Source organism: Sciurus vulgaris (assembly GCF_902686455.1).
Source record: "Sciurus vulgaris genome assembly, chromosome: 9".
Taxonomy (NCBI): Eukaryota; Metazoa; Chordata; class Mammalia; order Rodentia; family Sciuridae; genus Sciurus; species Sciurus vulgaris.
Genome location: NC_136469.1, coordinates 90,962,043 through 91,082,022, shown reverse-complemented (window position 1 = coordinate 91,082,022; position 119,980 = coordinate 90,962,043). Strand labels below are relative to the sequence as shown.

The window sequence follows — 119,980 nt, the reverse complement described above, 5'->3', positions numbered from 1 at the left end:
TCTGCAGAGGGGGATGTTAGGAGTAGGGTCTGTCAGCCACAGTGGTTGCTGAAATCAAAGGTTCAGGTGGCCATTCACCCTCCATGGGGGGCAGATTCACTCTCATCATCACCAGGTTATTGTCCCTCCTTTGGACTCACCTTTCTTCCTTCTTCCCTCCTTCCATTGTTTTCTTCCTTCCTTCATTTCTTCCTTCTTTCTTATTTACTATGATAGAAAAAGTTTGAAAATTTTTATAGCCTTCCTATTTTCATTTAATTGTATTTTTATTCATTTTTATTGGTGCAATATTATTATACATAATGGTGGGGTGTGCTATGATGTATTCTTATCTGTGCATAGCATAATTTGGTCTGTTTCATTCCCCATATCTTCAATTTGCCTCCCCTGGTGTTTCCCCAATTTCTTTTACTACTCTACTTGGTCTCTCTTCTATTTTCAACAGTATTTTTTTTTTTCTTTTTCTCTCTAGCTTTTGCATATGGAGAAAATGTACAACACTTGACTCTCTGAGTTTGGCTTATCTCAGGATGATGTTCTTCTGTTCTATCTCTATTCCTTTGAAGGATATAATTTTATTCTTCATGTTTGAGTACAACTCTACTGTGTATATACCAAATTTTCTCTATCTGTTGACGAACACCTGGCTTATTTCTATCACTTGGATGTTGTGAATTTTGCAACTATAAACATGTGCATGAACATTTCATTGCAGTATGCTGACTTTTTTTGGAGTAAATACTGAGGCATGATATAGCTGGGTCATATAGTGGTTCCATTCCTAATCTTCTGATGAACCTCTATACTGATCTCCACAGTTGTACTAATTTAGATTACACCGACAGTGTAAAAGTGCTTTCTTTTTCACCACCTCCTCTCCATCTTTTATTATTGCTTATAACCTTTTTAGATGGAAATGGGGAATGAAAAGATAGATAATGAAAATACTGGCAGTAATTAATGAACTAAGATCTAAGTCAGAACAGAAGGAAGTAATAGTAAAACGGAGATTCTGGTTAACTGAGGAAAAGCACTTTGGTGAGACAGAAAGGAAGGAGGCAAACAATATGAACATTTATTAATGTGAAAGTGAGACCGTGGATGTTTTGGAAAATCTCTTCTGTCCTCCCCCCGCCTCAACATAATTAGAACCAAGGAGAGTAGGGGAAGCCTGGGTTGAGTACTGGTGGTCGGGAAAATATTGACTTCTTGGAACAATAGTTCCAATAAAGAGAAGAATGGAAGCATGTGCTTTCAAAATGATAAGTGTATGTTGATATATAATGTGGGTGGAATGTGAGAAAAGAATGGAGGAACTTTAGATAATGTAGAAAGAAATGAGAGGGAGTGGGGTATGAAAAATTGTGGAATAAGACACATCATTACCCTATGTAAATGTATGATTACACAAATTGTATGAATCTACATCATGCACAACCATAGAAATGAAATGATGTACCCCATTTGTGTACAATGAATCAAAATGCAGTCTGAAAAAAATAAAAAATAAAATAAAAAAAGAAAATGGGAAGAATTGTCAGGTGCCTTCAATGGTAAAACTCATAGTAGATATTCCAAATTTATAACATGTATTAATACACATGGTTGAATGAATTTTCTCTAACTCTGCTCACTAGTTTCAGACATAGAAGAGACACTGAGTTCTGGGATTGATAGGACTGGGATTTTGCTGCTTTGGGAGGTAGATGTACTATGAGAATATAGGGACTCTAGAACATTTAGTAAATTAGAAAATTGCGTTTCCTGAGCAGAACAGAAATTATGTTCATTTGGACTAATAAGCTCACAGAATTGAGGGTAAGTGTGGGTCATCCAACAGGAAGTTGGAATTCACCACAATGAAGACAGGAGTTGGATACAGAGGTCTATTTTGAACCAGCTGCCTACTGCCTTAAAAGTCAGTAGTGATCAAGAGATTGGAAGTAAATTTGGAGGGACAATGTGTGGTATGGCTAGAGGCATGAGCCTCAAAGAAATATATATATTTTATTGTAAACAAATGGGATACATGTTGTTTCTCTGTTTGTACATGGCATAAAGGCATACCATTTGTGTAATCATAAATTTACATAGAGTAATGTTGTTTGATTTATTCTGTTATTTTTTCCCTTCCCACCACCCTTCCCACCCCTCTTTTCCCTCTATACAGTCCTTCCTTCCTCCATTCTTGCCCCCCTCCCTAACCCTAACTCTAACCCTAACACTAAACCCTCTCTCATCCCATTATGTGTCATCATCCACTTATTAGCGATATCATTTATCCTTTGGTTTTTTTAGATTGACTTAATTCACTTAGCATGATATTCTCCAATTTCATCCATTTGCCTGCAAATGCCATAATTTTATCATTCTTTATGGCTGAGTAATATTCCATTGTGTATATATATATATACCACAGTTTCTTTATCCATTCATCAATTGAAGGACATCTAGGTTGGTTCCACAATCTGGCTATTGTGAACTGAGCAGCTATGAACATTGATGTGGCTGTATCTCTGTAGTATGCTGATTTTAAGTCCTTTGGGTATAGGCCAAGGAGTGGATAGTTGGGTCAAATGATGGTTCCATTCCAAGTTTTCTAAGGAATCTCCACACTGCTTTCCAGAGTGGCTGCACTAATTTGCAGCCCCACCAGCAATGTATGAGTGTACCTTTTTCCCCACATCCTCGCCAACACCTATTGTTGCTTGTGTTCTTGATAATCGCCATTCTAATTGGGGTGAGATGAAATCTTAGGGTGGTTTAGATTTGCATTTCTCTTATTACTAGAGATGTTGAACATTTTTCCATATGTTTGTTGATTGCTTGTAGATCTTCTTCTGTGAAGTATCTATTCATTTCCTTAGCCCATTTGTCGATTGGATTATTTGTATTCTTGGTGTAGAGTTTTTTGAGTTCGTTATAGATTCTGGAGATTAGTGCTCTATCTGAAGTATGAGTGGCAAAGATTTTCTCCCACTCTGTAGGCTCTTTCTTCGCATTGCTGATAGTTTCCTTTGCTGAGAGAAAGCTTTTTAGTTTGAATCTATCCCAGTTATTGATTCTTGCTTTTACTTCTTGTGCTCTGGGAGTCCTGTTGAGGAAGTCTGGTCCTAAGTCGACATGTTGAAGATCTGGACCTACTTTTTCTTATTTAATCTGTAGGGTCTCTGGTCTGATTCCGAGGTCCTTAATACATTTTGAGTTGAATTTTGTGCATGGTGAGAGATATGGGTTTAGTTAGTTTCATTCTGTTGCATATGGATTTCCAATTCTCCCAGCACCATTTGTTGAAGAGGCTATCTTTTCTCCATTGCATATTTTTGGCCCCTTTGTCTAGTATGAGAAAATTGTATTTATTTGGGTTTGTGTCCATGTCCTCTATTCTGTACCATTGATCTACCTTTCTATTTTGGTACCAATACCATGCCGTTTTTGTTACTATTGCTTTGTAGTATAGTTGAAGATCTGGTATTGCGATACCCCCTGCTTCACTCTTTCTGCTAAGGATTGCTTTAGCAATTCTGGGTTTTGTTGGAGGCCGCTGCCCTGTAGGGCCCACAGTGGTGGCTGGCCTTGCCCTAAGATGGCGCCGAGAAGCCCAGCTGCAAGTGCTTTCTATTGGCTGACTGATCTCCTCCACGTCCGTGCTTAGCTCGTGATCAGTACATGTCCTCATTACCCACCATTAAGTCTCCACAAGCCAAACGCCTGACCCGTTAAGGTGATTGGCTGTTATATCCCATAAAACTGCGTACTTTGCGCGGCAGGGACAGCAAGCAAGGCAAGGAGGGCAGGCAGCAGCTGCGGGACGAGAAAAGAGGAGAGGCGGCCGTGGCGCGATGAGAGAGGAAGAAGAGAAGTGGCAGCTGCACGAGAGAAAAGAAGGAGAGAGAGAGCTGCACGACAAGAGAAGAAAAAGAAGACGGCGGCGGTGGAGGAGGAGGAAGAACCAGGCACTCGGCTCAGAAGCTCTCCCATAAAAATAAAGACCTTAAAACTTCATTTGAGAGCCAAGTCTTCATTGTACTCGCTGGACGAGACAAGTGGTGCCGAAACCCGGGACCCCTCGCACCGCCACAAAAGAGGTAAGTAATATCCAGGTAAAACAGCTGTTAAAACTAAACAAGTCAAGTAAAATAAGTTAAGAAAGGTTAAAGCAGTATACAGGAAGCTGGGTAAAGTAACCCCCAGCGGAGCTGGGTTGAAGAGGGCCCAGGTACAGGGGGCTGGGTAAAGTAACCCCCAGTGGACTGGCCAGGTATTAAGATTTTGTGTGCTTGTTGTTTGTCAAGAGTTCATGTCTTTGGTTGTATTGTATTGTTGCAGAGTGCTACTGTTTTTAGTTGTTTTAGTGTGACTTAGCATTGTAGTGTGGGCAGCATTTAAAGCTTTAAAAAATGGGTGGCGAAATATCACGGATCAGAATGGAGGGTCCGCTTAGAGACTTATTAAAAGCAAATGGAGCACCTCTAAAAACAAAGACTGCGAGGCTTTTCCTCAGAACAATAGAGGAAGCTGCGCCATGGTTTTTAGATGAGGGACTCTTAAACATACCACAGTGGGATCACTTAGGGGAGGATTTAAGAAAGAGGGAGAAAGTAGAACCATTGCTGGTGGGCACGAGTGCAATTTGGACGTTGATTAACCCGAGGCCAACGTTTAAAGATACGCTAGAAAAAGGAGAAGACGTTTTAGAGGAGAAAAAAGAGGAACAGGAAAAAAGAACACAAGGGATGCTAGGGCTAAACTTTGAGAGAGGAGGACCCCTAGGATCATGTTTCCACTGTAAACAACAAGGACACTTTAAAAAACAATGTCCCCAGTTAAAACAGCAAGACAGACCCCAGAGAAGGCCTAAACCTGGAGTCTGCCCAAGATGTAGAAAGGGATATCATTGGGCCAGTGAATGTAGATCTATGATAAATGTAGATGGTAACCCTATCCTTCCTCGTGGAAGTTCAAAAAACGAGGGACGGGGCTCACAACCCCAGGGCCCGGCACAAATGTATGGGGTGATTCAAAAAGTGGCCAGGACACATTATCCAGTGACAGACTAAGGAGAGCGACACCAGGAAGTGCAGGACTGGACCTCTGTTCTACCACCAGAGCAATACTAATGCCAGAAATGGGAGTACAAGTCATACCTGTTGACTTTAAGGGTCCTCTACCTGAGAACACCATGGGTCTATTATTAGGCAGAAGCTCCAGTGCTCTCAAAGGATTAATGATAGTTCCAGGAGTCGTAGATCAAGATTATACAGGAGAAATTAAAGTGCTTGCTTCATCACCTCAGGGCATTATTTCCATTTCTCCGGGAGACCGAGTAGCTCAGCTTTGTATACTACCTAGTCTTCATGGCTCATTCCAGTCACAACAACGTTTTAGGGGAGATAAGGGTATGGGATGTACAGGTATCGATTTGGCCTGCTTTACTATAGAACTAAAAGTAGACCTATGTTAGAATTAATTGTAAAAGGAAAAATTATAAATGGATTGTTAGACACGGGAGCAGATACAAGTATCATAGCAGAAAAAGACTGGCCAAAGGATTGGCCCACACAAAAGGCAAATCAAACATTGAGAGGATTAGGTATTGCCACAGAACCAAAAAAGAGCTCCATGTGGCTACAATGGAAAAGCCCAGAAGGTCAAGAAGGACTTTTCCAACCATATGTCTTAGAACAAATCCCAGTGACACTATGGGGTAGAGATATTTTAAATCAAATGGGGATGAAAATAACCACAGAAGGAATATACAGTGAACAAGCACAAAACATAATGAAAAAACAAGGGCACAAGTGGGGAAAGGGCTTAGGAATCAATGAACAAGGCATAACGGAACCAATATCAATTAAACAAAAAGGTGATAGACAGGGATTGGGTTTTTCCTTGGGGCCATTGATGAAATAATTAAAATAAAATGGAATATAGAAAAACTAATCTGGGTCCCTCAGGGGCCCCTAAATACAGGAAAACTTAAAGCAGCCCAGGAATTAGTATAAGAACAATTAGAGGCAGGGCATATAAGGCCCTCCACATCACCTTGGAATACCCCCATATTTGTTATAAAAAAGAAATCAGATAAATGGTGATTATTACATGACCTAAGAGCCATCAATGCCGTAATGCAATCCATGGGGCCAATTCAGTTGGGCCTACCAGCCTTATCAGCATTACCAAAGGACTGGAAATCAATAATATTAGATATAAAGGATTGTTTTTTTCTCTATTCCTCTCCACCCTGAGGACATAGAAAAGTTTGCTTTTACGGTCCCCTCTATTAATCATGGACAGCCTGATGCCAGATATGAATGGAAAGTCCTACCCCAAGGGATGGCCAATAGTCCAACCATATGTCAAATTTACGTAAATAGTGCTTTAATACCAATCAGAAATAAGTACCCAGATATAATTGTATACCATTATATGGATGATGTATTAATTTGCCACCCAGAACAAACAATACTAGATAAGGTATTTACTGATATAATCAGTCATTTAAAGACAAAAGGACTTATTATAGCACCTGAAAAGATACAAAGACAATAAGTTCAAGAATTTTTAGGCGCTAAAATAAACAGCACAATCATTACTCCCCTAAAAACTTCTCTTAGACTTGACCATCTTAATACCTTAAACGATTTTCAAAGGTTATTAGGTGATATTAATTGGATAAGGCCTTACCTTAGATTATCGATGCCCACTTAAAGGCTGGCATAACTGATCTTATACTCCTGATAACCTTACCACTCAATTATGATTAGAGACTGAAACATGGGCAGACATCATGGCTCTGGAATACTTATGGTACTGGGTTTGGACTAATGATCTGATGCCTTATGCACGTAAGATGCCAACAACAGGGAGAACGTCAGACCATCAAAATGGCACTTATGGCGCTTAAAACTGGCACATCTCCCCAGGTGTGGCTAAATATGCTGGGTCAGTAACCAATGACGGGTAAGCAAACAGAGACATATTCAACCTAAGACAGGTCCTCATCCCAAGATGGGTGAAATACCAACGACGGGTAAGAATACGTTCTGCTGTTATGCAACCTAAGACAGGCACGATCCCGGGGATCCAGAGTCACAGATAGGCTCATGGGGGCCCATACCAACCTAAGACAGGGTTCTGACGCCTGGAGGTCAGAATTCCGATGACGGTTAAGGATGGTGCTCGCCACATGAGCTATCATGATGACCTGATCCTAAGCCATTAATAAAACAGAAAGGGGAAAATGTTGGAGGCTGCTGCCCTGTAGGGCCCGCAGTGGTGGCTGGCCTTGCCCTAAGATGGCGCCGAGAAGCCCAGCTGCAAGTGCTTTCTATTGGCTGACTGATCTCCTCCACGTCCGTGCTTAGCTCGTGATCAGTACATGTCCTCATTACCCACCATTAAGTCTCCACAAGCCAAACGCCTGACCCGTTAAGGTGATTGGCTGTTACATCCCATAAAACTGCGTACTTTGCGCGGCGGAGAGAGCAAGCAAGGCAAGGAGGGCAGGCAGCAGCTGCGGGACGAGAAAAGAGGAGAGGCGGCCGTGGCGCGATGAGAGAGGAAGAAGAGAGAAGTGGCAGCTGCACGAGAGAAAAGAAGGAGAGAGAGAGCTGCACGACAAGAGAAGAAAAAGAAGACGGCAGCGGTGGAGGAGGAGGAAGAACCAGGCACTCGGCTCAGAAGCTCTCCCATAAAAATAAAGACCTTAAAACTTCATTTGAGAGCCAAGTCTTCATTGTACTCGCTGGACGAGACAGGGTTTCTTATTCTTCCTGATGAATTTCATGATTACTTGCTCTATTTCTGTAAGGTATGTCATTTGGATTTTAATTGGAATTGCATTGAATCTGTATAGCACTTTTGGTAGTGTAGCCATTTTGACAATATTAATTCTGCCTATCCAAGAACATAGGAGATCTTTCCATCTTCTAAGGTTTTCTTTAATTTCTTTCTTTAGTGTTCTGTAGTTGTCATTGTAGAGGTCTTTCATCTCTTTTGTGAGATTGATTCCGAAGTATTTTATTTTTTTCGAGGCTATTGTGAATGGGGTAGTTTTCCTAATTATTCTTTCCAAAGATTCATCACTTATGTATAAAAATGCGTTAGATTTATGTGCATTGATCTTATATCCTACTACTTTACTGAATTCACTTATGAGTTCTAAAAGTTTTCTGGTGGAATTTCCTGGTTCCTCTAAGTACATAATCATATCATCAGCAAATAGGAATAGTTTGAGTTCTTCTTTTCCTATTCATATCCCTTTAATTTCTTTGGTCTGTCTAATTGCTCTGGCTAGCGTTTCAAGGATGATATTGAATAGAAGTGGTGAAAGAGGGCATCCCTGCCTTCTTCCAGTTTTTAGGGGGAATGCTTTCAGCTTTTCACCATTTAGAATGATGTTAGTCATGGGCTTAGCATAGATGGCCTTTACAATGTTAAGGAATGTTCCCACTATCCCTATTTTTTCTAGTGTTTTGAGCATGAAGGGGTGCTGTATTTTATGAAATGCTTTTTCTGCATCTATTGAAATAATCATGTGATTCTTGACTTTAAGACTATTGATATGGTGAATGACATTTATTGATTTCCTGATGTTGAACCAACCTTGCATCCCTGGGATGAAACCCACTTGATCATGGTGCACTATCATTTTTTATGTTTTTGTATGTGATTTGCTAAAATTTTGTTGAGAATTTTTGCGTCAATGTTCATTAAGGATATTGGTCTGAAATTTTCTTTCCTCGATGTGTCTCTGTCTGGTTTAGGTATCAGGGTGATATTGGCTTCATAGAATGAGTTTGGGAGGGTTTCCTCCTCTTCTATTTTATGGAATACTTTGAGAAGTATTGGAATGAGCTCTTCTTTAAAGGTTTTGTAGAACTCGGCTGAGAACCCTTCTGATCCCGGACTTTTCTTTGTTGTTAGGCTTTTGATGACTTCTTCTATTTCATTACTTGAAATTGGTCTATTTAAATTGTTTATGTCCTCCTTGTTCAGTTTAGGCAATTCATATGTCTCTAGAAACCTGTTGATGCCTTCAAAATTTTCTATTTTGTTGGAGTATAGATTTTCAAAATAGCTTCTAATTATGTTTTGTATTTCAATTGTGTCTGTTGTGATATTTCCTTGTTCATTCTGAATTTTAGTGTTTTGGGTTTTCTCTCATCTTCTCTTTGTTAGTGTGGCTAAAGGTTTATCAATTTTTTTTATTTTTTTGAAGAACCAACTATTTATTTTGTCAATTTTTTTGTATTGTTTCTTTTGTTTCAATTTCGTTGATTTCAGCAGAAAACATTTTTTAGAAGACTTCATAAGTATTTGGAAGCTTTTATTGGAACTTGGAAGAATTCTGAGTTAGTATTTAAGCCAGGGAGAAAGAAAAATCAGTTGAGAGAGCTAAAACAAGTAATATTTTAAGAAAGTGACATCCAAATTTTAGTAAGATGATGAAGGAGCATTCTCTTAAGATTTTGAATATACAAGGGTATTTGAACACAAGGGAATGAAGACAGCATGCTATTATATCAATTTATAAAATATGTATGCCTATATGTGAGGATTAGAAGATAAAAACTAAAAATAGTATTACGTTGGTACAATTATATTCTCTCTACCCTGCAACTTATATTTGTTATAATACTCCCTTATTTTTTAAAGGTGATAAGCAAATAATTACTTTCCTTTCCTTCTTAAAAAATAACTTTTTCTGAAGCCCACTTATTTTTTCTATAAAATTTTTCATCATGACACTGGGACTGAGCATTTTTTTTTTTTATTTTCATATTCTATTCATTTCTTCTCTTCACTTTAAAATTTTTCTTTTTTTTTCAAATGTATCTCTGCTGTTCATTCAAACTTGTAACCCTCTTTCCTTAAGAATTATCACTTGTATGGCAAAATACTAATGAATTTTAAAAAAATATTCCAAGATTTGGGAATCTTCACTTTGATCTAAACAGAAAGGTATAGGTTTGAGGTTTTGCAAAAAGTACTTATTTTGAATACAGATAAAGGATTGTTATTAAAATAATTAAGTTGGAAATTCCACATTTTTATGAAATTTCTTGTAGAAATATTTAGGAGGAATCTAAATATCTTCAATGGAAACTTTCTGGGTTTGGTGATGTGAAAAGAAAGCAATCAAACTGGATGATCTTCTTATCTTCAAGACTACACTTTTAAATACCAGTGGGGTATAAAATGTATAAAAGTATAATTTCACAGGGAACCTGTGATATTTGGTTAACATATTCATTATTTCCATGAAGATTCGTTAACTGTGATCTTAGGTAATGAATCTTCAATAATTGAGAATATAGACTAAAATATTACTTTCCTAACTGCTGGCCACAGAATGCTTTTAGAATTTTCCACTGTCAGTTATATAATAGCATAAAAATATTCCAAGTAGATCAACTATGGAGTCCTTGGACATGCTATAGTAAAATGTGCTTTAAGTAAAATGAAGTTGGATTATATTTATGCTTAAAGCTATCAAGTTAACAATTTCATTTGACTGTTTTTACCATAAATTAATATTAACCACCTAAGTTGTAATCTATTTCTCATGAAAAAATGCTAAATATAATTTTGTAAACTGCATTATTTGAGAATACACAAAACCACACTACTAATAAAAATGCTAACGTTGTATAAAAACTTCTTTACAATCTTAATACTTGTGCTAATATCCATTCACAATAGCATACATAGCATTTTTGAGTAGGCATCAAACAATCTCTGAGTTTTATACTTTATGATTCAACAACAAATTAAATCCTCACAACATCACGAGGTCCCATGATGATGTTCTATTTGGCAGCTTGAAGACAATTGGGAGCAACAGTATATTACTCTTATTAAATTTTGTGACTTATCTACATTTTCCATTTTTCTTATTGGTTGCAGTTATAACTTTTTTTTAACCCATCTGAAATCTGATTTTTATTTCTTTTTTTTATTGCTGCATGTTAGTTATACAGAATAGTGGGTGTCATTATGGCATAGTCATACATTCATATTATTTGATTGGTTTACTCCAAAATACCTCCCTTCTCTCCTCTTCTCCCTATTTTTTACCCACTTAATCTACCTCATGGTCTCCCTTCTATTTTCATATCATCCCTATTTTCTTTTGTTCTCTCTAGCTCCCATATATGAAAAAAAAAAATCAACACTTGAATTTTTGAGTCTGGCTTATTTTGCTCAATATGATTCTCTCCATTTCCATTTATTTTCCTGAAAATAGCATTATTTTGTTTTCTTCTTTATGAATGAATAAAACTTCCTTGCATCTATACCATATTTTCTTTATGCAGTCATCTGTTGATGGATACCTAGACTGATTCCATAATGTGGCTATTCTGAATTGTCTTGCTATTAACTTGGGTTTGCATGTATCTCTAAGGTATACAGACTTTAAATGCTTTTGGATAAATACCAAGGAGCGCTTACAGCTGGATTATATGGTAGTTCCATTTCTAGGTTTTTGAGGAAACTCTGTACTAACTTCCATAGTGGTTGTATTAATTTACATTCTCACAGTGTATGAGAGTTCAAGGTTTCCTTGCATGATCGCCATTCTGACTGGAGTGAGATGGGATCTCATTGTGGTTTTTACTTCACTTCCCTCTAATGGCTAAAGATGTTAAACATTTTTTTTTTCATATGATTGTTGGCCATTTGTACTTCTTTAAAGAAGAGTCTGCATAGTTCACATGACCATTTATCAAATTGTCTATTTGGTTTTTTGAAGCCGAGTTTTTTTTTTTGGAGGGTGTGCAGTTCTTTCTATATTCTGAATATTAATTCTCTATCAGAAGAGGAGCTGGCAAAGATTTTCTCCCATTCTGTAGTCTTTCTCTTCACAATTATTTCCTTTGTTATGAAGAAGCTTTTATTAGATATCATCCCATTTATCAATTCTTGGTTTTGTTTCTTGAACTATAGGAGTCCTATTTAGGAAGTCGTAGCCTGCTATATATTAGAGTCCCCCCCTATGTATTCTTCTAGGGAGTGTGTTATATCTAAGTCTTTGATTAATTTTTAGTTGACTTCCATGCAGATTAGAAATAGGGATCTAGTTTCACTCTTGTATATGTGGATATCTTGGCTTCCCAGCACTATTTGTCAAAGAGGCCATCTTTTCTCCAACATACATTTTTGGTACCTTTGTCAAGAATCAGATGACTTAACTTTAAAGCAAGGAAAATATCAAAACCCATAAAAGAATGTTCATTATAAGTATTTTTGAAAACAGCTTAATCAAAACTCTTTTTAGTTTTCTACAAATTTTGGGCTTCAATAGTTTTGTTGGTAAAACAGATTTTCTAATGAATCATTACAAAGAACATGAGCAAAACACATTTGTCATTTTAATAAGGTTCAAATCTTTTGCTGTTCCTCATTTTAAAATGTGGTATGAATTTTTTATTTGCTGCATATCAAGGTTTTACCTTACTTCATAATTATACAGCTTAGTGTAGAGAATGAGTAAAGGAACAACTGAGGTATGAATTTGGGAGATAAATTTTCCATGGAGTATTACATCTTGCCAGTTTAGTTAGCTTAGCAGTATTGCCTACAATAAAACTACCTTTCATTTCCTTAGGAATAGGTATAAAAAGTGGATTGTTATCTAAAGTATAAAATTGTTGGTTTGGTCCCCAATATACTTTGGCATATTTAACTTATCTCACTTTGGTTTGGCAATGGTTTGGCAGTGGTCATTTAATTTTAGTAACTTCTAAAACTGCAACGGCACTGCCTACTGAGCCTGAGTTTATAGCATTGGAGAGAAGACAGGACTGAATACAAGAACTTCTGGATTTTGTTCCGACATTGTCAATAGCCCACTGAACAACCTTGAAGAAATTCATTGGGTTTTGACATCACATTACTCAAGACAGGAGGCTGATGTCAATAATCTCTTAAATTCCTCCCAGTACTAACAGCTATGGATTCAGCATTCATTTCAATCATTTATGATGAGTTTATTTTTCATTTTCTTGATTGCATGAACAAATGTCTTCCATACATTCTCCATCAAATAAATATATTAACAAATTTGTTCAGTTGAAAGGTGATAGTCCCACTAATATGTTTTTTTGTTGTTATTGTTGAGTTGTGAGAATGTGACTGAAAGATACTAAACCTTTTTGGTTCAATTTTCTATTCCAGATTATAAAGTAGCTGCTTCTAGCTTTTAGGTTACACATTAACCCTTTAGTACCCATGCTACCTAAAATCCTGTTAAGATTTTTAGGGATTACATTTTGCATTATTTACTATCAGAATATATATTTGATCTGTCTTATAAAATGAATCTGAAAAATTGCAGGCTTTTTCCTATTAGAATATGTGAATGTTAATATAGCATCACCACACAGGAGGCAAACTTTAGTGTTTTTGTTTGTTTGTTTTTAAACCACAAATATATTTGCAAAATTCACAAAGCATTAAACATGCCAACACTGTATAAAAACAAATCAAACTTATTTATAATCTTAATGCATTTTCAGCATCAGCTGTATTGATTCAGTTTACAATAATATACTTTGCATTTTTAAGCAAGTCTTAAATATTCTTTGACTTTTCATCTTTATCACTCAGCAGGAAAGCTTCACAACAATACCATGAGGTAGATAGCTTAATGTCCCATTTGGCAGAAGGAAAACATGAGGTAAAACATACTACATGATTCCTATTATACCATTCTTATAATCAAATACCAAACTCAAAATATGAAACATAAATCCTCCTTTAAAAACTCCACTTTTCTGTTGCTCAGCTTTCCATATGACCTTTTATATTTATTCTTCTCATTTGTGAATGTCATTGAATTGATTTTTTGAGTTAAGCACAGAAATATTTAAATAAGTATACACAGATTCACAGATATTTAAGCACAAAAAGTTATCACAGTCTTGTGAAATATATATATAATTATACAAAATTATACAACCATTGTTTTAGAACTTACATGGAAGAAAGCAATTTGTTGTTTTGAGACAGGTTTGCTTTCCTCAATCTACCAGAGGAGGTGTTCACCTTTAATATAAAAAAAAGTCCAACATCAATCAGGCCCACCTTTAATATGGTAATTATTCTTTAGAAAGCTTTAGACGTTTTTGTGCTATCTGCAGAGTATAGGAACTTAAAATTAAGGAAGTATGAGAATTTAAGTTTTCACTCGGCTTTCTCTGATGATATTTAGTTGTTACTAATCATAGATTAGAAATTTGATAACATTTTCTTTGTAAAAGTGAAGTATGCATGCATAATTCCTCTGTGCTTATGGTCTTGCAAAGAATAACAACTAGGAGACTTTTTTAGTTATGTTTAACTTGTTTATGCGTATTACACAAAAGCACATATACATGTAAACTAACAAAACTTTTCAATCATTAAATAAATGCATGGGCCAGATTTTTCTCTGATAAATAAGAGCAAAAAATCCTGTCTCACATTCAAGAGTTGGGAGTGAATACAGATGCACCTCTGCAGCCACAATCATGGCCCCAGATGGTCATCCTGTTTGTCTATAAGCAGACATAGTTTAAAATAAATTAAGGAAACATAAAAGTGATTTTTGGTAATCTAGTACTTCACCTAATGTTTTTATAATGTAACTTAAAGTAATTTGAATTCAATTGCATCACTTTAAAGAAGCAGGGCAATTTTTAAAAAGTATAGTAAGTTTTATTGAGACCAAAGCATATTAATAATGATTAACAGTAATCATCCATTTTGAGAGCTTATTGCATGAAGACACTGTTATAAGTGTTCTACTTAATGTATTTAGTCCTCATAACAACCATATGAGGTAGTACCTTTTTAAGTCCCAAATAGAATTGAAAGAACTAATGAATAGAGATGTTAAGTAATTCGTTGAAGGAAACACACTTCAAATGTGGCAGATACAACATTCAAACTCTGGCAGCCTGTGTCAAATAGTCTGTGCTCTGTATGACTATATCCATCACTAGGCTTTGTGTTATATTTAAGCTCTAAGGTCATTTGTTTATTTGACAGATTTGAGTTCATTTATCTAAAGCTTGCTGAGGTGTTTGTTTGTCTTTATTTACTGCTTACTATATACCAGGAACTGTCCTAAGTACTTTATACAAATCGGTTCTCACAACCTGACATTCTGATATACATCTGACTTGTTGGAAAGGTGAACTGCTGACTTAAAAAAAAAAAGCACCAGATACCATATGCTGATGTGGATATTGCTAAACAAATAATTGGATGGCTCATTCCATCAAATATTTAGAGTGTTTTTCTCACAAATAATTATTCAAAACATTCTGCTAACATTTGTCCCCTTCTTTTTATCTTCTTTCCTTTATCATGGAAAAATGTTCCCAAAGGTCTTCTCCATTCTGGGCAGACTCTGATTGATGTATGGATGGCAAGATACCATTAAAGAATAAACCAGAAATGCTTCTTAAGAGCACAACATGCTTCTGGAAGCTAGTTATTGAGTGCTTAATGCAATGTGAATGGCAAGTTCAGATACATGGTAATGCTCTGTACTACTATACATAAACCCAAGTTAAAGTTCAAGTTATATTGCAGATCCCATGCTCCTCCATTCCAGCTACAAAATGTCCAGTCTAGAATGTCGAAGCTCTGAATTTTCAGAAAGACTGCTGTTTGACTTTTTACTGGAAGAATCCCAGATGCTCCAGGTGTTACATAAGGTAAGATTGTGGCAGCCTGGCAACGCTTCATATCCTGTGAAAAATGATGATCCCCATCTTCCATCAAGGAAATACACCACTTGTAAGTATTTATCACATTAAGAAGTATCACAGTTTCCCATGTGAGTGAGGAATCAGTACTATCTGTCCCTTGTATTGTCTTCTTCCCTCGTGGTAGAGTTTATTCATAAATTCACAAAGTCCACTTCAAGATATTAGATTGGTTCAGGTCTCAAGAGTTTCTTGCCATCTAGCAAAAGCACTGATTCAAATCACATGAATCTAAATAATAATATACAATATGTAGATGTTTCAGTTCTACTTGCCATTAGTGTAACTCATGGGCCACCCAAGCTAGATACCAGTCTTTGAGGCAATCCAGTCTCGATACTTAGTCACTCTTGTGTAGACACCAGGTTTTTTGGGAAGAGCACATGATTGTCCCCAACTTACTATACCAACAATGTACCAGATGTCACGATTATCATAAACCAGAGGTCCACCAGAATCACCCTGGAATAAAAACAAATACATATTTGAAAATGTTAATTCCAATTTAATTTAGTAGGATGGTCATTGTATCATCTCTTCTCCACAGGGAAAATAAAACAAAATTTGGTACATGAAACACACAGCCAGACTATAAAGAGACTATATAATGTTTCTTTCAATTGAAATGAAATTGTGTGCTAAAATTTTACATGGAATGTAACTCACTTACATGGAATGGTTACATTATTTTCTGGTTCATTATCCTTGGATTTTTTTTTTTTTTTGTTAGTTTGATTTAGTAACATTTGACCCATACAAAATGTAAAATATAGAATTATTATTTGTGGTTGAAAATGTCAATGATTTCTCTTGTTGTTAGCTTAACTATTTAATGAACCTACTCTTGGTCTCCTTTTCTTTAAATCAGCTATTTCTAATGCACATTTTCTTGCTAAATTTTATAGATGTCCCTTTAAAACTGTTTGGAACAGGGAAGCCTAAATAGATAAATAGATATATATGTAGAGGTTAAAAGTATGGACTTAGCAGTTGACTGTCTGAAGTTCAGGTCCAGTTTCATTAATTACTGACTATGTAATCTTGGGTAAAATACTTTACCTTTCTGAGCCTCTGCCACTCACTCTTTTATTTATTCTTTTGCCAACTATAATTTATTGAGTTCCTCTTATGCATCCCATGAATTTTTAGGGATGTTTGGGATATAGTGCTAACCAAAATGTAAAAATACAACTGTGATATGTGCTATGAAAATATTACCATAGGAAATGTGACTGATGGAGGCCACAGGAACATTTCCCCCACAAAGTGTAATTGATTTCTGAAGGAAGTGGGGTCAACCATGGAAAGGAAAGTGGGGATGGAATGCATTCCAGGCAGAGAGAACAGTATGCAAATATTCTGTGGCAGAAAGGGGCCTGGAATATGCAGGGGACTACCTGTGGTTGGGGTGGGGTGTGGAAAGAGGAGAACAAAGCTGGCAAGTTGTATGTGATGACGTAGGAGGAGATGAGTCCATGCAGAACCCTGTGGGTCTTGCTTAGATGTTTTTCTTTGTTTTGTTTTGTATTTTAAGATAAAAAGAAAGCCCCGGAAGCATTTTAAGGAGGGATTTGACATGATCAGATTGGCATCTTGTTAGAAATCAAGCTGGCTTTCATTTGATTAATGTACTTAAGGAACTTAAGAGTGAAAATGAGGTAGGTGGTTGAAAGGATGGCTGATGGTGTCTGTTGAGGAGAGAGGAAGGAAGGGGGAAAGAGGGGAGGAAGGCAATGGAAAAACAGTGATGGAGAGAGATTGAAGATGGTAATATTCATGGGATTAGGTCATCAACTGGATATGGAGTAGGAAAGTAAGTTGGGCTGAAAATAATTACAAACCAAGGGCAGACAATGTTTAAAGAAAAGGGAGTGGTGAGCACCCCATTGGTGCGTCATTAGAAAGTTTAGAAAGCACTCTTGATGATGTAATAGGGCAAAAACCATATTGAAATAGTTGAAAAATTATTGGGTGTTGAGAAAATTTGTATCAAATTTCCCCCAAAATATTTAATAGTAGAGCAATAAGATAGGAGGCAAGCTGGAGGCATCTCAGTGAAGAAGGAAATTTTCCTCCTAATTTAAGATATCTGACTAAAGAAGGATTTAGTGTAAGATAAATGTTGACCATAAAAATATGAAAAGGAAATCTAGTGTAATCTTCCCCAAATGGCCAGTAAGAATCTAAGCAGAGAAATAAGTATCAACCTTAGAGAAGAGGCAGTTTCTCTGTGGAGATCTAAGCTGAAAGTGGAAGCAGAGGGTCCAAGCAAAGAAAGGGCTACATGCTTGGTGCTGGGAATGGGGGAAATTCCCCTCTTATGGTTTCTTCAAAAATTGGAAAACGGCCATTTCCTGCAAGTAAGGGGAAAAAGTGGAAATTAATGAAAGTTGGGAAATTTCAGTGAATGGTAGATTTGGAGGGAAAAAACAAAACAAGAAAGCAAACAACAAAAAATAAATAAAGCAGGATCATCAGCTTTGTTTTCTAGGAACTCTAGTGGAACCAAGGTTCTCTATGAGGATATTTTTTCCAGGAACATTTAACTGCTTGAGTGAAGGTCAAGAGACACAGAGAGAAAAGATTGGGGGTAGGGGAAGGAGCAACAATAAGCTTGGAGTATAAGGAAAAGTTTGTTTTTAATGAGATGGGAATGATGTCAGCAAGATGGAATAAGAGTTTTCCTGCTCAACTCCCACCCCACAGGAATTCCATCAGCAACTATCCATAGACAAGAATTTTCTCATGAATATATAAGTTTGAGAAAAAGACTGACACACCCTTTTGGACCACAGAACTGAGGACAGCTATATAGAAGAATAACAGGAGCAGTTTCATTTTGACCACGTTGGCCCTCCCAAGAGCCAGCATAGCACCACACACAGAATTCTATGGGACACTGTTTTTGTAGTGGGAGGAGAGGAGGAGGCAAACATTTGCTTCCCCACCATTCTGGGTCCCTACATAGGAGGTCCTTTCATGTCCCACCCCATGGGAACATTGGAGGTATCAGCAGAGATAGACTAACTGGGGCCAATTAGAAATAAAAGGACTTGGGCGGGGCTTTCAGTGACCACAGTGCTAATCTTGGTGACTCAGCATTCTGGCCCTGGGGTGGTTGGGGGGCATACCACCGCCACCAGAGAGTAGCCAATAGCATCATGCTGCAGGAAACATGGTAAATGGGTCTCCCATGCTTGATGCCCTGGCCAGATGCCCCAGCCAGTGTTCTAGTGCTCTCCTTAATTCTTCCACCAACTAGCAGACAGAAATAGCTTAGTGAATATTTACTGAGAGAACATTTGACCCCACCCATATCCAACCATTAAGCATCAATACATCCAAACCCCGAGTATCTCCAAAAGTCCTTGCTAAGGCAGATGTCAAGAGCAGGTCAGTGAATGTCTGCTGAGGAAAGCATCTGACTTTGCCCAAGCTTATCATCTGAAATGCTGTTCCACCAAACCTTGGTACTCTGCTTAAGCCTACAGTAGGGTAGGAGACAAGTTCTTGTCCATATACATCTGTGAAACATAGCCTCTGGCTTTTCCCCACCTATACCCATGAGATTTAGTAAGGATCTCAGAGACCTTTCCCAACCTCTGAGCCAAGAACATGGTCCTGCCCAACTATAGATGATCAACTGCAGAACAGGTTAGCCAGGGAAGTCAATCTACAACACTGCCCAAATAGAGCAATTATACAGCCCAATAGCTCAGCTTTTATACAGAGTCTAGCCGATGGTCTCACTAGACAACAGAGCACACCTAGCAGTTATACTTGACCATAAAGCAGAGGTAACATCCCAGTACAGCTAGAGAACACAACACTACTTGTCTTGAGTCACTAACAACTGGCCCAAATCGAAGTCCAGTGAGAATAAATAGTGAAGGTCTGCAGTTGCCAAAGAACACCAGAAAAGGATGGAAGAGGTAGCTCTTTCCTCCAGATTGTATATAAGGAACCAGGAGCAACTGAAAGATAAGTCGGCAGAGGGGAAATATAGGGATACTAGTCAAATAGAAGATGGGAATTTGTCCTTTTCTCCTTTTTTTTTTTTTTTTTTTTTTTAGTGCTGGGGATTGAACCCAAGGCCTTGTGCTTGCAAGGGAAGCACTCTACCGACTGAGCTATCTCCCCAGCCCCAGGAATTTGTCCTTTTGAAGATGGAAGAGTTTATGATAACATGGCCCAATATATAAGAATAGGGTCTAAGGTGACTGAGGAACAGTATCAGTCACTAGAGATGAAATGTAAGAACTCAGAGCCCATCATTTAAATGGGTCAGTGTTGATAATGCAGGATTTGGGGCAGAGAGGAAACCTGTTTTAGATGACAGTGTTTACAGTATGAGAGGGACAAAGGGAAGTGTCTAAGACATTGGAATGAAAACGTGTTTGAGAAGTTATGATAGACATAAGTGATGTGCCATTCAGAGGAGAGCTTTCTCTGTCTTTTGTTTCTGACTTTGAGAAAGCAACAGTAGATCATTAAAGTAATTGTGTGAACAAAAATAGGGAGCAAGACTTTTATTTCCTAATTTGTAAGATAATTACAGTACTGCTTATGTCTCATTATATTAAATGAAGCAACATGTAACAAGTTCTAAGGTTTTGCTTTAGCATACATTAAACATAATACAGTAATATTTATATACTAGATAAACTTAGCTCACGATGAGGTAGATGCCATTGTTTTCCTCCCAGGTCAAATATATACCAAAGTTAGACATAGATTATGGAAACCTTTCCTTTAAAGTTTTGGTCTTGACTTTGGCCTACCTTACATGCATCCACTTTTCCTTCCATGAAGCCAGCACACAACATCCCTGAAGTTACCAGGCCATCATACACATCCTTTCTGTTGCACACATCAGTTCCTATGGTTTCTACCCTGGCTTGACGAAGTTTATTTTGTGTAGGTCCTGTTACACAAGCAAACAAACAATATGTATTTCAAATATAATTGCATATAAGACATGAGAGACAGAAATGTTATATATTTCTAGGAGCAAAAGCACAAGGTTATTTTGGTAACTTTAGTTATTCTTTAAGTTTATTTTCTGTATAGAAAGTTCATACAAAGAAAAATAAACATACACAATCCAATTTTATATCACATTGGTGAATGGTTCAGGGCACCCTTAAAACTATATACAAACTATTATGCATTTTACATATTTACATATTATAAATATATTTAAAATACATGCAAATGTTATATATGTATATTTTAATGAGGGGAGGCTCTACAGTTTTCATGAGATTCTCAGAGATATCCAGCACATCAATCTTTTCCAACTGATACATTTTCCATATAAGGAAACTGAGACCAAGGAAATTCACTAATACCAGGACATAGCTGCACACAATTAGGTTGAAATTACTCACCATCATCTACAATGGAACCAAATCCTGTTACAAATACACTTGTTTTAGGTGGCAACTTCAAAGATGAATCTGGGAGGCAAACCCTCTGGACTATATTTGAAAATTCAACTCGGGTTGTGAGCTGAGCCAAAGCGATGTCGTTTTCATTAGTTTCTCTATGGTAATTTTCATGGAGGATAATCTTCCCCAAGCTTCGTTTCACTGCAGGTGGTGTTATAGTTGTACCAAAAGTCACAATCCATTGACTTGGGTCTTTATTCCTACAAAAAATTAAAAGGTAAGATTCATTGAGCTTTATCTTTAAAAAAAAATTGAGACTATATATTTCCCAATTATGCTGATGAAAGATTCCTATGGTGAGAGAATTTACAATTGATGATTTTTAGAGAAAAACTATTTCCTATGATTAATGCAATGAATTATATTCCATTAATTAATTAGCATGAATTTGCAGGAGGCAAAGATTTTTTTCCCATTTTATAGGTTCTCTCTTCATATTCTAGATTGTTTCCTGGGCTGTGAAGAATCTTTTTAATTTGATACCATCCCATTTAATGATTCTTGATTTTACTTCTCGCACTTTAGGAGTCTTGTTGGGGAAGTCATTTCCTGAACTGATATGATGGACATTTGGGCCTACGTTTTCTTCTTGTAGGTGCAGGGGTCTCTGGTTTAAGGCCTACGTCCTAATCCACTTTGAGTTGAATTTTGTGCAGGGTGAGAGATAGGGGTTTAATTTCATTTTGCCACATGTGGATTTCTAGTTTTCCTAGCACCATTTGTAGAAGAGGATATCTTTTCTGCAATGTATGTTTTTTGGTGCATTTGTCTAGTATGAGATAACTGTATTTATGTGTGTTTGTCTCTGTGTTTTCTCTTCTGTACCATTGGTCTTCATTCCTGTTTTGATGCCAATACCATGCCATTTTTTTGTTAATAGAGTTCTGTAATATGATTTAAAGTCTGGTATTGTGATGCCTCCTGCTTCACTTTTCTTGCTAAGGATTGCTTTGACTATTCTGGCCTTTTATTTTTCCAAATGAATTTCATGACTGCTTTTTCTATTTCTATGAAGAACATCATTGGAATAGCAATAAGATTGCTTTGACTATTCTGGCCTTTTATTTTTCCAAATGAATTTCATGACTGCTTTTTCTATTTCTATGAAGAACATCATTGGAATAGCAATAAGATTGCAGTAAATCTGTATAGTACTTTAGGTAGTATGGCTATATTGACAGTATTAATTTTGCCTATCCAGGAACATGGGAGATCTCTCCATGTTGTAAGGCCTACTTCAATTTCTTTCCTTGGTGTTCTATAGTTTTCATTGTAAAGGTCTTTCACCACTTTTGTTAGATTGATTCCCAAATATTTTAATTTTCTTTGAGGCTATTATGAATAGGATAGTTTTCCTAATTTATCTTTCAGCTGATTCATCACTGATGTATAGGAATTCAATTGATTTATGGGGGTTGTTCATTTCATATCCTGCTACTTTGCTGAATTTGTTTATGAGTTCTAGAAGCTTTCTGGTGGAGTTTTTGGGTCTTCTAAATATAGAATCATGTCATTGATGGATAGTTTGAGTTCTTCTTTTCCTATTCATATCTCTTTAATTTTTTTCTTCTAGTTTCTCTGACTTGAATTTCCAGGATTATGTTGAAAAGACATGGAGAAAGAAAGCATCCTTTTCTTGTTCCAGGTTTCAGAGGGAATGATTTCAATTTTTCTCTATTTAAAATGATGTTGGCTTTGGGTTTAACATATATAGCTTTTACAATGTTGAGGTATGTTTCTACTATCCCTAGTTTTTTAGTGTTTGCAACATGAAGAGGTGCTGTATTTTGTCAAATGCTTTTTCTATATCTATTGAGATAATCATGATTCTTGTCTTTAAGTCTATTGATATCATGAATTACACTTATTGATTCCCATATGTTGAACCAGCCTTGCATCCCACTTGATCATGGTGCACTATCTTTCAAATGTGTTTTTGTATGTGAATTGCCAGTATTTTATTAAGAATTTTTGCATCTATGTTCATCCGGGATATTGTTTCAAAGTTTTCTTACCTTGATATGTCTTTGCCTGGTTTTGGTATCAGGGTGATACTAGCTTCATAGAATGAGTTTGGAAGGATTCCCTCCTTTTCTATTTCATGGAATAATTTGAGGAAGATTGAGGAGTTCTTCTTTGAGGGTCTTGTAGAACTGGCCGAGAACCCATTTGGTCCTGGGTTTTTCTTGGTTGGTAGGCTTTTGATGGCATCTTCAATTTCATTGCTTGAAATTGATCTGTTTAAATTTTCTGTGTCTCCCTATTCAATTTGGGAAGGTCATATGTCTCTAGAAATTTGTCAATGTCTTCAAGATTTTCTATTTTATTTGAGTATAAATTTTCAAAATAGTTTCTGATTATCTTCTGTGTTTCAGGAGTATCTGTCATGATATTTTCTTTTTCCATCACAAATTTTAGTAATTTGAGTTTTCTTTCTCTACTAATTTTATTTATTTTTTAAGAGCCAACATTTTGTTTCATTGATTTTTTTTTTTTTTTTACTTTTTTGTTTTGATTTCATTGATTTCAGATCTGATTTTACTTATTTTCTGTCTTCTGCATTTGGTGTTGATTTGTCCTTCTTTGTTTAGGACTTTTAGGTGTAATGTTAGGTTATTTATTTGGTGACTAACTATTCTTTTAATGAATGAGCTCAATGTAGTGAACTTTCCCAGAGATTTTGATGTTGTATCACTATTCTCATTTATGTCTAAGTATTTTTAAAAATTTTATCCCTGATTTCTTCTGCTATCCATTGATCATTCAATGGCACATTTTTAAATTTCCACGTGTTAGAATATGTTCTATTTTTTATCATTGATTTCTAATTTGAGTCCATTATGATCTGATAGAATGCAAGGTAGTATCTCTAATTTTTTGTATTTTCTAAGAGTTGCTTTGTAGCCTAAGATATGATCTATTTTAGAGAAGGATCCATGTGTTGCTGAGAAGAAAATGTATTTAGTCATTGATGGATGAAATAGTCTATATATGTCTGTTAAGCCTAAATTATTCATTGTACTTTTTAGTTGTATAGCATCTTTATTTAGTTTTTGTTTTGAGGGTCTATCCAGTAGTGAGAGGTGTGTTAAAAATCATCCAGTAATATTGTGATGTGATCTATTTTGTACTTGAAATTGAGAAGGGTGTTTGATATATGTGAATGCTCAATTGTTTGGGTTATAAATATTTATGATTGCTATGTTTTGTTGATGTATAAGTCTCTTAAGTAGTATGAAGTATCCTTCTTTGCCCTTCTAATTAACTAATTAGTTTTCCAGTCCACTTTATCTGATTTGAGCATAGAAATCCCTGCTTGCTTATAATATCTTTGTGAATGATACGTTTTTTCCCATCCTTTTACCTTCAGTCTGTGTATGTCTTCCCTATGAGGTGAGTGTCTTGGATACAGCATATTGTTGATTCTTGCTTTTTAATCCAGTCTGCCAGTCTATGTCTTTTGATTGATGAGTTTAGGGCATTTACATTGAATATTATTATTGAGATATGATTTTTATTTCCTGTCATTTTGGTTTATTTCTGGTTTTTAATTTGAATTAGTTTCTCCTTTAATTGATTCTTCTTCTTGTGTAGTTCCTCCCTTTCCTGATTTTCACTTTTATTTTTCATTCCTACTTCATGAAATATTTTATTGAGTATGTTTTATAGTGCAGGCTTCTAGTTGTGAATTATTTTAACTTTTGTTTATCATTGAAGGTTTTTATTTTATCAATTCTGAAGTTTAATTTTGCTGGGTGTTGTAATCTTGGTTGGCATCCATTTTCTTTTGGAGCTTGTAGTATATTATTCCAAGACCTCCTAACTTTGAGGGTGTGGATTGAGAAATTAGTTGAGATCTGTATCAGTTTTCCTCTAAATGTGACCTAATCATTTTTCTCTGGCAGACTTTAAAATTCTATTCTTTGCTTGTATGCTATGCATTTTTCAAAATAATGTGCTGTCGTGTGGGTCTGTTGTAATTTTGTATATTTGGATTCCTATAAGCCTCCTGTGTTAGATTTTCCATTTCATTCTTTAGGTTTGGAATTTTTTCTGATATTATTTCATTGAAAATATTGCACATTCCTCTGTTTTGTTTCTCTGAGCCTTCGTTTATCCTGATAAATCTTAAATTTGTCTTTTCATGTTATCCCATATTTCTTGGAAGTTTTGTTCATGGTCTCTTAACACCTTTTTTCTGTATTCAACTTTAATTTCAAGATCATATATTTGTCGTCATTGCCTGAAACTCTGTCTTCCCAGTGGTCTAGACTGTTGGTGATGCTTCCCATTGAATTTTTAATTTTGTTCATTGATATTTTCACTTCAAGGATTTCTGCTTGATTTTGTTTTTTTCAGAATCTCTATCTCTTCATTGAAGTGTTATTTTACTTCTTGTATTTTCTAATTTCTCTCATTACATCATCCTTTACCTCACAGATCAGACTGGTGATTTTCAAAGTATTCTGCATCATTCCAGAGATCAGTGGGCAATGCCCAGAAATAGGGGAGAGGTTTCTTCTTCTCTGTTTTCTTATTTCTATATAAATAATTTTTTAAAGAACCTTAGGACTGGAGTGTTCATTTGAAAACCGGACACCAGATACTAGAATTCTGGAAGATAAAATAATGTATAACTCCAGTTCTACAAGAGCTCACATACTAATCAGGAAGACAGAATGGAATTATCTATAACTTTATGCATTGCCAACGAGAGAGGAAGTCTCATGTAATAGGCCCAATTCCACATGCTTTGTGGAATAAGGACACTGAGACCTGGAAGTTCAGGGATTTGTTCCCCTGAGTGTCATAACCAGCCAGTAAGTATTAAAAACAGACAGCCCATGTCTCTAGATACATCATCAATAACTTTCTTCCTGACCACACTGCTTTGCAAAAGCTAAGATAATTTTTCATGGTCATAAAGATGGTAAGATTTGTCTTAAACACAATTTTAAAAATAGACTTTTTCTGATGAAAAATACACATTTGCAAAAATTTAAAACCTATTTGTATAACCATTACATTGTCTTCAAATACCCCCTTTCCTCTTTCATAACAGTATATCATGCTGTTCAAATACATGAGATTATTTCACCCTCCAAACTGAGCTCTTTTCTCCAGGATAATTACCTTTCCCAATTCTTTTGTCTTATTATTATCTGTGTAAATTATGCTATAATTATGTCTTATGTTTTAAAAAATTCTTCTTTTTTCATCACAACCACCATCAACTGTCATATTTCTCTGCTCCCTATCATTTAAAAAATTCCTATTAGTGGTCTTTAAACATACTGCACCCTATCTTTCATTCATTTTCTCTTGAATCCATTCCCATCCCCATAATACCACCAAAATATCTCTCATCAAATTCACTAGTAATCTTTACTTTATCAAGCTTAATAGCCAATTGCCATGAATGTCTTCCAGCATACAAAGACCTATTAAGTATGTCAATCATTATAGCCTATATTCTTCATTATATATAAAGCTGGATTCTGGTTTTACTTATTTATTTTTTAGTTTACATTAGCATAAATCCACTATAAACTAAAGTGGATGACACTCTCACAAAAAGAGAAGCACAAAGATTAGACTATGGGAACATGAGTACATCAGAAAGCCTTAACAAATGAGGGGGACTCAAGTTTACCTGCTAGGTATTTTGTGACTTATAAATATACATAAGTGAGTCTCTTCTCAGTGAGGGAGTAACAGACAATCACAATAAATTCATTAGATAATTCTTATAAAGAATAGTGAAAATATCCTGGAATCATTTGGGCTATTGCCCTTAGAAGAGTGAAAAAAAAATTCAGAATCACCAAGGATAGGCTTCTCTAGAAGGGTGCATAAACAGTGGCTTGGGCCAAGCAAAGGGACTTTATTCAGAACCTTTGTATCTTGAGACTGTACAGGAAAATTTTTTGTACTCTAAGGGTAAAATTTCCCGAAGAAAAGATGGTTATGTCCCTGATCTCCTGGGATGATAGGGTGCCTATGTATGTCTGTATATGGAATTGGCACAGCTGAATTTTGAAAGCTAACTGTGAAAACCCAAGCAGACAGCTCCCACTGGGTTATACATGAGGAATCTTTGCTATTGTGAGGGCAGTGTGACAAAATAGCAGGTCTCACCTACCTTCCAACTCTCCAAGTCATACAAGCCCACTAGGTTTCTTGGATTATGTAGTGAGAAGGGAGAGAGGGATATGATATTTATGATTTTTTCTTATTTCTAAAGTCTATTGAATATTAACAGTGGAAAATTAGAGTGATTAATTGGGGGAAAGGGCAGAACAGAAATAGATGACTTTGTTTCTTGAGTATGGAAGAGATTGAACTTGTTACATGTATAATGTTTAATCTTCACATTAAAATCATCATAGGGATGATAGCACTGGGATCATGATGACACAGGGAAATACATGGTAAGAACTACCAATAATTCAAACCAAACATCATGGATGAGGCAGAGAGTAAGCACAATACATTTAGGGGACAGGGTCAGGAACACCTGGAGTAGAGGAAACTAGTGAGTTGGGCTCTTCCCACGTACTGAATCAATGGCAGGAGAGGACTGGGGAAAGAATGTTCATAATAATCCCAGTGAACTTACTTCCGGAAACAGTGAGCTGCTGTGAGCAGCCATGTGTTACTGATGAGGCTGGCTCCACATTGATGACCTGCCCCTATGAGTTGCAGGCTGGCCTGCCATGGCCACTCCCCTTCCATAGCAGTCTCCCTTCCCTGGACAATCCTTTCTGTAGAAGAGGATGCTGGTAATGGCATGTTTGAAGATGTCATCCTTATCCCACAGCCTGTCACACAGAAATATACGTAAGGTGAAAAAGGAGGAAAAGACACACACACACACACACACACACACTCTTGTTGTGTGGAGATACTTAGCAAATGCATTGTCCCAGCCTTCTAAACCATTCCTAGCACTCAATCTCTGAGGTGGTTTTACATTTTATATTCTTCCTCCTGATTATATTGAGGCTTAGAAGAAATATTACTGACATTTTGGAGGCATTCAGTCCTAGAGTTGATTTCCATCTCTCTCTATAAAACATATATAGATGGTTAATGTAAACCAAATCATAAATGAGATTAAAATATAAGAAAAGACAGTTTTAATATAGTGCAGAATAGATTTAGAAACTGGAAAAAATAGCCAGATTGGATAAGCAGTCTGCCATGGGAAGGTGGGCTTGGGCTTTTCTAGCCAGGAGAAGTGAGTGGGGCAACTCTAAAGTGCAGAAAAGAACTTTTGTTCTTTTGACGGTTACCCAGACATTTTGACTCGTATTTTATCAATAAATAGATAATTTATTGAGCATCAAAAATTTGTCCACAAACGATCCACTGTTTTCTTGGGTGTCAGGGGCAGGGTTGAGAAGGGGGCAGAAAATGTACCTATCAGACATTTCATTCGAATGCAAGAAAACTGAAAATAATTAACAAAGCCTAAGCCTCAACTCATTACCAGTTTAAAATACTCTCTTGAGTTGTGAGAGAATATTAAAAGAGAAATATTTAAAGAACATATTAATACAATATCTAGAATACTGTATAATTTTTAACTCATCCCATGGATCACAAAACTTAAAATTATATTTAGAATAAACTTATAAATTTAATATCTTCAATATTAAAAAAGAAAATATAATTAAAGGACTACATGTTTTATGAAAACATAAATGAGCAAAAAAATCTTGGTAAATTATACTTCTGATTTTTCTGTGGTTCTTATCTTTACAGTGAAATAAATAGTTATTTGGGGATTTTGAAACTTACGACTATTGAGAAGATTCCTCATCTTTTTGCTGTCAATAGCTGGAAGAAGCAAAACACAAGTTAGTTGTAAGAATAATGTATTTCCATTTTCAGGTTATATTGTTAAATCATAAATTGAAAGTTAATTACCTGAGACATCCATATTTCTAGAGGTATAGGATTTTTCTTATAACCAAATAATGCATAAATAACCCTGTACTCTGAATTCAAAGTGTAAAATTTCACTTGAAAATAAAATCAGAGAGCACTTTATTTTCTGGTTTTGCTTCAGAAATGAAAAAGAAATCAGAAAACCAGGAAAGAAAGAATAGGAATGAATGTGCCTGGTTGCTTTCTTTGAGGGCCCCAGTATAAGAGTATAAGTCAAAGAAGCAAACTTGATTCCCATTGCAGTTGGTGTTTACCATACTATGTGGTTTAAGCAACTTCCCAATGACCAGAGAGCAGAGGGCAGCTCCAAGGAGCAAAAGGCACCACAGATCCCTTGGGGCCCAATTTCAAGGTCCTGGTCTAACAAAAAGTGGGAATTTAGTCCAGGTCAGTTGGTAACCTTTTCTCACTGAGCATTCTTCCTCCTGAAAAGTGCTAGGTAAGTCTGTGACTCAGGTAGCAGGTACTCTGGGCAGGGCATGAAGTTCTTTCACATACAAAAGTCCAAAGAACCCACCCATGCACAAACTCTCACTACACTTTGTGCTTCTCTTTAGAGACATCTTTTCCCTTCAGTGTTACTTATTCTGGTTCATTTTAACTCAGCTACATTGGATTTTTGTTGATTTGATGATCATTTATTTTGTTCTGTTTATTTGTCAGAGAAAATGGAGAATTATACTGAAATTTTTCTCAAGAAACAGTGACTTTCCTTTTAGGGAATGAAAAATTTCTTTAATATTTCCAGGGTTCCTGGCTATATCTGAAATAAAACTGAGAAGATCAGATTAACAGGAGGAAATATACACATTTATCTAATAAAAGTGCTTGTAGCATGGGAGTCTTCAGAAATGAAGATTGAAAAAAACAGGGAAAATCAACAGTTTTTATTCTTAGGTCTATTGAAGAATGGACAGTCGTGTACTGTAGAAATGTACTTGAACTAAAGGGTGTGATCTAACACTAATAGATCAAGGTGGGTGGAGGACCCACCAAGCAGGGCCTGACAATTCAGTCTTCTTAACCTCTCCAGGTGGAGTTCTTTCTTCTTAAGTGTGGGGCAGGACCCTCAGGAATAAAGGTGTGGTGATCTATGGTCAGAAATCATAGGTCAGTGAATTTCTTTATGTCCAGCTCCTACACAGAAGGGTAAGGGAAGGTTAGAGTAATATTTCTAGGTTGTATCACTAGCTTGAGAAAAGAAGAGCTCTAGCTTCTATGATTTACCTTGAAGGAGAAAGGGGAGCAGAAGAAGAAAGAAGGGATGCAGGTGAACAGAAAGATCTTTCTTCTAAGGTCTTTTATTTTTCTGTCTTTTTTTTTTTTTTTTTGGACATGAGGGATGAAACCCAGCAGTACCTTATCACTTATCCCCAGTCCTTTTCAGTTTTTATTTTGAGACAGGGTCTCACTAAGTTACCTAGATCTTGCTAAGTTGCTAAGATTGGTCTCCAACTTGTGATCCTCCCGCCTCAGGTTGTATAGAGTGTGCCACCATGCCCTGTTTCTCAGGCCCTTTTGATTTCCTTTGATTCAAAGTACTCAGTACAACAAGGCACCTTACTTTGAAGTATTCTGTTCTAAGCCATAACATCTCAAAGAAGGATGTGAGTCCCAATTCCTTCTAGGGATTTCCTGAATATGTCTATTTTTTAAATTAATTATATGTGTATGACAGAAGAAATTATATGCAATTGAGTTTTCATTATTGAGCATGATCATAGAATATAGTTATTTTGGCATTATAACAACCTGTATAATAAAAAGTCTTTGTGCATGACCAGAAAGGCCCAAAATTACTTTTTAAAAATTTCAAATAAGAAACTCTACCATTTAAAAAACTCAATAAACTTCTATTATTGATATTTTGCTTTAAAGTTTATGATTATGCCTTAGGGACAGTTGTCAGAAATTGAAATTAAATTTGAGATCTCCCTTTACGGAATGCATGAGAAAATCATATTTTATTTTGGAATATAACCAATTAACAATCAAGGTGAATACTACACTCTTCATTATTTCTGATGACTTCATGACAAAATTATCCCTAATATTTGGAGAGATTCTAGCTAAGATGTATTTGAAGGATTTTAAAGCCCTCCCTCTTTTATATATCTGAAATAACTAACCTTGGAAATACATAATGAAAAACAATGAACAGAACAGGAATGCCTATTTCATGTGAGATGTATGCTGCAGTTGGAGGCAGAGGTAAGAAGATAAAAATACAGTTCCTATCCTTGGAACTTAAAATCTTATTTGAAACAAAGAAGTTTACTTATTAATTGTATGTTGCAGACAAAAACTGAAATGCCTCTTCGCTTGGATTTCAAATAGATATAAGGTGACTTTCATTTTAGTTCCCTAAACTTCCTGAAATTTTTTGTCTACTTTGGGGAATAAATACAAAGAACTTTCCTCATATTTGTGTGTGTGTGTGTGTGTGTGTGTGCGTGCATGCGTGTGCGTGCATGTGCACGCATGCATTTGTGAGAACAATAAGAAAACAAGTGAAAAATATTTTTAACTGGGAACAAGAAAAAGGACCTCTTTATAATTCATGTCACTTATTCTTATTAGTCAGGCAAACCTCCAAAAAGATGTCTGTGTCTTTGACACTACAAAAATGAACCTCCAGTATTTTTGACCTGTAAAGACCTCTGAGATTCATAATACCTGTGTCTAATTCTAGCCCCAAGGTTTGTTGATCCCATGTCTCAGAACTTCTCAGCTTCCTTACCTGTAATTGGTGAACATAGTAACTACCCTTTGTTGCTTTTGTAAGGATCCAAGCATCTTGTTATATAAGAAAAAAATTCACAAAGTTTATCAAAAAACCGTAGTAAAATAGTATAGAAAGTAACACTAAATTTCCCATCATAGTGAATATTTTACTTTAATTCCAAACAAATTGATATATTTATCAGTGGTGAATTCTTTAAGTGAGAGAATACATTTGACCAAATTCTTGTGAAAGGTAAAGGAAATTGTAAGTGACGGGAATTACAAAAATGCCTCCCCCAAAAGAAATTAAAAAAAAAAAAGAAAGAAAAAGACTTACGTGTGAGTCTAAATGATGGTTTGTTTATAGTCAAGGGCAATTGTTTGATCTTCAGACTTTGATATAAACTCTTTTCAATTTTTTTCTTGATCATTTCAGCACTGCCAGTAGATGGGTATCGAAACATGAGCACCATAAGAATGTTCACAACTTGTTCATCTGGACTGAGAGCAAAACAGCAGACAAATGGTGACATTTCTGTAATCATGGATGATGTTTACCTGTTCAGAATCACTGAATTTAAAGAAACATAATGGATGACATATGTGACTGATTTTAAATTACTTCTAGATAAAGGGGATAGGAATGGATGTAAAATGATCAGGAAGTGTTGGAAGTGAAGGTAATATGCTAGAAATGCTAGATAAGTGACATTTATGAAAAATCTTTTCCTCTGTTTCCTTCCTGAGTTCATGGTTTTAGAGAGGTTCTTGGGAGGGCATATTCAGAATTCATGCTTTACATGCACTTACATCACTTACTTTTTAAGGCATTTTCAGCAAAAGTTTTAACTGAGATCATTATTCTTCAGAGTGGTGTAGCAAAGACAAATCTTTTATTTACCGAACCCTACGTCCTTTGCTTCCTCGACACAGAGCTAGATTTCATTTCTAACCCCTCTTGAGGTTGACTGAAATGTTCTAATGAATTTTGGCCAATGGGATGTGGGCAGAGACAAATTTCCCCATTACCAGGCCTGGCTCTTTAAAAATCTCCCATCAAAACCTCCCATACTATTTTCCATGCTCTTGTTCTTCCTTTGTCTGCCAATTGGAAGTGGAAGGTCCTATGGGCAGTTCTATCCCACAATGTCCACCAGTGGAGCCTGCTCCACATTGTCCCCACTTCTGCCTCTTTGGACTTTACCTTGGAAGTGAAATACAATTTTATTGTATTAAAGAATTGATATTTAGGTATTTCATGATCAATTAGTAAATGGATAATTAGTGAAAGGAGTTTGTAAAGGGAAATAATACATAATACATATTGTGATGTGTAGGTCTAGAAAGACTTCAATAACCTTTTCAGAATGAATTTAACTTATAAAAGACACAATGAAAGGAAGGGAGATAGGAAAATGGAAAAGGTAAGAAAAGTAAAAAAAAAAAAAAAACAAAAGAAGGAAGGGCAAGAGGGAAAGAAAAGGCCTGGACCCTTAATCATTTAATCATATGTGTATTTACTTTATCACCACCAAGTAAAGTAAATAAATTTTACAAATACACACACACACACGAAGTATAGAATCTAAGTATAGAAACCCAGTATAGAATCTTTCAAACATCATACAAACAGCATATTCAGAATGGATTCTAGTAATTAAATTTAGTCTCTGATAATAAATCATGTTTAATTTATGTATATGACCTTTCACAAAAGCATCAAAATAAAAAGACATTTAAAATAATATCAAAGATGCACTGACATTAAAGAAAAACCTTATTGCATAGAAAGTCATAGTCTAAGGGTTATGTAACTGTAAATGAGGAAAATAAAAAAGACATAAGTTCTACTTAGCTCCTTGGTTACGAGGCACAATGGTTCATAGTTTCATCCCTCCTTTTTCCGTGTCTTTTGCTCCATTTTGCTTTTTAAGAGACTTTCTTGTCATTGCACTCTTTACATCTTCCTATTGTGGTTGGGAAATAGGTCACATAACCTGGGTTGTTTTGAAATCTCTCTCTGGCTACACAGATTTGCTAAGAGTAGCCTAGCAACCATGATGATTAAATACTTCATCTTAGCAGTACTGGTTTGAAGTTACAAACCAAATTTACATACCTTATTTTGATAACATGAGATTTGATAAATCGACCCCCTCCAGAAGAACGTCGAAATATCCTAGACATCTGATTAAAAAAAAAAAAAAAACATATTAGTCTTAATAAAAATGTTACTCCTTGTGTTATCTAGAGACTAGAGGCAAAGAAAGTTTTCAGTTAATTCCTTGTCATGTAAATTGATTTTACGCAGTGGTAAGTCTTAACCTAAGTTTTAATTCTTATGGAACTGAACAACCTTAACAAAATTGTTCAACTTTGCTGTCTCTGTTAATCGAGATAATAACAACATCTGCCTCAAAGAGTTAATTTGAGACTCAAATAAAATTATGCCTCATATTTCAACCTGCTCTACTTTCTAGGAAATGACTCATGTTAGTTTTAATCACTATCAAATGAATTAAATATATGATATTTTTTTAAAAAGCATCTTTATCTCTAGAAAACCCCATCCCATTTCTGCACTCAATTCTGAGTATGGCATCTGGCCCACTATTCCAGGTTTGTTGATTTCTTAATGATTATGCCATTACTAGACCTTTTGTCACAACTTGCAGCATCCGTCATGTGACTCTGACACTTCTCATGTTGTTAGTCATATCTCTATGCCCTCAGGATTTCACAAGTGATACCAGGGTTGGTTATAAGTTTCACCACATATCATACCAACAGTATTTCATTCCTCAATTTTTCCAGACTGGACCTTTGAGATATTTTGTAAGTTCAGTGAACTGATTTGCTAAGGGGCCCTGATTCCCTAAAGGGAGCCTGGTTGATGGCTGAAGGTTGATCTTAGGGTCAAAGAATCCTGGACTAACAGACAGAAGTAAGAATGTGTGGACCCATATAAGTTTGTATAAGGTCCATTTTGGAAGCAATAGACCTTGCTCCCTATTACTACATCCTTTGAGAATAGGGGATATTATCTCCCTTCTCACAGGATTCTTCTCTCTCCTTGAGTCCTCTGAATTAGTAATAATGTCAAGTAGATTTGACTGCCTAAATATTAAATCTACCTCCCTTGCTTCTATCCCGTTGCTATGTCTAAAACTAGGCCCTCGGAAACCCATGTTTATGTGGTTCTACCCTATCTTCTTTCCCATTATTTGTTCCTTCCTAATGCTAACAACCAATGATGGTTCTACAATTCAAGCCTTGCTGTTACATTTCTGCTTCTAGCCCAATGTCTCCCTCAGTGAGTCCACAATCCTATCCCTTCATTGACTCTTGCTTTGCCCACTTTTGCTGCTTCCATGTTTTTCTCTCATTTTCTCCTTCATTTTAAGGTGCTTATTTTATCAAAGTTTATATGGAAAGCTTGAATTGGCATTAATATACACTCACTGACATTAAGTATGTGAACAGAGAGAAGCAAGTGAAACAAGATCAGCCATTTTATTTTATAAGACATTGAACAACTTACCTGAAAGATATTTAAAACAAGAAAGAGTAAAGAATATTTATAGCATAGAAAATCAAATTTACATATTTAGACACTGTGATACAGTTAACAGAGAATAGCTTTCTTAAAATTTTAACTCCTGATTCGGGAGGCCTCTGTAGGTTGAGGCAAGCCTCAGCAACTTGGTGAGACCCTCCGCAACTTAGATCCTGTCTCAAAATAAATTTACCAGGGGCTGGGTGTGTATCTCAGTGGCAAAGCACCCCTTTGTTCAATCCCCAGTATCGAAATCAATAATTAAATACAGATAAATTGTAACCTCTTTCTTGATTTCCATTAAGGTAGTACATTTTCTCAAAATAACAATGATGAATCTCTGATATCCTTTCCACCCACAACTGGGGTGAAACCACTGTCCAAATAACAAGATTCACCTTCCATTATTAACATATGGCATAAAACGATCATTTCTAGTTTGTATGTCGGTGATAAGTTTTCAATTTATCCACAGTTATAGAAAAGTTTTACTGAAAGGACAGTAATAGTAATAGCTGAATAGAAAATCAACCCTTTCACTGTTAAATCATCTCCCATGGTGCGCTCTGAATATTGAGGGTTTTCTTCCCTTAGTTGGATTCTCTGGTTTTCTCTCTGATGACATTAGGCAAAGTCCTTTCACTAGTGACTTCTCTTTCTGGATAGCTAGATCCACTGGGGTAGATATGACCTCTTTACTTCCTTTTAGCCCAGTTGAGCCTGCTGCCTGTTCTGGAATTCTGTCCCAGTTTATCCTCAAGATCTATTCCAAGTAGGAAAGGGTTTGAAAGAAGATACAAACTATCAATCCAGACCAGAGACCTATTATCCCAAGTTTAGCAGCAAACATGAAGATACTCCAATGGGAAAACCAAAAACATAATAACCAAGGGTGTTTCAGATAGCATCAATCTTGTTTTCCTGTACCTCTCAGGACTGTACCACAGGTGGCTCTAAATACATCAAAGAGATGAATAGGAGAAAAAAAAAAAATTTCCAGGCATTACTAGGTTCACAAGGGAAATGATATCTCTGGTGAATAATCCAAAAGTATATTCTTCAAAGCTGAAAGACAATCCCTACAAGAGGACACGCTGGCATACAGGAGAACAGTGAGGCAGGAGCACAGAGCCTGCCCAGCATTCCCTGCCCCAAGAGCATTACCCACACAGTCATTAGTTGCCACACCAAAACCATGGGACATCAACTAGACCACCACAGCCAGTTCATAAATGAAGGACTGGGTTCCTAGCTGTTCCACATCTATCAGTCCTGCCAAGAAGGGTTCAATCTCAAAAGTCCACTATTCCAAGCACATCACAAACATCCTGGGAAGTAGCTAGCTTGATGTTGGAGATCCACTCTTGGAAATAGTTCTTGTCAAACCTCCCCAAGTGTGGATGTAGAATTTTTTCCACCAAACAATGGCGAAAAAAAAAATAGAGCAGACAGGAAGAACTGGGAAGTGGTTTTGTTAGGCAGAACCTACCACCCCAAGGTCTAGTGCACACAAAAGCATATTCATGCTCACATTTTGGACATTTACTGCAGTAATGTCATGAGGCACAATGACCACCTTGCTTCATATATATCTTGTCTGCAGCTGAGCAGGAATGCTGCTGGAAGAGCAGGAATGAAAAATCACATAAACCTGGGCTATCCTGGAGATTCCAGGGTTTTAAGAGCTGGAGAATGTCCTCCGTATTGAAGAGGATAGCCCAGTAGGGTAGACCACATGACATCAAGATGAGGGTTCCTCTTTGAAGAATGATCCTCATGCATTTCATGTTCTTGTCTACAAAGGACTGAGACATTAGCGTGTCACAATCCAAAGCTAATTCAGATTCAGCTACATTCCCAACAGCATTCACCACCAAGACACCAAGTGTGACAGCATTTCCCTCCACTTTGCCCAGATGTCCAGGGAATATGAAACTGACACTGCTAATAAGAAACATCATGGATTATGCTAAGAACACAGAGCCTGAGAATGCTGCTTGCTCAGCAGCCTCCTGCCACCAGTCCTGGGTAGAGCGCCCTGGTGACCCTACAGGCAACCGTCCCAGTGGGGGATGCCCCGCCTCTCCTCCTGTACAAGCGAATTCTAGGGGACGGCCGCGGGGGTCCTCATGCGGACCTGCCCAGAGGCACCAGTGGCTGGGTGCCCACCCCAGGAGGGCGAGAGGCGGAGGCAGAAACTGCCTGCCCTGCCTGCTTAAGTCCCCACTGCACCACTGCCCCGGGAGATGCGTGAGCGGCACTGACCTCCCAGGCTCCCAACCCTCCCTCACCTTTTCCCTGCCGCTGCCAGACAGCTGGTCCCAGTCGTGATGGTCAGTGAATCCCAGGGTTGTGTGAGTTGGGGAAGGCAAGGCTTCTTATATACTGAATCAATCGCTCTCTTCTAATACACTAGCCTGGTTGGCACTTGAGTGATTTAGCACATTCAATTCCCTCTTCTGATAACACAACTTTTGCCCCCAGGGCAAATTTCTTCAGTTAAAACTTTACTCTCCTTGAGAAACTCCAATGACATCTTAGTTAGCTTCAACTTACCCTCCTTTATTTAGGCCACCCCGGCATCTTGCACATGATTCTATTATAGCAGTTATTGCGCTGTTGTATAGTGTTTCTCCCAGTATAGATTATGAGCTGTGTGAAGTCAGGAGTGTGTCTGATTCATCTTTGTATTTCCAGGGCTCCACACATTGTCAGGCCTAGAGTAAACACTCCAGGCATGGCTGATAAGTAAATGAACGAATGAATAAACGAGTTTAATTAAGAATCAACAACACAGTACAGTTGCCAAGCGTTAAATGTAACTCCCTGCAACGTGGGAGGAAACCCCAGGGATAAGTTCACAAGAATGGTGGGTTATTCCAAGGGTTGCAGTAGTTCTGAATCAAGCCAGGTAGGCTTTCACTGAGCTGTTATTTCCATATTTCAAAGAATGTGGAGAAACATCAATTTTAATCTCCCTAGAACTTCATTAGATAAATGTCCTCTGAAATTTTGAACTGTTTCTATATGACACTTTGGGAAAGGATGAGGAATCTGTCATATCAGAGTATAAGAAAATACCAAGAATCTGTTTGAACTCTGATGTGATCAAACCCTGGTCTCCTAAGGTGTTGACTTCTATTTAAAGATGTATAGAACCTAGTAAAGTACAATGTTGTTTAAACTTCACACTACCTTGGGAGGAAAGTATTATTCTCATCAACCCATTTTTAGATGAAGAAATTGAGGCTCAGGAGGCTTAAACTTGTTTAAGGTGGTACAGGAAGAGGTGGTTCTGGGATGCGAACCCTGGGAATCTGGCTTTAGACCCTGTGTCAACTACAGTGATTGGCACTGAAAATCCTTAATTACTTATACTTGAAGACAGATGTTCAGTTCTGAGGGAGGAGGATAATTTTACTAGTTATTATTTCACTTTAAAAAAGATAATGGCTATGGGCTGATAAAATTATTCATTTGCCTTAAACCAGATCCTAATTGTAGTACTTGATTTGAACTCCAGCATTAGAAAACAAAATATGCTTGAAACGATGTGTGTGGCTCTGACTAAGAAGTCTGGTACCTATCCAGTTACTGTTTTTGGCAAGCCTGAGCTTGCATCTTTCCTCTGGCTGAGAACTGCATGCACATTAAGTCTTTAAGAAAGATCAGTAGTTATGAGATGCTGGCAATTACTAGATGCCAGCTAGGGAATCCCTCTGAGGTCCATCCATGGAAATAAGTCAAACTCTGTTGGATTCCTACTACTTTCAGTGGAATATATACCAGCAAAGGATAAATAAATCAACAAAACTGATTCTTTTCCCCTTTCTACTCCAGGAAAGCTTCCAGCTACCTCAAAGGGATTTCCTTTCCTCTGATTCCAGAAAATACTGATCATTCAAATCACACATTTTGAAAATTATATGCTACACTGTGGAAGTTCTGATATTGTTATGTTGTTATCTAAAATTTCAATTTTGTATTCTTTTCCTTACATAAACTTCCATATAGAAAAAATATTATAAACTCCTTTAGGGAAAGATTTTATAATACTTTACTGACCTTGGCATTCTTCACAACTTTGCCCAAGGTAGGTGTACAGTAACATTTTCATTAATGATTAAGTTTTCAGCTGTGGTGCAGCTTAAACAACATTATGAAGAAAAAAATATATGGTTTTTGTATGCCTTGGTGACTCTTTCATTATATGTGTATCTTTTTTCTATTTTTCCCATTTAATTTTTCATTCAACACAATCAATGATGAATCTCCAATGTTGATTCACTATGATAGACACTGGATAAAGTATTGAACAAAAAGATATAGGCCCCAAATTCATAGAATGGAGAGAGAGAATCAAAAGACATGAATTCTCAAAGACCATTAGTAAAGTAATATAGGATAATAGCTAGGGAACTATAGTATAGGAAGGGCTCTGAAAGTAGGTGATGTTTAAGTGATATTTGAAGTATAAGCAGTCACCAACAGAAAGCAGGGTCATGGGGCAATCTTCCAAGTAGAAAAAAAGTGTACAAAGAATTCTAAAGAAGGCCAATATTGGTGGAGCACAGATAGCAAGCAGGAAAGTATAGAAAATGCAGAAATTATAGCCACCGTTAGTGAGGAGTTTGAACTTTAAGTACATTTGGAAGTCATTTGTTAAATTTTAAGCAAATAAATAACAAAATATGTTTTCAAAGTTCTTTCTGACTGCTATGTAGATAAGATGTTAAAGGGATCCTGAGGTGAAAGCAGTAACCGTGAATTGTCTATGTAAAGGAAGATACTAGCTAGGTACAGAATAGAGAGAATTAGATAGAAGTAGAAACATGACTTGTGAATGGATTAGACTTGAGAATAAGAGAAATGTAGGTATTCTAGCAACTAGGGAGAGTGATGACATTTATTGAAAAGGAACCAAATGAGAGAGTGAGAAAATGGGAGAGAAAATAATTTTCAAGAATGAAATTTAGTCATCATAACTTTGAAATGTCCATGAGAGATCCAAGTGGAAATGTTGAGTAGATCATAGAATGCCCAGGTGTGACACAGCTTTATCCAGATGGCTTGAAGGGAGACAAACTTTTCCCCTTTTCCCACACCCCATAAGGGTGTCACAATTTCATCCTCTTGGTAACAGTGTTCCAAATTAGGCCAACGAGATGACAAGATTATTTCTTCAAAAATTCATTAAAGGCCAATTTTGGAAAATTGTCTTTTACTGCTTAAATTACTAACCTAGGAAAATGTAAATATAAAGCAGTTATTAGCTGTCTTAACTGTCATGTAGAGAATAATCAAAAGGAGGAATAAAAACCCAAGGGCTTGGTTGATCTCTTTAACCCAGTCATACCCAAGGCCAGATAAGTCTTTAGGTTTTCCAGGAGTCTTCACTTTATTTATCTAAATATCTTTACTTTGATTTGTTAATTTGGCTTATGTTATTTGCCACCAAGAGTGTCCTATTATGGAAATTTTCGGAGGAGATCATTTACAGATGACCAGAAGAAAGAGAAGCAAAGCCAGAATCATACCTTGAATGATCTAGAGGCCTGGGCCAATGAGGATTTAATGTTTATAGTTGCTTAGCAAGCAAGCAAATGACATATGTCTTTTTTTTTTTTTTGCTGTACTGGGGATTGAACCCAGGGCCTTGTACTTGTAAGGCAAGCACTTTACTAACTGAGCTATATCCCCAGTCCCCAAATCCTTTTTTATTTGTAATTTTCTCAAGAAGTTGGATTCACCTATATATTGATGAATTGTGATGAAAGCAGAGTTGCAGCATGTATTTACTCTCAACCCAAATTGCAGTTAGTGGATGTGTGTACACATCCCCCAGTCTCTGTAAGTATTGACTGATATCAACTCACACCTGCACTTCTCCAGAGGCTTGCCCTTGCCTGACCTGAACCTCGCCCAGGGATGTCTGGGAGATTATGCTCCACCTTCCCTGGGAAAAACTTTTCAGTATAAAACAAACAGCCCAGCCCTCATACTTTTGCATAGAACCACCTCTGTGATGTGCTCTAAGTCCCAGCCCTCCCAGAGAAATCAGACTGAGGCAGCACTTTTGAAACCACATCTTTGTCTAGCTTCTTCCTTTGCCCTTTTCTGATGTCTTAACTTCCTTACAATGTTTTTCTGAAAGCTCTTAATGAAACATTTAACCAAGAACCTTCAATCACAGATCCTGCTTTCTTGGGTTCCAACCTGTATAAGAATAACTCAATTGGAGCTAGAGAATGTTGTGCTATTTCAATGTTTCTATATTTCTTTTTGGAAGACCAGTGATCTCACATCTCTAACTTTAGATGATCCAGGAAAATATTGAAAAAACTTTAATATTAACTTTAGTATTCAGTGTCTACGAGGAGTTTTTGTATTGCAAATGTTATTTCCTTGAATTAAGAAAAAAAGATAAGAACTTAAAGATAGTCCCTCAAAATATGTTGCAATTTTTGAACAAAAAGAATCCTACAAAGAAGGATTCATGGAAGCTATTACTGAAATATGAGGTTAGAAAAGTATAGAGCCAACATCTGTGGGCTCTAAATAATGTCTTTATTGACATTAAAAATGCTGCATAGTAGAAGGGAGTCATGGGAATTTTCCAGTCTTCATTTTGAAAACCATTTACCACCCAACTATAATAACTGGCATGTCATTCATTTATAGTTAAATTTTCGGATTATTCTGAGAATGTCTTTATAAAGCAAAGCCAATGTATTATAGAGGTCATGGAAAAATATCAGAACTGCTATTGATATTTATTTTTGTCTAAACAAGTTTTTACAGCTTTGGAATGTGGACTCCTTGCAAGAATTCACTAATTACCTGCTGTTCCCAAGAAGAAAATGGAAATGGGGCTGTTTTAGAATGACATCTAGCACAGTGTTAGTCTTGGGATGAGTACCCATTAAGTCCTTTGTGCATTGCATCAAATTAAAGAGTCATACTGTACCCCTTAAACTTAAACAAATGAGCGATTCTCACCATGTAAACAATTACTATCTTGTTTTAATTACTCTATTTTTAAATGGTAGTTTTTAACTCTGCCAAAACCAATGAAGTATTGTTGAAATGTACATCCAGTTTTTAAGCAAAAGAGTTTCATGGCAAACCCTTCTACACTTCGGACTCTGGGATTTCAGGTGGGCTTTGGGGAAGAGAAAGATGCTAAAGACAATGACTATCTTTAACATTTCTTTTCCTGAAGAAACATGATTTAAACTAATAATAACTTAAAATATTAAGAGATTGTTAGAGATGGATATAATGTTTATTTACCAGCTCTTTTCTTGACCATTAATAAAACATAGTATGATTTCTTTAAAGTACTGGATTTGACAGATTCTAGAGTATAGCATTCTCTAAACATTCATTAAACACATACTTTAGCAAATTAATTAATGAATTGATGGCTTAATAGGTCAGTGGATAGATAAATGAGTCATAGGCTATGTTTTTATATCATTATCTTCAATAATCATGAAAGTCAAATCCTTACTTGTTCAGAATGGAAAGAGTCTATTAAAAAGTAAAAAAAGAATCTGCAAAAAGGAATAGTAGTTAAAACTGAAAGAAACATGATAATTTCTACATTTCTGAGACACTAATAGTCTAGCAGTTTCTGGTGATAAAAGATGAAAGACCAACATGTTTTTGTCATCACAAAAGACACTGGAGTCAGCTAGAAAACTTATTCTTGCTTGCTAGCACAGACCCTTCCTGTATAAAACCTTAATTCTACTGACTGTCCTTGAAGATCGTTGAAGTTTCATGAGCAATGATAAGAGGAAAAGGAAATACAATATTCTGGAGTATGCAGGTATTGTTATGAAAAATAATTCTAGGAACTAGGAAATTTTTAAATGGTAGTTTTTGACACATGTAAATGAAGAGATTTTGGTTCAGAATGACAGAATGACCACGTAATTTCTCTTTTTTGAAGACATGATTAAATTATGTTATGTATCAAAATAGGGTTAAACCCATGATGCTGACAAAATTAAAAGAGATTTCTCTAGTGTATAGAGAGATTCAACTCATGCCAATGTGGGGGACTGATAAAGTGGGGGAAGACACAGACTAGACCAGTGTTTCTTACCCTTGACATTATTAACATTTGGGGCCAGATAATTCTTTCTTGTGGGAAGGGAACCTGTCCTGTTGAATTGTAAGGTCTTCAGCATCTCCTTGACCTCTACATACTACATGCCCTTAACACCCCTCCACACAGTGTGACAACAAAAAATTTTCTCCAGCCCTTGCCAAACCTTCTTTTGGAGACAAAATTACTCCTTATTGAGAACTACTAGGTAGCACTATGAGTCAAGAGAATTCAGCCAAGGAAGAATTTATCTTTTTTGAAAGAATAAAAAAAAAAAACAAAAACACCAAAAGAAGCTCAGTCCATGGAACCAGTAAGTACAAAAAAGAGTGGGGTAAAGAAGAGAGAGATTACAAAAGCCAGTCACTTTTACATTGAAAATCAATAAGAAAATGTACCTTTTAAAGATAGTAATTAACAATGACAAAAAAATAAGTACCTAGGATTAAATCTAAAGATGACTAAGACTTAAGGAAACAATGTTTTATTGAAAACATCAAATAAATTCTAAAGAAATGAAGATATCAATTATCTTTACATTGAACTCTTGATTCGAAGCAAGTTAAATCAAAATCCCAATATGAAGAGTTTCTTGTGTGTGTTACTTGATATAGAAAAACAAAGAACCAAAAATACCTAAAATACACTTGAAGAAGAAGATGATAACCCCAAGTGTACTGGGTTGGATGGTTGCACCTTGAAAGAGCTGAATCCAGGAATCCATGAATATGACCCTATTTATAAAGGAATCTTTGCAGATGTAAATAAGTTAAGGATCTTCAGGTGAGAACATCGTAGATTATCCAGGGAGGCATCGAGTCCAAGGACAAGGGCCCTTATCAGAATGGAAAAACACTGAGAGAAGAAGGCCATGTGAAGATGGAGACATAGATTAGAGGTTCCATTTTATGTAGCAACAAGTCAAGAGATGCCTGGAATTGTCAGAAGCTTGAGAAGGCAAAGATCCTCCCCTAGAGTCTTCCTAGAGATTGTTGACATTTCAATTTCATATTTCTGGTCTCCAGAACTGTTTGAGAATAAATTTCTGCCATTTTAAACCACCTAACTTTGTGGTCATTTGCTACAGCAGCCCTAATAAACCAATATAATAGGGACCAAAGCTTGTTGTCAGGCAATAGAGGTCAAAGTATTGTGGGTGGTAATGACACAATGAGAAACAAGGCAGCCAATGGAACAGGTTGGAGAGCCCAGCAACACTCAGTTCACTTAAGGAAACTTGTTTTGTGGGAGAGATGGCTTGGCAGATCAGGCAAAGAAGGATTGGGTATTCAATCAGTAGTTTTAAGGGAACTGCTTACTGTGTAGGGAGGAAAATCCCTAAATTCAACTGACATGCAAATAGCAATTCTATACTGAATAAGTCTTAAATGCAAAAAGCAAAACCAAGATTTTTGGGGGGACAGATATCATCAGAATAAGGATTTCTTATACAAACAAAAAAAGGCATTGATAGGAAAAGAGTGATACCTTTAACTATTTCAAAATTCAGAACCTCTGTTCATCTATTTATAAATACAATGAAAAGGTAAGTCACAAATGAAAATCATGCATTTAATACATATAATGGACAGAGGATTCATTTTCAGGAAAACGTGTTTCTAATAAATTTTAAAAAGACAAAGATGCAATAAGAAATGGGCAAAAATCACGAGTAAGCATTTATAAAGATGACTTACAAATAGTCGATGGTCATTGATGAATCTCACTAATAATTAGAAAATACAAATGAAATCCATTTAAGTGCATAACTAAATTTGAGGTTGATACCAAGAATTGTAGACATACGACATCCTTTTATATGATCCTTTAAGCACTCTCAAAGACAAAAGTAACCAGAATGATAAGGTGAGTATGCCAATTCTATATCGTTAAAGAGGGCTAAAGAAAATGACTCAAATAACTCAAATCAGAGTTAAAAACAGGGAAAATATGTTTCAACAACACTTTCCTAAGCTAATTAGTTGTCTACTCTATAATCTGCTACATATATTTGCTGGTGCAGAATACCATTCTAAATTTTTATAATATTTCATATTTGTATAATTCTTACAGCTGTCTGGCCTAAATTCTGCATTAGCTCCATTTTACAGTCAAAGAAAATTGACACGGAGAGACCAAGTTCTACATTCAAAGTGGTAGAAAAATTAATTCATAAACATTTAAATTTACTGTTGAGCTCACCATTCTTTCAATCTGATGACTCCTTTCTGTAAATTCTCTTGAGGATCTCATTGCGTAATTTTCTTTATATTTGATATTTGTGACTTTAAAAGAGGCAAGATAATAGAATGATTTATCATCTGAAAGATAAAATAAATGAAGGATTCATGGTTAAAAGTAACCAACCCTTTGTTTCTACCCTGGTAAAAAGCTACTATGATGCAATATATTTCCCCTTAGGACAAAAATCATTGTAGATACATTTCAAATATTTTCTAATTTCATTATTGCAGCCAGTCAAAATAAAAAATTCAGGTCCCAAAATACACCTACCAAATACTTCATTTATACATGCTTATGCATATTACAATTTTCATACATTTGGGCATGCAACAAACAATGGAAAGTGAATATGAACACAATGGCTGAAAAGTCATGTAAAATAATTTATTTCCTCAAATAATTGTTAATGTACGTATATCACACATAAACTGTCATATGAAGATATGTCAATTAAACTATGATTTTTTTCTGTACTACTGCTAAGCTTAGTTAAATAGAACTCTGTATTTATTGTTTTCACTTTCTTGTTTCCCATTCACTGTAAATCTACTCCCAATATACTACTCAAACAGTCATTATCAAAGACAACGGTTATATATTTAGTGTTTACTGTTTTTGGTTTCTTCTTTGTTTTACTCCTTGATTTTTTTTTTTGCAACCTCAGTCATGTTCTTTGAAACATTATCTTTGACTCTATGAAGCCATGTGGTTTTCTTTCATCCTTCTTAACCACTTCTCATTTACAATGGAAAGCTCTTTATTTCTGTCCTTATTCTTCCCTTCCTAAGGTCCAATCCTTGGTGCAGATATTCATACTACGCACTTCTCAGTGATCTTAATTGGAATAACCTGAACCACTATTTGTTGGTATCCCCTAAATTTTGATCTCCAGACTAAACTTTTGTCATGAGTTTCAATTCCGTATCAATTCACTTCAGAAGAATATTCACTGTACATTCACTGTACCTCAAATACTATTTCAAAAGTGAAATAATCATTTACTCCTTCCATAACTCAAACTGTTCAACTCCTATATTTATTTTTGTGAACAGTACTATCATCCATGTGGTCACTCAAGACATGTCTTCATCCTCATTTCCAAGCTCAAACTAATCTTTCAGTCTTTAAATCCTATGGATGCAGCCCATTTTAATCACTCCAGTCTTTCACTCCATCTGCAGGAGCTACATCCTTAATTCAGGTTCTCATTAACACCACCTAATGCTGATCTAAATCAAAATGACTTTTCTATCAAAAGTAAATTTCTCATTTATGTTCTCTATCTTAAATTATAATCTACTTCTACAATCTACTTTATCACTCAGACTAGAAATCTTAATCTTTGATTCTTTCCTTGTTAATCATCAGGTTTTGACAATGTTACCAACTAAGGTTTTTTTTTTTTTTAAATCCACCATCCTCACAAATTCTGCTACCACCACTGCATGATCCAGTTCATACCTTCATCATTCGTTGCAAAACATAATAGCTTTTTGACTAGTACTCCTGCCTTCAGTCTTGCTTTCCTCAAATTCATTCTCCAGAGTGATCTACTAGACTGCAAATTTGACAATATCACTTCTCCAACTAAATCATTAATCATTGTCAATGGGAATGACTTATGGAGATTTTCTAGCCCTGGAGCCTGCCTACCTCTTCAGTATACTCTGCCATGTTCTCCTTAGAATTTATGTTAAAACCTCAGCAAACTGTTCGTATTTGTCTGTGTTTTCTCTGCTGTTCTCTTTCCTTAGGATTTTACTTCTGTTAACACTTTGACTGAAAATGCCCTTCCTTAGGAATGCCTTTTCTCTGGACTTCTCCAATCCTATCTTTGATGTCAACACCTATCAAGAAACCTGTCATCCAGACTGAGATGGGGACTTCACCTATTTAGCTAAGTATAGCTTTTGGAACTCTCTTTTGGAAAGCTCTCCTTTGCACTTGGCACAGCATCGTAAAGCTCTGTAGATGGTAGTACAATAGAATGTCAGCCTCTGGTAGGAAGTATTGTGCCATTTTTCATTCAAAGGGGAGGCAACATTTCAGGTAATATTAACAGAAAGAATAGTACCTTCAACATTTTAAGTAATGAAATAATATATATTTCAATATTGTATATTTATTAAGTGCATAATATATCAGATGCTGCACCAAATATTCTAATTTAGGTTTTCATTTTTAAATATTTTTAAGATTATAAATGCTACATTGGAAGTCAAGAGAAGTATTTATAAGAGAATAAACATAATCTATAACCCAAATACCTAGAAATAATTGATATTATTATATATTTTGTTTTATTTTTCTCCTGTTAAAAATATTGTTTACTTGGCTGAGGTGCATTATCACCACAATTTTTTATCTTCTTTCTTCCATTTACAAACCTGATACTAAGCATTTTCTTACTTCTTAAAAAATTATATTTTATTCATCCAAAATTAATTGAAAAAGTGCACCAGGAATGATAGATTACCCCAATAATTTATGTTCCATTTTGTTGTTTTTCTGCTTGTTTTTATTTTTAAGATTATGGCTTAATTCTTATTAATGGATGAATGAATAAATAAATAATATTTACCAGGCCTGACAGACACTAAGCTGCCCTGTGTATTGCCTTATTAAATTTAATAGATTCAAGCTACTTATCTATTCACATCTTGATAAAATTTCATAGCTGAAGTCCTATTACAAAAAGATTAAAATTGAGATGTGAAGGTCCAATTCTAACTCCTATATTCTTCAAAATTTGATGCAAATCTATAAGGTAAGATTTACTTTTACCCTTTAGCAAGAAATATAATAATCAATCCCAAATAATCCTAAAAATTAATCCAGATTATAAAAATGTTTGTTGAAAAAATATAGTTTATTACATAATTCCAATATCTAACAACCAAATAACAACAACAACAAAAATAAAACAACCAAAATAAGCCCCCCAAAAGCAAACAACTTTTGAATTCAAAGTTTGAACTTTCCTAGTTAATGCCATATTTCTTGTGAATGCTTATAGTAGTTTTAGCTTTATTGGTTAATCTTAAAAGACCCTCAAATAGTTGTATAGTATGAAGTTATCATAATCATGCATATACATATATGCCATGAACTTTTCCACTGGCACAAGATATTTGCAATAGGCAATGAATATATATTTAGAAAGAACTATTCAAAATCAAAAAGAAATGACAGATGACTCAAAAAATGAGAAAAACTTAAGCCCTTGGCAATAAACCCAAATGAACAATTGATACATGGATAGGTTCTCAACATTGTTGTTGCTCAGTCAAATACAATTAAAGTTACAATGAGAACACTACAACCTCACCAAATTAGCAAATACAAAATGGTATGTAATAGTAAATGCAGGTGATGAAATATGGAGCTATGGAAACTGCCACGAAGTGCTGGCAGAAAAATTTGGTATTATTCATAAAGATAAAAAAGCACCTACTCAATGATCCAGCAAGTAATTATATATACCTACATAGGCAAATTCTTGCATGTGTTTACCAAGATACAGGCATAGGAAGGTTCATAGTGGTGCTATTCTAATGCCTAAAGCCTGAAACAATTCAAATGTCCACAAACAATGAATAAATAAGTTAATTATGGAATATTTAAGACAATTATGGAACATTTAAGACAATGTCCTAGCCAAAAATAATGCATCAAAGCTGCCCACATCAAGGTGGATGATTTTTACAACAGTTTTCAGTAGAAGCCAGCTTCAAAAAGTATGTTAAATGTTGTTATATTTAATGGTTAAATGAGATTTTACTTTTTTTGCCAAAATAAAATAAGGATCCAAATAAAAATCCTGAGGATAAATACCAGAGAAGTTTATCAGTCTTTTTATAATGCTGAGTAGTAAACTTCAGAGACATGAATTCTACCAAGCACTGCTATGATTTGGAAGTGGTTTGTCCCCCAAAATGTGTTCATGTGTTAGATTCTTAGTGTCCATTGTGGTGAGATGAGAGGTGGTGGAAATTTTAAGAACTGGAGCTTGGGGCTGGTGTGATCCCTAGCACTGCAAAAAAAATAAAAAAAGAAAGAAAGAAAAAAAAGGGGGTTTTGTGAAAGGTAATTAACTCATGGGGGAACTACCATAGAAATTAATTAATACTTCTGTTGTAGAGTGAGCTAGTTCCCTAAAATAAAATGTGCTGTTTTAAAGAGTAAGGATGTTTCCCCCCAAATTTCTAGCTTCTTATTTCCCCATGTGATCGCTTCCTCATGTGCTCCTGTCATGATGTCATTAACCATATTGTGACCCAGTGAAGGGGGCACTCACCAGATGCCAAACCAAGACACAGCCCATCTTGGATTTTTCCCTTCTAAACTGTAAGCTAAATATCCAGCAAACATCCAATTTCAGGTATTTTGCTACAGCAACAGAATAGGGACTCAGACAAGTACTTGAGTCAATAACAGAGAAACTGCTTTTTAAAGCAATACCCAATTAGCATAAAAATTATAAAGTCATGAATATAAGAGAGAAAAAAAAAACATTCCTTAATATCCAAAAGTTGATCTGGTACTGTTAGCTGGGTCTTGAAATTCTGTTTGAACATCAGGATCAGACAAAGCCCTTCCGTGGTCATATTAGACAAGACTAAAACAAGACCATTCCACGGTATGACTGAATTCAAAGACAAGAACCTTATTCAAAGCCACAAAGTAAAGGAAAAACAGAAGAGAAACACCCCCATCCTGGTTAATATGGGTGACTGCTGCTTCTTTAATCCTTAATTGCAACTTCAGCTTCGTTTTATTGTTCTTTGCCTCATAGATGAGATTTATTATAATATCCAATCCTAGCACTCTTCCAGCTTTTTGACAGCATCCAATCCAGAGGAAAAACATAGTTCCTTCAACTTTCCCCCAAATTACACAACACAAAACAAAATTTTACAGTGCATCCTTCTAAATAATCTCTTAATGAGCAGCCCTGTGGTTTTCCATAGGATATGCCCTTCCCTGAAACCACTAATAGATGTGTTCCTCATGATCTGTGGCTGGAAGGCATTGGTAAACTAAAGGTATTCTAAGAGTTGCTGGATTATTTTATTATTTCTTATTTTGAAATGACCCAGTTTTAATGGGTTGTGGATAATTGGTCAAAATTTTAATACAGCGAAAACCAGTTTCATAACTACTGAGCTCTTTAGGATCAAAATAAGTTCATCAAATATACTTCAACCCTGGTGACTTAACTTTTATCCATAATTCTGCTAAAATTCTTATTTCCATTGTAATTATTACACCCACATATTTTTCTTCTTCTGTCTTTAGACCTACTCATTTACAATCTTTAAAAGCAATATTTAAAAACATAAGTTTTCCTTTCATTATTGTCCTGGTTACGGAAATGTGACTTCTTCATTGACTCCTTTGTGCTATGAAAATGTGTATTTCCATTATAACTCTAACTTATCTCAACTTGCTTATCCTCTGTCATAGTTCATCTTCTGCCTTTAATAAATGCCCATTTCAGAAATCTCTTCAGTTATCCTCAGGGAATGTCCTAGTACTGGATCTCTCAAATCCTTGACTGTTAATTGCAGGATTAGCCTCTTATTGCTGCTGTTTAGTGACTCAAGCTAATACATGCTTACCTTGTACATTTCTGGAGGTTAGGAGTCTGAGGTCAGGGCTAAAATCAGTGTGTTATTCCTTCTGAGGCTCTAAGGGGAACACCTGTCTTGCCTTTTTCCAGAGGCTATCCTCATTACTTGGCTCATGCCCTGCATCACATTATCCCATTCTCCCTTTCTGGTGTAGCACTGACTTTTTTCCCTTTCTTTTATAAAGACCCTTATACTTATATGTAGGGCCCTTCTAGAAAATTCAGAATAGTCTTTCCATCTCAACATGTTTGGAGATGTTTGGAAGGAGGTAATCACAAATTCTGAAGATTAGGATGTGGACACCTTGGGATGAGGATGGGACATTTATTCAGTCAATGACAACCTATAAGGGAGATTCTTTGGCACATTTTTTTCTAGTATTATTATTATTATTATTCCTTCCTTCACCTTTTCTTTTTCAAACACCTGTAACAATGGGGCTGATGGGTATTTTAAACACAAAACTCCTTGGGTACTTTCTAATCCAAAGGAAATATGAACAAGAAAAAAAAAATTATAGAGGGTAACTTCACTTGTGTTTTTATCTTATGAGAGTCTAAGAAATGGATATTATCAATCCCCCAAGAAAGTGGGTAGAAGGTAAGCTGAGAATGTTTAACAATATATTTTTTTCTTCTGGAGTTCTTTCAAGTGTGGTTTTATTGTTATAACTGGCATGGGTGCCTAAATTTTCAGGTAAAGTTTCAATAATCATGTGTAATTACAAACTACAAATCAAAGGCCAAGGTAAATGAATCTTAGTTGATTATCATTTGGCTTCTTTGTGATACTGACTATCCATTTCTCCATTAACTAGGAATTAATTCTGAACTTTCCCCATCATGAAACAAATCTAGTTTTGCTTGATTTCTAGTCACTGAAGACTTTTTTTTTTCAGTTGAACTTTTATCACTTAAGGCAACTGAATAATATATTGATTCTGATTATACAGTATATTAAACATCATAGGATATTACTTGTCTTTATTCTAAAGATTTGTTTTTACTCTTCTTTCTTTTTTTATGTGTGTTTCTTATAGAGGCATTTACCAATGTACTATTTGTTTAAACCTCTACTGGGTAGAAATACATAGCACTGAGTTAACTGTGGGAGCAAAATACAATTGAACAATTAAAATATCAATATCATGCAGATGCCATTTTTTATACAACCGAGAATTTCAAGTCACTAAGTCATACAGTACTTGGGAAATAGAAATGTGACCTGGATACTTACCCTCAATAACAAAATGAGTAACAATACCAATTGAAATTCCTATGATGGCTACAATTGCCAATGTGAAGAGAGCTAGCCTTATCGGGTCCCAAAACTGTTGTCTTCTTTGATATTCAACTCGTGGATATTCAGCTTCTGAAATTTCAACTGGTCTGTGAGAACAGAAAAAAAAAAAAAATCAGTAAGACAATTGAGAAATACGTTGCACTTCTGCTTTATGTCCACTTGCTATGACCCTCTGAAAAATAGCTTCCTTTGCAAAACAACAATGAGATGCTTAAACCTGGAAAAGGACACTGGGTTTTAATTTGCATACATTCCCCAATATCACAACACAGTACAAATTTTAAAGTTCTACTGATATAGACATTCAAGTGATAGTGTTGCTCCACTACATTGTGTCTGGCATACTGGGAATTTGAAATTTTGGAAGTGAAACACAAAGACTCACTTTATAAAAATGTAATTTAGAAATAATATTTTGATGTTATTTAAATAAGGGAACTTTAAGCAACAAAGTTGTATAATATTCCCACCAGTTTTACTTGGTTAAAATAAGAGATTTTAATATGACCATTGTGTAAATGACCTTTAAAAAATTCTTAGTGGTGAAATTTTATCTTATTTCAGTTAGAATGGTAGCCATTAAGAATATGAACAATGATTAATACTGGAGAGGATGTGGAGAAAAGGAACACTTTTACACTATTAGTAGGAGTGTAAGTTAGTACAATCACTATGGAAATCAGGATGAAGATTCCTTAAAAGACTAGGCATGGAACCACCATATGACCCAGCTATACCAATCCTCCATATTTATCCTGAAGCATTAAAGTCATCATACTATAGCAATACATGCATTCCCATGTTTTAGCAGCCCAATTCACAGTAGTGAAATTATGGAACCAGCCTACAGTCCATCAGTGGATGAATAGATAAAGAAAATGTGGTATATATACACAATGGAGTTTTATTCAGTCATGAAAAAAAATGAAGTAATGTCATTTGTCAGGAAAATGTATGGAATTTGAAATAGGTATGTTAAGTGAAATAAGCCAAACTCAGAAAGTCAAGGGTCATATGCTTCCTTTCATATGGAAGTTAGGAAAAAGGAAGAAAGACATAGTGTGGTGGGGGATCACATGAAAATCAAAGGGAGATAAGTAGAGTAGAGGAAAGGGACCAGGGGAGAGAGGAGGGAAAGAAAACGCAAAATACTGGGAATAATATTGGGCAAATTATATTGTTATATTGTGTGCATATACAAATATGTAACAATGAATCTCACCATCACATCCAACTAAAATGCACCAATAGAAAATTGGAAAAAAGAAAAAAAAATTCTTAATAACTTGGTAAGTAAGCTATGGTTGTTACTTGTTATAAGGGTAGTGGTTATAGTGTTACTTGTTCAGTAAGTAGCAATACTACTTTTGGATCATGGTTCTTTGCATTTCATTAGCTTCTCCCAGTGAAATCACAACTTGTGAATTATCCTTGACAGAACTCCTGTATTCAAGAACACCTACCTGTCCTCTTCACTCAACTCTGACCTGTTCCCACTTGTGCACTACCTTCTTGTCCCATGACATCTTACATCATGTATATTATTTCTCCAACTTGAAAGCTGTCATTTATTATTTTATTTTCTGACTCCCCAAAACAGTATTCAACATTGTGATATTTTGCAAGTGAGTTTCTTAAAAAGTTTTTACTTTTAATTTTATTTAGTAAATATGTATTATGAAATTTCACTAAATTAGATAATGTAAAATCCTTAGAATAGGACATACTAAATCAGGATAATGTTTCAGAAACAGTTCTATATCTTAGAAGTATGAAGATTTCAAAATATACTCTTTGCCTTTAGGACATTCACTCTTGTAAAGGGGAGAAAGACATAGAAACAAGTAGTTACAGTGTCAACTGTACTAAAATACATTTGTACAAGAAAAGACAGTGATTAACATTTTGGAGGGCCTTGTCAGGAGGCTTTTTTAAGAAGATGACACTACTAAATATTGAAGAATAAAGCTGACCAGATTAAAAAAAAATAAAGAAATAAGAACAGAGAAAACAGCATGTAAACAAAACAAAACAAAACAGAAATAGCTGGGCTTGGTGGCACAGGCCTATAATCCCAGCGACTCAGGAGGCTAGGGCAGGAGGATTACAGAGTTCAAAGCCAGCCTCAGCAACTTATCGAGGCACTTAGAAACTCAGTAAGACCCTGTCTCTAAATAAAATACAAAAAAGGGCTGGGGATGTGGTTGGTGGTTAAGTGCACCTGGGTTTAATCCCTGATATCAAACAGAAATAAACAAAAAAAGGGTAGAAATATGAAAAATCATTCATTACTAATAATGAATACTGGGAATAAAAATAAAATATGGGTTTGCAAATTATGTCCAGACTGTATGTCTCTCCCGGCACACTGGAAGAGGACAAGGCAGAGCAGGTGGCTATAGAATTCATGAGGACATAAATAATCCAAAGGAAAGGACTAGAAATTTACCCTGCAGGGACTGCAGAGCTAATAAAATTTTAATCAGGTAGTGAATTTAGAATAATCACACAAATGTGAATGAGGACAAGGACAAGCTAAGAGGGACAGGTCAGGTAGATCATACTGAAGGTCTAGAGAGGGTGAAGGCTTAAACTAAGGCTATGGTATGAGATGGAGAGAAGATCGATTTAGTTCTAGTCCTTGAGCTTTATTGAGTGATTTATTGGGTGTGGGATAAGGAAAGGATTAATGAATCAATTATTTGGATAGCTAGGCAAATGGTTGTGCCTCCAGGCAAGATGAGGAAGATTCAAAGAAAAGAATTTCCAATATAGACATCAATACTGCTAATAAAGAACAATTTGTTGTCTTTATATCTGATCCTGAGCCAAATGGAATGAATCTGCTTTATGCCCTTTCTCTGTGACTCATTTTATTTTGGCTGTGTCACAAATGCCTGTTTACATGATTCTAATGAGCCAACTATTAATGTGGAAAGTATCCCACCCCCCAAAAAAAGATTACTAGAAGTTACAAAAGAATGCATTGCCTTCTTTCTCACCCATGATTGAAATCTCTATTTCCAAAATCTATGGCAATGCATTTCTTATTATTTATTTTGTGGATGTTTGGACTGCCGTAATTCATTTTTTGTTTTCATTCCCGTTCCCCTTAAGCTTTGAAGATTTCAATGCTACACCTTGAGCCCTTCAAAAAGTAAGAAATGATGAGACTCATATTTTATCACAGGGGGGTGATAATCAAGTTTCACAACATTTTAACAATGCATTATTATAAAGGAGACTTTTTCTTTTCTTGTGGTCACATTTAATTTTAAAATGAGTTTCTTCTGTTGGTGATTAGCTATTTTCAGCGTGCTGTCACCGGAATGGAGACTTTTGTCTGATGTGAAAGTTGTAGTATTACCAAATATTCATTTCTATGTTTTGAAGTATAACCAACAAAGCAGTATGCAGATAATGGCAAAGAAAATGGTAATTACCATCACATTTTGCAAAGGAAGTGGTGTATAACCTAAGTGGGGCGGGTGGGAGTAAAAATCTAGCAAAGTATTCAGAAAATTATAAAGCAATTTGTTAGTTATGCTAACAACTAACAAATTATTTTGTTTGTAGTGAGCATAATAACAAATAAAAATGCATTGCATTTTTATCACATGAAATAGATGTTATTTTATTTTAAAAATGTTTACTGGTGCATAATTTTCATAACAGTGGGATCCATTATAACATATATGGATATATGCATGTAACTTTCTTTAATAAATTTCATTTACCAGAATTTCCCCTTGCTCGTCCCTTCTCCCTCTTGACCTCCCTTCTCTACCCTACAGTTCTCCCTTCTGTTGTTTTCGTTGTTGTTTTCTTTCCCCTTTTTCTTCTCTAGCTTCCACAAAGGAGAAAAAAAATATGACTCTTGACTTTCTGGGTCTGGTTTATTTTACTCAACATGATGCTTTTCTGTTCCACCCATTTTCCTGCAAATGACATAATTTTGTTCTTTCTTTATGGCGGAACAAAATTCCCTGGTGAATATATATCACATTTTCTTTACCTATTCATTTGTTGATGGGCACCAAGACTGGGTCCTTAACTTGGCTATTTTGAGTTATGTGGCTATAAATATGGTTATTCATGTATTGTTACAATATGCTGACTGTAATTATTTTTGATAAATACTAAGGAGTGGTATAACTGGATCACACTGTGTTTTTATTCCTAGTATTTTGAAGAAACTTCATACTGGTTTCCACAAAGATTATACTAATTTACATTCCCACTAACATTTCCCTTTCCCTTGAAAGGCATTCTAATGTGTGCAATGAACTTGAAGAATTTGGCTATGAAATTTAGAAATGATTGTTAAATACATAACTGGCTTAACCTTCAATAGTGTTTTATTTTGATGATATTTAAAATATTTAATGCTTTTAAGTATTCCTAAATGATTCCACTGATTTTTACATGACAATTATTTGCTTATTTAAATCCAAATATGAATTGGATACTAAGTGGAACTTTTTAACAGTCTTTTATGCTATTTCATATTACATCTGTTTTAAATAAAGGAATTAAGCATAATTGTTCTTAGTTCTTTGAGGAGGGTATGTTGTTTCTCTTTGTTTTATTTTCTTTATGTTGAAGTAAAATTAAAATTAAAATTTGGAATTGTATAAATGAATAAAGAATAAAAATATAACTCAAACATACTATTCCATTTAAGCATCTTTTCATGGTTAAATGGAAAATGTACATCTTTTAAATTGGCTGTGGCTTTTATGATGGAAACATAAACACAAGTCAGCTGAGCTCAATTCTGACTTTGTTATTATCAATAAGCTAGTTAAGTCCTGGACCTCAATCATCTCATTTTCAAATGAAGATTTAAAGCCTTTATGGCTTTGTGAAGGTTCCAAATAGATAATGCAAGTAGACTCAGAGGACAGTCATGCTTGTTACTTCACTGAAGCATGAGCTTTGTTTTGCAATGATTTATTCTGTTTTTGGTCTTGACTTTAAATATAACTCTTCAGATGACCTGACAGCCTATCATAAAGAATATTTTTATATTTTCTATAGAATAATCTACACTTAGTACAATTACCGTCAAATTACTCCTGCATGTTATTTTTTTTTCATAACTTACGTGAATCATAGTTTCTGAATTTGTTGCCAAATGAATAACAAACTGATCTCTAGAAGTATAAGCATCAAAGATAAAAATCTATTAGTTTTCATTGCCAAAATTCTCTGACTAGTTTAGCTGGTTCTACATATATACACTTGACAGAACTAAAATAAAATCTTGATCCTCAAGCTGAAGTAACAAACCCAAGATATTTAAAATAAAACTCACACTTCTGTTTTAAAAACCTCCTGAGTGAATAAACCAAGAAGGGTTTATATTCTGACTTTTTTTTTTAATACTTTAAATACCAAGCAAAATGGCAATGTTATGACATTGTATTAGTGTTGTGATGAAATATAAAACAACTACCATCTTTAGAAGTCTCTATCATTAAAAAAATCTGCTCAATAAAATTCAGAAACAAAATAAAACGTTTTGGTATTTTCCAGAGAAATAATACTTTAACGGTTGTAGTACATATAAAACAGTTCAAAAGAGCAGTAATTTAGCATCAGAAATCCTAGGTTCAAGTCTGTTTGTTCATGTATCAATTCTCTTTTTGCATGAATCTGATTCTCTAAGAATCCCTCATCTATTAGATTAGGGTGATAATACCCTCTTTTCAAGGTTATTATGAGGAATAAATTATTAAGGTATTTCATAAATTTTAAAGAACTATATAAACAGAATTTAGCAGAAATCATAGAAAAGAACAGTGTGCTACACTATCTTGTATCTAACCCTAATCTAGCATAATTTCTGACATAAATGTTTCTGCTCTTTTAATGAATGAATGGACAAATAGCAAATGTAAGAAAGTAAATCTAAATCCTAGCTTCAGAAAACTTGTTTATACCCATAGGCTCTTAGTGTAAGAGTTATTATTTAAAGCTGAACAATTATTTTAGAACCATCTACCATGTTTTAATCACTAATGGAAAGTACTAGAAATAGAGTGAATAAAATACAAATACATGATTCCTGATGTCATAATGCTTACAGGTGGAAAATACAGACTGATAGAAGTAGTAAATATGGAGATGCCTACAAGTTTGAGAAGAGCTATAAAGAATAGTAAGGTATCTGTGATTAAATTAAAGAGGGTATAGATTGGGTCAAGGGAGGGAACTACCTGAAAAGAGTGAGTATGTAGGTAAGTGCTCTTTGCGAGGTGCCCCTTATGATGAGATATGGTGAGAAGAGTGTTGCTTGCAGGTTTGTTTCTGTCAGATGGAAAGATGTGCAAAGTGTCTTTATTGGAAAATAACAGTCTGTGGGTAAAACGTGCCATGGAAAGAATTATGCAGAATCAGCTATAAACCAATGGACATTTCCTCACTTAAAATTTAGAATGTGAGAGAAGCAGTTGCTTTAACAGAATTTCTTCTATATTCCCAGCAATAGATCCTACTTTTTTTTTTCTAAATCTAAACATATTCAATTTCCTTCTTATGACCTAAATCAGCTAGATATAGCAGACTATCACATTATTTCAGTGAGACCAGAAAGATGTATATAAAAAGGTCAGTCATACACCTTTCTCTCTAAAAAATCTTGAAAATATTCTGATCAAGAGAGTAACAACTGGGCTGGGGATATAGCTCAGTTGGTAGAGTGCTTGCCTCACAAGCACAAGGCCCTGGGTTCAATCCCCAGCACCACGAGAAAAAAAAACAACAGAGAGAGTAACAACCATAACAGTATCTTCCTCCATACCCCACCAGCAAAATGCAACCTGAGTAGATTAGCAATTAAATCTGAAAGCTGTTACCTTTGAGAAGCAGTCTTTGAAAATAAGCACTATAAGCATTCCTAAATAAATTGATAAGAAACCCTGTCCCTTCTCAATAGCTGGTGATGAAACTAGTATATGTCATTTCCCATAATCTTACTATATGACTATTAAGTTCATAGTAAAATCTCCCAAAATTTCATATAGATTGTATGACAATAGGCTTCTTCATGTAACATGTGTCAAGTGTTTCTAGACAAAACTCTACAAGGACTGAACTCGGGACATACCCAGAACACATGATGCATGATCTGGTCAGCAGGAAGATTGTTACATGTGCTTTTCTTACATTCAATTGCATTCTACTTAAGTTACTGTGGGACTAATACATCCCAAACACTGAGGATACAAAAATTAAAAGAGAAGACATAGGCTTTGTATTCAAAGGGCTCATGTTAGAGAAGAAAAATGCAAAATAATAAAATCAATATATTGTCATTGGGAAAAAATAAATGTGCCAAATATAGTGATAAAGAAAGATAAATGTATGAGATGCTTAAAATGAAATTTGAAAGAATGATCTTAGGGAAACAGTGACGGGAGCATACATATAATTCAACAAAATTAAGGAACAGATTCCTGATCTGAATGAGAAATTCAATAAAGATATAGATATTATAAAAAAAGAACTAATTTAAAATCTTGGCTCTGAAGTAATCAATAAATTAAATATATATATATATCATATAAAAATTGAGACTTTTGACAACATACTAGATCAAGCACAAGAAAGAATTTCTGCACTTGATGAAAAGTCTTTCAAAATAATCCAGTTAGACAAAAAAAAAAAAAAAATTGTGGAGGGGTGAAGAGCTAATTGTGTTGTTGCAACATTTAAAATAATAGCAGCCATTTAAGTTATGATGGCATTAATATTTTCATGATGAGACAAAATTTTCTACAGACTTGATATGAATTTCAAAGACAAGAAACATAAATCAGAGGACTACAAAAACTGTGCCCAAAGTCACATGAAGTCACGTTCTGTATCATGAAGCCATCCTGGAGCTGTGGAGCCATGGTGCAGGTGGGCTAAAGCACAGGCAGTAGCCCCTGCAGAACCTGCCATGCTAGTGTGGACCTGAGGCGTGACAAGCCTGGGCTGAAGCAAGGCAGGGCACACTGACCAGCCCACTCAGTGTGGCAGCCAGAACCCCTGAGCATCCACGGTTCATAAACCTCAAACTCCACCCCCTTTCTGACCAACAGTGAGAAAATGGAAATGGGGTAGGCCTGAATGGAAGTTCAGATTCAAGAGTTAACCAATAGCATTAGTGCTTTCAACCCCTGATTAACATTAGTTTGGGCCAATAAGGTTACTGGTCCATGCTATATAAGCCCCTAGACTATCACACTCAGTCAGTAACCTGCTATAAGGTACCCTCTTCCCCCTGCAAGAGTTCTGTTTCTATTCTTCACACTTGAATAAATCCTACTCCTTTCACTCTTGCCTTCTGATGGCCCATGGATTTCATTCTTTGAATTTGCAAGACAAGAACCTGGAAAGAAGTTGGTGGTAAGCTGCTGGAGTCTGTTGCAACACTGGAGGGCATAGCCCACCATTTAGAGCTGCAGTACAGAGAGCTGCCACAAACCACTGGATGGATGATAGTGAAGATTGGGCTTTGCAACCCTCGGAACCCATGTGGACAGGCAGTCCCTGCTGTGATTAGCTGCTAACTCTAAAAAAGGCATTCTTGGCTGCAGAAACCTGCAACTTACAGATTTCACCCATAAACAGAAGCAATGAATGGAGTTTTATCTCAAACTCTGCTTCATCATGATGATTAGTGACTTCAGAAGCATCAAGAATGTGTAAAGTGAGAGGAGACCAGAGGAATTTCAAGGATGGTTTAGTTATCAAAATTAGCTTCCTCTCATCTGGAAATGATTGAATGTCAGGCAATGTAAAAGGACAAAATTTTGGAGTGTGGACAGAAATTGCACAGCACCTAGTGTATTTATTAGGATATGGAAAGCTCTGAGTAGCGGGGGGAAAGATGTTAGTCCAACTGAATTCCATTTTCATAGAAGAATATAATATAAAACATACAAGTATGTGTTGGTTAGATTTCCATCACTGTGATAAAATACCCGAGTTAATAAACTTAATAAAAGAAAAGGTTTATTTTGGTTCACAGTTTTGGAGGTTTCAGTTTGTGATTGGTTGGCTTCATTGTTTTGGGGCCTTTGGTAAGGCAGCACATAATGGTGGGAGGGTTAGGCAAAGAAGCCTCTAACCTTAGCACAGCTGGAAAGCGAAAGAGAGGAAGAGACCGTGGTTTCATGATCCCCATGAAGACATGCCCTCAATGACCTACTCTCCTCCCAGTAAGCCCCATGACTCGGAGACTCCACCACATTCTGAAAGTGCCAAACGATTAGTGCATGGGTCTTTGGGAGACATTCAAAATCTAAACCATAGCAATGCAGGAGGAAAGACTGAGATGTAGACAAGATAGTTTTTTGATAAAAAGACCTGCTTTTTCTGAGCCTGGTTGCAGATATAAATGAATTTTAAGCATGGGGATAAGGACTTCAAGGACTCTTTTCTTGATTTTACCCAGGACTCCTACAAAATCATGAAATTTATAATAAGCCATAGGTTATAATTTATTCACATTAATCATCAATGCTCAAATACCTTTTATCATAATACTACAAAAATGTTGTCTACTCTATCCCTAAAACCCTAACTTCCAGAGGAATCTCTTCTCACCTTCAATTAGCCTGATGATGCTGTTTAGGCTCACATTCCCAAAGTTTATATATATTACACTTGCTGTATACAACATGGATCTAATCCTTTTGAATAGACCTTTTATAATTCCACCAGGGATTTTAACTGATCACCTACACACACTATTCTGGGCACTGGCTCTTCACTAATAAACAACTTAAGTTCCCTGTTGTCTAATATATTAAAATCAGTTGGACATTCACAGTTCCTTTTACTAGTAAGCCAAACTATAGGATTAAGTATTTTTATTGCCATGGGAAAATGTTAAGGACATGTCAAGAAAGCAATTTCCACATCTCCCATAAATTGACAAGTATTAATAGGAATTACATAACAGATGAAAGTACATGAAAAAGCACATCCCCTTGGGAACTTGATGTCTGCTTTTGCTCATTGAGAATTCAAGACTTTGGCTTTATTTTAAATTTAACCATGTGATGCCTCTTAAAATTAGTAAGAGAGAAACGAGTTTATGTTGAATGAATTTGTATATTTATTTCACTCAGTAACATGGAAAGAAGGATAAATTGGGAATGTAAGAACAGATGAGAAGCTGTTCTGAGGGTCCTTTGCAAATACCCTTTTATAAAGTTTGATGATATTATTCAAATCTTTATGATCACCCTTAAAGGGTGGGCTTATTCCTATGTTTGTTTCTAAAGCTATTAAAATGCTACAAGGAAACACTACAACTAATTTGAACTGGGTGAAGTAATCGGTCAGATAACTGACACCACCAAGATAGGCTTTAAATGTGTCACTATCCCTGGCATTAAAGAAATGTAAATAACAAAACATAAATCACACACCCTTCAATGTGCAGCATAAATATTGATGTGCTAATCAGATGTTCCCTCAGTAGCAACCCCGAGGAGAAATTCTTTCTATGTCTTACACATGTCTTAACATATTTGTATTCAACCTGAAGTATAGATATGCATTAGATATTCTGTTTGGGCACAGTCCTCTCTACCTCTTGCCAAAAGCCCTTCATTTCTGGGAATTCCCATGACTAGTGATATGTCCTTATTAACATCTCTTTAGCGTGGGTTAACTGAGGTTAATGATCTTCCTTAACACACAGTGATACATGCTTGATGACGTGGAAAAGTTAGCAACAGAAAACAAATGCAGTGTTCATTTTAAATGCAGTTTTGGATGCACAAAGGAATCTGAAAACCTCAGTGATATCCACAGACACAGACCCTTACTTCTCAGGGTCCAGCCATGGATATATGGCAGAGTGGAATTTAATCAAGAATGGACTCTTTTTGATTATGGTCTGATCCATGGGCAGTTAAAAGGCAAAGTTTGTTTTGACAGATGACAGCGAATATGGCATAGTGATTAAAAGCATAGATTCTAGAGTCCAGCTGTTCTATTTTAAATTCTAACCCAAAACTTATTAGCTGTGTGATTTTAGGCAAGATATTTAATTTCTCTGTGTCTCACACTTTTCATTCACAAAATGAGTATAACAGTGTCTACTTCAAAAGTGTGTTGTGAAAATAAAACGAGGTAATATAACAAAGTGTTATAAAAGTGACTGTTATTATGGAAATACTATTAACTTACTAATTCTTGTTGAAAAACATTGAATTTTCTCTTCTTTTGCTTGAAAAATTCCTTCCCCAGAAATTTGTGCATCCTATTTCCTCATGGGTGACTACTCAAAAATCTCTTCAGAATCGACATCAGCTACTCTCTTAAAACAGCACAGGTTGCTTCTGGGCCCTTTCTTCTTCTTTAGTTTTATTTATTACTAAATTATGACCTACATTTGCTTACTTTCTGTCTTCTTCATTAAAATATATGTGCTTAATAATAGACAGTAGTGAGTGTTACATTGTCTTCCTATAAAAATCATGTTTCTCTTTCACTATTTTAAAATATAAACTTCTTCACTAGGTAGAATCACAAGTTTCTGCCAATGATATATTCAGTTATTTGGAATTAATTTTTAAATAAAAATTTCCTTATAATCATGAGAATATATAGTACAAGATAATGGGTTTCTGTGTAACATTTTCTACATATACACAGCATACTTTGATCATATCTACCCTTCCTATTATTCTCCCTTACAAGTCCCCCGTTTCCATCCCCTTCCCCAATAGTCCCCTTTCTACATTCATGTCATTTGTTTATTTTTGTAGATTTTATATATGAGAGAAAACCATAGTGAATTTTCTCAGTAAACTAAACATAAAGTTGCCAAATGATGTAGCTGTTCCTCTCCTGGGTATTTAATCTGAAGGAAATGATTATAGCATAAAAAAGATACCTGAAAACCCATGTTTATTGCAGCACCATTCACAATGGCCAAGTTATGGAATCAGCCTAGATGCCCATCGATGGATGAGTGGATAAAGAAATTGTGATATATGTGCACAATGGAGTATTATTCAGCCATAAAGAAGAACAAAATCACAGCAAAATGTATGGAACTGAAAATCATTATGTTAACTTAAATAAACATGACTCAGGAAGACAACTACTCTTTTCAAATACACATGACTGAAAAAGAAACCTTTGTTCACTTAATAAAGGTATCTTGAAGGAAGAAGTTGCATAACACTCATCTATTTTGTTCTGCACAATAAATTCATACCAAAAGGAACTAACTCTTCTCTCATTTTACCCAACATTTAACTCTACTGGCAAGCAAATTATGGAGCATTTGCATCACAGTCTTTTGTTGATAATTTAAAAATATTTTAAAAATCTATGTAAAAATGCTTTAGATTTATGTGTGTTGATTTTGTATCCTGCTATTTTGCTGAATTCATTTATTAGGTCTAGAAGTTTTCTGGTGGAGTTTTTTGGACCCTCTAAACATAGAATCGTGTCATCAGCAAATAGTGACAGCTTGAGGGGAAACGAGGAAAACAATTCCATTTGCAATAGCCTCAAAAAGAACAAAATACTTGGGAATCTAACCAAAGAGGTGAAAAATTTCTACAATGAAATCTACAGAACATTAAAGAAAGAAATTGAAGAAGACCTTAGAAGGTGGAAAGATCTCCCATGTTCTTGGTAGGCAGAGCTAATATTGTTAAAATGGCCATAATACCAAAGGTGCTATACAGATTCAATGCAATTCCAATTAAAATCCCAATGACATTTCTCATAGAAATAGAGAAAGCAATCATGAAATTCATCTGGAAGAACAAAAGACCCAGAATAGCCAAAGTAATCCTGGGTAGGAAGAGTGATGCAGGAGGCATCACAATACCAGACCTTAAACTCTACTATAAAGCAATAATAACAAAAACAGCACCAAAATAGACAGGTAAATCAATGGTACAGGATAGAAGACATAGAGACCTACCCACATAAGTACAGTTATCTCATACTAGACAAAGGTGCCGAAAACTTACAATGGAGAAAAGATAGCCTCTTCAACAAATGGTGCTGGCAAAACTGGAAATCCATATGCAGCAGAATGAAATTAAACCTCTATCTTTCACCCTGCACAAAACTCAACTCAAAATGAATCAAGGATCTATCAATTAGGCCCAAGACCCTTTACCAAAGAGAAGAAAAAGTAGGCCTGAATCTCCATCACATTGGCTTAGGACCAGACTTCCTTGACAAGACCCCCGTAGCACAAGAAATAAAAGCAAGAATCAACAAATGGGACAGATTCAAATTAAAAAACTTTTTCTCAGCAAAAGAAACAATCAATAATGTGGAAAGAGAGCCTACAGAGTGGGAGAAAATCTTTTCCACACACACTTCAGATGGAGCACTAATCTCTAAACTTTATAAAGAACTTAAAAAACTTTACACCAAAAATACAAAGAACCCAATCAATAAATGGGCTAAGGAACTGGATATACACTTCACAGAAGAAGATATACAGGTGATCAGCAAATATATGAAAAAGTGCTCATCATCTCTAGTAATTAGAGAAATGCAAATTAAAACCACCCTAAGATTTTATCTAACTCTAATTAGAATGGCTATTATGAAGAACACAAGCAATAATAGATGTTGGTGTGGATGTGGGGAAAAAGGCACACTCATACATTGCTGGTGGAGTTGCAAACTGGTGCAGCCACTCTGGAAAGCAGTATGGAGAATCCTCAAAAAACTTGGAATATACCCACCATTTGACCCAGCTATCTCACTTATTGGTTTATACCCAAAGGACTTGAAATCAGCATACTACAGTGACACAGCCACATCAATGTTCATAGCTGCTCAATTCACAATAGTCAGATTGTGGAACCAACCTAGATGCCCTTCAATAGATGAATGGATAAAGAAACTGTGGTATATATACACAATGGAAAATTACTCAGCCATAAAGAAGAATAAAATTATGGCATTTGCTGGTAAATGTCTGGAGTTGGAGAATATCATGCTAAGTGAAATAGGTCAAGCCCCAAAAACCAAAGGCTGAATGTTTTCTCTGATAAGTGAATGACAATATGTAGCAAGTGGGGATTGTGGGTGGGCGAAGAGAAGAATGAAGGAATTTTGGATAGTGTTGAGGAAAATGGGGCTGGAGGGGGTGGGGAAGGAGAGGTAGTATAATGAGACAGACAATATTACCCTATGTACATGTATGTTTACGTGAATGGTGTACATCTTCATTGTGTACAACTATAGAAAGGAAAAGTTGTACCCCATTTGTGTACAATGGATCAAAATGCAGTCTGTATAAATAAAAATTTAAATTAAAAAAATCTATATAAAAGATAGAAAGGGATGGTAATAAAACTGTTACATCAATGAGCATTTTAGTAAAATTTCTTACAATAAGTTAATAGTATGAGTTGCACTTTATGAAAGCACTGATGGACACAAGTTAGTCCCAGTCACATCAACACTGAAACTCATTATTTCAAAACTACTCTATAAACTCATAATAATGATTGCAGGGATAATGCCATTTTATTTCTTTTTAATACACCTCCATTTTATTATTAAAAGCAGAGTTATGACATTGTGATGATTGATTTTGTATTGGCTTCTTATTTAAAAGAAGCCTGTGTATTTGGAAATTACTTAACAAAAGCATAAACACATTTCAATATTGACTGTCATTGTCTGTTAAAGTTGCTAAAACAAAATACCATCAACTGGGCAACTTATAAACAAATTTGTTTTTCATAGTTCTAAGTGCTGGGAAGACCAAGATCAAGGTCTCAGTATTCAACATCTGGTGAGGGCCCAATTTTTAGCTCCTAGAAAATGCCTTCTTGCTGGGTTCTCACATGGCAGAAGAAGTGACAAAGATCCCTTATTCTCTTTCATACAGGTGTTAATCCCATTCATGAGAACTCTGCTCTTATAACCTAATCAGCTCCTATAGGCTTAACTTAATAACATCATCTTGAAGATTAGGATTTCAACATATAAATTTTGTAAGGGTGGACAGAGGCACAAACACTTAAACAATTGCATGGACTAATAATCACTTAATTAAGCTTTTAATGCCAACAATGTTCCGATAACGTTCATTCACCTTTTGTTCCCCAATTTTTCCATCAGCAAAGAGTCACCTGCTATATGCTCTAGGCCTAAGGATACACCAGTGAGCACAACAGATAAAACCCACCCTAATATTGTTTACAAAGAATCCAGTGGAATCAGAAGAACAATAAACACATAAATGAGGGAAATAATATGTAGCACAATAGATAATGGCAATTCCTATGGAGGAAAAAAGAAAGAGTAAGCCTAATAGTGATCCAGATGGTGGGAGTAAAAGGGTGGTCAAGGAAACTCTCACTAGGAAGATGATACTTGAGCAAGACTATAATTAAGTGCATGAATAACACATGCAGATGGTGGAGAAATGTTTTCTGAGACAGGGGCAATATCTTTTGCAATAACCCTGAAGCAGAAATGTATATAACGAGCCTAATAAATCGTGCTAGACATGAATGACAACTTCATTATTTTTAATTACTTTAAAAAGATAATGGTATGAACAGAGCAAAATTATTAACATATTGTAGGGTGTATGTATGGTGAGATGTGTAATATGAGAAAAAATAAAATACATGCAAGGAATAGCACAAAAAAATGAAAGAAAATTGAAGTAGGTAGCATACACATTTATATTGTTAAAAAGTAGTATAATATTATTTGAGAGAAAAATTAAAAATTTTTAAAACATATATTGTATAGAGAATAAAATGTTCATCAATCTAAAAATGCTTAAAATACTGACAACTGAATTTTGATGATGTGGATAATATTAAAGATAATTCTTAAGAAAAAGTATGGGAAATCACATAGTGGTGGCACTTAAGAATTTTAAGTAAGAGTCTTAATTTAAAGGTCAATAATAGAGATGATGGAAAAATATAAATAAATTATTAGTCCAAAATAAGTCATAAATGAGTAAAAGTTGATAAAGAACAGATGAGATAAAAATTAAGCAATTAGAAAAATGCTTAGATTCAAATCAAGGCATACAATTATATTAAATGTAAATGAGCTTAAAAGCCCAATTAGAAGGCAGAGATTGTCCAAGTAATATAGAAGAAAGACCCAATTATATGCTGTGTACAATATACCAATTTTTAATATAAAAACAGTTTAAAAGTGAAAAGATGGGAAAAATATAGTTTATATAAATACCAATCAAAAGAAAGCTACAGTGGTTATGATAATATCATATAAGATCAACTTTAAATCGCCAGATTTACCAAGAAACTGAAGAAAGAAGATACATAATGATAAAGGGGTAACTTCACCAACATAACAATGATATAACAATCTTAAATGTGTTGACAAACAACAAGACTTTGAAGAATTTGAAACAGTTTTGATAAAGAGGGAAAATAAATCCACATTTATAGCTTAAGAAATCAACACACTTCCTCATTTACTGATAAAGCAGACAAAAATAGTAAGGACATGAAATACATCAGCAACATAATGAGCTATCTTTCTCTTTAGTTGACATTTATAGAACCAATTCACCCAACACCTGTATAATTCACATTCCTCCACTGTACATGCAGCATTCACCAATAAAGAACCAATCTGATCTATAAACACACTGCAATGAATTAAATACAAATTAAATCTTATAAAACACATTCTCTGACCATGGAAGAATTATACTATAATTTGTTAACATAAAGACATCTGAGAGGGGTTTTCAAGATGGTGGCCTAGAGGGTGGCTGCATTTCATGTTGCTCCAGGACTCAGGATTCAAAAGAGGAGATATTGAGACGCTTGGGACCAACTCAAAGCAGCCGGGTGACTCTCACCCCCTGGGGAGGCATCCCGGATGGGACGGTGGTCCTGGAACGCAGGAAACTTTGTGAAGTAGAAATGCCGGCGAGATGCCCCTCCCCCCACTGGAGCAGTGAACTCGGACAGCTGGGAGCACCGTAAAGGAGGCCGCTCGGCACAGGCTGGGACTCGGAGCAACCACTGGGGCTCCGGCGGCTGCCCAGGGGAAGAGTGGCGAGGAGAGCTGTGTGGACTCAGGACACCGGGGCCTGCCCTGAGGAGGAGGAGGAGGAGCGTGGCCACTTGGATTTGGAGTGACTGCACCAGAGCTACAGGCGGTTGCCAGAGGAGAAGCTGCACGGCGAGCTGTTTGGACTCAGAACGACGCTTCTGAACACCGGGGCCTGCCCTGAGGACGAGGAGGAGGAAGAGGAGCGCGGCCGCTTGGATTCGGGGTGACTACACCAGAGCTACAGGCAGTTGCCAGAGAAGGGGCTGCGTGGTGAGCTGTTTGGACTCAGACCACTTCTGAACCCCGGGGCCTGCCCAGAGGAGTAGGAGGAGGAGGAGGAGGAGCGCGGCGGGTCCTTTGGACTCGCAGTGACTGCATTATCACTCCAGGCGGCTGCTCAGAGGAGAAGGCGAGTGGTGAGTTGTTTGGACTTAAAGTGACAGCTCCTGAACACAGGGGGGCTGCCTGGAGGAGAAGCGTGGTGGGACGCTTGGTCTTGAGTGGCCGCACCAGAGCTCCGGGCGGTTGCCCAGAGGACCCGTGCTGCAGGTCACATGGACTCAGAGCCACTCAGCGCGACCGCTCCTGAACACCCCAGGGGTTATCTGGAGAAGGAGGAGGAACGGGGAGGGTCACTTCGACTCGGAGTAATTGATTGCCCAGGGCTACGGGTGGTTGGTGGAGGTGGAGGCACGCAGTGAGTTTCTTGGACTCCTAGTGACCCCACCGGAATACTGGGCGGCTGTCTGGAGGAAGAGGCGTGTGGCGGGTCTCTGGGATTCAGAGCGATTGTACAGGGCCCCAGGTGGCTGCTCAGAGGAGGGGCCGCATAGCCAGGCGATTAGGTGCAGAGCAGGGTCCCAGGATCTAGGAGGCTTCTTGGTGGAAGAGCCGCACAGAGACAGGCTTAGGGTGGAGCGAAGGTTCCAGGCCTGCGGGCAGATTCTCTGAGGAAGGGCAGCCTAAGGAGAGTCATCTGCAAAGGGTGAGGCTCCCAGGCCCAGGAGGTAGGGCCGGGCCCCTGGGAACTTTGCAGAGGAAGGCAGCCCAGCCCAGGCGGTAGCTGTAAATTGAGGGGAACCTCTAGGAGGGAACTGACCAGCGACACCTCCCCACCGGGTGAGTCTTCCCTGCTGGGTGAGGTTTCCCCACAAGGACGGTAAAACCAGAGACTCAGGCCCAAACAGGCCTTGCCTCAGCCCACAGCCTAGGTCCCCTTTGGATGACCATTGGTCAACAAGTGGAGGCACCTCTGCCCACTAGCAGGGATTATACCCCACCTGAAGGCCACCACTCCTAGAGAGGCAGCTTCCTTGTGGAGCACCGCATTATCAACTTCCTCCAAGACTTCAGCCTACTGAAGGCTAAGGGGGGATATATACAGAAATCTTCAGGGACATTGTAAGTCAATAGAGGAAATCTACAATATCTCAGCGGTCCTCTGATACCTGAACAATATGAGAAAACAAGGAAAGAAAATGCTGCAAACAAATCTAGATGTTACATCAATAAAACCCAGTGACAGCATGGCAGAAGAAATGACAGAAAAGGAGTTCAGAATGTACATAATTAAAATGATCAGAGAAGCAAATGATGAGATGAAAGAGCAAATGCACACACTGAATGATGAGATGAAAGAGCAAATGCAAGCATTGATTGATCGCACCAATCGACAGTTAAAAGAGCAAATACAGGAAGCAAAAGATCATTTTAATAAAGAGTTAGAGATATTGAAAAAAAAACAAACAAATCCTTGACATGAAGGAAACAATAAACCAAATTAAGAACTCCATAGAAAGCATATCCAATAGGATAGAACACCTGGAAGACAGAACCTCAGACATTGAAGACAAAATATTTAACCTTCAAAACAAAGTTGAACAAACAGAGAAGATGGTAAGAAATCATGAACAGAATCTACAAGAACTATGGGATATCATGAAAAGGCCAAATTTAAGAATAATTGGGATTGAGGAAGGCCTAGAGAAACAAGCCAAAGGAATGAACAACCTATTCAATGAAATAATATCAGAAAATTTCCCAAATCTGAAGAATGAAATGGAAAATCAAGTTCAAGAGGCTTATAGGACTCCAAATACACAAAATTACAACAGACCCACACCAAGGCACATTATAATGAAAACAGCGAACATACAAAATAAAGACAGAATTTTAAAGGCTGTGAGAGAAAAGAACCAAATTACATTCAGGGGGAAACCAATACGCATATCAGCAGATTTTTCAATCCAGACCCTAAAAGCTAGAAGGTCCTGGAACAACATTTTTCAAGCCCTGAAAGAAAATGGATGCCAACCAAGAATCTTATACCCAGCAAAACTTACCTTCAAATTTGACGATGAAATAAAATCCTTCCATGATAAACAAAAGCTAAAAGAATTTACAAAAAGAAAGCCAGCATTACAGAACATTCTCAGCAAAATATTCCATGAGGAAGAGATGAAAAACAAAGAAGCAAATCAGCAAAGGGAGGAATTATCCTAAAGGAATTGTCAAATAAAGGAGGAAACAAGTTGTGTCAAACAAATAAATAAATAAAATTTAAAAAATGAACCAAATGACCGGGAAACCAAATCATATCTCTATAATAACCCTGAATGTCAATGGCCTGAATTCATCAATCAAAAGACATAGACTGGCATATTGGATTAAAAAGAAAGATCCAACAATATGTTGCCTGCAAGAGACTCACCTCATAGAAAAAGATACCCATAGACTAAAGGTGAAAGGATGGGGAAAAACATACCATGCACATGGACTCAGCAAAAAAGCTGGAGTATCCATCCTCATTTCAGATAATGTGGACTTCAAGCCAAAGTTAGTCAGAAGGGATAAAGAAGGTCATTTCATACTGCTTAAGGGAAGCATAAATCAGCAAGATATAACAATCATAAACATCTATGCCCCAAACAGTGGCTCATCCATGTATGTCAAACAAATCCTTCTCAATTTCAGAAACCAAATAGACCACAACACAATAATACTAGGTGATTTTAACACGCCTCTCTCACCACTGGACAGATCTTCCAGACAAAAATTGAACAAAGAAACCATAGATCTCAATAACACAATCAATAATTTAGACTTAACAGACATTTATAGAATATACCATCCAACCAAGAGCGAATACACTTTCTTCTCAGCAGCACATGGATCCTTCTCTAAAATAGACCATATATTATGCCACAAAGCTAATGTTAGCAAATACAAGAAGATAGAGACACTAGCATGTATTCTATCAGATCATAATGGATTGAAGTTAGAAATAAATGAAAGAGTAAAACACAGAAACTATTCCAACATCTGGAGATTAAACAATATGCTATTATATGATGAATGGATAACAGAAGATATTAGGAAGGAAATTAAAAAATTCCTAGAGGTAAATGAGAACAAAGAAACATCATATCAAAATCTCTGGGACACTATGAAAGCAGTACTTAGAGGGAAATTTATTTCATGGAGCGCATTTAATAAAAGAAGTAAAACTCAAAAAATAAACGACTTAACACTACAGCTCAAAGCCCTAGAAAAAGAAGAACAGACCAGCACCAAAAGTAGTAGAAGACAGGAAATAGTTAAACTCAGAGCTGAAATCAATGAAATTGAAACAAAAGAAACAATACAAAAAATTGACAAAATAAATAGTTGGTTCTTCGAAAAAATAAACAAAATTGATAAACCTTTAGCCACACTAACAAAGAGAAGACGAGAGAAAACCCAAATCACTAAAATTCGGAATGAACAAGGAAATATCACAACAGACAGGATGGAAATACAAAACATAATTAGAAGCTATTTTGAAAATCTATACTCCAACAAAATAGAAAATTTTGAAGGCATCAACAGGTTTCTAGAGACATATGAATTGCCTAAACTGAACGAGGAGGACATAAACAATTTAAATAGACCAATTTCAAGTACTGAAATAGAAGAAGTCATCAAAAGCCTACCAACAAAGAAAAGTCCGGGACCAGATGGATTCTCAGCTGAGTTCTACAAAACCTTTAAAGAAGAGCTCATTCCAATACTTCTCAAAGTATTCCATAAAATAGAAGAGGAGGGAACCCTCCCAAACTCATTCTATGAAGCCAATATCACCCTGATACCTAAACCAGACAGAGACTCATCAAGGAAAGAAAATTTCAGACCAATATCCTTAATGAACATCGATGCAAAAATTCTCAACAAAATTTTAGCAAATCGCATACAAAAACATATTAAAAAGATGGTGCATCATGATGAAGTGGATTTCATCCCAGGGATGCAAGATTGGTTCAACATTCGGAAATCAATAAATGTAATTCACCATATCAATAGACTTATAGTCAAGAATTGCATGATTATTTCAATAGATGCAGAAAAAGCATTTCATAAAATACAGCACCCCTTCATGCTCAAAACACTAGAAAAAATAGGGATAGTGGGAACATTCCTTAACATTGTAAAGGCCATCTACGCTAAGCCCATGGCTAATATCATTCTAAATGGTGAAAAACTGAAAGCATTCCCCCTAAAAACTGGAACAAGGCAGGGATGCCCTCTTTCACTACTTCTATTCAATATTGTCCTTGAAACTCTAGCCAGACCAATTAGACAGACCAAAGAAATTAAAGGGATACGAATTGGAAAAGAAGAACTCAAACTATCTCTATTTGCTGATGGTATGATTATATATTTAGAGAAACCTGGAAATTCCACCAGAAAACTTTTAGAACTCATAAGTGAATTCAGTAAAGCAGCAGGATATAAGATCAATGAACATAAATCTAATGCATTTTTATACATAAGTGATGAATCTTTGGAAAGAATAATTAGGAAAACTACCCCATTCACAATAGCATCGAAAAAAATAAAATACTCGGGAATCAATCTCACAAAAGAGGTGAAAGACCTCTACAATGAGAACTACAGAACACTAAAGAAAGAAATTAAAGAAAACCTTAGAAGATGGAAAGATCTTCCATGTTCTTGGATAGGAAGAATTAATATTGTCAAAATGGCCATACTACCAAAAGTGCTACACAGATTCAATGCAATTCCAATTAAAATCCCAATGATGTACCTTACAGAAATATAGCAAGCAATTATGAAATTCATCTGGAAGAATAAGAACCCCAGAATAGCTAAAGCAATACTTAGCAGGAAGAGTGAAACAGGGGGTATTGCAATACCAGATCTTCAACTCTACTACAAAGCAATAGTAACAAACACGGCATGGTATTAGTACCAAAATAGAAAGGTAGATCAATGGTATAGAATAGAGGACACGGACACAAATCCAAATAAATACAATTTTCTCATACTAGACAAAGGTGCCAAAAATATGCAATGGAGAAAAGATAGCCTCTTCAACAAATGGTGCTGGGAGAATTGGAAATCCATATGCAACAGAATGAAACTAAACCCATATCTCTCACCATGCACGAAACTAAACTCAAAATGGATTAAGGACCTCGGAATCAGACCAGAGACCCTGCAGATTATAGAAGAAAAAGTAGGTCCAAATCTTCACCTTGTTGGTCTAGGATCAGACTTCCTTAACAGGACTCCCATAGCACAAGAAATAAAAGCTAGAATCAACCACTGGGATAGATTCAAACTAAAAAGCTTTCTCTCAGCAAAGGAAACTATCAGCAATGCGAAGAAAGAACCTACAGAATGGGAGAATATCTTTGCCAATCATACTTCAGATAGAGCACTAATCTCCAGAATCTATAAAGAACTCAAAAAACTTTACTCCAAGAATTCAAATAATCCAGTCGACAAATGGGCTAAGGAAATGAATAGACACTTCACAGAAGAAGATCTACAAGCAATCAACAAACATATGGAAAAATGCTCAACATCCCTAGTAATAAGAGAAATGCAAATCAAAACCACCCTAAGATTCCATCTCACCCCAATTAGAATGGTGATTATCAAAAATATGAGCAACAACAGGTGTTGGCGAGGATGTGGGGAGAAAGGTACACTCATACATTGCTGGTGGGGCTGCAAATTAGTGCAGCCACTCTGGAAAGCAGTGTGGAGATTCCTTAGAAAACTTGGAATGGACCCTCCATTTGACCCAGCTATCCCACTCCTTGGCCTATACCCAAAGGACTTAAAATCAGCATACTACAGAGACACAGCCACATCAATGTTCATAGCTGCTCAATTCACAATAGCCAGACTGTGGAACCAACCTAGATGCCCTTCAGTTGATGAGTGGATAAAGAAACTGTGGTATATATATACAATGGAATATTACTCAGCCATAAAGAATGATAAAATTATGGCATTTGCAGGCAAATGGATGAAATTGGAGAAAAGCATGCTAAGTGAGATAAGCCAATCTCAAAAAGCCAAAGGACGAATGATATCGCTAATAAGTGGAGGATGACACATAATGGGGGGGAGGGAAGGGTTAGTGTTAGGGTTAGAGTTTGGGTTAGGGAGGGGGGCAAGTATGGAGGAAGGAAGTACTGTATAGAGGGTAAAGAGGGGTGGGAGGGGTGGGGGGAAGGGAAAAAATAACAGAATGAATCAAACAACATTACTCTATGTAAATTTATGATTACACAAATGGTATGCCTTTACGCCATGTACAAACAGAGAAAAAAAAAAAAAAAAGACATCTGAAAAATTCCCCAGTACTGGGAAATTAAACGTTATTCTTCTAAGTGACTTATTTTTTAAAAGAGGACACAAGGAACTTAAAAAATATTTTGAATTGAGTAAAAACATTTCAGAAAATTCCTGGGATGTACCTAAGGCAATGCTTAGGGAAATTTTTGTAGCTATAAGTTCTTACATTAGAAAAGAAGAAAATAATAATTTAGTCTAGACCTTAATACATTGAAAAGATCAGAGCATACCAAGAAAAAGCAGAAGAAAGGAAATAATAAATATTAGAAACTAATGAAGTTGTAAACAGAGAAACAATGGAAAAATCAATTAAAATAAAAGATCCTTATAGCCTTATATGAAGCTTATAAATCACTTCCTAGATTTATCACAAGAAAAGATAAAAGAATAGGAATGAAGGGGAAAATATCACTATAGATTCTTTGAAAATCAATAGGATAATAGAGAAATACTATGAATAAATTTATGCCCATAAATTAACTCATGTAGATGAAGTGGATAAATTTTTGAAATATACAAACTACCAAAGCTCATTCAACAAGATTCAGATTACATGCCTAAAAATAATAACAATTTAAACAGACTGCCAGAAAATATAAAACAAGGGAACACTTCCCATATATTTTTTTAAGAACCCAGCATTATCCTGCTAGCAAAACCAGACAAAGACCTTATTTTAAAAATCAGGCCGGATGCTGATCTCAGTGGCTCCGGAGGTTGAGGCAGGAGTATCTCAAGTTCAAAGTCAGCCTCATCAATGGCAAGGCACTAAGCAACTCAGTGAGACCCTGTCTCTAAATAAAATACAAAATAGGACTGGGAATGTGGCTCAGTGGTTTAGTACCCCTGAGTTCAATTTCTGGTACTCCTGCCAAAAAATGACAGAAATTCCTTTAAACAAATAAAAATTGTTAACAAAATATGAGTCAATGAAATTCAGCAATGCTTTAAATGAATAATACTTAAATACAGACAAGTGGGGTTTACCCGAGAAATGCAAGGTTAGTTGAAAATTTGAAAATTTATCAGTATAATGCGCCCTATTTATAGACCAAACCAAAAAAAAAAAAAAAAAAAACCTGAAAATAAAAATTGATCATCTCAATAGATTCAGAAATAGCATTTGGCAAAATTCAGCTAAGCTTGATTCATGATAAAAAAAAACAACAAAACAAAAACTTTCAACAAACTAGAAGCAGAATCTTGTCAACTTGATAAAGGTCTTCTAAGGAAATTCTGTAACATATGGATTGGTGAAATATTGAATGCTTTTTCCTGAGATTGAAAACCAAGCAGGGTGTTTGTTCGTATCACTTCTCTTCATGTTGGAAGTCTTAGCAGATACAGAAAAGCAAGAAAAGGAAATTTTAAAAACCCTACAGAATGGCAAGAAATAAACTGCCTTTATTAACATACTATGTAGAAAATTCCTGAGAATCTATCATAGAGGGACTCTAATCTAAATTTATAAATACCATTGGGTACAGGGTCATATATAAAAATCAAAATATTTTCATATACTCTTACTGAACAAATAGTGAAATTACAAAAGCAGGATAATTTACATGACATTGAAAATCATGCAGTATTTATGTATGAATCTAACAAAATTTGTAAAACATATATGTAAGAAACTTTAAAACATTGATGAAAAAATCAAAGAGAACCCTTAAGAACAGAGATATATATCATGTTCATTGACTGAATAACTCAATATTGTTAAATTTGACAATTATCCTGAAACTGAACCATAAATTCTCAGAAGAAATCAGCTACTGATCACAAAATGTGAGTCCTTCACCTTTATTCTTTTTCAAAATTACCTTGGCTAACCTCAGTCATCTGTATTTCCATATAAACTTTAGGATTTCTTTTGGATTTGCCAAAAATGTCTAAAAGTATAAAACTTATAAATGATGCAGAAGAAAAAATTCGTGACCTTTAAGGAAGTAAAGATTTTTTAGGACACACACAATTCCCTAAAGAAGTGAGAGCCCTTTTTTGAAGTGGAAAATAACTGAAGCATTTATATTCTGGCATTGGAAATGCAGAATGGTACTTCCTTGAAAATGATTTGGAAGTTTGTAATAAGGTCAAACATATACTCATGTGATTCAGAATTCCTTGTCCTAGACATTTATTCAAGAAAAAAGAAAACTTATTGAAAACCATATATATGATAAGAGTTTAACTTTCAAAATGTTTAAGAAACTTAAAATTCAAGAGAAAGAAAAATAACCTGATTAAAAATTGAGCCCAGGAGGGGCTGGAGTTGTGGCTTAGTGGTAGAGTGTTTGCCTGGCATGAACAAGGCCCTGGTTCAATACTCAGCACCACATATAAATAAATTTAAAAAAAAAGATCCATTGACAACTAAAAAAAGTGTTTAAAAAAAGTGGGCCAAGGATCTGAATATACATCTCACTGAAGAAGGCATACAAATGGGCAATGGGTATATAAAAAGGTGTTTAACCTCATTAATCATGAGAGAAATACAAATCAAAAAATGAGACTACCAATTCACGCCTGTTACAGTGGTTATTATCCAAAAGGAAAAAGAGGAAAGGGAGAGAAAGAAAGAGGGTGGAGGGGAGAGAGAAGAGGAAAGAAAGAAGAAAGAAAGAGAGGAAAAAGATAAGGTCAGATGGTAGGAAGGAAGGAAGGAAGTCAGGACAAGTGTTGGTGAAGTTGTGAGGAAAGAACACTTGTACACTGTTGGTGGGAATATACATTGTTCAACCATTATGAAAAATGGAATGAAGTTTGCTGAAAAAAGTAAACAGAGAGCCAGGCATGGTAGTTTATACCTGTAATCCCTGCCACTTTGGGAGGCTGAGGCAAGAGGATAGCAAGATCAAGGTCAACCTGGTCAACTTAGTGTGGTAGAGTTCTTGCCTAGCATGCAAGAGGTCCTAGGTTTGATCACCAATAACACATACACACACACACACACACACACACACACACACACACACACACACAATACAACTACCATTTAATCCAATAATTCCACACCTGAAAACATATCCTAAATAACTGAAGTGAGGATCTCAAAAAGATCTTGGCATCCCATGTTTCTTGCAGCACCATTCATAACGAGATATAGAAACAACATTAATGTCCATCAGTGGGTGGATAGATCAAGAAAATGTGGTGTACATAATGTAGAAGATTGGTTATTTTAAAGGAAATCTTGCTATTTGTGATAACATATATTGAACTAAAGAACACTGTGCTGTGTGCAATAAGCCAGATAAACAAAAATAAACACTGAATTATCCCACTTACATGAGGAATCCAAAATAGTTGAACTTCTACAGAACACAAGAGTGGAATACTGGTTACCAGGAACTTCGGGGAGGGGCATGGAAGGCTTCAGTCAAAGGGTTCAAAGTTTCAATTAACAAGATGATTAAGTACTGCAGATCTACTATACCATACTGCATAAAGTTAGCAATACTGCATTGTCTAGTGTTAAGTTTGTTTAAAGAGGGTGGATCTTATGTTCATTACTCTTACCATAAAAGAAAAAAAACATTTAAAAATTTCTTAAATAGTGAAAAATAATAAAGTGGGTCTTTAAAAAAAGGACATTTGGAGATAATGGACAAATTTATAGCCTCGATTGTGGTGATAGTCTTAGGGATATATAATAATCTTCAAATTCATCAATTTGTATAAATAAATGTGTACATCCTTTCAGCAATTTGTTTCCATCTGAAATGTCCCACAGAGGTCCATGTATTAAAAGCTTGGACCCTAAACTGTGGCACTACTGGGAGATGGTGGAAGTTAGTAGAAGGACATTAGATCATTGGACAGGGGGTTGGGAGTGGGCGTGCCTTAGGGGAGATATCAAGACCCAGGCCCTTCTTCCCTCTTTTTGATTCCTGGCCACCATGAAGTGAGCAGACCTCTTCCACCTCATGCTCCAGCCTTGATGTGTCATGCCACCACAGGCCCAAAGCAGCAAGGTCCAAGGGTCATGGATGGCAACCTCCAAACCATGAGCCAAAATAAACTTTTCCTCCTGAGCGAAGGTTAATTATCTTAGGTATTTTGTCTCAGTGACAGAAAGCTAACATAATTCATACCTCAATCAAGTGGGTTAAAACAACATAAGCAAAAGAAGTTGGATAGGGCTGGGGTTGTGGCTTGGCTTGCCTGACTTGCATGAGGCACTGGGTAAAGGTATTGTGTGTCCATCTACAGCTAAAAAAACTTTTAAAAAGAAGTTGTATTGATAGGAAACATCAGCATAGGAAAGATTAATTGTATATGTTTGTAAATATAGACACCATAAAAGACAACTAAAAGACTGTTGAGGTATACTTAATCTCTAAAATTGGTAATGGGAAGGACATGCAGATTATGATATGCTACATCTCCTGGTGTTGCCATTGGCAATACGTTATTAGGATGGATGGGCTCCTAAGAGTGAAGTTATTGACTAGACAAACTTACAATAAAAATGAGCCACATAAACCTAAGAAACAAAGAGCTAATTTTCTTCTTAAGCAAATATCTTGGTGGGCTCCGTGCTTATGTGGGAAGTATCCTTCAACAATCCCATGTGTATTTTCCTTGTCATGTTTTCTGTTTTTGTTTAGAATCTCTTCAACTAGGACCTTCCTTCTTAGTAAGACTATCACCTGGTGAATGATTAAGTAAAATTTAGACCATTCCATTTCTACAGGCTGAAGTATCACAGAGAAAAAAAATATAGTTCACTTAAATTTTGCACAATGGCATGAGAACTTTTCAGTGCTTATTGCTTTGAAAAGACTGTTAGAATATTGAAGCAACCCATATTTTAAATGGAGAATAGAATTTGTGATTATAAGTATTTGTTTTTCAATAAGTAGATGTGTGACAAACTCATACCCTGAAATAAACCAGTGTTGATAAAACTGGTGAGTGGGAAGAGAGCAATATGGAATCACAGCAAAGCAATATGCAAAGTAAATCCCCAAATTTGGACATGACCATCAAAATAAGCATTATAAATCTACTAATGTCACAGCATATAGAGCTCATCAAAGAATAACACTGTAATTATATACAGTTGAGTACCAAAGGGGAGAAATTTATTCTGAAGGGTAAAGAAATAGTGTGCAGGTCATGTTTATTAAAGAGAGAAACTTTCTGTTTATATTTTATGCAATTTGGAAGCACCTTTTACATATGTTGGATATGCTAATTGCAATGTATTTCTAGAAATTCTTTGAAAATAGGTCTTCCATCCTAAACTTAGTAAAGAGTGCTAACATTTGTATACTCATTTGACAAATAGTAATTGAAAGTTTTTGTTGGTTGAGGCTGGGATGTTTAACTAAGCACGTGCATGGAGTTTATGGCTTAAGGGAGATGCATATATTAAAAAATCATAAAGATAATTATTATGATGAAAAATAGTACAAGAAATGCAAGGTGCTCTTATATGCCTATAACAGGGAAATTTTATCTTGAGCAGGGGATCAGGCAAGATCTTTCTAAAGGCATTTAAAACAAGATGACCTGAAGGAGCATCTAATTATGTGAAATTTAGAGGGTGGAGCAGAATCTGCAGAGGAGGCAGCCTATGCCACATGAGTAGATGTGTGACAAACTCATACCCTGAAATAAACCAGTGTTGATAAAACTGGTGAGTGGGAAGAGAGCAATATGGAATCACAGCAAAGCAATATGCAAAGTAAATCCCCAAATTTGGACATGACCATCAAAATAAGCATTATAAATCTACTAATGTCACAGCATATAGAGTTCATCAAAGAATAACACTGTAATTATATACAGTTGCATCATGCTTCTCTAAATATTCTAAACTTTGGTAAAGGTGAAAATGTTAGGAAACTCAGTAATAACTGGGATACTGTACAAAGGGATACTTTGTAGCAATAATTCTTATGATGATTATAATATAAACATCTTAGCATCCTCTTGTATTTTATAGTCTATTACACTGTACTCTCAGTTGCATGCTAACTTATTTTTTGCTTATGTGTGCAAAGTTTATTTTTCCAACAAAAGTATAAGCTCCTGAAAGAATTTTTTCTTCTGCTTCTTCTATACAGAAATATATAAAAATATGTAGTTTTTGGCAGTTACTTAGAAAATCCTATTGACTTGAAATATTTCAACTATGAATATAAATATGAATCTCAAATGAACCTCAGGCTCATAGCTTGCCTGGATTTCCCCTAGATAAACTCAATGTTTGACACACAACAATTAAGAACAACCATAACAACGTCCCACAATCAAATCAAGAATCCCTGGCATTGCATTTTATTTTGTTCTCTGAGACTGTGAACAAACAATGGCAGGTCATCTAATGTAGTAAGAACAACAAGACTTTTCCTAGGGTTTAAACTTCATATAAGGTAACAGGCAGAACATTTACTTTTTTCCCTCAAATGTGACCTCAGAGACACTATTTTCATAAACAGACATAATAAAAATTGAAAAGAAAAATGCAAAAGAGAAGTTCATATCAAGTCTCACCTCTCCTTCCACATGACACACCCAGCTGACTGAATCCATACCTCCTCCATACTGCTCATGTCAACTTCTTTTTAATTTTATGAGCTAACCCAATTATCTGTCAATAAATTCTTTGGTTTTTTTTGTCAACAATCTTACCATTGCGTTATTATGTATTCTTTCTCATCAAATTCTCTTTTCAACTCAAGCCCAATTGTTCTAATTAAAATAATTTTAACCATTCTTGTCTCTTACTCAATAAAACACTTTTCCAGAAATCAAGATTTGTTAATTGTTAATTTTGTTAACTGAGTTTGGGAGAACATGTCAGGGGACAAAGGCAGAATTAAAATAGTGACTGAAAAAGAATCCATAAACTGTTATCATACTTTCTTCTGAAAAGTATTTGCATTACTTATTGATGTTGAATATTTGTTTTATGCTAGTCTTAAAATCTTAAATATTTTGTTTCTTATTTAAAAATTAAATAATTACATAAAGTGCTATTAGTTGCAATAAATTTAAATTTATAATAAATACCAGTTCTCTCTTTCTCTGTCTCTCTATATCTACATCTACACCCTATCTACACTTCATGCATACAGTCTGTGCTTCTGTACATAGTATAGATGCCAAACAGAATGTGCAACTTGCTCTGCAGTTTGTGGCAAAATAACAAAATAAGTAAAATGTATTTTTAAAACAGTTGTTTTTAGTAAGCAGTCAATGTTCTTCACAGGTTCCTGTTTGATTGTCTGGCATAAAGGTTTGTATTTTAGTGGTATTTTGTAATCTTGTTCAGAGGGAGGAGCTATGATTAAGATATAAATGTCCTAGATAAAAGAGATCAACAATGTTCTAATTTACAATTCATAATCTGCATATTTAATAAACAACATTAGCATGTCCCAGAATCTGTCCACCACATTACTAAAGGGTCATGTGAGAGATAATGAGCAGGTTAGAATGCTCCATTCAAAGAAGTTTAAGAGCCTCTCATTCTTGTAATTTTCCCCTCTAATACTGAGTTGCCTTAACTTAACTACTTAACTAAATAAGCACACAACTCAAATACTATTTCAAAACATTTATGACTTTTTTCAAATAATCAGTTTTTATTTGCTGAAGTTCTGAGTGTACATTAAGTGGTTCATTGATACTTAGAGTTACCTAGGATTGAGGGTGTAGTTCAGTAGTGGTGTGCTTGCCTAGCATGTATGTGGCCCTGGGTTCAATTTCTAGCACTGCAAAAGAAATAAATTTTAAAATAAAAACATAAAATCATAACATAAGTTGTGGAATAACAACAGAATAACTTAATTTTGACTTCTGATCTTTTAAAGATAAGCTTACAAACTGTATGCTCTGTAGTTTAATTAATGTAAGGGATTTTGACTGTATAAGAATACCTAGGTTCCATTGTTACGTTTCATTTTCTGAGAGATCCAATTGTTACTTATGTAAATAGATCAAAAGAAATGTAGTTTGTTTGCAAATTCATTCATCAATGTATACTTCTATATCTGGCTATAGATAAAATTCCAAAAGGAATTACTGTCAGGAAAGAAAAGTTTATTTCACAGCTGTAGGCTTAGTGATAACTATATTTCATTAAGTACACTGTAGGATTTGGAATCTAGTTTTCATATATTTTCTCCTATGCAGTTCAAGCAGTTAAATATTATAAATGCAGGATTAGTTTCCTCAACATCAGCATATGAATTTAAAAAATGCAATTCTAATAAGTAGATTCCATTCTAAATAATGTTTATGTCAATTATTCTAATGCATAGATAGCACATAATTCAAGCAGATATTCCAGTTTCAGTCACCCAGAACAACTCCTAATACATACTTGTGTGCATTATTTAAAATTTATTAAATCACTTCCAGGAAGACAATCATGAATACTGAGCACTTTATTCTTATGTGTTGAGAGATACAGACATTTTAGTACTATCCAAATTCTAGATTCCTTCAAGTGTGTGTACGTTTGTGTGTGTGTGTGAATGCAGGGTGATGATTAACTGTGACCTTGGGCTTAGTCATATCAGAATTAGTAACTAGCTCAGCTTATTCAAGTTGGGTAGTGAGGTAAGAATATCACATTATGTTCCTTGATAATAAACTGCAACTTTACCTTAGCCATTATAATTTTCAACTAATTAACAGTTTTAGAGGAAATAAATCCCCATATTACAAATAGATAAATACAGCACTACTAAAAAATTGATTCACAGTCCATAAGTTTGTGAATTAAGAAGAGAGCAGTTAATAAGCCATATCTTCCAGGTTGCCACAATTTAGTTATAAGTAATGTTCAATGTTCTTTACAAAGCTGCTGTAAGCAAGAGGAAGATGGCAACTGACTAACTAAATGAGCTGAAATGAGGCAAAATCAATGGTTTTGTCAATTTTGAAGAAATAGAAAGTACTGACGAAACTCTTGCTGCTCTGATTGGGCAAAGAAGTAAAGAATACTGGAGCAGTCCTAAAACAAATTAATTGCCAAAAAAAAAGGAATGAATTATTACTTGCAAGGAATCTAAGGCTGTGTTCTCTAAAGAGAACACATTTCTTGAGTTAACTAGTAAAAATAATTTTGCTCATTCTGAAAAAAGATGAAGACACTTAAATATTTATTTATTTATTTTTGGTGGTGGGGGGGTGGTACCAGAAATTGAACCCAGGGGCACTTGACTACTGAGCAACAGCCCCATCCCTGTTTTAATATACATATTTTTTATTTAGAGACAAAGTCTTACTGAGTTGCTTAGTGCTTTGCTAAGTTGCTGAGGCTGGCTTTGAACTCGAGATCCTTCTGCATCAGCCTCCTGAGCCTCTGGGATTACAGGTGTGAGTCACTGCTCCTGGCCTCAACTAATTTATATGACAATATTCCAATAATGAAAATAATTGTAATATTCCATTAGTTCATATTTTTAAAATAATTGATATGATATACAAGCTATGAAAAAAGTAAATTCATCTCTCCTTTACCTAGCAGAAATGGTGACCAGTACCCCCTAAAGCAACTGAAGTTTGAGAATGGTGATGAAGGTATGATCAAGGACTAGTAACCACCAAAGGTTAATATGATAATGGAAGGATGAATGAATAGAGGAAGGAAAGATAGTCAGTAGGGTCATAATGGGGCAGGAAATGCCTTACCTGTATAGTAGAAAGGAGATCTAAGGTGATGCCTTTGATAAAGTTTCGAGGTGCTATCTACGGTAATATGTCAAACTCAGTCCTCAACAGATCTCTACAACCTGTTCAGATTTACACATATGATTGAAATAATGAGTTCAGTGTGAAAGATGGAATCTAGGTAAATGATCTGATTTTTAATGTATTTTCAAAAACCTCTATCAAGATGAAACTGCAGGTTACTTTACATTGCTTCTCTTGTGATTTGACACTGATGAACTTACACTGTAGGCCTCGGACATTGTAGGTGTTTCCCTGTTCAACTTTATTTGAATGATTATAAAAAGGGACGTGTGCAGAGCAAATATGAAAAGAGTCTGCCAGTGATTATGAGAGGAGTGTAAATCTGAACAGGTTGTAGAGATCTGTTGAGGACTGAGTTTGACATATTACTGTAGATAGCACCTTGAAACTTTATCAAAGGCATCACCTTAGATCTCCTCTCTACTATACAGGTAAGGCATTTCCTGCCCCATTATAAGATTATAAGAGCTAATGCAGTTGTTTGATACCTTGTTGATCAAATGGTTTTGGTTTTCCTTCTTACTCATGGTAGCACTGAAGCACATCCTATTCTGTTTTGCACTAGATTTTTTTTTTTTTTTTCTATTTTCAGGAGTTAATTCTTGCCAGTTTGCTCTATCTTATCTCACCTGTTGGAATGTGTCTTTGAGATTGTTTTACATGCTAGTATCTATGCCAGAATTTCTAAGACAGTAGAGAAGACTTAAATGTTGCCTTGATGTTTAGTTTTTAAAATCATGAATTCTGATGTTTCCTAAGAAACATCAAAAATTATATTCCATAAATTATATTATGGGAAAAACAAAACAAAACCACGAAGATAAATTTGGACCATACAAAATTGTCTGTATGTAATAAATTTCAATCTACAAAACAATTTCATATGATTCTCATTTGTACATCATGTTATGTATTTTCTAAAGTTATATCTTAAATTAATGCATTTTTACTTTAAATAAGATACCTAAGATGTGGGCTGCTCATCTGATGATAATGTCAAACTATAGGGAATTGCTGAGTCACAGTTTGGGCATGCACACTATTGGAATAAAACATAATATATGGAATCTAAAACAACAAATAGAAATATATTCTAATGGTCTTTAAATTGTATTTTGAACTTGGATTTTCAGTGGGTCTATAAGATGCTAAGGCTTTACGATGCCTTAATGACTGTATGATTCAAAAATATGAAAACTTTTTTGCTATTTTCCCCTACATATCCAATCCTGCAGTACTCCGAAGATAAGATATCCTTTTAAAAGATTACTACAAATAATCATTGTAAGCTATGGAGACTTCTCCTGATCAAGATACTGGTTTCCATGTTGTCTTCCTACATTTATTCAATGATGGTGAGAAGTTCTGTTTAGATTTTATCGAGGCTTCTTTAAGAACAATGGGAAACTATATTAGTATCTAATGTTTTAAAAACACATTTCATGGGGCTGGGGTTGTGGCTCAGTGGTAGAGTGCTTGCCTGGCATGTGTGAGGCACTGGGTTCGATTCTCAGCACCACATATACATAAATAATAGAATAAATGTCCATCGACATCTAAAAAAATATTTAAAAAAAAGCACATTTCACAAATGTAGCTTTCATTTATCTGCAAATAAACAGGAATGGGTCATAGAATGTTAACATATAAACTGAAAATCTACTTTTTAAAAAGGTAGTAGTTAAAGAAATCTTAAAAATTGAGATTTTTGTGAAAAAGTACAAAATTTTATCTCATAATTATCATATTTATAATCCATATCTATTTGTCTAATTGCTTATGTTTGCTTTAAGATTGTAAAAACAGCATAAAAGTAGGACAATGTTTGTTGTGTTCTCATACATGTGTATTCTTTTATATATATCTGATATCATATTTATACATATGATATATACACACATGGGTATATATACAATGTCTGTAGGTATTCGCATATTCATGTAATATGTACTACTAGTACTCTATAGACTAGTATAGTAGGCATTTATTGAATGAATGAATGGATGGATGAAATTTAAAATCTAGTTTCTGAGCATTTATTTGATGTTCTTATCTCTTCAACAATAAATCCTCATCAGCACCAAACATAAATTTACCTGGAATAAATTCTCCATACTGTTCAGCTTTGTATTCATCTACTGAATTACTGTATCTCAAATATTTCATAGGCCCTCTTTAATAAACATGTAATGAAAAGTAAACTTGAAATTTTCATTTACTCCTAGCCTTTCCTTTTAGTTCTGTTCTTTAGCTTTAGTCACATATAATCATAAAGCAACATACAAATGTTGAGACTCTAAATTGGACAGGCAAGGTGTTCCACACTAGTAATACAGAGAACTCTCTGTTTAACTGGGAAGACGATTTGAAACAAGTAACTAAACATGCAGAAGTATGTAATAGAAGTATATACTAAGTGTTGTATAGGTTTGAAAAGGATGACTGTGCTTCAAGAATAATTAAGATGTCAGTTCAAGAGTAAAATGATACAGAAACTTTGATTAGGATCTTGAAGGAAGACTATGGGGTCTTACCAAATTCGAGGAGGAAGATTCATTGCAGGCTGAGGAAACAACACCTAAACACATGATTTTCTCCCACTCTCTTCCTCCTGTTCCACAGATGAAAATGGAACCATACAAGTGCACTGATCCCCACTAACAGTTCTAGATTGCAAATTTCATAGTTTCTTCTTTTTGCTTAAATTTTTACTGAACTCTTATTTAAAAGTTCAGAAGTTTTTAATCTGGTACACAAAGCTCTTCATAGAGTAATCACTTTGCTTCATTAGACAATTTTCAACATCTATTTGCAAGCATATTTAAAATTTCATGGCCTTTGCCAGGGCTCTTCCCAGCCCAGGATGCATTTTTCTTTTCTTACAACCACTTTCTACTTTTGAAAGACTCCACTCAATTATTACATATTCAGAGAAGCTTTAATGAGGTTGGGTGGATACCCCATAACACCCTGTTTGTGCTTCTTATTTTTGATTTTTCAGATTGTGCCATTAGGTGTGGCTTATTCAATTACTCTTGAAGGTCTACTTTCTGGCAATCATACCTCTTATCTCTGCCTCACTTTTGGAGGGAACCAAATGTAGGTATAATGAAAAAATTTAAAGAGTCTATACCCTGGAATAATTTAGACGGTTTGCTCATGCCTTAAGTTAATGTTGTCCATATGAACTAGCGGTTAGCTCTTTGAAATCAAAGATTTGAAGTATTTAAAAGAACTCTAACATTATCTACTGCAGTATTTTAAAAAATATTTTTGACCATGACCCACAGTAAAAAAATGTTTCACATCACAATATGGTATATGCAAAAATTCACAAATCTGAAACATTTCCACTACATAATACTTAGACTTACTAGCTAAAATATAATAAAAATACAGCAAAATTAATATCAACTATTATTTTATTACTACTTATATGTAACAAGGAAAGTTGATAATGTGAAAATAACCAAATAATAAATCAATAAACCAAAAATAACTTCCTGCTTATCCACAAAAAAATATTTCAAGGCCCATTAAATGGTGGTCATCAGACCTACACACTCTGAATCAAAGCTGATGAGGTTTTAATATGGACATTTCATACATCTATAACGATATTTTCAGAGTAGAAGAGTGAGTGATTAGAGATGATACTATAAATGGGGAAGAGAAGAACCAGCTGGTAGAAAAGCCATACTGCAGAATTCGGAAATAAATGAACATGAAAGATCTTAAAACTCTTTGTTAATTCTTTGAAGCTGAAATTGTTAGATATCATATTTAATGAATGTTGTTTAAACATAAAAGTAAGGTTTTTTTCTCCTGCACATTTTACTTTGTTCTGCCCTTATTTTGGTAAATAACAAGTAAGTATACTTTCTTATATTTTTAAAAAATCAAAGGGAGACCATTAGAGTAGAGGAAAGGGACTAGGGAAAAGAAGAGGGGAAGGAAAGGGGAAATTAAAAAAGAAAAAGTAAAGATATTGTACTATAAGGTGCTATCATAAAAGGGTCTGTGGGGGAAGCTTTATGAATGAAATGGACAGTCATTCAGGCTCATGCTGTGATTGAAAAGTAAAATAGGGAGGGGAAGAACACTCATCATTTAAGAGTGCAAGAGCCTACAGGCTTAACGTATTTTATTTAATTGAAGACAAACTCAAATGACTGAGCAATTACAATTATCACAAAAATCATGATTAAGACTAGGAAATTTGTGTTTGTAGAGATATAAACACCTATTTGAGAAACAAGTTCAGACTAAGCAGGAGTTTGAATGAAATCACTCTTAAATATCATTTACTCTTTTCTGAGTCTTAAAAAAATACCTGAATATTACCTAAATAAAAAAAATATATATAAATGTTTTTACCTTCAGATCATTAATTGATCAATTATTTTGGAGTTTAATTATGACAAATGTCATATGGAATCTAAGTTTTGTTAGTTTAATAATTATTTATGTATTAATTTTAATTATTTCATTCAAGTGATACAATAATTTCATTACTTTTACATTTTTTAAAATTTAACATTTAAACAAATAAAAATTCTAATAGACTGTCTTCTTCAATTTACACTTTATTGTCTCAGAAGATATTTCAATAAACAAAAGTGATAAAACATCACGCTGTTGAGAATACTAAAGAAATGAAATAAACTATGTTAAGAACTTTATGTTCTGAAGCACAGATTTTTATGTGTTTAAATATAAAACAGTTCACATGTTACTACATATCATTTCCATTTCCTTTATCTAGAAAGAAAAGATTACAATGGCCCCCTTTGTTTTAAAAGTCTTACATTGAACTACAACAACAAAAATAAAAACATAACATAAAATACAATAACGCACATAAAAATAATCTTATTTTTAAAGTAATCTGTACCAGGCACCATCTGCACAGCCTGTCTCAGGAGTGGCCAGCATCTGTTCCCATTGATAACTCTTACTGAGAAAAGCTGAGTACTTACGCGTACATCATGGACCCGGACTGGGGCAGGTTCTATTCAGTCACCATCTGATCTGTATCAGCCAGGTCAGGGCTGGGAGGCTAGAAAATAATGATAGTCACTAGCACCAGAAAAGAAGCAAGCCTAGCCAGTTTAATGACAGAGGTTTGCCATCTTGACATAGTCTGATAAGAACATGATCAATTCTGTGCCAGCTGTTTCCACACCATGAACTGTAAATACCCACACAGAGAAGCTCCAAGCAGCAAAGGGCTCATGAGGTGCAACTGGTGATGATTCAGAAGGTCACACTTTTCCGGTTGGGGAGGTATGATCAGCATTGAGGTGTGGTCCCAATTGGTTTTTAAAATATACAAAACACTAGAGTACGCTGATAGAACTCCTTACTTCCTCATCAAAACATTCTGTCTCTTCCCTTTGAGGGAATCTTGAAGGTGTGGTGGAGAGAAGTCTTGGGTTCTAGCCTAGAACACCTATTTCACCTTGGTGGTATGACTATGGGCAAGCTGCTTAGCTTTTTGAAACTTATTTCCTCATAAGTAAAATGGTAGAGTTATATTTGTCTTTTCTAATACTTCCTGTTTAGCTCTGAAATAATTGATTTTATTAAAAAATTTTATTCACCACCAAAAAGTCAAAGAAAGAAAGAAAGAAAGAAAAATCAAAAAGTCAAAACCTCCTTTCACCTTCCTATTATCAGGAATAGTTTAGTCCATCATAATGATGTGAATTCCTCAGTATTTATAATTAATCCCTTTACATACTTGTTTATATTTATGGAGATTTTAGAATGAATACACAGACTTTTAATAAAGATCAGTAAAAGGTCAGTCAGCATAAACATTAGAAATTTAAGAACTACTTTTAAAGACTCAAAGTCAGGAGATATTAATGTGCTTTTTTGTTATTCATACAGAATAACTTTGTCCAAAATATGCAAGTATAAGCAATCTAATATTAACATTTTGTAATATTGTTCTGCTAAGGCATTAATAAGAAATACATTTCCCAAGATTTTTGACAAATGGAAAAAAAATGAAGCAGAATCTCAGTTTGTATAACCATCAACAATATGAAAAAAGAAATATATATAATTTTGAGTAGCAATAAAATTTTATAAATAAATAGTTCACAAATGTTACCAATAACTTTAACTACATTGAAAACTATGATTTAGCTAAAGCAACTTTCCTCTTTAGTTTGTTTCACAAGTACAATTTATAAAATCAAAGAAAAAGGTACTAGAAAAATCATGTCAATTTTCATACATGACTGTACCCTATTATTATTTTATTTTATAATAATATAGATGCAAATGTTTGTGCTATCTTGAAATTAAAATTGAGTAAAAATTCCTTTAAAATCATCTGAATTCTTACATTAAAATATTTATTTTTAATAAATTAATATTCTTATAATCCTTATTTGTTAAAATTTATAAAAATACTATCAGCCCTCTTTATTAGTACATAATAATGAGGCAGAAAATAAAGGATGTGGCTTAGGTGGAGAAAATTATGCCTTTCAAGAAGCCAGTTCTATTAAGTATAAGAAACAGCTTTGAGGAATCTGAAATGAGGTGTGGTGTATACATATTTTTTCTCTTAGTTAACCAAATCAGCATTTTCATATTGAATCATAGCACTTGCAAGAGAAGAACTTAAGTGATACAACAATATGTACTTTCACCATCCTTAAGCACTCAAAGATTGCAACAGAAGCAATCTAATTTTTAAAAGTTCAAAAATAGGTTACCTATCTCAGGAAACCTTTTTATTGAGTGAGTCTTTCGAATTTTCTTTGGTTTGATCTTAAATCTTGCACCTCTTTTTTTTCTTTCCCACTCCTACTCTCAGTAAATATGTGAAGATGACTTTTTTTTATTCTCTGGGGTAAAGTCTTTGCCATAGTAGGATGGCAGTGCACCTGGCTCCTGGGGAAGACAGGCACAGTCTTCATTTTTTGCACTGTCGTTAAGAACAGTCAGAATATACTTGGCAATATTCTTAACCTTTCTACCTCTTAGTTTCTCCATGTGTAAAGTGGGGATGACACTTACAACTAGTTTGATAATAAATATAAAGGACTAAAATTAGTATCTGGGCCATAATAAAAATCTCAAAAATGTTAGGTACTTTAACTCTCATTCTTTTCCCCAGAATTAGCACTATTTTGGTAGTTGTTTTCAATAGTCCTTGAAAGTGATATTTTCCAAATTCTTCTGACATATGTTTTTTTTTCATATTGCCTTGACTTCTTTGTTTTGTTATAAATAATGAAAGAAGTAGATGTATTAGGTTCTAATTAATGTAGCATCTGGAGATTTTTAATATTCTTCAAAAGGCTGGATAACTAATCCTGAGGATTGGTAGGCATTAGTAATTTGTATTATAAAAGTGAAATTATTACCCATGAATTTTACTTAATTGACTCTCAACATGCTCACACATGCATTGCTGCATGTGGGCAGGTACTATAGTGGTTTCTATTGCTGCATTGTTGATTGATATTATTATCATTCAAAAGGCAATGAGTGTATGTCATAAATTGCCAATGGGCAAAAGTCAACAATGTCATTATAACAAGACATCAGGAGAAAGTTAAAATACTTTGAAGTCTATCACATTTTTTTGTGTGTCTAAAAGAAAAGAAAGGAATAGAAACGTATAACTTTAGAACCACACTTTATAAAAACACTGTGGACACAACTGTAATTGCAGATCTCAAATTCACTGAATTTCGAACTTAGTAAATCAATGAGTTATGAATGAAGAAATAATTTAACTTCATATCTACTGGTAGCCTATAGATTAAAGGTTGATTTCAGTTTTGCTTCTACTTATAAAGCAATCAACATAGTATTTTTGCAATTAAGAAGGAACATAAGAGAATTTAGTACATGATCACAACTTCCCAAATGTGAGCACTTGGGTCCAAAAGATGCTAGGATGGGGCTGGGGATATAGCTCAGTTGGTAGAGTGTCTGCCTCGCAAGCACAAGGCCCTGGGTTCAATCCCCAGCACTGCAAAAAAAAAAAAAAAAAAAAAAAAAAAAAAAAGAAAGTAATACTGGCAAAAGATGCTAGGATGGAAAGAAGAGACTAGCCTGAAGGAAGGCAATAAGCCTCATGGATCAGAATGCATGCATCATAAGCCTGAGAAAAAGATGAAAATGAGGGCCTTTCTAATACTAATACATTTTAGTAATAATTGACTTTATTTGTGTTAGAAAACTGAGACAATTAAATTTGAGGACACAACTGTAAGGTTAACTTATATCCATGGATCATTATCCATGGATCATTTCCATGTGCTCATTATTCACTACTTTTTACATTTTGTGAGGTAGCTATTGCCTACCTAGATTTTAGGAACATGCAAGGTATGTTAAGAATTAGTGGTTATCTCAAAGTTAATAAAATAATGTCAATAGCACTGAAAATCTGTTTACAATCATCAAATAGCCATTTATTTTCATTTTTTGAGTGATTTATGGAAAAACATTTCATGTGAAAATGGTTTAACTTGTTGGAAACATTAATAGGTTCTGTTGTAATAGAACATGCCATCAACTTCAAGTCAAATTTTAGGTAATTATTTATACTTTCAGAATCTATATTTATGTATTTGCTCCTTTCATAATGCTTTCAACCTGGTTCTCTAAAAAGAATAGTTCTCATAAATAAAAGGCTTAATAACATCTGTGTTAACATTTTTTTACATGGTTAATGTAGTCTGAGATTGTATGTTTCTGGGGTTTCATGCTAACAGGCTATATGTACTAACTGACTAACTGTTGTCATTTAAACAAAAATCTTGAGCCTGAAATCCAACTTAACAGGCAGTTCGAATGGTAGAAGTGATTGTAGAAAATAAAGGGAAATTTAAATTAGCATAAACTTCTAATGCAAAGGATCCTTCTACAAAAAGAATTGGCCTTTAAAAATCCTCTTCTGAGCATAGTGAATAGCATCAAAACCAAACATCAAAATCACAGGCAGCCAATAATACTGTGCCAAAAATTGATCTAGGAAACGATTCTCAAGGACTCACAGAGAGTGTTCATGCTTCTCCATCATCAGGAAGAACAGTTAGTGCCCTGGATCATTCAAATAGCCTATGACCTTAGAGTGACCAAACTCATGAAGAGCAACAAACTAACCCCATAGTAAATAGTTTAGCATAGTGAATAGTGAATAATATGTTTACCTCATTGTGCAAAACTCTGAAGTGGATAGCATGACTGTAGGCAAGATTACATTTCTTCCATACTGATTTCCCTACATCAAAGTGATGAACTGGGAACTCCACATCTAGGTTTTTGCTTCATCTCACAAGTTTTGATATATCCATAGAGTCTTCCCCAAGAACTGATGATTTTCTTGGACAAGAATCATCTTTGCCTTTCATTCTTATTATTGGTATTCTCTCTGCTTAGGGATCATGATATGTTTTCAAGTCATTTGTACTTGCTCTCCACTTATTGTCACAGTTCAAACTTGTGCCGAACCACAGGTTTGAAGACATTTAATTCTGAACCTTGCCAGAATGCTTTTACCTAATTTAATCTGCCACCTTCCTTGAGTAAAATATTTTTAACTTTCTCTAGTAATGCAATACCATCTACTTGGTCCTTTTATTTATGAATTTGTATTTTCTTTTTTATGATGAGGTTACTCTTTGAAAATGCAGCATTTGATAATGTTCCCTCTGTTTGAGTCAGCAAAGATGTGGTAAGAGCCACAGGAAATAATTACAGGAACCCTTGGGCTCTGATCTAACACATTGCAAGATTTCTTCACCAAATGTGTGAACTGAAGCAATCTTTCATTGACATATAGCTGTACTATTTTTCTATTAGATAGTAGTAGCTATCTAAAAAGTAAGTCTATGAAAATGTCAGAGATGTGGGAAAAAATTCCTAATTTCTTTTCTGGGATAAGGATTAGAAAAAATATGAGAAGGAAGTTAGGATGAGATACCACCCTGGAATTGAATGTCTAAGTAATGAGGATAACCTCTCTAGACCTTGTTTTCTGGGTGGAGAGGTGTGGGTGAATAGATAAGTAGATAGGGAGGAGGAGGAGAAGGAGGGCAGGGCTGGGGGAGAGGAAAGAACAATCATTTTAGGTCTTGCACTACGTCCAGGCTATACTGATGTGTTTCTGTCACATTTACTGAAATTATAAAATTTTGTTTGTTGTGTGTATGTGCTTTTTTCTAAGAAAAGTTTTATCATTTTCATCAGAGTCACCAGAGTCCATGATACAACACTCATTAAGAACGTTTGAAATAGATTACCTTTGAGGTTCTGTTGGTTAATTATGTCTTATCTTTCCAATGTGTGGTACCCAATCCAACACTAATCTGATGTTCTTAATGGATTTTATTTCTTGAATGTTTACTCTTCTCTCAAAGCCTCAGGAAGAAAGTGCATAGGAAAGAATGTTTGAGATGGTCTTGATGATACATGTCCCTTTGTACTATGCTCTCTTTCTTCTTTCCTTTCTTCTCCTTTTCTCTTTCCTTCTCTACATGCAATCACACTACCTGGTGTGGATAGAAATGAATATTCCAGACGTTAGAAGAAGCAAGCAGAGGATAAGCAGGATGAGGAAAGACAAGAGCAAGAGTAAAAGAAGCAGACAAAGAGACTAGCAAGAAAATGAAGAGAAGGAAAAAGAAACAGCAAGAGAAAAGGGAGCAGAAGGAAATGGTGAGGAATTGGGGAAGGGACAATCAATAGTACAATAGAAATCATCTCTTGACCATATGGTTAAGATTTTTAAGATCTTTCATGAGAAAATAAAAATATGTATTTAGATTGTATCTTATATGGTTACACATTCATAGGTGTTTGAATGTAAATAGATGGCTGTATGTTTTTATTTTTGAAGTATTGAGAATTATACTTTTATGTAGTTCTCATTCCACAAGATGCATTTATCTAAAATAATCAAATCATCTTGTCATCTTTAGAATTTTTTAAGTTAAGAATATTTCTAGATACCAGACTCAAACTTTCATTTATTCATGTAGTCATTAAACAATATTTAGTGAGCACCTGCTATGTGCCACACAGGGTGTTAATTGTTGAGCAAACAGCATTCATCTCTGTCTGCAGAAAACCCACAATTGAGCAAATAAGACCAGTACCAAGTAAATAATTAACAATTATTGTTATTGTAGCTCTTGATCCTAAAGTATTGCTACCTAAGAGGATGTTAAATTAATCATGAGTTCAAAGAACAATGGGGGAGTCAATGAAGGTGTAAATACAGTTTGATAATAGAAAACTGACTTTTACTTCCAGAACCTGTCATGAGTCCATCAGCTTATTTGCATACAATATATAAAACAAAACACTGGGTAAAAATTCCTCTTCCCCATCCTTCCTTTCTAATCATTTAATAGGGACTAGGATTGATGACTTAGGAAAACAAACTATATCTATAAAATGTTCCATAGATGCATATTAACATGTCTCCCAGAGGTTTTACAGAGATTAAAGTCTATCCTGTTTGGCATAATATGAAATGCAAAGCCAGTAATACTCGAACTATTTCAAATACAGCATGAAATAAGACTGACAGAAAATGTAGCTTGTTTGGCTTCTCTGGACCCCAGAATCTTCGCTGTACTAGTCAAGTAGGCTCCTGTTCCACATTGTACTTCTGCTATCTAAACCATTAGACTCCTGTAGTATGCGATAATTTTCATGAGAAATACACATTCAACATGATTTTGTTGAATTGTTTAAGATAATATCTTGAAACCATTTCCTGCTTTCAGAAATTCTGAACTATTTCCAAGAGCAAGCTTTGATTTTTGTCTACTAATTGCTGACATTTGGAAAGCATCTAGATTTGTTTCAAAGAGCTCATGAGAGCGGTGAGGTACAAAGTCATTAGTAGAGATGTGGGAGGATACTACTAGAACCTACTCTACATGAATTTATTTAATATAAAGAATAATGAGAAAGATGAAATGTTCTGACTTTGGCATCTTCATGCAGTTTTGGATGTTAAATGGTCACATGTTACATATGGTGTCCTACATACTCTGAGGAAAGACTAGGGGTTCAGCCGATGGTGACACTGATGTTTGTTGGTTTGACTTCATCATATTTTGTTGCATTGCAATTAATGTGTATTGGATAAAGTGAATTATTTAAGAAAAACATTATTTGGATTTAGCTGAAGTCCCCTCACAAAATGGAAAAAGTATTAAGAATATTTGGGGGAATAAAATATGAATTAAAGGTAGTACAAGAATCACTATGTCTGTCTTAGTAAAAAAAAAAAAAAAAAAAAAGGCAAGCATTTTCCACAGTAAACCATTTTTTCATGGCTATCAGAGTAGTTACCTGATACGAGTGGTACTACCTTTGACTGTAATTAAAAACTGAGGTCTTTGAATACTCAAAAACATCATTATATTTGTACTTCCTAACTTAAGTGTTCAGAACCAATAGTGGAAAATAATCCAAACAATTGTGGGTCTTTGTATTTTTTGTTTGTTTGTTCCCATGGTACTCACTACTATTTTTTTTTTCTAATGTAAATTGTGTGGGTGTGCATATGTACCTGTGCACTTGTGTGTTTATCTCCAGTTCTTCCCATCTACTAAGAAATCAAATTGCCTACAAATTAAATTACATATGAAAAAGGGGGAAATTGCCAAACTTATTTGTAGCACAAGTAAACTCTGAATTAGGAAAACTTAGTAAGTAGAATATAATAGAGGAGTTCAAGGAATTTCCTAGCCATCAAAACTTTGGTGAACGGGTAGATATGTTCTAATATAAAGACACAAAAATTGTCCTGATCACTTACACAAATGTCTCAGTAAACCATATGTTTCTACTTGTGTTTTTAAGGTAAAATGGAAGTTTAGGAAGACCTGAGGTCATATTTTAACTCAACATATCAAAGTGTTCACATCCAATAAAATAAGGTTTGCCACCTTAGCTTTCATATTGTGGGCAATTATATTTCTCATGATGGAAACAATTCCCTGGAAATGTAAACATAAAACAAGACAAACTAATTTGGGCCTTTGTTGATTCACAATGTTATTTTTATCCCTCCTTTGCTCATTCTGACTGAAACTCCCTGTGATGGCTACTTTGTATATTTTTTCCACATTTTTTTATTGGTGCATTGTAATTTTACATAATGATAGGATTTGTATTACATATTTGTACATGCACACAATGTAACTACAATTTGGCCAACATCACTCCCCAGAACTTCCTCTTCCCTCCCCTACTTTGTTATATTCTTTTTGTGTATGTGTGTGTGCTGCTGGGGATTGAACTCAGGGGTGCTTAACCACTAAGCCACATCTCCTTGCTTTATGTATTACTTAGAGACAGGATCTTGCCAAGTTGCTAAGTGCCTCACTAAGTTCCTCACACTGACTTTGAACTAGCAATCCTCCTGCCTCAGCCACCATGCCTGGCTACTTTGTACATTCTTGATTTAAACATTCAGTTTTGATATTATCCCCATTCTCACATTGATGAGATGCTTTATCTTCCTACTTCTGAAAATATTCAACCCATTTTATGAGGATTTTCCCTTCAACACATTTTTACCACTATGTGTACTTCCATTATTGCTTAATAAAATCCGAGGTATAACAGGTATTCAACAAAAGTCTATAAACAACTGGAACAATTTTTTTTAAACAATGTATGAGTTGAACTGATTTTACCTGAAAAACAAAAGACAAAGAGACCTAATAACTTTTATTTTTTTCTTTCTTTCTTTTTTTGGTACTGGGGATTGAACCAAGGTACTTTACTATTGAGCTACATCCCCAGCACTTTTTAATTTAATTTTGAAGACAGGGTCTCACTAAGTTGCTGAGCCTGGCCTCAAACTTGCAATCCTCCTGCTTCAGCCTCCCTAGTTGCTGGGATTACAGGCATGTGCCATCACAGAGAATGCCTATCAAATGGGAGAGAGAGTCTCTTATTTTCCTTCTGTCCAGTGGCAATAATAAAACTAATGAATGGAAGTTACAAAGAAAAAGATTTTTCTAATTTTTTAAGAAGAGTTTTTACTCATTTTGTAATTAGTGTTGACCAAAATGGAATTACCTTCTTAACCATGATTTCATACTCTCTGGGAATGTTTAAACAGAATGTGAATGAAAAATTTACTGAGGCTATTATATAGTAGGTTTATATACTGGATAGGAAATTGGATGTTTTATTTTATCTAGGAGTCTGTTTATTCATATAGTGTATTCCCATTTAAAGAAAAATCTATCCCTCCTTTCTTCATTTCCTTTCCTATACTTCATTAGTTTTCAGGAAAAGGTTTTGAACTAAAACATTTAATTTTTTTTTTTTTTTTTTTTTCAGTGCTGGGGCTTAAACTCAGGTACACATACTGTACAAGTGACCTGTCATTGAGCTACATCATTCCTAGTCTTAAAAGATATCTCTTTTGAATAAGCTTTACACGTTACCTGCTTTGTAAACTGGGCAAGGTTACCTAACTCCATGAATCTCAGTTTTCTCCTCAGTAGAAGAGGGATGCTAATATCTACTCTATACCAATATTGAATACCAAATGAAAAAATGAATAGTTACTTCAGGAACAATTCTTCAAATTGCTTCTGAAAAATTATCAGACAATAAGGAAATAATATTTCCCTTACTTCCTTCTTTCAAGAAATATTTACCTGAATGATTAATGCCACCAATATTTGATTCTTACTACCTTTTCTTCTTCCTACTTACTTTCATCTCCTCTGCTTTCAATATGAAATTCTACTTTTGATCACAATCAATACTAAATATCACTTGCATTTTAGCTTACAGATGACTTTTTCACATACTTTGACAAAGTCTCTCAACTCCCAAAGGGTTGGATGGTGGTACATAAAAATTGAGACTTGGCATAGTCTCCTTGTGTCCTTCTCATTCTAATGATCTCTGTTTTCATTCATGTCTTCAAGCCTTCAAGTGGGAGGTTCCTACACTAGACCTTTGGATTTTTCCTTTTCCAAAACAATGTGTCTTTCAAGAGTTAATCCATTCCAATGACTTTATAGAAGTCTCTTCTTTCAGACAACTTCTTAATCTATATCTCCACTTACCATTGCAGTTGTAGTTTTAATAGATGACCTACTAAGCTTTCATTATCTTACCATGACCTTGTTTAATCACATATTTTAAAAATATTTTATTCGCCTACTATGTGTCAGACATGGTACCTGGAGCAACACTACAGATAAAATGGTAAATATGACGCCACTCTCCTCTCAGAGAATTTACAGTAGTCAGGTATCTATCTCGTATTCAATCTTTCCACTTACAAGTTTATCTGTATAAGTTGGTGGCATCATCCTATCTCTAATCACCTGCTTTCAAAAATTGAAGGATATAAACCACATTTTCTTTATCTATTTGTCTGTTGAAAGGCATCTAAGTTGGTTCCATAGTTTGGCCATTGGGAATTGAGCTATATTGATGTGGTTGCATCCCTTAGTGTGCTGATGTGTCAAAATACATTCTGCGATCATGTGTACCTAATTAGAACAAATTTTTAAAAAAGGAAAAAAAAATTGAAGATAACCTTCATCTAGGCTTCTATGTCATTCTCTGTATCCATTCAATGATTTGGATAATTAGTCCTTCAAGTAGTTTCTTTAGCTCACATTTCCTCCTCTCTTTTCCCAGTTTAGCTTAGATTGTTGGGACAGTTTTCTAGCTGAGCTCCATGACCCTTGTTCTTTTTTCTTTCTGCCCTTTATGCTAATTAAAAAGTAAATTGCCCACAAACATTGGTTTTGACATATGACTATTAAAATATTTAATGGCGCCCTATTTTATTCCTCATCAAGAACTGGATGAATGAAATTCAGAATCCTGTAAGAATCAAATTCATTCCAACTCCATTTCTCATGATACATTACATCACAAACTTCCAAGTCTTTTTAAGTTTATCATCCTTAAAACATGCAGTACTTATTTTAACTATGTGATTTCTTTTCTATTATCACAGCCTCCTCACATTTAGGTGTTCTCCCTGTCATTTTCCCTCATTTAAATATAATTCTGTAAAAGTTCAACCTAATTATTACTTCCTCAATGAAATCTCTAACACTTTAGGTAGTAAAGTACAGTTCCAGATACAGATTGCTTAGACCCAAAACCTCGTTCAGTCACTAATTTTGTGGCCTTAGTTAAATCCTTTAATCTTTCTATGCCTTGATTTCTTCACCTGTAAAAGAAAGATGAAAATAGCATCTATATTTTAGAAAAACTGTTAGTAACAGATTAAATAATGAATGTAAACTCCTTGGAGTATTATATGGCAAAAGTAATCACTCAATAACCATTACATCATCATCAGTAGCTTACAGTGGTAATATGTTATTCCAGAACTGTTAACCTCTCCTACAGTAGACTTTTCTATCATTTATAATCAATGTTGCACAATTTAGTCCTGAATGATATGCAGGTTTGTGTTATTTACTCTTGTGCATATTCCGATTTTGTCTCCAGAACTCCATTTAAAATCCTGAAGAACAGAAATGGAAACTTTTGTTTCTTAGTTGTCCTCTAGTGTCTGGTCTAGACCCATGGTAGGTAATCAATTAACTGGCTGATTTGTCCTAAACTGTTCTGAAAGTTGGAACTACGATATGTTCCCTCTTCCATTTTGACCCAGGAAGTGAAAACAACTTCATATATACAAGTTGCTTTGTTGACTTTGCAGAATTCTCTAAGAACTTTCTTTCTTAACTGATAAAAAAAATCTTATAATAAATTATTCTTTAAAATCAGGATAACCATTTCCTCTAAACAGGTTCCTTGTTTTATTAGTGGCTGATTTAGGTTTTTCTAGTGACTTAAATAAAGAGTTATAACTTGATGAATAAGACTGGTATGTCATAACATGGAACTTCCATTGCTGTTATTAAAGCTGGAGTTAGGGAGTGTAGAAGCTGTCTATTCTGCATGCAGGAAATAAGGGAGTCTATTATCTATAAAGAATTTAAACTATAAAGAAACCAGTTAAGGCCGGTGTGGTTATTATTATCACCCTGTATCCACAGTTCTAAACAACATCATTGATAAAATGTCCCTCCCTTCTGGAGGTGGATAGTTCCCACTGACACCCACCCCCACCCCACCTCCTACATCACTGCTCTAAAGTTATCTTTGTGGAAATAAGATTTTTCCTGGTCAATATGGAAGTTCTGACATATCTTAGTGCAGCTTTTTTTTTTTCTTACTATTTTCCACAGTAAAAGCACATTTTATATCACAGCACCATACATACATAGATACACACGTTTGCAAAAAATAGTCATCTTTATTATTGACAGATTATGGCATTAATATTGAGAAATATCTTTAGCCAACCAAATAGGAATTACCAAGAAACATTCTAAAAGTAGTTTCTCTGGGGCCTATGAACTAGAAACAATTCAAAATTAAAATCAGTTAGGCTTTTGATATTGAGGAGTGAAAACAGAAATGAAAATCCTGATTGATTTTCCTTGGCCTCTTCTAGCAGCAGCATAGACAACAGGAATAATAAGCAGGAAGACCAAATTCTAGGATGGGAGTGGGTGTTACCCAAAGGCTTTTCACCTTTACCCTTTGAAATTTCTATTTCCAAGTTTGGTGTTGTCATTTCAATTTCTCCCCAACCCTAAACCCTATCCAGAATATACTTTTTACTCTCATTTAATTCTGGCCAATTTCATATTTGATTTCCAATTCACATGACACTGACATTCATTACTATCTACCTTTCTCTAAACCATGTGTTTTGTTTCATTCATCTCCAGTGAGTGTACTAATTCCTTGGTTATCTCTCTCACTATCAATGCATAATTCAAGTACCTGTCACTGGAGAGGTTACTTTATGCCTGTAATTCATGAATGAAACCAGTTATGGAGCAATTTTGCTGGTTGGGATTTCTTTACGAAAACTATAGTTGGATGCCCGGATAACAACAAGATGAGAAGCTTATGCTTTAATGACACATCTCAAATATTGCAAATTATTCTCTCTTATCTGCTCTTTACTTAAGGATAAAGACCAGTTGTAAATAAGGACAATTATTATTATATAATTTCCACAAATTTATTATAGTTAACTAAAATTTATCAAATATCTTTAGGTAAAGATTTAAAAGAGGATGACTTATTTCTAGTTCTGTATAAATAGTCAGACAGCTATTTTACACTGAGGAGATGTTGACTCCAAACCTGTTTCCATAGGGATTGCAGGGATTGATTACTGATATACTTTCTTTTTCCTAGTTAGTGTTAATATAGGATATTATTTACCTTAAATTATTATTTCCCATTATTAAAATAAGGAATTTAAATATCAACAGTTTTCTTCATGTCCATGATACTATGATATGACATGAAATCATAAAAGGGCATTTAAGTACTGATATCAGATAGGTTAAAATATTATTTGCAGGTGCTGAGATTTTTATTAAAAATCCAAGCTACTTAAGAGAAAAACTACTATCAAAAAATATTTCAGAGACTTGATACAAAATATAAATACACCACATTTAATAACTTTATCATTATTAGCCAGCTGTAATAAAATATTTCACTCACAAGAAAGCAAAAATGACACAATATAACTAGCAATAGCCCTAATTAATGTACTGGACCCATATAGTGAAAACTACATGCATTTTAAAGAGAAAATGACTATGTGGAAAATATTACAAAAAGGAAATATTTATACAATGGTAGACATAATTTTTATATGCAAGCATTGGCAGTAGGCAATTATTTAACTAGTGTAATTTATTTTTAATGTGAAATTCATACTAGGTTTTAAGATGAAGAAGAAGATGAGTAGTATGAGGAGTAAAAAAGGAAGAAAAATGGGAGGAAAACAATTTTTAAAGAAGTTAAGAAGAAGAACATAAAAAGTTCTGGAGATTACAATACTCAAATGTTTCTTTAGGTAAAACTTCAGAATGTTCTCAGATCATAGCTCTTCAAATATTATTTTCTGTAACCTCTCAGAGACATCAACTTAAGTAGCGATGTTCCCCAAATAATCAAAGTAAAATATACATATATATATAGATATGTATATATCTACATATATATTTTTTTACAAAATAGGTGTCATAGCAACAACTAAGACAAATCTGATTCAGCGTAGAATTTTTCAACCTCTAATTTAATGTCTCAAAACATTAATTTAATAAAATTAAGTCCCCTCTCCCCCAGTGGACTGGCTGAAGGAGTGTGAAAGTTTCAAAGAGTACTGGTTTTGGTCTATGGAATGACTGTAGAATAGTGATTCAATATTTACCACTCAGGATCAAAAATTATGTATACCAAACAGAGGAGAGCTATAGAGAATAAGTAACAGTGTAGATTTAAAAAAAAAAAAAAAAAAAAAAAACATTGTTAACTAAGAAACCTGATTCTAATTTCTGGAATTAATCACCCACTACCTGATGTATTTCTGCCTTTCTCTGGATCTGTTTTCATTTCTGCCAAAAGTAAGTTTGAACTTCATTATTACTGATACCTTCTTCTATTCTAAAATAACTATACTTTTATGATTCTAATAATCTAATCTAGGAAAAAAATAGGACTATTTTTATGAGACTGAAACAAAGTTCTGATCATCAAGAAGTATATATTGCTAGAGATCCTCAGTATGACTGTGGAAATGACTAAAATGTTATGCGTAGGGACAGGAAATAAGCATTAATTAAAACAAAAAATAGCACCAGGAACACCAGCATTACACTTTTTTAAAGTACCTGATCTGTCTGGTCATTACATGCATCATCACTATGATAAATATGGATGAACTGAGTCATGGAATGAAAAAATAACAGTAACTTTTTTGTGGGCTTATCTGTTTTTTTAACCTGCCTCTAAGTCTAATAAATCAACACCCTATAAGTGCATAGTTCTGTTATGAGCAAAGTAAAGAATTAAGTCAGGTTTCCTCATATATTTTGATTTTAAGACACCTTCATATTCCTAAAAATTATTAAGGATGTCAAAGGGTTAGGGTTTATGTGAGCTATTGATACTTACCATATTAGAAATTTCAACAAGAAATTTTAAAGTTTGATTGATTTATTTGAAATAATAATTAACAATTACATATATCATATTTATATTGAAATTACATTTTCTCCTTCCAAATTATGAATTCCATTTTATATTTATCCCCTTTTGAATTCGATGTATTGCGATGTTTTGTCTTTATTGAAGCATTTTAAGAAAATCGTGATTCACACAGATATGTAATTAGAAGAAATATTCTAATAGCTTTTCCAAATAATTGTGGCTATACTTTGTACCCTAAAACTTGAAAAGAATTACTTTCTTAAAGGTTAGTTATAACACAGAATCAGAAGTAATATAAATCTATGTTTTTACTCTTTTATGTTAAAACTCACCAATGTCAATCACAATGAGTGGATCTTTTGTATCATTCATGTGTCATGCACTAACTATTGATAAAGTATTGGTTCACTTAATTTACAGTCATGCAGTTCTCCCAAATGTTGAGACATTTCATTATGAATGACGAAAAAGAGCATGCCTTAATATTGACATCAATCTCATTCATAAAAAATACTTAAGTTTTGGGAAACCCTCACATTCAAGAGGAAGTACATGAGTTTTAAGAAATCCTGAGTTTCACATAAGAGTTTGAATTTTATCTCTAAAAACAAATTCTTGTTTTTTTTTTTTTTTTTTTTTTTTTTCCTGAAGTGATAAACTCCATTCATTTTTAACAAACTATCTGACAAAAATCTAAGTCTAAATAAGCCTGGTCTGTCAGTAGTTCTTTCAGGTAAAATGGTGCTACATATTAAATAGTAGATATTTAAACTCTTAACTGCCCAAGAACTTCCCTAAAGACAGTCATTGTACTTTGGTATGTAGAAGGTTTATACGCTTTTCATTTTATCATGCAACTCATTAAATTAGATCTGTAGAAGATGATCAAGTTTTAATACATTAAAAATTTACATTGCTTCACCAAGAATAGTCTCAAGTGCAACTGGACTTCTTTTTTTCTGGAATGTTGGAAGTGACAAATTCAATGACACCCGGCAGTTTGGTGACACTGTCTTGATTCACCCTACAGTATCAGTAGATTTACTCATCATTGCTTTTCTCCATCAGTACAAATGTTAACACAGTGAAAATGTCAAATGGTACTTGAATATTATTATGAAATGGTTCAGCAATCTAAAAGTCTTAGGAATCCACTGGTCCCTGTGGTACAAACTTTGAGAAGCACTAATTTAAACTTTTCAAACAAAACAAATGCCATTATAAACTTCTGAAGATATTTCTAAATTGACTGTAAGAACATTTCTTAACAATAACTTGAAACGTATAATTATTAACTTAAGGTTTGAGAGACAAGAATAAACTTTGAATATGAGAGAGTTTAAATGTAAGAATCAGAGATAATTTTTTTGAAAAGCCCTCCAGAAGAAACTCAACAGAGCAGAAGGAAGTAATATAAACAGTTTAAAATAATGTATTAATTGTTTTCCATACCTTGCAATTTATAATCTTGAAATAGTTCCAACATCAGATAACATCTGCTTTTTGTAGCTGGTAGCAGTTGAAAAAAATCCTTGAAGGAAAAGTCTAGAATCTTACTCCTGAGATCCAAACTAGAAGGATGACATTCAGTCACCCTCCTTCTCCCAGGACTTAATCCTTTAAGCCTGACTCAGCCATGGGCTACAGATTAAAAAGGGTTTTTACATATCTGAAGGAAGTCACATGCCATCTCTGCTTAGCCAATCATAGAGCCATGCTAAAACAACAGCCAGTCAATTGAGACATCATCTAATGACCTGGAAGCACCACTGTCATTATCTGCAGCTCTCTCCCAGAGAAATCTGAGGACAGCACACGTTCCATCAGGTCTTACAGCTTCCAAAATGTAGAAAGAAGCATTGTTATGTTCATTTTATACATGGGTTAAAAAATTTGACCAAAACCTCAGAAATTCTCAAAGCCCTCCCCCCCCCCCCCAAAAAAAAAAAAAAAAAAATCAATCAAAGAGCTTGGATAAGGGATCTTTATTTCAAGAATATTTTGTTTCTCATCTGTATGTTTTTGTGCTACTGAAGAAAATGAATAGAAAATAATCCCTACAATAATAATTTTTGGAGTGCTTTTTTTCTAGCACATAAAATGACTTTGCAATAATTAAATGTGTGCTGATGAAGTGTGCCATCATAAAACTAACATTTATTCAGTTCCTACTATTGCAAGATATGCTTTTAGTCACTTAAATGGTTTGAACATGTCCTCTAACGCTCATGTATTGAAAACAACTGTCAATACAATAGCGTCTGGAGGTAGTTGGGTCAAAAGGGCTCTGTGCCCATGAATGGATTAATGTCACTATAATGGGAATAAGATTATTATTCTGAGAGTGGGCTTATTATAAAAGTGAGTTCCACCTTTTCTTGTTCCCTTTCTCTCTCTTTCCCTCTCTCTCTCTCTCTCTCTCTCTCTCTCTTTCTCTCTCTCTCTCTCTCTCATGCCTTCCACCATGAGATGATGCAAGATGTCCCTTGCTAGATGCCAGCAAGGGACTTCCTTGATATCGGTTCTCCATTCTCCATAACTGTGAGCCAAATGAGTTTCTTTTATTTACTAGTTACCCAGTAAGTTACTCTGTCATAGTGACACCAGCTGGGCTAAGACTGGCAACAAAAATGAGTAATTAAAGGATTGAGTGATATTAGTATTATAAAAATTATTCACAATACATTTAGTGTTTATTTGAACTCTAGTTCAAAAGGCTGTTGAGAAACTATCTCAAGAAAATAATTATACCTACATTTTGACTGTAAATTATTGGTAATTAACAAAGACGATATGTCCAAACTACTATATACTATGCTATTAGTGCAACTTTGGCAGCAGTAGATTGTATCTAACACTTGAAAGATGAAACAACTAAGAGTTATAAGCCTCCTTAACAACTGCTTATTACAGGGTAACTTTTTGCTGAATCCTCTACTGCTTTCCAGCCACGAAGTCTTTCAAATTCTCAGACTCAGCTTTCACATATCTTCTCTATCACATATACTCTTCTTATCCACAAAAGACTGCTAGAGTTCATCAATTTGGCAAAGTAGTGGGTTAAAAAATCAGTAGCTTTCCTATATACCAACAATGAATCTGCTGAGAAAGAAATCAGGAAAACAATTGCATTCACAATAGCATCAGACAAAAGAATTTTTAAAAATCCCTAGGAATAAAATAACTAAGGAGGTGAAAGACTTTTCTACAAGGAAAAATATAGGACATTGAAGAAATAAACTGAAAAAGAAGACACAAAACGATGGAAAGTCCTCCCATGATCACAGACCAGCAGAATTAATGTAATTAAAAAGGTTCTACTACCAAAAGCAATATACAGATTCAAGCTATCCCCACAAAAATACCAATGTCATTCTTCACAGAAGTAGAAAAAAGAAGTTCTAAAATTCATTTGGAAGAATAAAAGACACAGAATAGTCATAGCAATTCTAAACCAAAAAAAAAAAAAAAAAAAAAAAACCAGTTCTGGAGACATTGCAATACCTAACTTCAAATTATATTACAGAGCTATAATAACAGAGATTGCATGGTACTGGCATACAAAATGACAGATAGACCAATGATGCAGAATAGAAAACACCAATCCTCAGTCACCTGATTCTTGATAAAGTTGCCCAAATCATAAGACACCCTTCTTTACAAATGGTGCTGGGAAAACTGGATATCCACATGTAGAAGAATAAAACTAGATCCTTCTCTCTCACACTATACAAAAATCATCTCAAAGTGAACCAAAGACCTAGAAATTAGAACCAATATATGCAACTCCTAGAAGAAAACTTGAAGTCAACAGTCTAGCATCTAAAAGGCACAGGCAATGACTTTCTCGATATAACACCTAAGGCTCAGGAAATAATGTCAAGAGTTAATAAATGGAATGGAATCAAATTAAAATCTTCTGGACAGCAAAACAAGATATTAGGAATGTGAAAAGAGAACCTACAGAATGGGATAAAATCTTTGTAAGTACTCTTCTGACAGAGGATTACTATCTAGAACATATAAAGAACACAGACACTTTACACCAAAAAAATTAAATAACCCATTTAATAAATGGGCAAATGAATTAAACAGATATTTATTAAAAGAAGAAATACAAGTGGCCAAGAAATATATGGAAAAATGCTCAACATCACTAGCAATTAGGGGAGTCAAAATCAAAAGTAGACTGAGTTTTCATTTCACACCAGCTAGAATGGCAGTCATCAAGAATACAAATAATCATAAATGCTGGAAAGAAAGTGGTGAAAAAGGAACACTTTTAAACTGTTGGTGGGATTGTAAATTGGTACAACCACCATAGGAATCAGTGTGGTGGTTCCTTAAAAGACTGGGAATGGACCCAACATATAACCCCGCTGTATCACTCCTGGATATTTATCCTGAAGAATTAAAGTCATCATGGTATAGTGATACATGCATACTCATGTTTATAGCAACACAGTTCACAATAACCAAACTATGGAACCAGTCTAGGTGTCTATCAACGGATGAATGAATGAATAAAGAAAATGTGGTATATATTCACAATGGAGCTTTGTGAATATAAAGTCATAAAGAAAAAATTATGTCATTTTCAGGACAATGGATGGAACTAGAGACCATTATGTTAAGTGAAATAAGTCAAACTCAGAGGGTTAGGTGTCATATGTTTTCTTTCATATGTGGAACCTAGAGAGGAAAAAGAAAAATAAACATGGGGGAAGATCTCATAAAAATGTGGGAAAAAAAAAAAACCTTGTTAATAAAAAGAAAAATCCTAAAGTCTCTATCTTCAAAATGTATTTTCAAATCTGACTGCTTCTCACCATATTTTCCAATATCATCCTAATCTCAAGTCCTGGTCATTTGTGGACAATGATTATGAAGGTTGGTTTTCAACCTCCTAGAATAGTTGTTGCAGATATTGGATGGGTTGTCTGAACTGGTGGCTGCAGATGATGGGTCAGAGTTCCATTTTCTAAATCACCTATTTTTGTACACTATTTGTATATACTGTCACTTGCTAAGTAAATATATAATAAGCTACATATAATTCATGATATATAGTTTTTAAATATTTTTCTTTTATAATACTTTTAAATTGTCTCATTAAATATTTTTGTTGTCTTTAAAATCTTGAGTCAATAAACACCTCCAATTAATACTATGAATAAATATCTAGAACAAATCCAGTCATTTAATAGCAATCGTCAATAGGCTGGGTCCAAGAATTTTTTATTTTAGAATGGCAAGGATTTTAATCTAAAATATCCATAAAGAAAACAGTAAGATGAAAAATATATTTTACTGGAGTTATATAAGGAAATGATGGAGATGAAACAACAAATAACTACTGAGTATTACTTACTCCTACTTTGTATAATGAGAATCTAACAAAAGACCTGTGAGAATTGCAGAGGGATCAAAGAATCCCATTGCAATAAATGGATGATCCACTTATAGTTAGCCCCAACCATAGGCACTGCCTTTCAAACACTATTGTTGCACTAAACATTCTTCCCTCATTTAGATACGAGGTATCCATTGAAAAGGCTCAGTTTTGGAAAACAAGTCACAATCTGGGATTCCAGATTAGCCAGCAAACCAGAAGTTTGATGTCAGATTGAAAGCAAGCCATCTTGAGCCTTAGAGAAGCCAGGAACCAGAGACAGTTATATGGGTTCCTGGGAATGTCAGAATTCTGCCATATATGTGTCTGTAATTTTGTATTGATAGCTAAACCCTCATATGAGGCTTTATGACATAAATAGAACTTGATTTGGACCCCAGAATGCTTAGCCGCATTTGAGAATTTAAAACAAAACCTTAGGATACTACCTGTTCTAGGCCTGCCTGCCTTACAAAAGAAGAGCAGACTGTATGCATGGGTAAAAAGATATGGCTCTGAGGCTTTTTCCACGGGGCGATCCAAGATGGCGGACTAGCAGGTGACTGCATCTTCAGTCACTCCAGAACCCAGGATTCAAGAAGGGGAGGCATTGAGAGACTCAGACTAAAATAGAGCCATGGGGAGAGTCTCCCCCACCCTGTGAAGCTCGGCCTGGGCAGCAGGCCCGGATTTGGGCAGCTTATTAGAGTAGGGCAGGGCAGCTAGAGTCTTCTCCAGGCAGCCCTGGGCACTCTGGAGGTGGGCTCCTCCCACATGGCCAGAATCTCAGAGCAGGCCCCCCAGTGAGAGCCTTCCCACACAGAGCCAGCTCCAAGCCCTGGAACCAGTAGCCGGCTAGGGGCAGCTTTCTTCAGAGGCATTGCATTATCAAGGTACTCCAAGACTTCAGGCTACTGAAGGCTGGGAGGTGATATACTGGAAATCTACAGGGACACTATAAGCCAGTAGAGGAAATCTGCAATGTCACAGAGTCCCACTGACATCTGACCAATGTGAGAAAACAAGGGAAGAAAATGTCCCAAACAAACCTAGATACTATATCAATAAAACCCAATGACAGCACAGCAGAAGAAATGTCAGAAAGGGAGTTCAGAATGTACATAATTAAAACAATCAGGGAAGCAAACGAGGAGATGAAAGAGCAAATGCAGGCATTCAATGATCACACCAATCAACAGTTAAAAGACCAAATACGGGAAGCAAGAGATCATCTCAATAAAGAGTTAGAGATACTGAAAAAAAAAAAAAAAAAAAAAAAAAAAAAGAAATCCATGAAATGAAGGAAACCATAAACCAAATTAAAAACTCCATAGAAAGCATAACCAATAGGATAGAACACCTGGAAGACAGAACCTCAGATATTGAAGACAAAATATTTCATCTTGAAAACAAAGTTGACCAAACAGAAAAGATGGTAAGAAATCATGAACAGAATCTACAATTATGGAATACCGTGAAAAGGTCAAATTTAAGAATTATTGGGATTGAGGAAGGCTTAGAGAAACAAACCAAAGGAATGAACAGTCTATTCAATGAAATAATATCAGAAAATTTCCCAAATCTGAAGAATGAAATGGAAAACCAAGTACAAGAGACTTATAGGTCTCCAAATATACAAAATTACAACAGACCCACACCAAGGCACATTATTATGAAAATACCTAACATTCAAAATAAAGACAGAATTCTAAAGGCCGTGAGAGAAAAGAATCAAATTACATTCAGGGGGAAACCAATAAGAATATCAGCAGATTTTTCAATCCAGACCCTAAAAGCTAGAAGGGCCTGGAACAACATTTACCAAGCCCTGAAAGAAAACAGACGCCAACCAAGAATCTTATATCCAGCAAAACTTACTTTCAGATTTGATGATGAAATAAGATCCTTCCATGATAAACAAAAGCTAAAGGAATTTACAAAAAGAAAGCTGGCATTAGAGAACATTCTCAGCAAAATATTCCATGAGGAAAAGATGAAAAACAAAGATGCAAATCAGCAACGGGAGGAACTAGCCTAAAGGAATAGCCAAATAAAGGAGAAACCAAATGATGTCAAAAAACAAAAATTAGTCAAATGACTGGGAATACAAATCATATCACAATAATAACCCTGAATGATAACGGCCTGAACTCATCAATCAAAAAACATAGACTGGCAGATTGGATTAAAAAGAAAGATCCAACAATATGCTACCTGCAAGAGACTCATCTCATAGAAACAGATACCCAAAGACTAAAGCTGAAAGGATGGGAAAAAACATACCATTCACATGGACAAAGCAAAAAAGCTGGAGTATCCATCCTCATTTCAGATAATGTGGACTTCAAGCCAAAAGTAGTCAGAAGGGATAAAGAAAGACATTACATACTGATTAAGGGAAGCATAAATCAGCAAGACATAACAATCATAAATATCTATGCCCCGAACATTGACTCATCCATGTACGTCAAACAAATCCTTCTCAATTCCAGAAATCAAATAGACCACAACACAATAATACTAGGCAATTTTAACACACCTCTTTCACCACTGGATAGATCTTCCAAACAAAAATTGAATAAAGAAACCATAGATCTCAATAACACAATCAACAATTTAGACTTAACCGACATATATAGAATATACCATCCAACAAAGAATGAATACACTTTCTTCTCAGCAGCACATGGATCCTTCTCTAAAATAGACCATGTTTTATGCCACAAAGCTACTGTTAGCAAATATAAGAACATAGAGATGCTACGTTGTATTCTATCAGATCATAATGGATTGAAATTAGAAATAAATGACAGAATAAAAAACAGAAACTTCTCCAATACTTGGAGATTAAATAATACACTATTATAAAATGAATAGATAACAGAAAACATCAGGAGGGAAATAAAAAAATTCTTAGAAGTGAATGAGAAAAAAGACACATCATATCAAAGTCTCTGGGACTCTATGAAAGCAGTACTTAGAGGAAGGTTTATTTCATAGGGCCCATTCAACAAAAGAAGTAGAAATCAACAAATAAACGACTTAACACTACAGCTCAAAACCCTACAAAAAGAAGAGCAGACCAACACCAAAAGTAGTAGAAGACAGGAAATAGTTAAAATCAGAGCCAAAATCAATGAAATTGAAACAAAAGAAGCAATCGGAAAAATTAGCAAAATAAATAGTTGGTTCTTTGAAAAAATAGACAAAATTGATAAACCCTTAGCCACACTGACAAAGAGAAAGAGGGAGAAAACTCAAATTACTAAAATTTGGAATGAACAAGGAAATGTCACAACAGACACGAGTGAAATACAAAACGTAATTAGAAGCTATTTTGAAAATCTATACTCCAACAAAACAGAAAACCTCGAAGACATCAACAAGTTTCTAGAGACATATGAATTACCTAAACTTAACAAGGAGGACATACGCAAGTTAAATAAATCAATTTCAAGCAATGAAATAGAAGAGGTCATCAAAAGCCTACCAACAAAGAAAAGTCCAGGACCAGATGGGTTCTCAGCCGAGTTCTACAAAACCTTTAAAGAAGAGCTCATTCCAATACTTCTCAAAGTATTCCATAAAATAGAAGAGGAGGGAACCCTCCCAAACTCATTCTATGAAGCCAATATCACCCTGATACCTAAACCAGACAGAGACTCATCAAGGAAAGAAAATTTCAGACCAATATCCTTAATAAACATTGATGCAAAAATTCTCAACAATATTTTGGCAAATCGCATACAAAAATATATTAAAAAGATAGTGCACCACAATCAAGTGGGTTTTATCTCAGAGATGTAAGTTTGGTTCAACATCCAGAAATCAATAAATATCATTCACCATATCAACAGACTAAAAGTTAAGAATCACATGATTTTTTCAATAGATGCAGAAAAAGCATTTGGTAAAATACAGCATCCTTCATGCTCAAAACCCTACAAAAAATCGGAGTAGTGGGGACATTCCTTAACATTGGAAAGGCCATCTACACTAAGCCCATGGCCAATATCATTCTAAATCATGAAAAACTGAAAGCATTCCCCCTAAAAACTGGAACAAGGCAGAGATGTCCTCTTTCTCCACTTTTATTCAACATAGTTCTTGAGACTCTAGCCAGAGCAATTAGGCAAACCAAAGAAATTAAAGGGATTCAAATTGGAAAGGAAGAACTCAAACTATCCCTATTCGCTGATGACATGATTATATATTTGGAGGATCCTGGAAATTCCACCAGAAAACTCTTAGAACTCATAAGTGAATTCAGTAAAGTAGCAGGTTACAAGATCAATGCTCATAAATCCAATGCATTTTTATACATAAGTGATGAATCTTCAGGAAGAGAAATTAGGAAAACTACCCCATTCACAATAGCATCAAAAAAAATAAAATACTTGGGAATCAATCTCACAAAAGAGGTGAAAGACCTCTACAATGAGAACTACAGAACCCTAAAGAAAGAAATTAAAGAAAACTTTAGAAGATGGAAAGATCTCCCATGTTCTTGGATAGGCAGAACTAATATTGTCAAAATGGCCATACTACCAAAAGTACTATACAGATTCAATGCAATTCCAATTAATATCCCAATGATGTACCTTACAGAAATGGAGCAAGCAATCATGAAATTCACCTGGAAGAATAAGAAACCCAGAATAGCTAAAGCAATCCTCAGTAGAAAGAGCAAAGCAGGGGGTATCACAATACCAAATCTTCAACTCTATTACAAAGCAATAGTAACAAAAACGGCATGGTATTGGTACCAAAATAAACAGGTAGATCAATGGTACAGAATAGAGGACATGGACACAAACCCAAAAAAAAATGCAATTTTCTCACACTAGACAAAGGAGGTGCCAGAAATATGCAATGGAGTAAAGATAGCCTCTTCAACAAATGGTGCTGGGAAAACTGGAAAACCATATGCAACAGAATGAAATTAAACCCCTATCTCTCACCCTGCACAAAACTCAACTCAAAATGGATCAAGGACCTCGGAATCAGACCAGAGACCCTGCATCTTATAGAAGAAAAAGTATGTCCAAAACTTCAACTTGTTGGCTTAGGATCAGACTTCCTTAACAGGACTCCCATAGCCCAAGAAATGAAAGCAAGAATCAACAACTGGGATAGATTCAAACTAAAAAGCTTTCTCTCAGCAAAGGAAACTATCAGTAATGTGAAGAGATAGCCTACAGAGTGGGAGAATATCTTTGCCAATCATACTTCAGATAGAGCGCTAATTTCCAGAATCTATAAAGTACTCAAAAAACTCTACACCAAGAATACAAATAATCCAATCAACAAATGGGCTAAGGAAATGAACAGACACCTCACAGTAGAAGATGTACAAGCAATCAACAGATATATGCAAAAATGTTCAACATCTCTAGTAATAAGAGAAATGCAAATCAAAACTACCCTAAGATTCCATCTCACCCCAATAAGAATGGCGATTATCAAGAACACAAGCAACAATAGGTGTTGGCGAGGATGTGGGGAAAAAGGTACACTCATCCATTGCTGGTGGGGTTGCAAATTAGTGCAGCCGCCCTGGAATGCAGTATGGAGATTCCTCAGAAAGATTGGAATGGACCCACCATTTGACCCAGCTATCCCACTCCTTGGCCTATACCCAAAGGACTTAAAATCAGCATACTACAGAGATACAGTCACATCAATGTTCATAGCTGCTCAATTCACCATAGCCAGATTGTGGAACGAACCTAGATGCCCTTCAGTTGATGAATAGATAAAGAATCTGTGGCATATATATACAATGGAATATTACTCAGCCATGAAGAATGATAAAATTATGGCATTTGCAGGCAAATGGATGAAATTGGAGAATATCATGCTAAGTGAGATAAGCCAATCTCAAAAAACTAAAGGACGAATGATCTCGCTGATAAGCAGATGAGGACATATAATGGGGGGGTAGGAGGGGTTAGCGTTAGGGTTAGGGTTAGATTTAGGGTTAGGGATAAGGAGGGTGGTAAGAATGGAGGAAGGAAGGACTGTATAGAGGGAAAAGAGGGGTGGGAGGGGTGGGGGGAAGGGAAAAAATAACAATGAATCAAACGACATTGCCCTATGTAAATTTATGATTTTTAACTAAAAAAAAAAAAGATATGGCTCTTAAAGTTCTCTTACAGACATTGGGAGACATACTGTGATGAAAAGCCTATTGTCAAAGTGGCTTGACCACATGGCAAAAGGAAGAATGCTGGCTGAGTGCTAGTAGGATGGGAAGGTAGGAGGCCATCCTATCAGACAATCCAAATGCCAACCACTGATGGGAACCCTAATACCTGAGCTTGAATTGGACCAATATGAACTCTTTTATATTGAGGAGGATCAGAAATGACCAAAGAATGGGGTTTTGACAGCAGTGCCAGGTGAAGACAACATTCTCATGGACTTATTCTTGTGCCTGAAAGACTGCTCTGCCCTTGGTAAAGCGGGTACGTGAGAGTATGTCCTACAGGATGGAGGCCTTGGTGAATTTCATCAAGCTCCACTCGGGAGGGCCACACCTCCAACAGACTATTCAGCAACTGATTTAGAACTGTGTCCTGCGTACCTGAAACAATCTGAGGACTAACACGCAACCACTCTAAGAGGAACACAGAATGTATAAACACAGTCTTTTGATGATTGACAAGCAGATTTTACACAAATGCCCTGTGCCAGAGAAAACATCAGATATTTGCTTGTACTGGTAGACACCTTCTCTAGATGGGTCAAGATTCATTCTACCAGAAGAGAAAAGGCTTTAGAAACAACCGGAGTCCTCTGGAAGGATCTGACTTCAAGATATGGGCTTCCCTCTTGATGGAAAGTGACAATGGACCATCTTTCATGGCAGAAGTGACTGACTCAACAAGTGAACACAGCATTGGACAGCTAAGGAAAGTTACATGCATCCAGGAGCTCTCAATCTATAGGGAAAACGGAAAAAATAAATCAGACCTTAAAAAATATGGTGGCTAAAAATGCCAAGAAACCTACCTGCAATGGGATAAGTTGTTGCTGATTGCTCTCCTTAATAAAGGTATCTCCAGAAGCAGGCTTAAATTGAGTTCTGAAAGAAACAGTATATTAGAGATCCTTCCTGGTACCCTGGGGAGAGGGGAAAATGTGACTATAATGAAAGAAACTAGATTAAAATGGTATGTAAAACTATCAAATATCAATTACTGTACAGGAGTGTATTTCTGCCAGGTCCCCAGCAGGGTTGTAGTCACCTCTTCATCCCTTCCAGTAAAAGTCCAAAAGAAGAAAGTGACAACAAGTAAAAATCTTCCATTTTAAAACCCCTTCCTCACCCAGTTTCAGGAAGAAGCAGCTTGTTCATGTTATCACCCATTTTTTCCATAGAAGTACAAGGTAGAAATTGACAGTGGGAAAATGTAACAGGGGTTCACTTCCCAACCTTTAGGGAATAAGATTATCCTCCCCATCTTAGGCTGAGTTATCTATATTAAGCATACACACCACAGGAATGAACTAACTCAGACTCCAATGGTGCAAGAAGATCTAAGAAACAATTATCTCTCAAGCCTTTAAGTGAATTATGACCCCTGACAGGGCACAATTGGAATGTCGCCTTTGAATCACCTCCTTAAATGTTCTCTGTTCCCCCTGATGGTTAGAATCATAACATCTGGGACAGGAGTACCTTTTCCCTTTTTGCTAGCAAAGCAATAAAATTTCTCTTTCTTTTTTTTCTCAAAAATTTGTTCTCATTATTGTATTGGCTTTCAGTAACAAAACTAGAATAATATTTTCAAAGATTAAGAGAAAATAACAACACCTAGAATTCAATTTAGATAGATGATTATTTAAAGGTCTACTAAGAGGGCTTAGAAGCAGCAATACCTTGAAAGTAATGATCACACCCAGCATTCCAGTCTCAGATTTTAAATTCTACTCTTCACTAAAGGAACCAGAGTTCTTTGGAGAAATAGATGATTCTAAGGTTGAGTCATAGAAATTACAAAATGAGTTTGGGACATTTTGTTCATCCAGAAGTATGGAGTTACTCAAGGAATTGTAGAGACGTGAAAAGTACAGAGGCTAGTATGAATGGGTTCCCACTGACCAAAGCTGGGACAATTTTAGAATCAAAATAAATAGTGATAGTATTGCAAACCATTAAACATAATAATAAACTGAAAAGCAATGTTGTTATAAATAAATGAATTAATAAATGGGCAAAGAGTTTTTTAATTCAATAAATGGGCAAAGGTTTTTTTTTTTCTTTTCGTAGCAGAATTCCTATCAATAAATGTAAAAATAATAATGGAATTAGAAAAATCATCTCTTGATTGCCATC

The 119,980-nt window shown here is 35.2% G+C and overlaps 1 protein-coding gene and 1 pseudogene across 5 annotated transcripts; both read right to left on the bottom strand.

Moving 5' to 3' along the window:
• Positions 1 to 9,333: 9,333 nt before the first annotated feature.
• On the bottom strand, positions 9,334 to 107,852 carry LOC306669132 (transmembrane protease serine 11F). 4 transcript variants are annotated; one of them, XM_079153011.1, is made up of 11 exons: positions 107,700 to 107,852; positions 91,142 to 91,221; positions 52,674 to 52,825; positions 45,763 to 45,881; positions 34,008 to 34,075; positions 32,226 to 32,389; positions 29,015 to 29,053; positions 27,831 to 28,032; positions 21,152 to 21,411; positions 20,543 to 20,685; positions 9,334 to 16,223 (listed from the first exon to the last, which is right to left on the bottom strand). In XM_079153011.1, the coding sequence occupies exons 2-11, from the start codon at positions 91,150 to 91,152 to the stop codon at positions 16,065 to 16,067; spliced, it is 1,317 nt and encodes a 438-aa protein (XP_079009137.1). In that variant the 5' UTR covers positions 91,153 to 91,221; positions 107,700 to 107,852; the 3' UTR covers positions 9,334 to 16,064. The 4 variants fall into 4 exon arrangements, with proteins under 4 accessions (XP_079009137.1, XP_079009139.1, XP_079009136.1 ...); XM_079153013.1 differs by lacking the exon at positions 91,142 to 91,221; XM_079153010.1 differs by lacking the exon at positions 107,700 to 107,852 and having other exon boundaries at positions 91,142 to 91,353.
• On the bottom strand, positions 36,035 to 39,555 carry LOC306669279 (multidrug and toxin extrusion protein 2-like; annotated as a pseudogene). The gene is made up of 2 exons: positions 39,510 to 39,555; positions 36,035 to 37,491 (listed from the first exon to the last, which is right to left on the bottom strand). The product of its transcript is annotated as a multidrug and toxin extrusion protein 2-like (transcript).
• Positions 107,853 to 119,980: the final 12,128 nt, after the last annotated feature.

Bases quoted from the DNA above. Each gene is read 5' to 3' on its own strand.
- LOC306669132 (XM_079153011.1), bottom strand. The intron at 45,882-52,673 runs GTAAGTATCCAG...TTTATCTTTCAG, and splicing joins TACTCATTTTGTTATTGAGG to ATGATAAATCATTCTATTAT. The intron at 29,054-32,225 runs GTAAGTCTTTTT...TGCTTCTTCCAG, and splicing joins ACCATCATTTAGACTCACAC to CTATTGACAGCAAAAAGATG.